The 126,664-nt window shown below is 47.3% G+C and overlaps 4 protein-coding genes, 2 non-coding genes and 1 pseudogene across 9 annotated transcripts; 5 read left to right on the forward strand and 2 right to left on the reverse strand.

Moving 5' to 3' along the window:
• The first annotated feature begins 779 nt into the window (after positions 1-779).
• ZNF398 (zinc finger protein 398) lies at positions 780-30,457 on the forward strand. 2 transcript variants are annotated; one of them, XM_036899602.2, is made up of 6 exons: positions 780-1,004; positions 3,964-4,359; positions 10,475-10,601; positions 11,139-11,252; positions 18,456-18,569; positions 19,808-30,457. In XM_036899602.2, exons 1-6 carry the CDS (start codon positions 981-983, stop codon positions 20,959-20,961), a joined length of 1,929 nt encoding a protein of 642 aa, XP_036755497.2. In that variant the 5' UTR covers positions 780-980; the 3' UTR covers positions 20,962-30,457. The 2 variants fall into 2 exon arrangements, with proteins under 2 accessions (XP_036755497.2, XP_036755498.2); XM_036899603.2 differs by lacking the exon at positions 780-1,004 and adding an exon at positions 1,070-1,618.
• Positions 30,458-31,195: 738 nt separating this feature from the next.
• Positions 31,196-51,941, forward strand: ZNF282 (zinc finger protein 282). 2 transcript variants are annotated; one of them, XM_036899570.2, is made up of 8 exons: positions 31,196-31,463; positions 33,124-33,543; positions 39,578-39,704; positions 40,217-40,336; positions 42,113-42,232; positions 43,607-43,720; positions 44,797-44,910; positions 49,589-51,941. In XM_036899570.2, the coding sequence occupies exons 1-8, from the start codon at positions 31,299-31,301 to the stop codon at positions 50,329-50,331; spliced, it is 1,923 nt and encodes a 640-aa protein (XP_036755465.2). In that variant the 5' UTR covers positions 31,196-31,298; the 3' UTR covers positions 50,332-51,941. The 2 variants fall into 2 exon arrangements, with proteins under 2 accessions (XP_036755465.2, XP_036755466.2); XM_036899571.2 differs by having other exon boundaries at positions 31,197-31,463; positions 42,119-42,232.
• A 6,372-nt stretch (positions 51,942-58,313) lies between these two features.
• ZNF212 (zinc finger protein 212) lies at positions 58,314-75,108 on the forward strand. 2 transcript variants are annotated; one of them, XM_036899573.2, is made up of 5 exons: positions 58,314-58,464; positions 70,589-70,978; positions 71,111-71,237; positions 72,288-72,377; positions 73,138-75,108. In XM_036899573.2, the coding sequence occupies exons 1-5, from the start codon at positions 58,441-58,443 to the stop codon at positions 73,989-73,991; spliced, it is 1,485 nt and encodes a 494-aa protein (XP_036755468.2). In that variant the 5' UTR covers positions 58,314-58,440; the 3' UTR covers positions 73,992-75,108. The 2 variants fall into 2 exon arrangements, with proteins under 2 accessions (XP_036755468.2, XP_036755469.2); XM_036899574.2 differs by having other exon boundaries at positions 73,141-75,108.
• Positions 66,739-66,874, reverse strand: LOC130684463 (small nucleolar RNA SNORA2/SNORA34 family). The gene has a single exon (XR_008998761.1). It is a non-coding gene; the product is annotated as a small nucleolar RNA SNORA2/SNORA34 family (small nucleolar RNA).
• Positions 75,109-80,020: 4,912 nt separating the features above from the next.
• Positions 80,021-96,877, forward strand: ZNF783 (zinc finger protein 783). The gene is made up of 7 exons (XM_036899572.2): positions 80,021-80,381; positions 82,970-83,368; positions 83,454-83,580; positions 83,741-83,869; positions 88,920-89,048; positions 90,087-90,197; positions 91,957-96,877. Exons 1-7 carry the CDS (start codon positions 80,358-80,360, stop codon positions 92,787-92,789), a joined length of 1,752 nt encoding a protein of 583 aa, XP_036755467.2. The 5' UTR covers positions 80,021-80,357; the 3' UTR covers positions 92,790-96,877.
• On the reverse strand, positions 95,127-98,125 carry LOC118919538 (HAUS augmin-like complex subunit 8; annotated as a pseudogene).
• A 12,975-nt stretch (positions 98,126-111,100) lies between these two features.
• TRNAC-GCA (transfer RNA cysteine (anticodon GCA)) lies at positions 111,101-111,172 on the forward strand. Its single transcript has one exon. It is a non-coding gene; the product is annotated as a tRNA-Cys (tRNA).
• The last annotated feature ends 15,492 nt before the right edge of the window (positions 111,173-126,664 follow it).

A 126,664-nucleotide genomic window follows, 5' to 3' on the forward strand; every position in this document is an offset into this window, starting at 1 on the left:
GCTTAGTACGCTCAGTGGCAGGTGCCCCATCAAGATGGTTCTCATACTTTTGTGATTTTTAAGGTACTTTGTTAATGGGTATTAACTTGTTTCATTTGTTGAAATACAGGTTTGGGAAGACTTTGATGCATGTTTGGCACGTCTGAAATAAGGAGTGCCGGAAATTCAGGGTTGCGTGACTGTCCTAACTGTAACACTCAATCTGAAACACCCCATCTCCATGCTTTCCTGTCCATCAGCACGGACCCAGAGAACCACCACCTCAAAACCTGAGAAACCGTACAGTAAATTTGGGTCATAACACGGGCCATGTGGGGTGTAAACGCCTCACCTTGGCAGGCACACCTGCAATTTTTGTAGTTTTCATCACAATTGTGTGCCTCTCAGCCGCACGTTCCCACTCTTCAGGCCCGCCACGGCCTCTCGCCCGCAGCCCATTCTCACCTTTCCAATAGGCTGCCCCCAGCCTGAGCGCCTCCCTGCAGGGGTGCCTGCTCCCTGGAAGGCAAGTACCCCAGGAAGAGCCCCGGTTTTGTGGCGGGACCCTAAACTCCAATCTGTTAAACGTGGTCGCAGTGTGCGAGCTAACAAAACGCGGCCGGGTTCCGTGCATCGAACACCACGCACCGGCGACAAGCGGCCGGCCTGCAGGGTGGAAGTGGCCTCCGGGGCCGGCAGGGGGCGCGCCCGCGGCGGGCGGGCGGGCGGCGCGTCTAGGCCGGAGCCCTTCCCGGGTAGCGCTCGGTGCCCACAAAGCGCCAGCTGGGGAGCCGCTGCGCGCCACCCGAGCTCCACCGGCCGGCCGCCCCGCGCCCCTGCTGCGTCCCCGCGCCCCGAGCAACGGCTCCCGACGGCCGCGCGAGCCCGGGCGGGAAGGGAGGCCGGGCGGGTGCCGCCTACAGAGAGACCGGGGCCGGCCTGCGTGGGGCCGCGCGCCGCGGCAGCTGCTCCCTACGGGCCGGGCCGGACAGCGCAGGGCCATGGCCGAGGCAGCCCCGGCTCCGGTAAGGGCGGCCCGCTTGCCGAACGCTGCGAGCTCGGGTCGGTGGGCGCCTCGGGCTCTGCGTCGCGTACCGAAGGGAGGGAGGAGGGCGGGAAGCCCGGCCTGTTAGGCACGGGGCCCGGAGCGGGGCTCAGCCCGAGCACAGAAGCCCCCGGGGTCCCGCCAGCCCGGAGGAGCGCCAACGCCCAGCGCGGGTCTGGGAAGGCTCGCCACCGCCCACATCGTGGAGCCCCCGGGCGCCAAGCCCAGGGCTCCCCCCGCCCACTCGGAGGTTTCTAGCCGAGAGACCCTCTTAGGCTGGTGAACGAGGAACGAGCGAGGAGGGTACCCCCCGCCTGGTGTGAGAACCCCCACATGCAGCCCGCCCGACGGAGGGCGGTGGGCTTGGTGCCTGCACCAGCCAGCCCCCCGCTCTGGGAGCCGCCCTCGCAGAATCACCCTGGGCGCAGTCCGCCTGAGCCTCGCACAGCCACAGATGCGGTGGTGACGGCAGCGCTTAGGCGCGTGGAAGGACTGCGTGTGGACAGGGACCCCAGTGCCAGCGCAGGACAATGCGGGACGCCCAGGAGGCCCTTCGTCAGTATTGCTGAGTGAATGACTGGCGCAGGCTCGGAGGTGGGATCACCTTAGCGCGTTTATTCATTCAGCGGATGTTTACCGCAGGCCTGCAGTGTGCCAAGCCCTCTGCCAGCCGCCAGGGCTGCAGAGATGACACACAGTCCCTGCGCACAAGACCATTTAGAGCGAGCAGGGACTAGTCCAGGAACAGCACTGAAAAGTATGCCTTGGTTTGCCAAGTAAGCCTTTGGTCACCCCCAAGGAGGGCTGTTTCAGTGGGCCAGGCGGCTGACTGGGCTGCTGAAGAGGGCCTGGAAAGCCAGAAGTGGGGGAAAAAGAGGGAGCGGCAGCAATGCGATGGGAAATGCCCTTGGACCTGTTTCTCCTTTTCCAACCTCTTTTTTATATTATGGTAGAGATGATCGTGTGTTCATGCCAGCCCTACCCAATAGAAATATAATAGAAACCACAGGTGTAACTTTAAATTTCCTAGTAGTCACATTTAAGAAGTAAAAATAAATGAATATATTTTAATGATATATTTTATTTAACCCAATGCATACCAAATATTTCAATGTGTAATCAACATTAAGTACTTATTAATGAAGTTTTACATTCCCCTCCCTCCCAGTACAAAAGTTCTCACAATCTGATGTGTATTTTATACTCATAGCACATCTCAATTGAAATACCACGTTTCAAGTGCTCAACAGCCACATGTGGCTATCATATTGAACAGTGCAAGTCTTTCTTATGGAGAAGAGTCAGGAGAGATTGAAATATTGACCAAAGAAGAGAAAAGAACAATGTACCTAAAAGAGTGAAAGGAGTTGGCATTCAACACATAAGTGGAGAGATTGGTTTTCAATAGTATGAGAGAAGGAAAGAAGAAAGCATGGATTTCTTTCCTGTCGGAAGAAAAGAAGAAACAGGGATTAAGTTACTCTTAAGTTTGAAGTGGGAAGGAGTATGGAGAAAAAGAGGAGAAAGGTCGGAGAGTTTCGGGCTCCTTACTCCAATTTTCTGAAGTAGGAGGCCCTGTCATCTCCCAAGATTGAGATGGCCTGCCAAGGACAAGAGCTCTGCTGCTCAGCGTGAGCTCCCTGAACCAGCAGGGGCACCTGGGAGCTTGTTGAAAATGCAGAATCTCACTTTTTCTCCCAGACCTACTGAATCAAGTTCTGCATTTTAAGAAGAGTTCCAGATGATTCTTATGCACATTAGTTGGAGAAGCTGTGTACTAAAAATTTAGAGAGTGTGCCAGGGGGTGGTGATGGCCACTATGCAATGGGAAGAGAAGCATGGGGGTACCAGGCAGTGTTGAGTCCCTGGTGAGCTTAGAGACCATTGGCATGTGGTGATAAGTTTACCTGGCTATGTGACTTCCTTTGGTAAGGCTTACCAGCCTGCCTTCAGGAACAGGGAACAAGAATGAGGACTGGCTCAAAGCTGGACGTTAGCCAGTCGGGTGAGGCAGAAAGACAGATGTGTGAAGGGGCTGAGGCTGGCTGAAGTGACCAACCAAGGAAGAAAACAAAGCCTGGAGCAGCTGATAAATCAGGAGCAAATGCAGTGGTCAAGGGCTGAGTGAAATGAGAATAAGGTGGTGGGTGAGCTGGAGAGATGGGAGGTTGTGGCCAGAGAGCAGGTTATCAGATTCATAGGTAAAAAAGAAGGCTTCGTAGAGGTGTTCCTCATCCAAACTATTTGTTGAAGGAATTTTCTTATATGCTCTTTGTTTCAAAGTATTGTTAGTGTTATTTTCTTTTGAAGATCTGGTTCAAAAATTATTTATATAGGCAAAAATTTCCCTGCCTGGGAATTCTGTGTTCTAGTTCTGTCCTCTGGATTAACAGTGTAAGATTAAACAAGTCTGTTCTGCCTTCTGTTTTATAACTCTTCAAGTATCTGAAAATAGCCATCATGTTTTCTCCAAACTCAATGTTATCAGCTTATTCAGCCATTACTGAATGGTATGGTTGTAGTTTTCAGGAGGGTGGTGGATGGGGCCAGAACATAAATCAGTAAGGGGTTTATCAGAGGGCATGGAGCTCAGTGAAGCCTGGGAAGATCCTCGTGCACTCAGGTATTTTCCAGAGAGAGGGGATGCAGCAGCAACCTGAGCCTCTAGACGAGTGGCTTTATGTCCAGGGCGTATGCCAGGCTGGTTCTTGATCCAGTTTCGCTCATTCACCGTCTACATAATCCATCCCGAAATCACCAAAGCTGTTCTCTTGGCTTTGGATGCCATTGAGCATCATAAAGAGGAGGCTTCTGCAGGCAGTACTAAAACTGTATTTAGGTTAATCCGAGCCAGCCAGTTAACCAGTCCTGTGATTTTAGTTTGGATTAGGGTTCCTAGTAACACTCAGTGTCTTATCTCATCTCTCCACTGCACACAGACGGCTGAATGGGACTCCGAATGCCTTACATCCCTGCAGCCCCTTCCTCTTCCCACGCCCCCAGCAGCAAACGAGGCCCATCTGCAGACTGCAGCCATCTCCCTATGGACCGTGGTGGCCGCTGTGCAGGCTATAGAGAGAAAAGTGGAGGTCCACAGCCGGCGACTCCTGCACCTCGAGGGACGGACAGGGACAGCAGAGAAGAAGCTAGCCAGCTGTGAAAAGACAGTGGCCGATCTTGGGAACCAGCTGGATGGCAAGTGGGCCGTGCTGGGGACCCTGCTGCAGGAGTACGGGCTGCTGCAGAGGCGGCTGGAGAACTTGGAGAACCTGCTGAGGAACCGGAACTTCTGGATCCTGCGGCTGCCCCCGGGCATTAAGGGAGAGATCCCCAAGGTAATGCCTTTACTTCCAACTGGAGAGTGGTACCTCTGGTCCTCAAGTAGTAGTAAGGGATAATGTTGGTCCATCAGGAGAAAGGAAACATAAAGTGCTTTTGTGTTTATCTGCTTGGAAAGCATTCTGTGTTCAATTTAGCGATTGTTTGGAGTGTCCAACTTCAGATTGGAAAACTCTCCAATCCAAAGTTGGCTCTCTGGAAGATGGACTTTTTTTCTTCTTTGCTTTCTCCTACCATTTACTTCTGGATCACTTTTTTCTTTGTTAACCTGTCTACCACAATCTTGCTGGGGAAACTAATTTAAACATTTAATTCAGTCAGTTTGAATTTGTTGGCAATTCTGATGGAAAAGTCAGAGGGAGGACAGGGAAGGGATGTGGAATAAGTAGGGGTTTGGAGCCATCTGTAGGGCTAGGACTGACATAGAGCCTGGCCTTCCTTATCCTCCATGCAAGCGTACCGCAGTGCGAGGGCCTAGCTCTCTGGAGGGGATAGCCCGTAACAGAAAAGGAAATAAACATCATTCTTAAGCTGTGGAAGATAGCCTTGAGGCAACTAGTTTCCAGGCATGCTCGTTTATTCATTCATTCACTCAACAAATATTCCTTGAACATTTACTGTTTGCTTGATAAGTACATCCTGAAGGCAGTGAACATTTCCCCTAGAGCTTAAATTTTAGCTGAGAAAGAAAGATAATATAAAGAAACAAGAAAGTAAATCCATTTAAGTGCTTTGATAAAAATAAAAATGCCATCTGGTGATTTATTTTAGATTAGATGTCAGAGGTCTCATATAGGAGCTAATATTTAGACTGAGACTGAATGGCAGGAAGGCCCCAACTGCGAGAAAGTCTGGGGAGGAGCTCTCCGGGCAGAAAGAAAACCTAGTACAAAGTCCCGCAGGCACGAACAAACTGGGAAAGTTTCCCTACGAAGGGAAAGGAAATAAGCCAGGGAGCCAGTATGCAGTGAATAACCAAGCATGACAGGGGAAATGGGTGGAGGTCAGGTCATTTATGGCAGTGTTTCTCAGTCCTGACTGTACACAGGAATCACCTGGAGGGCTTTTTAAATTTTGAATCTCTCTTTAAACTAAGAGGTTCTGATTTAGTAGGTCCAGGATGGGCCATAAGCGTTAATAATTCTTAAAGCTCCATAGAATATTCTGATAAGCAACTAGGGTTGTGAACCACTGATGTAGGGCTTTGGAGACCAACATTAAGGAATTTGGATTTTATCTTAGGGATTTTATTTAATGGGAAGAAATTGGAGAGTTTTAAGCAGAGGAGGAGTTGTGTCTGGTTTATAGTTTGAACTTTGCCTACTCTGTGGAGAATGGATCGTGAGGGTAAGAACTGAAGCAAGGAGGAAATAAGGCAGCTGTAAAAGGAGGGATGAGATGGATGGATCTAGAGGGTATTATGCTTAGTGAAATAAACCAGGTGGAGAAAGACAAGTACCATATGATTTTACTTATTTGTGAAATATAAAAAAACAAAATAGAAGGAAGAGAACAGCAGTAGACTCAGACACTGAGAAGTGACTAATGGTTATCAAGGAGGAGGGGTTGGGGTGGGTGCAGGGCAGGAGGGGGAGGCGGGTAAAGGGGCACAGCAATCCACAATCACAATATAAGCTGACCACAGGGACTGCTGAACCACTGTGATAAACATTTGAAACCAACATAAGGTTGTATATTGACACTTTAATAAAAGAAAAGGGATGAGAGGCTTGGGTAATGAGATGGAGACACGTAGACAGATTCAGGACAGTAGAAATTAAGGTAGGATTTAGGGGATGAGGGACTGAGAACCAACAGTGATTGTCAATTTACTATGTGATAATTTACTTAGAACTTCCTGTTCTAAGTGCTTCCGTTATTTTCATAAGAACGCTAACTTGCCCAGGATCATATAGTTAAAAACTACAAATAACAGAGTTATATTGTAACCCTGTTGGCTCTAGAGTATATGCTCTTAAGCACCTTCCGTTGACGGAATCTCAGGCTTTTGGCTGGAGGAAGCCGGTGTATGGTGTTGGCATTTACTGAGACGGGAGTGGCTTGGAGGTGGGAAGGAATTAGGCGTTCTCCTTTGGTGGTGTTAGGTTTGAGATGCCTGTGATACATTCAGGAAGGACATTACATGGTCTCTGAAGCTCAAAGGTGAGAAATATTTGGGAATCGTTGGCATACAGATTGCATTGTAAGCCAGGAGACTGGAGGTGATTACCTCAGGAGAGAAAGGAGCTGTGAGAGGCAGAGGCCAAGGACCAAGTTCTGGGGTAGGAGGCTGGCTCAGGAGTCTGAGGAGGACGGGCCAGAGGGGTAGGAAAGAAGGGAAACAGGAGAGTGCGTGGGGTCACCAGACCAGCGGAAAATGCATTTCCCAGAGAGATTGTCGTTTGAGGTGAATGTCATTGAGAAGTCTAGAAAGAGGAGAACAGTAACTATGATTTGGAAACACAACTTCATTTGTGACCTTACAAGGGATGTCTGGATGCAGGGGTGGGGTTGAGGACTGAATGAAGCAGGTTAAAGAGTTGAGTGGGAAGAGAAAAACGGAGAGGATGGCACTGAACGCCTCTTTCAGAGTGGGCAGAGAAGGCAAGTAGAGATGAGGTAGCCGGGAGGGTACCTGATAAAGAACCTCCCACGTGTGTTTTGTTTGTGTGTCTGGAGCCCCTCCAGAAGCTCTTTGGAATAATTCAAACTTAGTATTTGCCATAAAAATAGCAGAAAAGGTAAGGTAAAGTTACTTATTATCTTACCTAGATAACATGTAAACTGTCCATTTTCAATTCCAAAATCATATATAAAATAATATTGTGAATTTTCTTAAAGATTCATTCATGAAATTAGAATATAGTGAAGATCTACTAGATTGAAATATGGGAAGTAAACTTTTCTTAATTTCAATTTTTAAATTGCAAATATACATGACAAAATTTACCATTTCAACCATGCTTAGGTACACAGTTCAGTGGCATTAAGCGCATTCACATTGTTTTGCAACCATCACCACCATGATCTCCAGAACTTCCCGAACTGAAACTTTGTGCCCATTAAACGGCACCCCATCTGCCTGCCCCAGGCCCTCTCCTCCACCATTCTTTCTGTCTCTGTGAATCTGACTACTCTTAAGTGTCTCATGTCAGTGAGATCACATAGTATTTGTTCTTTGTGATTGGCTTATTTCACATAGGAAAATTATCTTCCAGGTTTATTCATGTTGTAGCGTGTCAGAATTTCCTTCCTATTTAAGGCTGAGTAATATTCCACTTCTCTTAGAATTTTAAAGGCATTGGTCCTTTGTCTCACAACATCAGCTAGTATTGATGAAAAGTTTAATACCAAATCAGTTCTCACCTATTTGTAAGAAATCTGTTGGTTTTTTTCTTTGTCTGTCTGGAAGCATTTATCTTCTATTTACACTTGTTTTTCTGAAACTTGCTGAGGATATATCTGGATGTAGTTCTTTTATATTTGTGTTGGGCACTTGGTGTGACCCTTCAACCAGAAGACTGGTGTCTTTTCAGCTCTGGGAAATTTTCTTCTATGATTCTATTTTTATAATATTTCTTTCCCCTCCCCATTTTTTCTGTTCTCTTTCTGGAATGACTGTTTGACAGATTATGGATTATTGTCTTGTTGCTTTTATTTTTCCTTCTTGTTTTTCACCTTTTTAAACTGGAGGTCTATAACCTTTATCTCCAGGCTTTCTGATTTTTACTTTAACAATTCTATGTTTAATATTATACTCACTTTCTGCCTTTTTAAAAAGCAACCTGAGTTTTTTTTTTTAGTGGGTGCAATATCCAAGTTTCTCTGGGAATATGTACTAGTGGTTTGTTTGGTTTTTAGTTTATTTTTCTCCTCTATTGTCATTTGTAGTGTTTGTTCATCTTGTTGCTGTTAGTTTTCCTTTTCTTTTCAATATTGAGTAATCCTTGGTGATACGTTCACATTTATAAGTGGAAGACTCATTGATTAATAGATTAATTACAGGAAGCTGACATGTTTTCTCTGCCACTATGTACATCTTTTTAAACAAAGGATCTTTCTGGTGCAGGAGAGGGTTGGCTCTGTAGGCGCTTGCCATGGAAGAGAACAAGTAGGCAGTGCAGGGACCACCTAGAGGCCAGGAGCGGGCTGGTACTCTAAAACTGTCAGCACCCCTACTGTCTCCAGGCAGGTTGTTAAGTTGCTGTAGCAAAGAGGGCTGCGGCTGCAGCATTGGGGTAAATGCTGATGCTGCCTGGCTCTGCCAGGGCAGATGAGGAGGCCATGGAAGGGCCCCCTGCCGTTCCAAAGATAGATCTTCAAACTGCAGTTTATAACCACTTTTATTCCTACTCAGTGTATCTGCCAGCTTGGAGCTTGGAATTCTCTGCATTCCTCAACTGCAGGCCTTCCTGTATATAGTCAGAGAGATGCAGCTTCCTTAAGCACCTGGGACCCCCAGCACATGCCAATGCCCTGGGTCTCCATGAGAAACTCATCAAAAGCTCTGACCTAGTGATGTCCTCTCCTTCTCCTTGTTGGCACTGTCTCGGATCTAGTCCTGCTGGGCATACTCATGGTCGTCTCAGTGGACCTCTGGGAGGGGGGGAAGTGCGGGTGCGCTTCGTTCAAAACCTGGAACCAAGGGTCAATCCAGGTCTTTTATTTTTGTAATTATTTTATCATATGTGTTTTTGTTGTAAGCTATCACAAATCTTTTGTGTAATGAGGTTAGTTAAAAATAAACTCTTGAGTATCTACACTTGTCCTCAGCCCGATTTCAGGTGTAAAACGGGCAACTTATGGTTCTAGCCCCTAAGGAACAAAATTTCTAGTTGGGGAAACAAAGGGTGACACAAAAGAAGCAATCAGAGAAAATAAAGCTGATTGCCACATAGTATTGTATAGATCTTTAAATCTTAAAGGATATGTTAAGTTTATGAAGATGAATATATCATTTTCATTAAATTTTTTAATTTTAGGAAAAAAGTATGTGTATATACATTAGTTACCAGGAGTCTCTCTTGTTCTCTGATTTTTGTTTTCCCATAGCTTCCTATTTTCATTTTATGGGAATAATATCTCTTAACTCTTCATGGAAATACTGATTAAAGAGGATTTTTTGTTTGCTCATTTGTTTTTAATTCTGTTGCCTAGGTATTTCTTGTTTCTGCATTTTTTTCCCTTCTCTTATTTTGTTTTGTTCATGTGGCAGGCCTTCTCTGAATGGTCATCGACACTTAGTAGTTAGCTCGTATATAAGAACTACCCCGTAGCTGTCGGCAGCAGGGGCAGCTAGCCATATAATGATGACAGCTAAACACCAGAGTGAGGAAAGCTTTACACCAGGTTACAGTGTCCGTACTAGATGCCTTAAATTCCCCAGGCAATTCTTGTTTTCTTTATAGAAGAACTTTCCAGTTTTTCACCTAGGGATAAGCTCCTAGCTTTAGACAAAACTATGCTGGAAGGTGGGGAGGATTCTGTTCTGTATATGACTGTTCTCGGCATGCAACTTTGACTCAACTAGGCAGAATTCATAAATGTCCTCTGAATGCACTCTCCTATTCTCCATGCTTAAATATTTTTCCCATTCCCAGCAGGCCTGTTTATAACCTACCTGCCCTTTAGGGCTAGCCAAAGCCCATCACTTCTAGGTAGTTCATTATATCTTGTTATAATTATATTTCCCATTATAGTTCTATTTTCAAAATTTCTTGTCATGTCTTTAATTTGAACACACTTATATGCTCCTTTTGGACAGAAACTTTATTTTTGTAGTTCTGGTGCTTAGGATAAGCTGTGTACTTAGTGGATATTCAGAATATACTGTTACGTGAACTAAATAGAGCTTCGCATTTGTACCTAGCTCTAGGAGGGACTGTTTACAAGTAATGTCTTCTGTCTTCCCCAAGCTCAGAGCCCTAACGTTTATTACCTTTTTCCTTGAAAACATTGTCAACTCCTGGAGGTTGGATCTGTGTCTTAAGTTTTTCCTGTATCCTTTCAGCATCTCACACGCTTTTTTGTAACTAGCACGTACTTAGTAAAGATTATTAAATGATCGAATTGCAGTGGGAGGAACTAACCCCGGTGTGATTGTACTTTCAGGTGCCTGTGACATTTGATGATATCTCCATCTACTTTTCCACTCCAGAGTGGGAAAAATTAGAAGAATGGCAAAAGGAATTTTACAAGAATATCATGAAGGGCAACTATGAGTCGCTCATCTCCATGGGTGAGGCTGAGTTGGCGTCTTTTGAGTGAGGTGACAGCAGTTCCAAGAGGGCTCAGAACAGTCCCTTTTCCTCCATTTTCACTCTGTTCTAACAACTTTAGATTCTGGTTCCAAGCCAAAGATTTCCAGTTCACCCTTGCTGAATAGGAAATCCTAATCGCTCCTTTTACCAGTTCATAGGGCAGAGAATGAAGTTCAGGGTTATGGGTGTGCCAGCTGCACTTGTTTCCACAGGTGAGCTTCACTTTGAAAGGGTCTCCATCTTCCCTCCACCCCAAGGCATCCTGTTGCTCTTAATGTACATAGCCGGCGGGCGGTGCTCCCGCAGCACGTGCACCTCTGCCACACATTAGCTGTCCTCCTACCTGCTTTCCTGATAGGGGTCGTCATGTTGGGAGATGAGTGCTTGGGGAGAGGTGGTATAGAATCTAAAATTCCTTGGGCCTGTGGACCCCAAAGCTTCAGCTCAGCCTTGATGGCAATTAGGTGTCATCCTCACTGATCTCTCTAACTCTCTTTCCCTTCTTCTTCTCCTAGATTATGCCATGAATCAACCTGATGTCTTGTCTCAGATTCAGCCGGAGGGAGAACATAATACCGAGGAGCAGGCAGGGCCAGAGGACAGTGAGATTCCCACAGACCCCAGTGAAGGTAAGCTGGAGAACAGACTGTCCGCTGCTTGTCTCCCTTTCCGGGTCAGAAATGATGGCTGAGAACTAAGTAAGCAGGGCTTGGAACTCTAGAGCCTCTCTGTGCTCAGCAACTCGACTATGAATGGGTCATCAGGCATTTAAAGGGGAGGACAGCTTAGAGATGAGGTACGCTCATCAGTACCACACATCGAGGGCTACTAACTGCATTCCATGAAGTTCTGAGACCTAATTATTTTAGTAAAAAACATGTCCATAGATGGCAGAGAAAGCAGAGGTGCTCGTCTGGAGGGAAGCAGCCTCAAAGAATATATACCCAGCTGGCTGTTAAGAAGTGCTGGAGGGGCTGGGAGTCTGCATGGTCCTCCAGAGATGCTTTTAATTAGCGGACCCCAGAGATACCACCTAGGCCAAGTGGGTTTTGCCCACTTTCGGAGCCAGCTATCATTAACTCTCCCAAATTTTTTTGGTTGGTAGCTGCTTGGTGCTGTGTGCGCAAGGCTAGCCACGTCCAGCTCTATTGTTGCCTGCAAGTCTGCTTCTGCTGGCAGAAGAAATCTTACACATTCTTTTTTTTGTTCTTTGCTGGGTAGAAAGCTCACAGGAAATTCATCTTCCAGACATCTCTATGAGAGGAACTTCCCTTAAAACCCACCCCCTCTCCCATTACACTGTTATTTTGTTCTAACATTTTATTAAGAAAATTCTCAAACAATCAAAAGAGTCAAAATAATTTTACAGTGGACACCTAGATACATACAACTTAGACTGTACTGCTAATATTTTACTCTACTTCCTTATCACAAATATATCCATCTCTGCATCCCTCCGTCCATCATTCCATCCTACTTTCACCATGTTTTAAAATCAATACAGACACAAATATATTTACCTGTAAGTAGTTCAGCATGAATATCAACCTAGAGTTCAATATTTGTTAATTTGTTTTCTTTTGAGGTAAAGTTTACATGCAATGAAATGCTCCAATCTTAAGTGAACCTTCTCTGAGTTTTGAGGAATGCATCTATCTGTCACACATTCTATTAATTTTTAAGAATGGGTGGGTGATTATACTTAGGCAATGTAACAGGTTGAATTTGATTAAATCTCTGTATCAGATGTAAATAATGAGTCTAATCATATCACAAATAAAGGTTGGTGACTTGATTACAGAAAGAATTCATTATTGGAAATAACTCCTTAGTCTACATTTTTTAGTTACCTGACATAACTCTCAGTGAGAATAAATCAGTGTGTCATTTTTGTTTTGGGGGATCACTGGGAAAGAAGTAAGTAAATAATTTCATTTTGTAATGATCTATGAAAGTCATTTAGATGCCATTTTGTCAATTTATTTTTACTTGGTTTGTAAGACTCCATTTGTAGGTAGTCAACCTATATAATGTAAATATATTTTTACTTAAATGAACAAATCATGTAAACATGGAATTTATTCAATACCCTAATTTGATTCTTTACAGTTTTAGCTTGCATTGGTGATTATCAACCTAGATATTTACCAGAACTTGAGGGTTGGAGTTATATGACTTGGACCAATCAGCATATAGCATCTTTTAAAATCCTCAAATGTGTCTATCCTTTAAAACCCTTTATATTTTCTCCCATTAGGTTTAATTTTATATTCATGACTTTTTATTCATTTAATTCAATTATAGTTGACCCTTGAACAATATGGGTTTGAATTGTGTGGGCCCATTTATACATGTGTTTTTTTCAATAAATACAGCACAGTACTATAAATGTCTTTTATGATTTTCTTAACATTTTCTTTTCTCTAGCTTTATTGTAAGAATAAGGGTATAATACAGATAACAAACAAAATATGTGTTGATCGACTGTTTATGTTGTCAGTAGGGCTTCTGGTCAACAGTAGGCTATTAGTAGTTAAGCTTTTGGGGAGTCAGAAGTTGTACATGAATTTTCAACTGTGCAGAGGGTCAGCACCTGCAGCCCCTACATTGTCCAAGGGCCACCTATATTTTCTTTTGGTTGCTCAGATTGTCAACTTGGCAAGTGAGGAGACTTTAAAACTGTCTCCTGTGCCCATCCAGCACCACCTTAGTACTTGTTTTCCTAAAAAAATATGTTCCAGGCTGTATTGCGTGTCCCTCAGGCCACCCACCGATTTATAATTTGCTATGATGACACGAGACAGCATATAGTCAAGCTCAAGGCTAAGATTTATTACAGTGAAAGGATGCAAAGATAAAAGTGCACAGGGTAAAGTCTGGAGGAGACCAGACACGGGCTTCAGAGTGTTCTCTAAGTGTTGTTTAAGGACACACTGAATTCCTCTGGCAATGAGCTGTGATGACACTTACAGTGTTGTCTCCCATAGAAGCTCATTAGAGACTCAGCACCCAAAGTTTTTTCATTGGGAGCTGGTCACAGAGGCTTTGGCTTAGTGTATACCAAAACTCCAGACTCCTAGAAGGAAAGCAAATGTTCAGCATAAGCCACACTGTTTGTACAAGCAGTTTAGGTCCAGTGAAGCACACGAAGCATTTAGGAAAAGTTTTATATCAGCATAGGGAACTGTTCGCCAGCCAAGGGCCAATCTTGCAAGTGGTCTTTCTAAGGATAGGCATCTTGGGCCTGCTATGTTAACACAGGCCTATTTTAGATTTTCCTTCTAAAACATTAAAAAGTTACTGGCTTCTTTCCGCGACAAATAGTATTAAACTGTCAGGTCATTAAGGTGTAGGGACAGAACTAATAAAATATTTCTTTGATAAATTATTCTCCACTTTAACCATTTAAATCATTTCATCTTGTTCTAGTAGGAAAAAACTAATCTAAATGTTTTATTTTTGAACAAGCAGCTTCTCTAACATCTTAAGCTTTTTAAAATCAATTGTAATACATTATGTAATTTATTGTTAAACCACTGCATTCAAATTAGGATATTGATATACTTTTAGAAACTTTAATTTTCTAAAATACATTTGTTGTTATCCATATTTCTTAAAATAAAGCCTATAATTTATTATTCTACTTTAGAGCTTTAAGAAGAACTGCATTATAATTAAATAAAAACATATAGGTAGAAGGATTTGAGGATAGTAATGGTTCCCATATGGTACTTCTGCTTTTTCATGTCCTAGGATTTTTTTATCTTGGAATTAGTTTTATACTCTGTCTCCTTCACCATCATCTGAACTGACGAAGGAAAAGAAAAATTATTACATCTTCCATGAGAATAGTCATTGATGCCTAGTCTTGGAGACAAAATTGCATACAATAAGTAAATAGTAGTGAATAGGAAAATGCAGAAAAATGTAAACAGGAGATTTTTTGAAATTCTTCTTTAACTCTTAGTAGGGCCAGACTTCACACCAGCTGTGTGTGTGTGGCCATTATTTGGTCATTGATAGTTTTACTACTTAACTCCAATATTTTAACATTCTATGGGGAAAAAAGGCCCAAAAGTTCAGATTACTAAAAAGTGCATTATCCAGCCCTTCAAGTTCAGAAGCCGTGGATTCAAGCTAAGATTCTAAACTGAACCATAAGTAAAGTCTTGTGGTCCTGGGGGGAGACTTAATAGATCATTGTTATTCAGGGGCATTGCCATTATCCCATGTTTATCCCTGTTCCCTCTGGTCCAGCAAGGCTATCTTTTCCTAAACAAAATCAGTGATTAAGACACATCCCAATATGACAGTCCTTGTATTTCAGTTTATCCTATTTGAGAACAAGAATTATCCTGGAAATGATAAAACAGAAGTTTTAACTCAAATAACACATCAAGCTGACTATGTTTCAGTCCCACACTTGCTTCACAAAAAATTTCAAAAAAAAGTTTTTATAATTTTTACCAATGGTGGTTTCATGTGTCAAATATTTTTATTGTTTAAAATTTGTTTAAGAAGTCAGATCTCAGCCCCAGTTCTAACTCGCTTAGTTTATAATACCTTTGTACATATCCTAAAACTGCAAGGTTCCAGCTTCTTTTCAGATAGCATGGGCCTTTATCTGTTTAAAACATATGCACACACATAAAGTCAGATTTCCTCATAGTTAAAATAACATTCAACCAGTGTAGACATTACATTTTTTTATCTCCTTGTGATCAACCTTTCTATCTTCAACCCTCTCAAACTGAAAACCTCTGCATTTATTGACTTCCTCTTATGTCATCAGTATTCAGTTTTTGTCTATTTTCTGGCTTTAACCAAAGCCTGCTGCTAGCATGAACCAGTGATTTTACTTTCATTTTGTGTCTCTCTCTAAGTATCCACTGTTGGGATTCCTCAGGCTTGGGAGGAATGTGATTTGAGTGCCACTGTGGTGACCTGGCCAGCAGTTGCCATAATGTCAACACGTAGGTATCTGTACTAGGCCATCCTAGTAGTCAAGTTCTTCTGCTCCTTTTATTTTACTTCCAAAAGGTCCTCAGGTTATATACACCTACCATTCCCACCAAACTGTAGTAGATGCTACTGTATTCTATGCATTCTATGGCAGTAGTGTCAGGACCCAATTATTTAATAAAATAAATATTTGCTTGGCTATACCAATCTATTTAAAGACCAGAGGAAAGTTTTGGATTGTTATTCAGAAAGAATGGTTAGCTCCTTGGGTTTTCCAAAGTTCAGTGAAGACTACTTATCCAGAGGTTCTAATAACGCAGCCGCTTACATTTCTGAAGAACTGCCTTGGATTTGTTTTGGCCCTCCATAGCTTTTATGGTTCACTGCTGACTAATATTGTAACAAAAGATGGGAAAGAATCCAAATGCCCATCAATAGGGGACTCTTGAGTAAACAATGGTATAGTTCATCATACAGCTATAAAAAGGAATGAGAAGGATCTCTGTATGCTGCTGCAGACAGATACCAAGAATATATCGTCAAGTAGAAAATCAAGGTACAAAAGAGGTTGTGTTGTATGCCACACAGAGAGGGAAAACATGAAGAAAAATACATATTAGCTTATATTTTCACAAAGGCACAATGGAAGATTAAAATAAAAGCAGTAAGAATAGCCACTTACACAGGGAGAGAGAGTATAAATGGAAGCTAGACCTCTTTGAATGTACCTTATTTTATAGTTTTGATTTTGAAACATTGTAAATATTTTACATAATTAAATTTAAAAAATCTTAATACATGCTGAAATAACTAAACTGTATCTGTTGGTGACATAGAGTTCTTTTAAGTGACATTAAAAAAACAATGTTTTAACTATATATTCCTAGTTCCTATAGGGATATATCCTAAAGACTAAAAGATAAAAGAACCACTAAAAAATTCTTAAATTGAGTTCATATTTTTGTTAATAATATTGGTATTATTTTGAAACATGATTCAAATAAAGCAAGGATTATGTTAATGTTACTAGGAACCAAAATTTTCAGGGTAAGAGAGGGAAGATACCAGTATAAAACTGAAGGATTTAATTAAAACCCTGTAATATTAAATATGAATCATAAATATCAATATAAACTCATGACATATTTTTCTCAAAGATACGACATATTTTATGGTTCTGTCCATAGAAAAGACCTGGAAGCAACAATAGCCCATTAGTAGTTAGCATCCTCATCATCCAGATTGTAGTCTCTAAATTACTTTTCTCAGAGAGATCATTGTGTGCTTGGAGCAGGAAATGTGCAAGACGAACCTGGGATAGTTTGTCATAACCAAAACTTAAGGACACTAGATGTTTAATGATGTGAAAAGACATAGTTGATCTGAAGGTTCTCCTGCTGGCCAAAAAAGGGACAACTTCAGCATTAAAAGGAATGACTGCAATGGATTGAAACTCATCAAATGTATAATATTCTATGCGCTCATAATGATAAAAGTCGAAACCACGTAAATCACATCCAGAGGTTATAGAGCACTGACTCATTTTTTTCAGAAAACTGATGAAGAGGAGCAATTAAGCATTTTAATCTCATATATTTGATGAACAGAAAGTGCATCCTCTGGATGTCTGTGTTACAAGATCTTCCTTATACCATCTCTCCCATCCTGTTTTTTTCTATGTATATTGTGTGTATAAAATCTAGAAGAAAAAAAAGGATGGACTATGTTTAATATATTTCAACCTTGTGGCTTAAAGTCGGATGTTGGAAAGGCAACCTGCAGCCTGCACGAAAACATGTATTTTTCTGGTCTCTGCATGACCTGACAGTCTTATTTCTGCTTTGGGTGGTCTTTAACTGATTTAAAAGGCATTGGAGAAAACAGTGAGTTCTGCTCATTTATTAGGAATAAACCATAACCTGCCTACAAGGCTTTTTTGAGAAATAATATAAAGAACTTGAGTTTATTCTCTGGACTGTGTCAGGCTTGCCAGCTTGTCCTTTTAGGCCAAAAATGGCTGTATAGGCCTCAGCTGGAATAGCAAATACAGTTGTTTCTATACTGACCAAATGAGGCATGTTATGTGCAAAGCCTTTCGAGGCTGTTCTTTTTTCTTTCCAAAAGAATCCCCAAGGCCGGAGGGGCTTGCATATACTGTTCTCCCCTGCTCAGGATTCAGGAAACAATGACCTGGATCATTTATTAGGCAAAGGTGGTATCTCTTAGAAACAGCTGAGAATTGGGAACCAGAAAAGTATTTCTGAAGAGTCAGACGTGTGTTTAAACTGACATAACTTTGTAATTCTGGAAATGTATTTGTTTTCTAATTAACAGTTAAGACAAACTTCTGGTCAGTCTTGTTTCTTTTGCTTCTTCCTGCTGTATATTAAATCAAATCTTTGATAATATGGTGTCCCAACATAATTACTTCCTTACTGGCAATTTAACCTCTGTGGGTCTTCTCTACTTAAGTAGAAAAAATACCCCCTTCTCCACTTTTTCATTAAAAAGCTATGAGAGATCAAAGTGAAAACATTTTGAACATAAGAGTGCTAATGAAGCGAAGGGTACTGTTGATGCTGGATTATTTCAGGGTGTCGGCTCCAAACTAAAATCATGACTTGTTTTGGAAATGGCTCACTGAAAACAGTGATTCAAGCTGAATATATCATGTAAAGATACATCAGTTTGATTTCATTTTGAACCAGTTCTCTAGGTGTTGTGTATAGTTTTTAAAAGGTTGGTTCTGTTTTGTTGTTAGAGATAAATATTTGGACAAAACATAGTGTTCAGCCATGAAATAAACCACCATGATTATTTTCACCTTCTGAGTCAACCCTTGACAGCCATTCTCTTTTCCCCACAAATAGAGCCTGGCATTTCAACATCGGATATTCTGTCTTGGATCAAACAAGAGGAAGAGCCCCAGGTTGGGGCTCCACAGGAGTCCAAGGAGAGTGACATGCACAAGGGTGCCTACGCCGGTGAGTGAGGAATTGGGTAGGTGCTCGTGGCCAGACCCGGATTGTGGCAGGACTGGGGGAAACATCAGACAGGGTGGGTTGTGGAGGCAAGGACGCGGGAGGTGGACAGGGAAAAGTTAGGGGGGTTAAAAAAAAGACTTGCTCAGGTAAGTTAGAAATGAAACTCAAACTAAGATAAATTTTAAGTGAACGTAGTCGTAAGTGTAAAGATAAATTAGAATTGTCAGAGAAAGAAAAATAACTGTGTACTGATGGACCCGACATACAAGGATGGGGAAAGACAGAAGAACATTTGCAGATCATGTGGAAGAGGTACAACAAACACGGGGGCAGGGTGAGGGAGAGAGGAGGGACGGGCCGTGGGGACCAGACTGTCAATGGGGAGGTGCAGACGGGAGTGACAATGCAGAGCTTCCCTTTAGGAACAACAGTAGTGTCAGAAGAAACAGACAGCTTCCTTCTGAGATATTTAGCACCATCTATATTTTGTTATCTGAATTATAGAAGAGGATTTCAAGGTTGGAAGGGACCCAATTGTATATAACTTAATGCAACCTGTTTTTTAAAATCTTCTATGCCCTATGTTCTTTTAGTCTCTAGGAAATAAAAATAAAAGACAGTTTTGTTCTTCACGATATTTATATTGGGGACACACATGTCAATACTAGGTATGCCTGTTAGGTGTCAAGGGTGAGTGGAACCAATGAGTTAGATTACATAAAGGAAATGAGACTTAACATCAGTGTTAGTACAGCTATTGAGGTAAGGCCTGGAGAAGGGATGCACTACAAAAGGGAGGACAGAATGAGCAAAGAGGAAGAAGCACAAACGTGTACTTTATTTTCAGGGAAAGTGAAGAGACAGCTAGCAGTCATGAAGGATTTATCTGGCAAATAAAGAGGAATAGGAGTAGATAACTGTGATTTTAGGCCTTGTCGCAATGGGCAACGGAATATTTCAAAGCTCGTGAGCAGAGGAGAAACTTAATGAAAATCATGCAGGGGAGACCGATGCTAAGTTCCTCCTTTTCCAAACCAACAGCACTGAGGCGGCTCAGCAGTAAAGCCTCTGGCGATTTGCCGCAGGGACTGCAGGTGCCTTCCTTACTACCTCAGCCCTGCACCCGCACCTCGGCTGGGCCAGTTAAGCGCGCAGGGCCGCCTGTCAGAGCTGGGTAGGCACAAGGAGAATTGCCATGGCAGGCGTTGACAGGCATGACTCTGAATCCTTTCTTGCAGATGAAGAGCTTGTCATCAAGGCTGAAGGCCTTGCCAGAGCCTCCCTGTGCCCTGAGGTTCCAGTCACCTTCTCTTCTCCACCAGCAGCAGGAGCAAAGGAAACTTTTTCAGATGTGGCCTTCAAAAGCCAGTCTGCATCCATGACACCTTTTGGACGTCCAGCCACTGACCTGGCAGAAGCCTCTGAGGGGCAAGTGACTTTTACTCAGTTGGGCAGCTACCCGCTGGCACCTCCAGCTGGGGAGCAGGTATTCTCATGCCACCACTGTGGCAAGAGCCTCAGCCAAGACACGCTGCTGACCCACCAGTGCAGCCATGCTGGGGAGCACCCCTTATCCTGTGCCCAGTGCCCTAAGCACTTTGCTCAGCAGGCCGACCTGAGCAGCAGCTCCCAGGCCCATGCCAGTGAGACACCCCCCACCTGCCCACACTGTGCCAGAACTTTCACTCACCCGTCGAGACTCACCTACCACCTTCGGGTACATAACAGCACTGAGCGCCCTTTCCCTTGTCCTGACTGCCCCAAGCGCTTCGCCGACCAGGCCCGACTCACCAGCCACCGGCGAGCTCACGCGAGCGAGAGGCCCTTCCGCTGCCCGCAGTGTGGCCGCAGCTTCAGCCTGAAAATCAGCCTCCTGCTCCACCAGCGGGGGCATGCGCAGGAGCGGCCCTTCTCCTGCCCCCAGTGTGGCATCGACTTCAACGGCCATTCGGCCCTGATTCGCCACCAGATGATCCACACGGGCGAGCGTCCTTACCCGTGCACCGACTGCAGCAAGAGCTTCATGCGCAAGGAGCACCTGCTGAACCACCGGCGGCTGCACACGGGCGAGCGGCCCTTCAGCTGTGCGCACTGCGGCAAGAGCTTCATCCGCAAGCACCACCTCATGAAGCACCAGCGCATCCACACGGGCGAGCGGCCCTATCCCTGCACCTACTGCGGCCGCAGCTTTCGCTACAAACAGACGCTCAAGGACCACCTGCGCTCGGGCCACGGCGGAGGCTGTGGGGGAGACGGCGACCCACCTAGACAGCCGCCTGACCCCCCAGGGCCCCTCCTAACTGGGCTGGAAGCCTCGGGCCTCGGTGTCAGTGCTGAAGGTCTAGAAACCAATCAGTGGTATGGGGAAGGGAGTGGGGGGGGAGGCTCGTAAATCTCCCACCTCGTGCTCACGGGAGGGCACGAGAAGAGCCCGTGAGCCCCTGCGCGCCCACACTGATCACCATTTGGCACGTCGGTGAGTTTGGGGTCCTGCACACCTGACTAGGGACGTGCTTGAGTTTTGGGACTTCACAACATTTTGAGAACACCACATTTTGAAACCCAGAAAGACCTGGAAAGGAGCCCAGCACCCCCTTCTTTTCAACAATATGACCTAATCAGAAGTTACAGGAGTGTTGCAGAGATTGGGAAGCGAGATTTGGCCTCTGGTAATCCATCACAGGGTAATAGATTGATAATGATTGTGGCTGTAGATGGAGACGGGTGCCTGGGAAGAGCCTGCAAAACGCCAAGCGCATTGTGAGGCCCCAGAATTTGTCTGCCTGAACCTCTCATTAATTCCTCGATGGTCTGGTGTTCACGAGAAGAGTGCTCAGGCCTCCATCCATGTCCGTGTTCCTCCCAGCACCAGCTAAAGCCCGCTCCTGTGCTCATGTACCTGCCTCCCCCGAGAAGAGACTGCCTTCCGAGGGTTGCTAGATTAATTCTGCTAATACATTCTGTTTCATATTGTGTGAGCAAGGAATCTGACTTCCAAAGCTCCTAAGGAGAACAGTTCTTAACTTTCACTAGGTTGATTTGAAGCATTCAGGCCCTTACTGGTATTCAAACTGCTAGAAACCTTTGTGGACATCCTGGTTAAAAAATTGGGAGCAGTGTTCTCAGCCCCAGCTTTAAAAGCTAAAGATCCCAGAGAAATGGCAGAACAGCCTAAAATGCGTGCCTGAACCATGTTTCTTAGAGTCATTTATGTCAAATTCTTCCTTTTCATTTCCATGCCAATAAGCTGGCTTTCCCATCCCAGTGTCTGATATTCTTGACAATCGTCAGAAAAGATCACAGCACTTTCCAGAAACATTACCAGGTTTCAGAGAGTGGCGGCGGGCTCTCGGCTTTTACTTCCTCGGTGATGAGATGGTAGTGCTATAATGCAGCTTCTTGAGCCATCAGAGGGTGTGTGTTCACACTATCTGGCTCTCCCCCATTGGCAGTGGACAACCTAAGGGACTTCATGTGGATTCCTTGAGAGCTGAGTACCATGTACAGACAAGAAGAGCTTTTCCTGGCTTGTTTTGCTTTTAGGGCCCTGGCTGTCATCTGTTCCTTCGTTGGGGTCATTCAGTCACCTGGGAGCATCTGAGCCTGGTCCTACTCCTAAGTGGCTTTGCAATTGGACATAAATTCCTTTCCTTTTACAGATCTCAAATTTTATCTGCAAAATGAGGTTGGTGAAAGAAAAAAGCGAGTCTCTAGAAATTTTTTTTTTTCAGTCTTGTGACACGTTCCTTCTCCTGCCAAAATCCTATCACTCTTCTCTGGCTTCTATCCAGGCAAAGCCAAATGAGACCCCAAAATCAAAGCAGAGACATCTTGCTAAACCTTGACTGAAGTCAATTTGATTTGTTGTTTTGCTCTTGCTTGGAGCTTGAGGTGGAAGACAGAAAGAGAATGCAGAAGCCCTGAGTCTTGGGCAAAAAAGCTGTTTATTCCTGCACTCTCTTGTTTCCCCTGCATCTTCCTAAGATGCTTGAGGTCTGCGAGTGTTTAGATAGGACACTTTCTTGATGCAGTGGTAAGAAAAGGACCTATATTTTCCCTTATCACCTAGCCCAACCTTTACCCGGCCTAGCTATGCATAACCATACTAGTAAAACGTGTTACCCAAGCTAGCTTTGCTCCCAGGAAGGCCCTGACTCAACATGCAGCTCTTGAGGATAACCACATTTATAAACATCTGCTCTGTGACATTCATAATACCAAGGACCATCGGAGACCTAAGAAGTGTGTGTAGACCTAAGCTGCCATAACTTAACAGTCTGAAGGTGATGAAAAACCCAAGGGTACATATAGAACAGACCAAGACAGAAGATGGATAGAACCCTGGGATCCAGAGCTTCCTAGCTAGGATCTGGACCCCTACCATGGGAAAATCTTGGGGACTGGGAATCCCACAGCTAGGGTTCCAGCATTCCTAGTGACCTGCTGGGAACCTGGGTGTGAGATCCAGCTCTGATTTGTGCCTTCATCTCCTAAAGAAAAGGGGAAAGAATCAAAGCACTACCTTCAGATGGTGAGCTCCCTTTTCTGAACAGATGTAAGCATTTGCCAGGGCCTGCTGGAGAAGGGACTCCTACAGTAGGTGTGACATTGGACTAGACCACATTGAAATGTCCTTTTTACTCTAAGATTTACTGAGGACACAGAACTTATTAATGAAGGAGACCTGGGGATTAAAGGCTGTGGATGGATCCCACAATCCTTTGCAAGGAAGTGGCCAGCAAGGACAGTTCAGATACAACGAGGCAAGAGCCTTGCAAACTGAATGAGGGGGGATGAGCAGAGCCCTGCCAGAGAGATGGGAGGTGTTATCCAGGTCCGCAGCCTTGTACAGACAGGGAAGTTCAGTTGCTGTCCATTCTGCTCTCTTCCTCCACCAGTCCTCTACCAGGTGGAACTCCAGGCCAGCTCCGAGTTAGGGTTTGTTTGCTTAAGATTCAAGAGTGGATAAGAAAAATGAGTCCTTGGGAAAGATAAGTCCAACCAAAAGGTTTGTGTGTGGAGAAACTTGGTCTACCAAGAGCTCCTGCGAGAACCATGTGTTCACCTCTGTAGTTGAGAAGTACCTGGGCATCGGTCGTCGTGACCAGACAGGATAGGAAAGGGGAAAACCCAGAAACGTGCTCTTTGTCAGTTGGTCCTCTGGGCTGAGAGGTGTGTTCTATCATAAATGGGCACCAGCCCCTTGGAGTGGATCCAGGAGTTGACTGTAACCAGATTCATTCTTTGCTTACTAGATTTTTCATTGTCACCATTAGAGGAAGAGGAACCTTTGGTTCAACCACAGATGTGAAAGTAAGTGGAAGTTGATTGCTGGTCTAGAAAGTGAAAGGAAGTGACTGGTCCTTCTTGCTGGGTATTTGACATTGGAAACATTGTAACTGAGCTCTGGCTAGAGCAGCACTTTACATAACTTTCTCATCACTAATAATAAAGTCTGCAAAATTCCTGGTGGGGCAGTCTGTCAGGCTTCTTTTGGAGCATTTTTTAGAGGTCTGGATATCCACGTCTATCTCAACCAGGACCTGACCCTGTGGCTTACTGGGGAATAATAAATGTTCACTGTCTTGGTCTGAAAAATCCTTGTTGATAAAAAGACCAGAATTCCATTATTTGTTCCAATAATGAATTTTGGAAAACCCAAATTTCTGCTCACATTTCCTCTTAAGAGTCAGAACACCCCATCCTTCCACCCCCCAACCCCATATGTAGCTTAGACAACCCTGAGGGTTGCTCAACATTAGTGAGTAAAAGCCAGTCTTTCCCCCAAAGACTCTTACAGATGAGCTCTGTTATCAGAGTGTGTTTTCTGTGTGCTTGGATGCCTTTGACCCTGTTCCCTTCGCTATAAAGGAAGCAGTCACTTCTCACAGGTGTTATGCACGGAGGACATCTTTTGACTTGGGGAAGGGTCAGCTTTTACAAGCAAAACACCCACAAGTCAGGCCAACCTGGTGGGTGGGGATGGGAGTGCACAGGGCCTTAACATAGGGTCACAGGTTAGTACAGCGTAATGGCTTAGAGCATGGACTCTGGGTCAGACATAGATTCAAGTCCTGGCATCATTAGGAATAACAACCAATACATTATCTAACCGTCATGAGCCTAGTTTCTTTATCTGTAAAATAGGGAGACTGTACCTATTAAGTCTCAGAGGTGTTAGGGCTTAGGGGGAAAGTTGTGTAAAGTGCTTAGCACAGAGCCCCCAGGTGTCAATATGGCAGCCATCAGGGAAGCTACAGGACCAACCAGGGGGACGGTCATAAAGCCAGGCTGAACTTGAAGCGGCAAGTGGCAAGAACTGAGGCTGCTGTGCAGAAGTGCACGGTCTCTTGGGGTCCCAACCTTTGCCTACCACTGCTGCTTCCAGTCGGCCTGTTCTTCCGCTCTGTCTTTTCTGTACTGGCTCCCACATATTTCTGTGTCCATGACACCCCATGGGGTTTCTGATTCTCTTGGTGTTTTCTAGGTTCAGATTCTAAGGTGTAGGGTCTTGCCCAGCTCCTCTTTCTACACCTGGCCAAGTTTCCAGCCCACCCTTGGGTTACAGGCTCATCTTGGTTCAGCCAGCTAGTCAGGAGGAAAGAGCCTATGGTCCCAGCAATGTGTGAGCCTGGTAGATTCACTTGCGAGCAGGCAAGTGGCATGGTTTAACATTTCTAGTAGTACCAGGATAAGAGGAAATCTCTGTTTCACCTGTATCAGGGTTCCTTGAAAGATTTCTACTTCAGTAGCACTGTGATAGCCCAGAGCTTATTGTCCCTTGCACAAAAATTATCTTGCAAAAGGAGTCGATAGTCACTTTCTAGGACATTGTTCCTCCCCTCCTGGCCCTGCTCCAGTTCCTTTTTAAATGTATAACTCTGGCCATATTCATACACACACAATGACTTTTGTCAACTTGGGCAAATTGCTTCTTCAAAACAAAAAAGTGTTTCACTCCTAAGTCAACCACCCCCTAAAGAAAGCAGATAGATGCAGGCCAATCAGAGAAGCTGCACAGGCAGTGTGCCACAGCTCTCAGAAACAGCCAGCTGGTATTTAAGACATTTGATAAAGCCTCACTGGGCTATGTGGCTTTGTGTTCATTTATTAGCAAAGCTGGTATTTACTGTAAAATCTTAAAGCCAGTCTTAAAAATTAAGCTTCCAAGAGCAGAGGCCTTGTCTTATTTTGTTTCCCTCATGGTGCCACATGCTGCCAGGGATATGGACACTCCGTGAATAGTTGTACAGAGGGAAGACCACCTGAGTAGGGGGTTAAAAACAATTCTGGTCTGAGCTTGACATTCACTACCTACTTGTAAGGGAGCAAGCCACTTAATTTGTGTACATTTCATTTTCCTAAATCTAATGTGCAGTTTGGACACCACAGTTAATGTAAGGTCCCTTTCAACTCTAAAATCGTGAAATTTAAGATTTTACATCCAGGTTCCTGTTTTCCTTGCCTGATTTCCCCCCAGATGCTGCCCTATTGAGTAATTTGACACAGCAAAATAAAACGTTGGGAAGGTATGCATTATTGCAGAATAGAGACTCTCATTCTAACCATATTATAATTACTCCAAAGCCACACAAACTTGACAAAATTCTAGCAAAACTATAAAATTTGGTTTTAAATACCCAGTATGCATTTTGCATTTTTTAATCATAGGAAAATAAAAAGAAAACACAACAAAATAACTGGTTGTTCTAGGGTCCTGGGATCATTCAATGGTTATTTTTCCCTGTACATTTTGTATATAGTATTTTTAATGCTTTCATAAGAATTAAGATTATTGTAATGAGAAAGATACCGTATCAGGAGGCCAGAGTTTTAATCTTACTTTGGTTTTCTCATTTGTAGTGTGAGGGTTATAATCCACTTTACCAAGTTTACACTTGTGAAGCTCACATGCAGAAAGGTCTTAAAAAGTGTCTTGAAACATATGCAGGTGTAAGAAGACAGTGTTGATATGCTACATACAGGAGAATTACTTGTTGACCAGTTAAAAACTTTCCTGGATTTTGTTGGTGCTTCTCTTCATTCAGGACTGGGCAGTGGTCATTCCTTCACCTCCAGGGTGCTTGCCTGTGCTGGGGAGAGGGTAGCCCGAGACTGCAGTTTGGAGAGCAGTAGGAGAACAGAAGTGTGTGTGGGCAGAGACCGAAGACAAGGTTTGATGCAGAAAACATGAGGTTACCCCATATGTGTTCACTTCCACCAGCAACTTATGCAAGATAACCAGTTTTATGTATATGAGGAGTTACAAGAATTAGGAAAGCAGGCACATTACTGGAGTGTGTGGGTTAAACAGAATTCAAAATTAAGGAAGTACATAATGCTATGTATATCAAATCAGTTCTTGGCTTTGAGTTGATGGTTTTTAAAAATTGTATAAGAAAAACAACATCTACAAGCTAAGCTCAGAGTAAACAGCAGGATAAAAACAGTGAGCAAGAATAATTATATCAATATATGTCTCTTATTTACCAATACATAATAATTCAGGATGTTCGTTTCCCCGGGGTGGTCTTGTGGGGCTAAGGTAAGGATGTGAGAAATAGCAGGGGGACTCTGTTACCCTGGTTGGTTCTTGGCTAATCATTAGAATAACCTGGGGAACTTAAAAAATATTCCAGGGCCCACCCTGGCATGATTTCATTTACCTGGGTTGCAGTCTAGGTGTTTTGTTTTTTAACGTTACTCCCAAGTGATTCTAATGTGCCTACAAGTTCAGAAAATTATATTTAGAAGGAGAAAGTGAATTACTGGACTGGAAATGACCCGTCAGCCTGCATTCCTGGAGCAGGGAGCTGTTAATTAGAGATTAATAAAGGGTATCTGAATCCACAATGGGAAGGCATAATTGGATTCTTGAGGAAGGGCTCGGAAGGAAGTGAGACCATGGAAATGGTTGCTGAAAAGTCGGCTGAGCTCCGTGGTTAGGGCAGGAGCTCCAGGGGTAGCGGCGGAAGCAGCGTTCATCCCAGCGGGGCCACTGCGCACTCTGCCCCGAGGCCTGGCATTCAGAACCCTGGCAGGCACCGGATGAGCACGGGGGGATGGTACCAGCACCTGCACTGCGGACCTCTAGCCTCTAGCGTGGTGAGATCAGCACCTCCCCGTAGGAGCAGTTTGCTGAAGAACAAAAGGGACCTTGGTGACGTCATTGCCAGCTCAGATTTGACAATAATACATGGTTTAAACTTACTTGCTGCATTTAGAAAACCCAGCATTACTCTGCATGAACACTAGACTTTATTTTGAATGAATTTTGACTATTTTCAGTAATCAGATCTACAGTTACAAGGTGAAGGGTTGCCCACTGAGAAGATTCAGGGGAACATAACTGCAATTATTACCAACATAAAACATGTCTTCTGCATAAAGGGTTTCTGAGCCCTAGGTGCCTATTGCACTTCAACTATCGAGTCGCTTGCTCACTTGGTCACCCAAGCAATTGCATATTCATTGAGACTGAAGAAAGTACCATAGAGTCATTAGGAACTGAAGAGAAGCCAATGAACTTCACTTATCTACTGTGCCAAGACTTGTAAGGAAGGTGATGAAATGCCTGTTTGGAGTAGGCTGAGAATAAACTTGAGGTAAAAGTAGTTTTTTCTCCAAACTTTCTGAAAAGCAGAAATTTTCAGAAATTAGGGCAAGGGAAAATGTGTGTATGTTGGGAGAGGCATTTAAGTTTGAATAAAAATGTTGACAAAAGGAGGATCCGAAAATGACAAGCATGTTGAAAACTCAGCAAGATCAAATTGATGTTAAAACTATAATATTTGTGATCACATCAACACTTTCTGCCTCTTCTAAGAAGTCTTGGAGCTTTATTGCCTTACCCCCAGCAGCCCTGTGCTCCATAAAGCCCTGTGTCTGAATTTTAGTCACACTGAGGATGCCAGTGACTTTGAAATCTAAGGAGTTACCCTTCCTTAGAGATTGGCATAACTAGAGACAGTGTCATAACGTGAAGATAGGGACTTGTAGCCGTGGACATGCCGGTGAGTGGGGGGAGCCTGAGGATCTGAGGCTGCCCTTATCCCTATCTCATTGGTTACATAGCAGTCCCTAAGCCTGCATGTTACATTAGGCATGGCAGACACCAAGATAGAAGTGCAGATCTGGTTACCCTCTTCACTTAGCTAAGAGTAAATCCAGAGGCTTTCTTCAAATAAAATCTGTAGTTATTGAAAAGACATGGGTACACAGGGCACACCAGGAATTCTGAGGAAAAGGTAGACACATGTATTAGGGTTCTCCAGAGAAACAACCAAAAGGATATATAGAGATAGAGGAGATTTATTAAAGGAAATAGCTCATGCAATTATGGAAGCCAAGAAGTCCCATGATCTGCCATCTGCAAGCTGGAGAGCCAGGAAAGCCAGTGAAGTTCAAAGGCCCGCAAACCAGGAGCACCGATGAGGAAGGTCAGGAGGAGATGGGTCCCAGCTCAGGAAAAGAGCAGTTTGCCCTTCCTCTGCCTTTTTGTCCTATTCATGCCCTCAACGGGTTGGATGATGCCCACCCTCATTAGTAAGGGAAATCTTTAATCAGTCTACTGATACAAATGCACTTTTTTTTCTGGAAATAACTTCACAGACACACCGAGAAATGTTTTACCTCTGATCAGGACATCCTGTGGCCCAGTCAAGTTGATGCATAAAATCAATCATCACAACATGAAAATGTCCTGGCATTTATGGCATCCCTCCCCTTTGGCTTCTCCTACATCCTTTAGTTCATCTCTCATTTCAAATGCCCTGCAAGAGCAGTAGCTATGGAATTCCTAGGTGAGGAGACAAAAAACAGTCAGTTCCCACCAGAGAAATTGAGGAGCCAGCCCTTGGTCCTTCCAAGAAATGTTTATTAACAATGATACTTGACTTTTATAATCCCGTTTATCCCAGTTGCTCATTCTGCTCTCGGTAAGTTAGCTAAGTGAGTAGGTTTGCTCATTCCATGACAGTGAACTGAATCTTGGCCCTGGGCAGCCACCTTCTGACTGCAAGGGGAGAAAGCGTGGATATGACTATGTGAAAATCCACCATCTGTGGAGGAGAATTGGGAATTCTGTGGTGTCTTACTGTGTAAATAGGGAAGTGGTTATTATAACTAGCTTAATGCTTAGGAAAGGAAGTAGTTTTAACTGCTTTACCCTGAAAAAATAGCTTAAACTCTTGGGCTAACCTAGCTTTTCTTTTCCACCTGTATGAAAGAGGCAAGATGGTTGACGATACATGGGTCAGAATGCGTGCTCTGAAATGTGTCTTGCTGGTGGAAATGAATTTACATGAAGCTGTTAAGACTCAGCTTGCCTGGTTTCCCTAATAATAATGGGCATGATATTTACAATCAGGAGCAAATTGTGGCCAGAAAATAGAGGCAAGGAGGTCATAGACTTCTGGGAACATAACCTTCGCTAGCCTGTAAGCTCCTTGAGGATAGTACTGGGTCCATGAGATACTCATTCTGTATCCTGAAAGAGTGCCTAACACAGAGGACTTGATAATTGTTCTGAAAATCATGCTCTAAGCCCATGTCTCTCTTGGGCCAATAATGTCCTTTATTTTATTAAGTGCAGTGGAACAAAAGTGTCCTAGGCTTTGGTGGTTCTGCTACAGGTCTGCCTTTACACGGGGCTATAATAAATCTTGAGATCTCTGTCTTAACAAGATAAGGAGTAGATAAGAAGACAAGCAGACACTAGTTTGAGGATTATTGCCTTTTAGGGGTAAGTACCTTTGTTGAATGCTACTATGTGCTAAGCACTGTTCTCATCTCATTTGATTTTGCAACTGCAGAGTAGGTATTTTCTCCATCTATATATGCAGAGACCAAGTGAAGCTCAGAGAAGTTCAATAAATTGCTCACAGTCACAGTGTGTGTGTGGTGATTTTGGAATTTAAACTCAGGTATATGCAACTGCAAAGTCCACCCTCTGCCTAAGCAGTACCTGTCACATAGTAGGTGCTCAGTAAATATTTGTGGAATGAATTTCCCCTTCCTCCCATATTCTCCATCAGCCTTCCCTGGCATCTCCCTGGTTCCTGCTCTGACTTGGCCTGATGTTTCAATGTGCCGTTGACCTATATAAAGGTTTTGGAGGAGGCTGCTGATGATAAAGCAGCGCGCCTTACCTGCGAGGAAGGACGGGCCCTCCTCCGGCTCATTAGCCCTTATCACTTCTCTCTTATCATCCACACCAATGCAAAGGCCTGGCACTGGTCCATGTAAATTTAGATTGAGAGCAGGGAGAGAATAGGTGAAGTCTGCAAGGGAGTGAGGGAGGTGAAAGGCCAGAAGGAGTCTGGAGACAGTCTTGCAAAATTTTCAAAAGGGTCAGGCACCATATTCCCTTTGGATGCCCAATACATATTTGCGGAATTAGCAGAAATCAAGCCCACGGTTCAGGATCCTGCATTTGGGCTGAAGAGAGGTCACCCCAGACGGAGGGGCCCGAGCGAGCGAACCAGCCGAGGGCCACTTCGGGGCAGCGGTGGCCCGGCCCCGGAGTGGCCCCGCCATCCCCGCAGGCGGGCCGGCACTCGCAGGCCATTGGCTGGCGCGCGGGCTGCGGAGGGGCGGGAGCGCCGCCGAAGGGGACTGTTTGCTCCTACGGGCTGTAGATGGAGCTGTCCGGCCCCGGCGAGGGGGAAGGCGCCTGGAAAACGTTCTTCTTCTCCCTGGCCGGCCCGAGCGGGGAACAGCACTCCCAGGATGCAGTTTGTGTCAACACGGCCGCAGCCTCAGCAGCTGGGCATCCAGGGCCTGGGGCTGGACAGCGGGAGCTGGAGCTGGGCCCAGGCGCTGCCCCCGGAGGAGGTCTGCCACCAGGAGCCGGCGCTGCGCGGGGAAATGGCCGAGGGAATGCCGCCCATGCAGGTGGGTGCAGCCCCCGCCCAGCGCCATGGCCGCGCGGGGCCGTGGGGGCGGGGCGCGGGCCGGGCGGCCGCGACACCGAGGCCCCGGGCGGCCCGGGCGGCGGCCCCTGGCAGGCCCGGCCCCGAGCGGCGCCGGAGGAGGCCCGGTCCGCGCGAGCGGCAGGCCCCCGAGGCCGCGTGCGGGCCGGGCGGAGCCGCGCCCGGGGCCTGCGGGGCGGAGGCCCGGACGCGCCGTCCCGGGACCTGGCGGGGCCTGACCGCACCTCCAGCCCGGCCCGGGCTCGCCTTCGCTCGGGCCGCCCTCGTGGCCCGGCCGGGGCGTGTGCGCACAGGCGCGCCCCATCGGCTTCCACCGGAGCCACTTTGACGCAACGATGTCTTAAATGTCGCGTTGCCATCTTTCACCAGGTATAGCGAGGCATTCGCTTTTCTTTTGCCCCGGTGTGACGGAGGAAAGGGGCCATTGAGAGGGGACTTTGCCTTCTTTCCTGCGCTTGGCAAACTTGGCTGCACGTTAGACCCACCCAAGCAGCTTATAAGACTCCTGAGCCCCAAGCCCCCTCCCAAACCAGCTAAACCAGCCTCTCTGGGCTTGAGAGTAGGCACCAGTCGTTTCTTAAAGCCCCACAAGGATCTCCATGTGCAGAGGAACTGGAGAGCCAGTGCTCCAGCATTGTGTGCAAACAGGGGAGGAGCAGGGTGCAGACTGAGGCCTGGGTAGCTTTCCCAGGAGGAAAGTGGGAGCTGACGGTGGGCCGGACCCTGCAGAGGCCGCCTCTGCTCCTGGCTTGGTTCTCAGCCACCTGACAGGTCAGCCAGGAGTTGCTGTGTTGTGTTTAATCATTTTTCAGCTTTAGGTCTCAAGACCTGAGAGAAGTAGACCGTGCTCCCTGACTTTATAAACTTGTGTTGGCTGCCCTTGTCCCCTTCTGTGGGCCAGGCAGGGGTGAAGCCTAAATGAGCTCAAGCAGATGGCTTTGCTAGAAATACCACCACCTCCTAGGGCCCTGCTCCCCTTTCTCCCATGTCATTGCGTGATTTCCTGGAAACTGTGGGTGTTCCCCTGTGGCTGTCACATCTGCCCTGAGTTAGGAAATTGACATGCCTGTCCCTGGCCTGCCCAGGTCACGTCTAAGAGGCAGGTCTTCACTTTGCCCAGCCTGAGGGCCGCTTCAGCAGCAACAGGGAGAACAGAAAATGACAGCCTCCTCCCATCCCACATGGCAAGGAGAGGCAGGTATCAGCCCTGGGTGCTGGCACAGTATGGGGCCAGTTCCCAGGTCACCAGTGAACTGGGACACCTTCTCTTGTTGGTCATAGGGCTCAGCTCCAACCTGCACCCACAGGGCCTCACCTTCTGAGGGGGGCCGCAGAACTGGGAGGTGAAGGGAGGCCATGGAGGCAAGGGCTGGGAGGGCTTCTCTTCCCCTTAAGTAAACTCATGACCAGCCTGACTCCTGCAGGCAGGAAATGGGCTGGTTAGCTGTGTGGTTGCTCAAGCTATTCACAGGGACGTTAATGAACACTATACCCTGAGAGGCAGGGGCTCAGCAGAAGCATAAGAATCTGTGGCATTTGATTAGTTGTCCCTGCACTTAGGCTGCCCTCGTCCATCATACAGGGTCTCATCCCAGGCTGTCACTTTCTCCCTCTGCACACAGGCTCAAGAATGGGACATGGATGCCCGGCGACCAATGCCTTTTCAGTTCCCACCTTTCCCAGACAGGGCACCCGTCTTCCCTGACCGCATGATGAGAGAACCCCAGCTGCCCACAGCCGAGATCTCCCTCTGGACCGTGGTGGCCGCCATTCAGGCTGTGGAGAGGAAGGTGGATGCCCAGGCCAGCCAGCTGCTAAATCTGGAGGGGCGGACGGGGACCGCGGAGAAGAAGCTGGCCGACTGCGAGAAGACGGCCGTGGAGTTCGGGAACCACATGGAGAGCAAGTGGGCCGTGCTGGGCACCCTGCTGCAGGAGTACGGGCTGCTGCAGAGGCGGCTGGAGAACATGGAGAACCTGCTGAGGAACAGGAACTTCTGGGTCCTGCGGCTGCCCCCGGGCAGCAAGGGGGAGGTCCCCAAGGTACGTGGTGGTCCCAGGGGCAGGGATGGCGGTGAGGACCAGCACCATGAAGAAAACTCCTGGCTGCCGATCTCTCTCACAAACTTCCCTGGCTCCCCGTTGTCTCCTGTAGTGTTGTCTTGAAGCCTGTCTCCGTTTAAATAGAAACTTGGTTTCTAATGTTCTGCCTCAGTGAGGCTGGCCTCCACCCCTTCCCCACAGAGTGTGCATGTTTCTGTCTTTACTCTCACTGTACCCATCTTGCAGGGTGTCTGCAAATTCCTGCAGCTCTTCAGGCTTGGGTTTTTCCCTTGGCACCTGCATTTGTCATTGGTTATCGGTGTTCATGCTCGTCTGAGCTGGTGGGATACAGACCCCAAACCACGCCTATTGGACTCTCAGGACCTTGTGCGGGGCCTGCCTTGCAGTTCAGAGTTTCGGCTCTGTTTCCTCCTGTGCCTGCTTTCCCCCGCCCTCCACAGTTGCTCCCAGTTGGTGACCCTGCTTTCTAGTCCACTGAGAGATCGAAGTCAAAAGAGACTTCCACGGGCAGTTGGCACATTCGCCCACTGTCCACCCCAGGCACTCTGCCTTCCTGTTGCTGTGGGCTCGCCGTCCCGCCTCGTCCCCTGCACCTGCATCCCAGCAGGCCTCCCCTTTCTCTGCTTTATCGTGGACCATCCCCACCAGCATGGAGATATCAGCTGTCTCTCTAACACAACCCGGTGATACTGGGTATCTCCCTCCAATTAGGCCTCGCTCCTCTTTAGAACAGAACCTCTTCAGTGAGTCATCTGTGTTTGCTGTCTCCAATTCTTTCTTCCCCATTTTCCCTCCCTCCCTTTTTTAACCTTTTTATTATAGAAAATTCAGACACATAGCAAAAGAGGCAGAAGACTGTGATAAGCCCTCACGAACCCATCCTCCAGCTTCAACAGTTATCAATTCTTGGCCAATCTTGTTTCATATAAATCCCTACCCATTTTATTTTTAAGTCCCCCTTCCATTTTATTTTGAAGTGAATCTTAGCAGTCATTTTATTTGTATTTCAGCAAGTAGCTCGAAAAGGTAAGAGCTCTTTTTAGAAAATGATAATCTTGGTGTTATTACTATTACAACAAAAACTTCAACCTACTCAATTATTTTATCAGTGGTCAGATGTCCAGTTCTTCCAAAGTGTTATCATTTTTTTTATATCGGTTTGTTTGAATCTGAACTTAAATAAGATCTGTGTATTTTGATTGATGGGTCTTTTAAGCCTTCTTTTAATCTATAGGTTCCTCTTCCATCTCCTTCATTTTTTCTTGCAATTTTTCTGTGGAAGAAACAAGACCATCCATCCTGTTGAGTTTCTTGCCTTCTGGATTCTGCTGCTTCATCCTTCACGGTCTCACTTAACTTGTACCTCTAGTCTCAGTATTCCAGTAAATTGATAATTGTATCCTTCTCCCTGGCACCCATGCCAGTCAGGCTTTTGCCACCACCTGTCCATCCTATTGGTCTTGCCAAAGGCCTAATGAAGCCAGTTGGGGGCAGGTGGTCTTGGTCTTCATCCTCTCTGCCCTGTCAGCAGCATTTCATGCAGGTCCCCCTCCCCTTGAAAGCCCTTTAGTGGCTTCCAGGGCAGCCCTCTAGCCTCTTCCTACCTCACTAGCTGCTCCTTCTCAGTCATCTCTGCTGGTTTCACCTCCTTTTCCCAACTTCATATCCAGAGTTTGGTGTATCCAGAGCTGGGTCTGTCCTCATGATCTCATCCAGTCTCAGAGTTTTAAATGCAGTCTGTGTGCTGTCAGTTCCCAGATGCAGCTCTTTACTCCTGTGTCTCTGTGTACCTTGCCCTGATTTCTCGAATGCCAGATGCCCATTCCTAGCTGTTAATTCAGCATCTCCATCTGGATGTCAGTAAATACTTCGAGTTAAGGTGATCAAACTGAATTCCTGATTGTGCACCTGAAATCTGTTCTACCCAAAGTCATCCTTGTCTCCTTTGAAGATAACGGATCCTAGTTGCTCAAGCCAAAAGCCCTAGGGTCATACTAGCCTCCTCTCTTTCTCAACCCTCCTTCCAATATATCAGCAAATACCTTTTGATTTTTTGTTTAAAATAATGCCTGCAGTCTGACCACTGCTCTCCCCCCCCATCTCCCCGCCACCATGCGGTAGGAGCCACTGTCACCTCTCATCTCACTTTGTTAGGGCCTCCTGCTTGCTCTCCTTATCTCCATCCTCTTCCTCCATCCCATACAGTCTGTTCTCAGCAGAGCAGCGGTCATCCTTTTATACCTGTGCTTAAAACCCCCACATGGCTTCTTCTCTTTTTTAGCACGAAAGCCCCCTTCTCTGGCTCCACCTTTCTCCCTCATCTCCCCTGGCCCTCGCTGTCCACTCCTTTCCGTCACACTACAGAGGCCCACTGCAGGCACCTTCCTGGCTGAGAAGCTCCTTTCCTGCGTACCTGCCTGGATCCCCCCCACGTCCAGTGGGGTCAGCATGGCCTGCCACAGTGACCCAGTACAAAAGAACCACGTCCCTCTGCCTCCAGCAGGCTCTTTGCCCTGTCCCCACTCCCCGTTCCTCCAAAGCACCATGTCATCAAACATCTTTAATATTTACTTCTCTTTTTGTCTTCCTGGTTGATTTTCCCTAACCAGGGTGTAATCTCTGCTTAGTTCACTGCTGTGTCTCTGTGCCTTTAACAGTGCCTGGTTTGTAGTTGGTGTGCAAAAAATACTGGCCAAGTGACTCTCCAGCTGGAGAGCTCATGTGTCCACGTAAGGAACTGTCATATACGTCATCCTATCTGCTGAGGCAGCCAACCCAGGGACTGCCTGCTCGCCATTGGCCTGTTGAGGCCTCACAGATCCGAGCTGTCATAGAGGCTGTGGATGCCCCCCCCCGAAACCTTCCCTGCCGCCGTAGCCCACAGGCCTGTTCTCAGTATGGCTTGGCATATATTGTTGTTGGCAAAGTCAACATCTCCTCTTGCCCTTTTCCCATATCTGCGCTGCATGTTTTCACTCCGTGCTGCTGCCTGCGTGGCACCGTTGTGTGTTCCGCGCACTGGATCAGGCATTTGGAGTCTTGAGTTGCAATGACGGGGTGGTTGTGGGGTCTGGAGTCAGAGGACTAGGGTCTGAATCTTGCCTTTGCCACATACTAGTTCTACTGCTGATCAAGTATGTTCTTTCTCTGAGCCTCCTCAATTCCTCTTTCCAAAGACATAAAGCATAAATAAATAATTTAGTAAGTAAATTCCCAGCTGGTTGCACTGCGTTTATGTTCTCATCTGTAAAATGAGGATGATAATACACTTGCTTTGTGGAGTGATGAGGATCAATGGATTTTGTCAATGGACAGCACTACGTAGCTCATCATATTAGCTATCCCTTGCTGTGTAACAAGTTACCCCAAAACTTACCAGCCTAAAAATATAATGTGTGTTGAATGACATACAAACCTTTATCTTGTGGACCTTCCTGCAGGACCGCTCGTACGTCCTGATGACATGGCAGCTGGCCTTCCCCCAGAGTGAGTCCAGGATGGAAGCTGCAATGTCTTTTGTGACCTAGTCTCAGAAGTTGTACAGCATCACTTCTTTATTTACTTGTTAGAAGAAAGTCACTAAATCTGGCCCAAACTCAAAGGGAGGAGAATTAAGCTTTACTTTTTGAAGGGACTACGAAAGAATTTAGAGATTTATTTTAAGCCCCCAGCCATACAGCGCCATGAGAATTGACTGATGCTGCCTGCATTAGCGACAGCTCACTGTGTACGCTTGGCCGTGCTAGCGTACCCTGTGCTGTGTGTCAGACCCAAGGAAGGTGTCGTCTCTCAGATCCTTTGTGTCTCTTGGATCCTCCTGTATCTGTTAAATGGTTCGTGGGTAGTCTTTTCCATCCAGCTAGACTGTAGGCTCCCTGCTGTCTTAGACCACGGCTCAGACTTCTGCAGTATCCTGGCCCAGGGAAGTTTTTACCAAGTGATGTCTGTTTCCACCTCTGAGAATGTGACCCCAGACTTTTGCCCTTCCACTGATCGTGGAAGTGAAGTCAGGCAGGGGAATTGGTCTGTTGGAGAAGATGATGAACTTGGTTTTGGATACATTTAGTTTGAGGTTCTTGAAGTACGATTAAGAGTTGCCACTCAGAAGGCTGTTAAAATGTGAACTTCTGAGGGAGCAAGGGAAGCTGACAAGTGTCATCTGCAAAGAGGTAACCGTCGAGGCTGTGAACAGGGTGACATTGCTGAGGGAGACGTGAAGAGAGGCAGGGCAGAGCCCTGGGGCCTGGGGAGCAGGAGGAAGCAGGAAGGACAATGTGGGCTGGGTGGGCAAGAGGCAGCAGGGTCATGGAAACCAAGCAGGAGAAGATTCCAGAAAGGTGGTTGGAAAGGCTGGGAGTTAACAAGAGGCCACAGATGACTTTCCAGCATGTGGGGGCTTCATAGACAGAGTCTTAGGGGCTAAAGGATGTGTACATGGTGAGAAAGGAAGCACAGGGTGTGTCTCGGGGTGTTCCCAGTGAAGATGGAGGAAGAGTTGCTTGAGGTGGCGGAGTTGAGTGGGGGTGTATCTCGGGCTGGGTGACCCCAAAGGGAAAGCCAACAAAGAGGAGAGACTGGAGATGCCAAAGAGGGAAGAGTTTGGCTTGCGTTCCACCGGCAGGAGGTGGAGAGAAATGAAGGGCACATAGTGGGGCGTTTGGCTTGGTGGGCAGGAGCTGGGCCAGGAAGGGGCTTGCCAACAGAGGCCGAGATCAAGGCTAGATGGGGGCAAAGGGGAAGGGCCAGTGAGGGTGGGACAGGGAAGAGTTTGCAAGAAGCCTCCCAGGCAACCAGGATGGAGGCGTCAACAAGATCAGCAGGAGGCTCCCACAGCAGCCTTGGGCCCAGTGGTATGAACTGACACTGGATTCACGGGCGGAATCTTGTGACTTGTGTCTAGCAGCAGGGAATTAAAATGAAGAAAGTGGTCTGTATCAGTTTTCCCAGGTTGGGGATTTGCACAAGTCTGGTGGAAGGTCCAGGGAATTGGAGGTTCTGTTGTTTCTAAAGATGGGAGGTGGCATATGGGTGTGCATGTCGCATCTGTGCAGGCCACCCTTGGGGTTCGGTTCCCTGAGATGAGGGCTGATACTTCCAGTTTATGTAAAGGTGCTGGCACTCAGCTGTGCATGGTGGCCCGACACCCAGAGAACTGTCTTTCTAATACACACGTGCTACATAGGCTAGCTTTGGCCTGTAGGTACAGGCACGAAGGCTGATGGACAAGGACTGAGGCCTGGTGGGGACTGAGGGTTGGATTTCAGAGTGAGAGTGAAAGGCAACCAGTGGAAGTGACAGTAGTAGGAGGTATGGCTGTGTGGCCACAGAAGGGAAGTTCAGTTAATAAAGTCATTTTGAACAGTTCCTTCCAAGGTGAGGCCATCCTGGTGAGTGACTGTAATGAGTACAAACTGAAATAACAGCTTTATCCTGCAGACTAGACCACCTTGGACAACAAGTGGCTAACGTCGGGTGATGGATGACAGCCGGCAGAGGAATGTCCTAGTCTTGGCACCACTATTAGTCACATTCCACAAGATCTATTGACTCCAAGCTGTGTGCTTCTAGATGCTGGCATGTAGCAGTGAACTAAACACATCAAAATCTGGGTGTTTTGACACGTGTGGCTTTAGATTTTACATGTTTAGTGACAAAACTGTAACCATGTATCTAGAGGTGACTTGAGCAGAAATACAGGTTTTGTGACAGGGTTTCGCTGCCCTCAGCTCCCTGATGCCCACTCTGAGAACTCACCCTGAGCGCCAAAAAGCAGTACCTGAAATGGGAAATGACAGAGGCTGTGGTTAATGCTTAAAAAGTGGGGGGCAGTGTCGACTGGCACTGTTGTGGAAGCACAAGAAGATCAGGAATAGGGTGGGTGGACGCTGTTGAAATGGGCTGGGCTGGGTTTGGAGGCCGAGGAGCTGAGCGGAGCAAAGGCCAGGCCCCGGGTGGAAGGGGAGGTGGGGGAGGAGCAGCAGGAGGTGCCAGGCTGACACTCTCGTTGGCCCAGGTCCCCGTGACGTTTGTTGACATTGCTGTTTACTTCTCGGAGGACGAGTGGAAGAACTTGGACGAGTGGCAGAAGGAGCTTTACAACAACCTCGTGAAGGAGAACTACAAAACCCTGGCGTCCCTGGGTGAGGACCTGCCCTCCTCCGCAAGCCGTCTCCGGCAAGGCGTCCACACTCCCGGGGCGAGGCAGTTCATGTTCATACCTAACGGAAACTCCAGAAACCGTTTGCTTGTAATGCTAGGGAGGTAGGATTGTTTATAACAGGGTGCAAATGAAAAGCCCAGGAATAGGCCTGTCACTGTAGAATTGACGGCTTCATCACTTCTGCGTCTGGATTGCAGTCACACGGCATCACTGCACCTCTCTGCACACTGCGCTCCGACAGCCATGCAGGGGCCACAGTTGCGCGCCTCTTGGCTTTCGGAGACCAGCTTTTTCTCCACCAGGACTTGGGGAACCTATTGGCTTGTGTTCAAGGTCCCTCATCCGAGATTACCTGACATACATAACAGACACCACCTAGGGGGCCCTCAGGTGGGGAGGGGAGCCAGGATGGGGAGAGCTCTGCCATTGTCCTTGATGGGGACCCACCGGTCAACTTCACCCAGTCCTTCCTTCCCTTCCAACTCATTCCAGACACGGAGGGTCCAGTGCCCAAGCCAGATGCTCCCGCTCAGGTCGAGCCCAGGGAAGAGCCTTGCGTGTGGGAGCAGCGTGACGCGGAAGAGAGAGAAATCCTAATGGATCCTGACACAGGTGATGGCAGCTGAAGGGCCCCAGGTCCGGGGCAGGGCAGGAGCACAGTCCCACTATTCCTGCGTGAATTCGGGAGAGGCTTCCCTTGAGTTGTTCTGGGGACCTGTTCTGCCACTGCTGAGATTGGGCGGTTATTACAGGAAGGGGCTCCAGGCCTGAAAGCATGGTGTGGGTGTTTGTTGGGTCAGAGACATGCAGCCCTGGGTAGCCAGATAAGCTGGGCAGACAGGAGAGGAGGGCAGCTTCTCAGGCTATGGCACCCACAGGGAGAGACCCAGGGGTGGCCGCAGCCCAGGCCGCCGGTCGAGGGTGGAGGGTCTGCATGGAGCGGTTTTGCTGTGGCCCGTTGCTTCTTACTTGGCTGTGTCAGCATCCTTGCTGGTTCTCACACTGACCTCCGCATCACAGCAGGCCCACCCTCAAGGCTTTCTCCTCATCAAGGAGGAGCCTCAGTCCTGAGGAAGTCCAGGCCTTAGAGCATTGCACCTCTCAGCTTTCCTGGGGATGGGAGGCGCTGGGCTCTGCCCTGGAGGTCTGTCCCTGGTGCCCCAGCCCTCAGGTGAGATCGGAGCCGGCACTGTGTGCTCTGTCCCACCATACGGACTTTCACATCCGTGCCTCTGTCCTTCCTTTTAAGCAGAGAGCATGGTCGCTGACACTTGCTGTAGAAGGTAGCTCCAGGCAGCTGCCTCCTTCTAGCCTCTTCTCTTTATTGAGATATAATTCACGTACCATAGATTCACTAATTGTAAGTGTGTAATCATTCAGTGGTCACAAAGCTGTGCAACCATCACCACCACCTTATTCCAGAACATTTCCATCAGAGGAAACCCTGGGCCTGTTAGAAGTCCCTCCTGTTTCCCCCATCCTCCCAGCCCCTGGCCACAAGGGGCTGGCCCTCTCTGCCTCTGGATTTGTCCTGGGCCGTTCATCCATGTGGCTCCTGCCCTGTTCTCAAGCACAAGCAGGTGTCTGAGGTCAGCAGCTGTCGCAGCTCTTCATGTTTAAGGGACTGTCACCTCACCAGGTGCCCTGAGTTACCACCCATCACTGTGATATAGACCAGGGACCACTGTGCTCATTTTAGGGGTGGACCGTGCAGACGGAGGTCAGACAGCTCACCCACAGGGTGGGGACAGAATTGAAACCAGGATCCACATCTTCCAATTTATCGTCTAATCTCTTCCCTGCTACCCAAGCTGTCTCCTGCCAGGGCTAAGCTTCACACCATTGAACATCATAAGAAAGCACCCTGTTATCACATCTTGGGGTTTACATGGAGGATATGTCATTGTCTTTCATGCATAAGGATGACGTGCATTATCCATTCAAGAATGGGGCTGGGTTGCATCTCTTTGCCCAGCGTGACTTCTTGCTAATCATGTGCGTGTGTGTCTGGTGTGTCTGGGGGAGTGTGTTTGTATGTGGCCAATACTTTCTGACTGAAAGTTAAAAACAGGGACAAGTGACTTCTGCACAGAGGTCAAACTTACGGCCTAGTCCTGATTGGCACCCAACCCAGCACGGGGCTGCTTCTGGAACTCTCCCAGCTGTAATCACACCTCATTCTGTGGTGTGGCCTGCCCCTCTGTCCTGAATGTTGATCACCCTCTGCTCCCAGGACCTGCCCTTCAGGATCCCGTCGTCTCCCGTGGGAACCTGAGACCCCTGTGCTCTTCCCTGGGAAGTGCTGTCAGCAGTGCTCCCAACCCCAGGAACATGTGGTGGTGATTGTTCAGAAACAAGACACCAAATGACATGATTCTCTATCCCCAGGAGCAGAGCCCCAGGTACCTGCACAGGAGGCATCCTCTCAGGTGAAGCGGGAGGAAGCCCTGTGTGCCCGAGGTCAGCGGGGCCCGGAGGAAAGAGCCATCCCCACCGAGTCCATCACTGGTGAGGGTGCCGCATAGCCCCGGGAGGGAGAGGAAGCAAGAGTCCAGCGCAGTCTGCAGGGCCCCAGTGTTGTCTTTGGTGTGTGCCAGGCCTGAGCTGGAAGTGGAAGAACTGGGATCCAGGTTGGGCAGAGGGACAGGATTCCCCGTGGGCACAAACGCGGTGCGCAGCCCTGACAGTCCGCCGCACATCTGGGCTGAGCTGGTCCCGTTTCCTTTCTTCTTCGTGATGTCAGTCTCTAACGACTCCTTCCTCCACCCGGAAATCATATCGGGGCAGCCGAACCGAGTGTGGGGCGTTGTGCGAAGCTCTGTGGGTGGGGACAGACGGGTCCGTAAGACCTGCTCCCGACCCGGGGGAGCCGGGACAGTTCCTCCTAGATGGCATTCTAGCCGGACTGTCGGGGCAGATGTGTCTTAGCCAGAGGTCTGAGAGAGAGAAGTCAGACAGGCTGGTTGATTTATTTTAAGGAATTGGCTTCCACAGTTGTGGAGGCTGACAGGTCTGGAATTTGCGGGGTGGACCAGCAAGCCGGCAGAGTCCCTCTTCTTCGGGAGAAGTCAGTCTTCTTCTTTTAAGGCCGTCAGCTGGCGGGATGAGGCCCGTCAGAGAATGGAGGGCCATCTGGTTTACTCAGTCTCCTGATTTAAATGTCAATCTCATCTTTAAAAAATACCTTCACACAAATGTCTAGAATAATATTGGGCCAAATATCTGGGTACTGTGGCCCAGCCAGTGGATATAGAAAACTGACCATCACAAAATGTATTACCATACTGTAGCTCTTTCCTTATTCATAGACTAGGGTTCCACAAACCTCACCCCTCATTAGTCTAAGCCTCACACCCAGAGGTAAGGAGAACAACCTCAGGTGGAGGGAAGCCCGTTCCCTTTCCATCAGGCATGTTCCTGAAAGCACCACTAGTACTACTGTCAAAGTGTTCTGTAGAGATGAGAAGGTAAATCAGGGTGAACAGACTTTAGAAGAAAGATGTAGGCTACATCTTAGAAAAATCCCATTAAAATGCCCAAGATAAAAGGCTCCATGGAAGTGTCCTCCTGAGGAATACCGCTTTCCCTAGCGGTGCTCAGTACTTGAGCATGAACTTCCCTGGGAAGATTTAAGTTCCTGAAGCACAAAAAGACGCTGGCTGTCACCGTTAACACTGCTCCCCTATCGTATCCACTTACTTGCAGCAGAAGCTCCATTGATTGGAGCTAAGCTGACTTAGACCTGTAATTTATTAGCGTCCTTAAATTATACCTGGTTTTTAGGGAAAAGAAATTGCATGGAGTGAGAGAGCCACTCCGAGCTGAAGCTTGTGGGCATTTTCCAGTCCCCTGATGCCTTTGCTGCTCTGTTCCCACAAGCAGACTCGCCAGCCTCCGCCCAGGACCTCTTGTCCCGGATTAAACAGGAGGAGCACCCGTGCGTGTGGGATCAGCAGGATTTGTCCGAGAGAGATATTCCAGCGGACCCCAATTCAGGTGAGCAAAATGCCAGAATGAGCACCAAGAACAAGCAGCCGCTCAGCCGACTTCTGTAACCCCCAGGACAGCAATCTGACCGAGGCACTTTTTGTCAAAGGCCAACCGAAGGCTCAGAGACTAAAATGCAACCTGTTCCTCAGTTAGCAACTTCGTACAGTTTTTGGAATAACAACCATTAGTAAAGTGGATAGGATTTTCCTAAGGATTCATTAAATCGATCATTTATTGTGTCAGCATAACTGATACTAAAATCACATCAACAATCACAATTTTTGAACAATAAATATAACCAGAAAGGCTTTTAAAAGTTGAGTATATTTCTGTGACAGAAAGAAAGAAATTTACATTTTCTGGAATTTCTCTCAAGCGAATACTAGTTAGAGATCTTCCAAGAAACTTCAGGGGAGGATCCAGGCAGATAGGGAAGGTCCACCCGCCAGGGACGCATGCGGTCCAGGGCTGGCGAAGCCCAATGTCACCTGATCTGGTAGTTATGACCCCAAAGTCTCATTCTGCCCCCATACCAGGAGAAGAAGATCAGATGTAAAATCTAGCATTCCTTATAGTTCACTGACTATAGCTTCACCACAGAGAAGCTGAGGGGGTCCAGTGTGGGGAGGAAGGCTGGCCCCGACACTCCACGGTCTCCACTACAGTTCTTACAATGACTGTTGCTCACCGCTTCTGCCGTTGCTGACTGTTAAGTCCTGTTGCTCGTCCCTCCATCCCATGGGCCATCAGCCTGACTGGGCTGCCCCTGGCTGTCCTAGACCCACAGGTTGCTCTGGGACTCAGTGACTAAGTCAGAAGGCCTGGGTGCTAATCCTGCTCTGCTGCTGCCTTTGGGACAGGCCTCCTCCACCCTGGCCAACTCAAAATCCAGTGAGGACAAAGGGCGTCCCCCTTAGGCACTTGAGAAGGGGAGGATGGCCAGTGAATGAACACGGATAGCGAAACAGCCACACAACCTGTGAGCTGGAGCAGGGGCCTTTGCATGTGATGGCTTTCAAACCTCTGGCGGGAGGCTCACCCAAAATGAACAGAATCTAAGACTGCCTTCTTTCTGTGAACAGAGTCTCTGATCTCAGCACATGACATTTTGTCATGGATCAAGCAGGAGGAGCAGCCGTACCCATGGGGCCCACGTGACTCGATGGAAGGAGAGCTCGGATTAGCTTCTGGTCCCAGTGAGTAATGCACCCCCAGGACCCTGGGTACTTAGTCCAGAGGGTTGGCTGCTCAGCCTCAGTTATCCCTCATTAGGTTTTGAAATGTTCGTGGCAGCCTGTCCACGGTCTGTACCAAAGCACCACCCCCTTTCCTTCTGGAGGCTAGCAGGTATGCTCACTTCCTGGGGCTGTCTTAACAAAGTGCGACAAATTGGGAGGCTTAAAACAACAGCAGTGTATTGTCTCACAGTTCTGGCGGCCGGAGTCTGGAGCTGAGGTGTTAGCCAGGGCCATGCCCTCTGAAAGCTGTAGGGGACCCTTCCTTGCCTCCTCCAGCTTCTGGTGCTTGCTGGCAATCCTTGGCTTGTAAATGCATCACCCTGATCCCCCATCTTCATGTGGCACCCCTTGAGTCTGTCATGTTCTAAGGACATAAGTCATACTGGATCAGGGCACCCTTCTCTAGTTACGACCTCATCCTAACTAATCACATCTGGGAAGAGCCTATTTCCAAATAAGATCACATTCTTCCTAAGGACCTGGGGGTTAAGATCTCAACATATCTTTTAGCGGGCAATATAATTCAGCCTGTAATAGCAGGGAAATAAGAGTGGGCTGAACCACTGGTGTCTGAGCAGGAGTGGATGGCTCACATACTAGAAAACGCTGGCTGGAGTCCCAAGCCATCCCTGAGCTGACATCCTAGAGTAACTGGTAAAGATCCTGAAACTCAAAGTAGGGGTAGGGGATCTTTCTCCCCTAACAGGTATGGGACCAAAGGTCTCACCTGACTTGGGTCTCTTGGGTCTTTTTTGAAGCTCCACTTCCTGTCGGTGACTGTAGGCATATGTTCATGGTATCAGGCTAGCTCGCCTTGCTAGCCCAGTACCGTCACCTCGCCCTCAGGACGGCTGGCTTAGGGTCTTCTGGTTGATTGGAGTGTTGAAGAGACAGCTAAACACCAGTTCCTTGTCCATACTCCTCTGACACCCTCCAAGGGCTTAAAGTCCCTGTAAGAGCGGAGGACGTAGGTTATTTCTGATCCGAAGAGCCATTTAAAGCCCACTCTCTGTGAGACAAATTTGGTTCTGTCTGGAAGAGGAGAGTGAGGCTGGAGGGAAGGGCAGGGGATGGGTGTGGAACGATGTACGCCCTTATTTAAAATGGAATTTAAAGTAGTTCTCTTTCTAATCTGTTGGTGGGGTGGGATGAGACAGGAAGAGCCAGGGGACTGACCTTGAGGACAGGAAGAAATTAGAGCAGTCTGTTCAGCTTCTTTCTCTGCAGCAGCCAGTCCACCATTTCTGGCCATGATGGAATAGGTACCAGTTCAGCCCAGGAAATTCTGCCTAAACATTTGTCCCTCAGTGCTGCTTCCAGTTTTGTCAGCTGGGAATGTGTGGGGCTGGAGGAGCCTCTGTTTGGGGTCCTGTGTGGCTGTGGGAACAGGTCTAGGAAAGGCTGTGCAGAAATTAGAAGGCTTTACAAATCAGCAGACCTTGTGCTGCTTCAGTTTGGATATGCTGAGTCATAGGACAGTTTGCCTCAGGTTGTTTTATCTCAGGGAATCCTTTGCACCTTGGTGTACGGGAGGAAATGCCCAGGATCAGGGAGACAGGGCTCTCTGTCTTTCTCCCAAAGGTAGCCATGTTCCACTTGTTAATGTTGGGATGTGAAATTAGAATCTCACCTGTGATTTCTTTGAGGTTTAAAATCCACCTAGTGTTGTGGTTGCCAAGGATAACCAGATGGACTTCAGGTAAGGCATGGCATCTAATATATGGCTGCTGTTCCTGCCAGCCTCCTTCCCTAGCCCTGGGATATGCAGGAGAGCGAGACCTATGTCCTGTTTGGCTCTCACTTCAGACATGAGCTACACATTCGAGGGTCCCCAGACCACCTCACTTCTGACCAGCTGCCTACAAATCCAGGGGTTCCCATTAACCGCTCAGGTTCAGTAATTCATTAGAACAACTCAGGAAAGCACTATACTTACAATTAGTTTTATTAGAGCAAAGGATTCAAATCCGGACCAGCCAAAAGGAGGGAGCCACAGGACCAGGTCTGGGAGGGTCCTGAAGAAGCAGCTTCTGCTGGCTGCTCCCGGTGGGGTCAGGAGCGCCACCCTCCCAGCACAGTGACAGGACAGTACCGAGTGCTGCTTACTGCAGGAGCTCACCCCGATCCTCTGTGTCCAGGATTTTGACTGGGATTTCTTTGCATCCGTATGACGGATTGGATCATGAGGTTGACCTCATTCTCCAGCCCTTGCCTCCTCTCCGGAGGGGCTCAAAGCCCCAACCCTCTAATCATATGGTTGGTCTTGGTGGCACAGCCTGCTCCCACTCTGCATCATCTTATTGACTGAAACAATCTCGGGGCCCACCGTGAGTCACCTCCTTAGCGCAAACCATTTGTGTTACCATAAATAACAAAGGCACTCCTATCACCCGCTGGGAAATTCCAAGGGTTTAGAGGCTCCCTCCAAGGAACCAGGGACTAAGGCCTGCCAAATTACCACACATAGGCTGTTCTAAAGCCAGGAAGTGTATGAGATCTAGGGAGAGTGTAGACAAATATTCAGAGACCCCAGGTCCAAGCCTGGAGGAAACTGAGAGGAGCAGGGTGTCACAGAGCTGGGAGAAGAAGCCCTCTCAGATGGAGGGGCTGCGTCGGGCCCGATGAGGGGTTGATATGCAGGACAGGAGAGGCCCTCGGACATGGCAGGCTGCAGGATGCTCGTGACCTTCATGAAGGTTGTTTCAGTGGTGTGCCGGGACACATGCCTGATTATAATAGTCTGAAAAGAATGATAGGATTGATAAGTCTGAAAAAGAAAGGTTATGGTTACTCTTAAAGAACATTGCTGTGAAAGGAACAGAGATGAGATGAGCCGGTAGCTGGAGCAGAGAACACACAAGGTCAAGGCAGAGTGTTCTTTTAAGTTGGGAGGTCCTGGGCCATTGTGTGTGGCAGGCTGCTGTCCTCTGCTTTAGGACCCTGATCCAAACTGCCTTAAAGAATGAAGACATTTATTCTTGTACGTAACTAAGGGGCAATTGAGTTTCAGTGTCGGCTGATTCAAGGATGCGTCAAGTTCTCAAGGACCCAGGTTCTTGCCACCTCTTTGTTTGGCCACCTTGGTGTGGCTGGAGTGAGATGTCCACAGTTCCAAGCAATCACATTCAGACCCAGGGGAATATGAGTGAGGGAAGTTTTCCAGAAGCCTCCTGGCAAATTCCTCCTCACATTTAATCAGCTAGAACAAGGTCACATGCTTATATCTAGTTACTGCTAATCATCTGTACTGTCCGGTGAGCTCCAAGCAGAAGTCCTTGCATTAGAGGCTGAGGAGGGGTATGACCTAACCCTTGGAGAGAGGGGAGAAGTAGGATACCCTGAGCAGTGAGGCAGGATGCCAGGCTGTGTGGAGGGCCGCTTTGGAGATTCGATTTTCTGCAGCTGCCCTCAGCCACTTGAGTGCAGCTACAGAACTAGGGTTCCCCAGGCAAGCACACTGGAGAGGAGCGGGGCAGAGGTGCAGAGGCGTTAAGGGCATACTGGTTAACAGCCGCCATGCTCACCACAGGAGCAAGGCTGGTCAGGAAAAGGAGAAGGAGGTGCCGAGAGCCGCGCGATGGGTGTACATGTGGCAGATGTGGCGTGGCCTCCAGGGAGCAGATGAGTCCTGAGCCGAGGAGAGAACAGGATGTGGACAAGCCATGGGGACAGAATACAAGCTTCACCTTCTTTACTGCTCTTCCACCTAAAGCCTGACCCTAAATAGGGGAGGAGGCTCAGCAGAGAGAGAGGACTGTGAACCGGGGCCTGGGGAGCTGATGGAGGGTGAAGAAGGAGACTTGGAAACATAGTCGGCAGTCGGAGTAGTTCCTCAGGCAGACGTGGGAGTCCAGGGCCTAAGATCACTGCTCTGATGCTCAGGGCCTGGACTTTGTGTCCTACTGCCCCCAGGGTAGTGCAGAGCAGTGGGCTTGGCCTGGAGACTTGGGGGTGCAAAGAAAAGGCATCCTTGCAGGAGCAAGGACAGCCCTTCCTGGGGAGGCCGGCTGCACAGCCACTTCCACATTGGTTCCAGGAGCCCTGGTCAGGGTCACAGGTGGTCAGGGTCCAAATGGAGTCAGACGCCAGGGTGGGCCTCACAGCAGCCCAGCTGATCTGCTGCTACAGGAGCATGAAGTCCGCTGCTTGATTAGCGGAAGCACAACTGCAGGGCGCCCGCGGGTGGTATGGTCCCAGCTCCTGCACTCCATTCCTGCAGGCCTCTAGACAGGCTTTTCACCTTGGATAAGTTCTGGCAAATTTTTTCCCCCCAGTCAAGAGATTCTGCTTAGATAAACTGGCATTGAACATCACAATACCATTAAGTCATTATTTCCGGGGGTTCTGCCTCCCAGTGAGTTCGACAGAGCACGGCCCTTCCCCAGCCTCAGGTCTGGGTGTTCCCCAAGCCAGCTGCGCCACCCGCCGACCGCCCTGCTGCTCCGTGGGCGGCCTGGGGCAGGTCAGAGGCTCTGGGAGACCTAGAGCCGCCTGGAACGAGGCCTGTTCAGTCCCTCATTTTCAGAGAAACGGAGGCCCAGAGCCTGTGGCGCGTGGAAAGCCACAGAGGAAATGGGTTAAGGACCCGGGCCCCTGGCAGTGCCTGCGTGTCACCTCTCTGTGTCTCCCCTCCCAGGTGACGGCCTGCTGCTGGTGAAGACCCCGGGGGCGGCCTCGTCGCAGCCCCAGCCGCAGGCGCAGCCCCAGCCGCAGCCCGGCCCGCCCAGCCTGCCCCCGGGGCCGGCGCCCGAGGGCACAGGCGGGCCGCCGAGCCGCGGGGCGGGGGCGGGGCTGCTGGACGACGGCTTCGCGGGGCTGGCGGCGGAGCGCGGCGAGGGCGGCGGGGGCTGCGGCAGCTGCTGCGCGGGCGGCCTCCGGCGGGGCCTCCTGCTGCACGGCGCGCGCAGCAAGCCCTACTCGTGCCCCGAGTGCGGCAAGAGCTTCGGCGTGCGCAAGAGCCTCATTATCCACCACCGCAGCCACACCAAGGAGCGGCCCTACGAGTGCGCCGAGTGCGAGAAGAGCTTCAACTGCCACTCGGGCCTCATCCGCCACCAGATGACGCACCGCGGCGAGCGGCCCTACAAGTGCTCCGAGTGCGAGAAGACCTACAGCCGCAAGGAGCACCTGCAGAACCATCAGCGGCTGCACACGGGCGAGCGGCCCTTCCAGTGCGCGCTCTGCGGCAAGAGCTTCATCCGCAAGCAGAACCTGCTCAAGCACCAGCGCATCCACACGGGCGAGCGGCCCTACACGTGCGGCGAGTGCGGCAAGAGTTTCCGCTACAAGGAGTCGCTCAAGGACCACCTGCGTATACACAGTGGTGGCCCGGGGCTTGGTGCCCCGCGACCCCTGCAGGCGCCTCCAGATCGAGACTAGGGCTGGGCTGGGGGAGGGGAGGCCCCGCAACAGGAGCAGGGGTGGGTGCAGGCCTGGGGCGTCCTGAGGACCCCCGATCCTGCCGGAGGGTCTCGGCGCCTTCCCTCCCTCTCCCCGCCACCTGCCGGAAATCGGGAACAGGAATTGCACTCCAGACAGGGTCCCCTGAGGTTGGGCAGGGGTCCCCTAGACATGTTGGGCCTGAGTGGACAGCCCAGCTCATCTCATAGGGTGGACCTAGGGGCCACCGAGTGGCTTCCCACAGCAAGATGCCAGAGGGACAGTGATGAGGTGAGAGCTTTGGGGCAGCCCCCTCAGGCACCTGGTGGGCCCCTTTGGCCACTGCGGTCACAGATCGTGATCAGGGGAAGCAAGCAGAGAGTCTTGGAAGCCTTCTGAAATAAAGAAATAAGGTCCCAAGATTAGGAGATGCTGCAAAGGAAGCAAAGGTACATGGATGAGATGAGGGATGTGCTAAGGGTAATAACATCTCTGCGATGACGACACTGCCTCCCGTTTGAATAGCGCTTTATACTTTTTTAAACGTGTTTTCTATCCGTTATCTGTTTTCACCCTTAGCCTATCCCTCTGAGGTAGGTGGGGTAGGACTTTCCTGCCAGGGTACCTGAGGAAAGAGACCCAGGTGAGATGGTTCACCCAAGATCACAGGAAAAGAGAGTGGCAGGGCTGGGTGAGGGCTCCTCATCCTGGGCAGTGTCCCCCACCACGCACACTGCCTACCTCTGGGGTCTGAGCGACGTCTCTGGCCTGGCCTGGCCTCTCTTGGTCTCTCTCCTCTCTCCTTCCCCTGACCCACCAAAAAGAACCAGAAGCAACGGGGCCGACTCTCGGAGTTCCTGGGACGAGAGCAGACCGGCTACCAAAGGCCCTGGCTTGGGCGTCCGAAAGGCTCTTCCTACGTGGGGTCCTGGGTGGGTGGCCCAGCCTGTTCTTCCCACCTCCAGTTCCTCAATCAATGGCAGCCCCTTGTCGCTGCACAGAAGTGACCCAGCCTTCTGGAGGCAGCTGGTACCCAGGGTTGGACCTCAGCCTGACACTTAATTCCAGCTTCCCCAGGGCAGAGGGCTGAGGGAGAGGCCCGTGCTGCAGGGGCAGCCTTCACACAAGTGAGTCCCCCCAGGAGGGCTGGGCAAGTGGGTGCTGGAGGCTGGGAGCCTCTTTCTCTCCTGCCCTGAGCCTCCCAACTGGTGCTATCTGTTACCTAACCTTGCTCATGGACATGGACACAGACCCAACCTGCCCTAGACCCTGCAGACGCCTTGGGAGGCGCCCCGAGGACTCCTTTGTGTTGGTGCATCTGCTCTCTGGTCCCGAGGGGCCACATGTTTTGCATGACCAGGCACTGGTGTGGGGTGCTGTGCCCCAAGACCCTTGTTTGTGTCAAGAATGACTTTTCCTGCTCCTCCCATCACAATCCCGCTTCTCTCCCAGCCAAGGGAGTACAGTGGGCAGCCAGCGCCCACACCACGTTTGTGAGTGGTCTGCTTCAGCCTTCCCCTCATCTGCACCTCTCTGCTTTCCTCAGACCCCTTTTTGCCATGCAAAGGGAACTCTTGGAATTAAATAAAAGGTGTCCAGATTGCAGACTGCATGTTCGCAAGGCCAGAGGGTTCTCCAGCATGGCTTCGTGCAGTAAAGCCTCAGTGAACTGGAATCCGGCTAACGGGGATTTTTTCCTTCATTCTACTTTCTGAAGGAAGCAAATCTTAAGAGGAAGAGAGGTGAGAAATTAATCATAGACAAGTTCGATGGCACTTTGTTAGAGCAGAAGGCAACCCTCTAGTCCAGTGGTTTTGTTGGGAAGGGACCATATTCTGCTTTTCAAAAGTGTGTGCAGAATATAAATATTTTCATATTCAAAACATGGAAAATAAGACCAACATATCTTTTTGGCCATTGAGAGTATAAAGGGGAAGAAATCACTACTGAGACATGGATTTGAAGCTCCTGAACAGTTAGTCTATCCCTTATCTTACCCTCAGGGAGCTGATTCCCAAAGAGGTTTAACGTTTGAGCCAGTGTGAGGGGCAGGACTGTCTGGTTCCTGTGTGCTGGTCCTGCGGGTCCCACTGCACCAAGTGCCCCTCAGCTTTACCACGAGGCACCCTGGCCTCCACAGTGACCCTGGGAGTGTCCTAAGGTGAGCTCCACCCCCAGAGCTGATCCAAGGTGGTGACCCTCGGGGTGGACCTTCCCCAGGCAGCCGGGACCCTCAGTGTGGACCCTGGAGTCCACCTCCTGAAGCAGGTCAGGGAACAGGGGGCCTGCTTTAGGGGTGGATTTTTATTTTTCTTCTGATTTGTGTTAATTAAAATTAACTAATTTAAAAATAATGCATGTAGTAAAAATTCAAATGGTAAAGACACAATGAAGAGTAGAACTCTTTGCCTCCATCCACTGCTGTTACAAGGCATCTACGAGCAAGAGCTGCTCGTGTCCTTCCAGAACTGGAGAAGTCAGGGCTTGAAGGGAGAGTCGGAGGGAGCAGGGGGAGTAGAGCAGGGAGGCAAGGTGCCGTGAGGGTGAAGCGTGGCAGGGAGGCGGGAGGTGGGATTATAAGGCAGGACCCTGGCCTGGCCACAGCCAGGGTATGAAGGAGTTACAGGTGGTCAGTTGCCAGGTGAGTCATGGCCAGGCCATGGAGGGCCTTGAATACCAAGGCTGTTTCACAGGCTGCCAACTCTTTGGGGTCCGCCATGCTACAGGCCTCCTCCTAGCACCCTTAGAAGCCAAGGGTGCATAGCTCTAAGAGGTCAGAGGGGATGGAAATGAAGTCTTGAGACAAAAAGCTGAAGCTAAACAGCATTGAAGATGAAGAGCCGGTGAATAGAGGTGTCTTACAAATAAGGATTAGGGCACCACAGCCGGCTTTCTGAGATCTGGTGCCCAGATATTGGGTGTAGGCAGAGAGTAAGCAGGAAAAGAGGAAACTCCACCCCAAGCTCAGGTCAAACCAGCCCTGTGCCTGTCTTGTATGGTATTGGTCCATCCAACTGTTAACCAGAAAAACATATAAAGCAGTGGTCTGGGGCCCTGACAGCAGGACAGTTTGGGGAAGGCCATGGCTATTAGTCCATCTGCCACTAAAGGAGGGATAGCTCTAAAATAGTCATTCTCAAAAAGAGGGGTTTTGTGTGTATGTCAGACTCTTACACACACACACCCCGGTGAGGGTCCTGTCGTGGGTCCCCCACCACATGGATCTTCTAGTGAGATGATGGCACTGGGTCTCAACAGAGGTTGAGAAGCCCTGTTCAAACTTTAGACCTATTTAAAGCCCATACCATCCCTCAGCACAGTGATGTGTATGGGTTCACTGTCTCCTGTTACAGAAGACTGCCTTTTATTTGTCTCCTGTTCAGGATTCAAGGAAGAGCCTGTATCTGGTCTTAGAAGTCCAAGCCAGGGTTGGTTACCTGGCTGTCCCCATGCCTGCCATCCCTGTGGGATCAATAGCCTTTAGCCGTAAAGCAGCTTGAGTCCCCAGCCTACAAAGGGTGCCCTGCCCTGAATCTCAAGGATCTGGGGGTGAGGAGAGGTTCGTTTTCCTTCGTCGACTCCTGCGTTCTGGAGTCTCAGGTTCACACGTCTCTGCCATCATGCTGGTCTCAGCTCCGTGTTAGCCCCGTGGTGGAGCTCTCCCTTGGCTTTGCCGAACCCAGATAAGACTCTTCTGCAGAGTAGACGTACTTTGAGGTTACAGAGAGCATCTCATCTCTGCCTAGTGCAGTAGAAGACCTAAAGTATTCACCAGCTCTGTTCTTAAAAGACCTTGAACTGTTCCTTATACCATCAGGAATGTCTCAAAATTCGCCATCTCCTTTCTCCAATTTGTAGCCTCCCCACCTCTCTAAAGAGATGTTTCCTCCCACTTTCTGAGGTCCCTCACTTCCCCCTCCAGGAGGCTCAGGGAAATCCCCAAGTCCTAATTTACTCTGGAGAGCCATTTACTTTTATCTCTGGTTTTCATCTGCCTTCCAAGCCATACCTTGGGGCCTGCTTTTCTGCAATTAAAATGGCCAATAAAACTCTTCCATTAAAACAAGTCCTCTCCCTAAGAGAAATTCTGCACCAGTTTTTTATCAATTAAAGGTGTTTTTAAATAGATTCTACATTTAAAGGATGTGCAGTAAAAAATATTGTCGCCAAGTTCCTCTGCCTGACAATGACTGGCCGACCACAGAGAAAGGAGAAGGTTCTGAAAGGACCCTGGAATTATTCAGACTCAGGAACAGTTGAACAACCAATCCTGGACAGAGACAAAAATCTCTCACCTCTGCTTCTGTGTGCTGGGATCATTCTTTTAAACCAAACTTACTCCGAAAAATGGGGTACAAGACTATTCCTGATTCATGTATTTAAAGCCTCACCAGAGAGAAAATTAACTTGCTCCAGCTCCTGTTAGAAGAATCACAGGGAAGAGTTTAGATCATATGCCCATCCCTGGCTCAATTACTGTGGCCAGGAGCTAGGGTGCTGGGGTCGGGCCAGCTTGAGCCAGATGGCTGCCCTTCAGACAGTCACTGTGACCAGGCTGGGATTGTCATGGAACAGCATGGCAGCACCCATTTGAATTACATGGCTAGAGCCCAGGGAGGAGCTGGCTGCCCCAACGGGAAGGTGGTGCACATATGCTCAGAGGAAGGGGAAGTGCCAGACTGGCAGAGTCAGCAGGTGTTCACTTCACACATATGGACAGTAGGGTGGGGGCAGCTTGAGCCAAGTCATGCCCATTCTAGGGTTCTCACTGACCTGGAAGCCTCGTAGGGCGGGTTGCTCAGGGAGTTATTTATGCAAGAGAGGGAGCACAAAAGCTGTGGTCCCCACCATCTAGAGACTTGCAGGATAGTGAGGGGAACAGTCTAGAAAGGGTCTCAGCTAAGTGGAATAAAGCCATGGTCTTCAAATTTGCTTGAGTACCAAATAGGCCTACACATATGTAACATACATATATGTAAAACAGTATCTACAACATGCATGTAACATACACTACATGTTAATGTGTATGTTATAAATCACACAATACAAAATTTTAAAGGAGTATTTTTAAAGCATTTTTAATTTATATTGTTTGTGATTCAAAATATACTTCTCTATTACTTAAAATTAGAGTGTGGTGAGATAATGTCTGAGGTCACTGCAGCTCAGCATGCTATGTTCATATTCTGTGGATGTACAGGTGACAGGATACAGGTACTAAGAGTATTTTCTTGATTGTTCTAATACCAATGGGAATAATTGTGAGCCACATTTAAAAGTTTATGTAAAGGTGTGTCAGGATTGAGTATCATTAGGAAAGGACAAATGGGTGCCTTTTAAGAAATACTGCAAGTTGACATTTATCTTGTTGAATTCATTACTGTTTGAGACTTGGGCCTTGCCAAACCAAAATGAAAAGTGGCCTGTTACTGAGGGCTTGCTGTATGCCAGGTATATGCTACATAAGTGTCTTACCAATGGATTTCAGCCTCTAGGCAAGTCACTATGGATTCAATGTGACCAAAGAAAATGACAGTACAAACATTCTTGGGGTAAAAGGGTTTATTACCTGGCTTGTTCTCCCGGTGGTAGGTCGAGCACTAGCGTCTCTGCCTCCACCCAGAGCACTGGGCTGACCTCTCTAGTCAACAACAACGTATTGCCCACACGTGTGTAGTGACCTAGCCATCCAGGGCCAGGTGGGAATCCTGGCCACAGGAACTTTCATTTTATCCACAATAAGCATTTTACTTACACATGTTATCTTGTTAATCCATCCATGGCCCTAGGTTGTGGTGTCCGTATTCTCTGTGGGAAGACATGGAAGCAGAGTGAGCATAACCCACGCCACTTAGTAAGTGAAAAAGCGAAAAACAATAGCAACCAGAAGCACTTCTTGAGCTCTTAACTTATGACAGGCACTGTTCTAAGCACTTGGCTTGAATTTACTCATTTAACCTGCAACACAGCTCTATGAAATATGGGCTCTTATTATTCCCCACAATGATGAGGAAATGGAGGTGCCAAGAAGTTCACGACTTGCCCACGGTCCATATCTAATTAGTGGCAGCGCTGGGCTAGGGACCTGGATGGTCTTGCTCTTAAGTCCTACTTTCTAAATCACTGTGCATCACCATCTGCAAGAGCCTGAGCAACTGCAGATCAGTGCCTGGTGCTGGCCCCCTCGCACACTGGAAATTGATTTAAATTTGATCTAAATATTTTTCCAGAGCTCCAGGCTCAGAGTCAGGGCTGCTGAATCATACTGCCTCTCAAGAGACTGATGCATAAGCCAAATTATCACTTCAATAACTTCCAGGGGTGGACTGGACATTTGCATCAGCCTGTCCCACGTGTTGCCTCCAGCAGCTACGTGGGAACCTGCATCATTCGAAGGTTGTCTGAGGAACATAGAAGCAGAATAGAGGGTGTGAATCCTATAACTGAACTGTTTAAGGATCTCAGTAAATTGTCTTGATAAATCATGTGCCTCCACTATCTTGAGGAGGCAGTCAAGACCTTGGCCATATCGCCATGGCTGACTAGTTTCCTCAGCCTGGCCCATTCTTTCTTTCGATGTATCAGTGATTTAGTCAAGTCCCTTGTTGCCCTGGACATCATGCCTTCTTTTGGGGTTCACTTTTCTTATCCTTATTCACCATTCAATCATCTAAAAATATTTATGAGGGGCTTCTGTGTGCAAGAAGTGGAGGATAAAATGGAGAGACATTTTAGTGAAAGGGACATACCATGTAAACTAATGGGAAAATGTGGTTATTTCAGACAGTGATAAATACTATGAAAAATTCTGAGCAAGGTAACAAGATTGAGTGTTGGGATGGAAAAGGATGTTGGAATGCAGACAAGTGGACAGGGAATACCTCTCTAAGGAGGTGAAATCTAAACTGAGCTTTACATGCTAAGAAGGAGCCAATCACGAACATGATTTTCTTTTGATCTTAAGAATTGATGTTGGGAAAGCACCTCAGGCCTATGATTCGAGGTGAAAGTTCATTGCCTGTCTCTGTGGAGACAATTGGCCCAAATTAGGCAAGTCTGTTTGTAAGTCTGGGGAGAGGAAATCCCGGGGCAAAATACCTCTAAAAACTGAAGTCAGTCAAAGGGAGAAATAAAGTTTAAAATTTGTTTATTGCTCACAAGCTGCAGTACTGGGCCGTCTCTCTTTCCTGCTCCAGAAGCAAAACCAGCCCTCCCCTCACTTCTCTGGTACAGATAAGCCCTCCTTGCCCAGGTAATTACCCATTGATATGGAGATGAACTTCTCTCCACCCCTGAGGAATGATGCAAATGCACTAAAGCCACACTTATTTCCATCTCTGAATGCCTATTGATATGCAGATACCAAAGCCAGGCGAGATATTCTGGAAATGTTACAATTTTACCCACACTGTTGCAGCTGTGTTTCCTGGCGACCAAACCATAATGCACCTGCTTTCCAAATCAAGATTCCGAACACAAGGTCTAACAGTAGCACGCAGATTAAACATTTGAAATCAAGACTACCTCTGATTTTCCAAGGCAAGTGATTACCATAATTAATAGGCTACAGTGAGTTGGCCTGGACACTTGACCCCACACTGTTGATCTGGGAAGTGTGTTCCTGGTTCCTAAAAAGCCAAATTAACAGGTGAACTTCTGGAATAAAACCATTTGCCATTTGGTAATGGCATATCTCTTTCCCCAACCAGATTACATGTTCTTCCTTCGAAGTCTGAGTTTTTAAAATCCCTCAAAGCACCCAACACAGTGCTGGGTACGTAGAAGACTGACAAAGGCTAGTGGGTTTGCCTGTAATTCTAAGGCTCCACTCACCTCGGAGGGACTGAGTTGGTCTGCGGTTCCGCCCTCTGGCCTGGAGCGCCGAGCTGCTGTTCGCCCTCCTGCCTTGTGGGGGCGCTATGGCAATCCCTCACGGCGAGGAAGAGCGGCTGGAGCCGGTCTTGGCTCGCGAGGGCTGCGTTCCCACAATGCACTTTGTATCAACACCGGTGTGGTGGTGCCTGCGAGGAGGAGCCGGACGCCTGAGGACTGGCGCGCAGCCCGCGGGGTATCAGGCGGGGCTTGGGCGGTGAGGGGCGACCGGCAGCCATGGCGGAGTCAGCGCCTGCTCGGGTAAGAGTCCGCCTGGCACGGACTTGGGGGCCTGTTCGGGTGGCGGAGCTCCTGGCCGGGGCGGGGCTTGGAGGTCGGGACTCCGGCGCGGCTGGGGGTCCCGGGGCCGCTGCTGGCGAGCACCGACATTACCCCGCGACCCCCGGGCTTTGCCCTAACCGCCTGCGGCCCCTTCCGCGCTGGGCTAGAGCCCCAGCAACACGCGCCTTCGCCGAGCAACTTCTCCGAGGCTTGTTTCGTGTTCTTGGCTTTGCGACCGTCCCCACAAGTTTCGTCGCGCCGAGAGACACCCTCTCCAGGCTGGAGAGGCGGTGCATTTGGGAAGCCCTGGGTCCCCCGCGTTGCCTGTGAGCTCGCCCAGTGCTCCGGGGACCCGGGACGCGCTGCCTCTCCGTGGCCAACTCGTAATCTGATGTGTTTTGCTCGTTCTTTCTGCCGCACTCTTCTACAGACTAATGTACTCGGGTTGCAGGCACAGGTTGAAGTCAGGCTGGCCTTCCTCTCCTTGGGGACAGACAGATGTTACCTCACGGTGTAGTTGCTGGGTTTTGCTTTGTTTAGATGTCCGGTCTCTCCCCTTCTCTCCCAAGCACGGACATCCCCATTCAGAGAGTATCAAGACTGGGGTCTTGGGGTGAAGAAAATCCCTGGCATGGAATCAAGAAACCGGATTTCAGCGGTAACTCAGCTCTCGGCCATCCAGTTGAGTGATTTCAGGCAACTGTTGCCTCCGTTTCTTTAACTGTAAATTGAGTGTTGGACTCTTAAGTTTAAGTTGTTAGATGATCTCTAAGGCTCCTTCCAGCTCTGACATTCTCATATTATTCCGAAGAGGTGGTTAATTTGATAATACAAAAGTATTTGCTACGGGAAGGGCAGATGGCATTGAATGGATTTTTAATGCAGTATTTCTTGGTCAAGAAACACTTGAGAATCCATGTGAGATCTTTGTGCGAGTAGAGGCTGAGGAGATCCTGTGGTGAACACTACTGTGAACAGGGTGCATTTTATTTGATTCTTTTTTTTTTAGGAGAGCACAGAGACTTTTATTGAGAGATACAGTGAGAAGACAGACAGAGCTTCTGGCTTATGCCAGGAGGGGACAAGAGAGCCCGGGGTGGTGTGTTGTCTAGGGGATTTATAGGCAGTTGAGGATTTTGGGGAATTGAGAGCTTAGGGTGTGGACCTGTACCACCTGCCCTGCCCTCAAGGTGGGCTGGGTTGTTGTCTGTTTGCTAGAGCTGTAAGTGAAGTCACGGGTTATGCTGAGATACCCTTCTTTATTTGCACAACACTCAAACACTCCAGGCCAAGTTGCTCCTGGCCTTTTGATCTTTAACTGATCTCACTGGAGATGTCTAATACTCATAGTCTAGTATCTTTACCCTAGAGAATTAGTGTGACCTTGACTTTGCATAATGCTGAACACAGTTTCTTTTTTTTTTTTTTTTGTAGATAATTATTTTTTATTGAAGGGTAGTTGACACACAGTATTACATTACATTAGTTTCAGGTGTACAACATAGTGATTCAACATTTATATACATGACAATTCTAGGTACCAGCTATCACCATACCAAGCTGTTACAATATCTTGACTATATTCATTACATCCCGGTTACTTATTATTTTACCATCGGAAGTGTATACTTTTTTTTTTTTTTTTTTTTTTGTGAGGGCATCTCTCATATTTATTGATCAAATAGTTGTTAACAACAATAAAATTCTGTATAGGGGAGTCAATGCTCAATGCACAATCATTAATCCACCCAAGCCTAATTTTCGCCAGTCTCCAATCTTCTGAGGCATAACAAACAAGTTCTTACATGGAGAACAAATTCTTACATAATGAATAAGTTACATGGTGAACAGTACAAGGGCAGCCATCACAGAAACCTTCGGTTTTGCTCATGCATTATGAACTATAAACAGTCAGTTCAAATATGAATACTCATTTGATTTTTATACTTGATTTATATGTGGATACCACATTTCTCTCTTTATTATTATTATTTTTAATAAAATGCTGAAGTGGTAGGTAGATACAAGATAAAGGTAGAAAACATAGTGTAGTGTTGTAAGAGAGCAAATGTAGATGATCAGGTGTGTGCCTGTAGACTATGTGTTAATCCAAGCTAGACAAGGGGAATAAAACATCCACGTATGCAGAAGATTTCTCTCAGAACAGGGGAGTGAGGTTCTAAGCCTCACCTCTGTTGATCCCCAGTTTCTCACCCGATGACCCCCCTGCGACTGTGCCTGTCTTAGATTGTTCCTCCCTTGAGGAATCTTACCTGTCTCTGGCTAACCAGTCATCTTCCGGGGCCATACAGGGAAATGTGAAGTTGGTAAGTGAGAGAGAAGCCTTATTGTTTGAAATGGTTAGCTTTTTATTTCTTTGCATATTTATGTCCTGTAGCTTCTATGCCCAGCATTTGTCTTGAGGTATCTTTACCACTTGGAAGAATTATGATACTCGGTAAATTTGATATGAGGCACGAATTCTATTTAAGGGTTGTAATTAGGAAGGAATGAACACAGTTTCGATAGGGACTTTATATTGTTACTTTGCTTTGACCGTAAATATCTTGCCTTGCTTTTTCTGGAGGCCCTCACCCTACTCTGTCTGAGCACACGGTCCCTGTCTCATTCCCCCCTCTACAGATAGAGACCCTAGCTGCTGCTAGAGAAAGGGGGTGACAACTGCTCTGGCTGCTTCATGCTGAGAAGGGGCACAGTAAAGGGTGCAGTTAGGTCTCCATCAGTGGTCAGTTGAGAGGGCCTCGGAAGATGGGCACTTCTATTCCAGGTTCCATTTCTATTACTATTTGTAGTTTTGTGGCTTCTAGGCAAGCTAGAACAAATTGCGTTATTAGGTTAAGTAGCAACATCTGGAGTTGGATTTTCCATTATGGAAGGACAAACTTGATGAGATTAAGAATGCATGGTTGAATATGAGAACTAGAAAGAGTAAAACTTTAATTGAAATGATGGGAGAAAACTAACACATCTGGAAAATCATAGCCAGATATTTTGATCAAACTAGAATTCTGGATCTAGTTTATGTCCTAATGACTAGTATTAGGATTTAGTATGGATAAGGCTGCATTATTGAAACAATACTTTTCTCTAAAATCACTGTCATTTTTATTAGAAGTAACCAGATTAAGAAAATAATTAACACTTGTCTTGATTATTTGCAAAAGTGTAGCAAGAAGAGCAATTGATTACATAAGCTCTTTTAAATGTGTTTTGCTGGAACTTTTTATAAGGAACTATGGATTGGACTTTTAAAGACCTCAAGGCCAGAAAGCCAAGCCAGACTTGCCATCAGGTTTTGCCTGCAGTACCTGTAGATTTGAGTGAATTCCTCTCTTCTCGAGGTCCCCAAGACATCCTGAGGTTCCTGCCCCTGCCAGGAAGTGACCTTCCTTACTCACCTGGTAAGGCTGCTGGGAACCTTGTAAGCAAGGTACCAGGCCAGTTCTTCCAAGGGGCTTTGTTGGCTATATAAAGTCAACCTTAGTTCCTTAAAACTGTTCATGTCTGAGTTTATGCATGTGTCTCTCAGGTATGACATTCTAGTCAAAGCCCTGGTAATATAACCTGTGTTTTTAATTGGTCCTCTTACAAGGAAAGCAGATTCTTACTGAGCTTATGCAAATAAACATACTGACATGAAATATAAAAATAGTCACTGAGAGTTTTTAAATTCTGGAAGGATCAGGTAGAGGGAAAGATAAAATGTTTCAATTCTGCCTATAAAGATATTGTCATTTACTATTTGATTCTTGACAGGCAAGAACTAAGAGGGGAAGGATTGGAATAGTTAGAGAACAGTGTTTGCAGTTGCAACTGAATTGTAAAGACAAAACAAAATGTACACAGTATTTACCTCATCTGACTTTAAGCTGATACAGTCAAAGGCTTGGTTTTTCTCAAAATCAAATTAGTATTAAAGTTGGGTACAAGTTACTAACTTCCAGACTGGTCAGTGTATAGTTAACCTATGTGTCACCAATAGACCTTGTTAAAAGGAAGCCTTAAAGGTCCCCCAAAATACCAAACTACCCTTTAAATAACTTACCATGTGTCATTGTAGAACATATGTAAATTGTTTTTGAACATATTTTCGTCTATAGATGAGGGTTCTGTACCTTTCTTTTGACCCTATGGCCAGGGAGGTGCCCTAGTGAAAACAACTAAAAATGCATACCTGAAATATATGTTAGTAAAGAGCCCAAAGATGACTTCTGAGGCCAACTTTGAGGGCATTTGCTAAACATTCATCTTTGCTGTTTATGACCTTAAGGGACCTGAAAAATAGAAGACAAAACTCCGATGGGGAGTCTTAAGAGGCTTTCTACCCCAATCTCATATAGAGTTGAGATTTCCAAAGCCCCACATTCAGAGTGAATTGAAAGTAAGCTCTTACCCCTAGGTGATTGCAAAGAAAATTGTGTCAAACCAGAGATGGGTGCAAGGTACCCCTTGAAATTCATGGTGGTCCTTATGTGGGTTTATTGCCTGAGTTTGTACTACCTGGGTGGTCCAAGAAACCTCAAGCCAAGAATGCAGTTTAAAGTAGAGCCTGCAACTATCAGAAATAAACACACATCTGTTCTGGAGGAAGCTGCATTTAACTGACTTCAAGTAATTCCCATAGATAAAATTCTAAGAAAAATGAATTCACACACACAAAAAAATGACCAATGAAAAACTATGAGGAAAAGCCAGAAAAAATCAGACTTTCAAAGATTTCAGATGTTAAAATACCAGAAGGAAAGGAAAATTCTTTCTCTCTTTCTCTCTCTCTCTCTCTCTCTCTCTCTCTCTCTCTGCACTGGAGGTTGAATTTGATGAATAGCTAAGTGGCTGAAAGTAATGTGGGACTGATGCAAATGCTAACACATAGAAACCCAGTGGATCCTGAGCAGAATGAAAAAAAGACATCTCTACCTAGGCATGTAATAGTGAAAGTACAGGATAAAAGGCAAAGAGAATTCTTAAAAGCAGCCAGAGGAAAAAGCTTACCATCAAATGAACTGCCACATGACTAATGGGGCCCAGCTTCTCAACAGCAACAGTGGAAGACAAACAACAGTAGAATGCTACTGTCAATGGTCTGAAACAAAGTAACTGTGAAACAAAATAACTGTGTTTTTATGCTCAGCAAAAATACATTCCAAAAACAATTCTGGTTCTTTAGTAATTTCTAGTTCTTTAGTAGACTTCCAAAAACAAGGGCAAGATAAAAATTTTGCACAAATTAAAACTGAGCATTTCCTACCAATACACTCTCCTTAAAGGAAATTCTAAAAGATATACATCAGGGAAAAGGAAAATTATCTCAACTGGAAAGTCTGAAAATGTAAGAAAGTATACCAACCCATAAAAATGGGTAAATAAAAACAAATAATTGACTGAATGAAATTAGTAATCTTGTGGGGTGAAAAGGGCAGAATTCAAATGCATGGCAGCACCGATGTAGAAGTTAGGAAGAGTTGATCAGAATTCAGGTGTTTAAAGGCCTCTGTAGGTATGCTTCTCATAATTTGTAGGATAATTACTAAAGAACTAGAGATTGGCTATAAACTTACAAATTAGAAAGAGGAATGATAGAATAAGAAAGAAGTCACCTAAGAGAAAGTAAGAAAGAAGATGAAAAGAAAGATGGGATGAACCAAAAAAAATTAATAAAAATAGATCAACAGTTACAATAAATGTAAATGGACTGAATAATCTAGTTAAAAGGCAGAAATTGTCAGGATGGGGGAAAACCCAACTGTACGTTTTCTAAGAGCTACAGCTAAAAGATAAAGCTATAGAAATGGTTGAATATAAAAGGATAGGGAATCATATACCAGGCTGATACTAATCTAGAGAAAGTTGGCTAAACTATATTAATATTGCTAGAGGTAGAAGGCTACTACTACTTTTATAATGGTAAAGACTCAGTTTCACCAGCTTGGATAATGACATTTGTAATCTTATGTGCACCTAATTATATAGCCGCAAAATACACAAAAGCAAAAATCAACAGAACTACAAGGAAAATTTACTGTTGTAGTAGATCTTAACACAATCCTAATACTAGATCAAGGAGAAAAAATTAGGGTATAGTACATCCAGTAGAACTTCCTAAGATGATGGAAATACTGTACTCTGTGCTGTTCAATATAATAGTCACTAGTCACATATGGGTATTAAGCACTTGGAATGTAACTTTTATGACTGAAGACTGAATTTTTAAGGTTAATTAATTTAAACAGCTATGTGTTTCTAGTGGCTATTATGTTGAACAATACAAATATAGAAGATATGATTAAGTTTTTAATTCATATATCTATCAGTATATAATACTGAAGTATTATTAATGAAAAAAAGAGAGAAGACCAAACAAACCCTACTAGAAATGAAAGTGTTTTGTCAGCTGATGCTGACTGTAGGCTGGGACATTAGGTAGGGCTGTTGACCAGAGTATCTCCTAGTGACTTGGAATTTCTCAGTGATTCCAGAGTCTGCTTATGATTTGCTTCACTTGATATGTAATAGAGCAGAGACAAACTATCCCTGCCAAACCCTCCTTTAACTCCAGATTCATGAGCAAAATAGACATTGTTGTCTTAAGCCACTAATTTTGGGGGATTATTTGTTATACAGGGATCAGTGATTGGAACAGTTACCTAGGGAATATGTTAAAATATTGAAAGATATTAAAAGCACCTTTAGAAAGGAGTGGCATACTATATTTGCTTTGAAATATTTCATCCTAAAAATGTCATTTCTCACATGTATCTGTGGATTTGACAGAGTTCTAGACAAAATTTCTAAAGATACTTTTATGAAAACTTTTAGGTTTGTAGAAAATCAGTAGGCTAAGTAGAGTCAAGTTACTCCTCTGAAACAAGGAGCTGGGACTTGTCTTACTAGATATCATTAATTATAAAAAAGTTATTATCATTAAGACTGTAATATTGGTAAAGTGATAGAAAAATTGACCTGTAGGAAGAATAGAGATGCCAGAAACAGACTGATACATATGAAAAATTGATTTATGACAGAGAGCATTACAGATCAGTGGGTAAATTGATTTTTCATTATATATAATGTTAGATCTATTGATTTCCCATATGAAAATTGAGCTTTGCACCATGTACAAATATCAATTCTAGTATGAGGTAAATACTTAAGTATGAAAAGAAAAACTATAAAGTATTCATAGGACACACTACTGTGGAATAGGGATAAAGATATTTTTTTACACTTAAGAACTTTTTATCAAAAGAGAAAGAAAATTTTAAAATGAAGTAAAAATAAGAAAAGATACTTGTAACACTGATAAAGATTAGTATCCAGAATTTACAGAGAAATTCTATGAGACAATAAGGAAAAGTGAGATAACCCAAAAGATAAATGGATAAAAGACTTCAGCAGGTAAGGTCACTGAAGGAAATTTGAATGGCCTATAAACATTAAAAAAGATGCTTACCCTTGTTAGTAATCAAGGAAAATGCAGATGGAAAACATGATGACATCATTTTAGACCTACTAGAGGGACTAAAGTTTTAGTCTGATAATAACAAGTGGTGACATAGTTGTGGGATGTCCAGAATGCTTATCTACTTCTGACAGGAGTGAAATTGGTACAATCACTTTAAATTTGCCATTATCTACTTAAGTTCTGGATGTGTATATACCCTTTGAGCCAACAATTCCCTTCCTAGGACCATACCCTCAGGAAACTTGCCCATATCTACTAGGAGCCATTTGTAATCCTATTCATTGTAACACTGCTTGTAATGACAAAGTGGGGAAACAGAAGTAGTGGAATGGAAAAATAAATTGTGGTACACCTACAACTAATACAATGTATGTCAACAGTACTTCAGTTTTTTAAAAAAGGAAAAGAAATTGTCACACAATGCAGTACTATACAGAAGTGAAAGAGAAACAGCCACCTACCACAACAGGATATTCTCAGGAGTTACAGAAGAATGATTGCATTTATATAAAACTCTAAAACATGCACACTTAAAGAACGTACTGTTTTGGAAACACGTGGTAAAAATATTTAAAAAGGCATGTAATAATGAAAAACCAAATTCAGGGTAGTAGTTACTTTAGAGTCACACAAAGGGCTTCAAAGATGATGTATATAAATAACTGAATGATGGTTACATGGCATTTGTTGCCACTAAATACATCTTATGTATTATATGAGTTGTCTTTTTTAAACTATTCAACTTTAATTTTATTATTATTATTTTTGTGGGTTGTGTCTTCCGGTGAAACAGCCATTCTCTGCTGAGTTTCCAGAACAGCCAGCAGGTGATAAGAAAGACAGTCTTTGGGCCTCTGCTTGAAACCAACAGCCATAGTGTAATTGCTGGTCTTCAGTCAGGGCCTCTAAACTAGTCAATATTAAAAAGTCATAGTATCTCAGAGTTGGAAGTGACCTTAAATGATATCTAGTCCAACTTAAAATCACTTTAGAATGTTATTAATTGTTTTGGGTTTCACTCAAGCAGATTTCGGTTCCTTAACAACAGGGACCATGTCTTATACTTAGTAGTGATGGGTTTCTGACCATAACTGCAGGCCCACTGTAGGGTACACAGTCTCACAATATGATGGAATATTCAAGCAGAATCCCAGAAAATCCAGAAGTATGGTCAGTGGAAGTGTACTTTTTGTATTTTTCACTGGCTTCAGGAATACTTTTTTTTTTTTTAGGAATGCTCTTAAATACAGAATTTAAGAAAAAAATAATGAAAGAATGTGTTTATTAGAAAATGTCAAACAAGCAATAGTTTCATTGAAAGATTAAAATCACTGTCTTTCATCCTCCTGAGGATAAGTTGTGCTAATCATGTAGTTGGGTGACTTTCCAGATCTTTCCGAATGCTGACACAAGCATACACATAGATTTCTCTCTTTAGGAAAGTGAGATCACAATATATTTATCTCAAAGTTGCGTTTTTAACTTGTCAGTGTATGATGAAAACGTTTTCAAACCACACATAAAGATCTAACCTTCTTGTTGACAGTTGCGGAACATCATTGGTTGTGCCTTAATTTAACCATTCCTTTGTTAGACATCTGGATTATTTCTGGGTTTTTGCTGTTCCAAAGAGTGTTACCAGTAGTCATCTCTGCATATATGTTATTAAATAATGATGCCATTTTTTTTGTAAGATAGGTTCCTGTAAGTGGGATCACTAGGTTAGAGGGCTTTTAATGACTTTTATGATATTTTCTTCCCTAAAAGTTTGTAGTATTTTTCATTCCTTCTAGGAGTGTTCAGAAGTGCCAGTTTTATCACATCATAATCAGCTCTGAATGTTCCCAATTGCTCTATTTTCTGTTTGCCAGCATGGTGGGTAAAAAGTGGTTCCACTGGGTATATTTGCATTCCTTTCTGTTAATGTGGTTGTCTTTTTCTTTTGCTTATTGACCACCTGCATTTCCACTTTCACAAATCATAGTTTGCAGTTTAGTTTTGGTGTTATTTATTGTTTCTTTCTACTCCATATCCTGTTTACAAATATTCTCTCCCTGTTTGTTTTTAGACTGTTTATGGTATCTTTTATAACAGTTATCATTTTCTCCTACCATGACATTCTAAGACCTGTTTATTAAGATACAATTACATACAGTAAAATTCACTCTTTAGGCATACAATTCAGTGCATTTTGACAAATGTATAACCATCATATTACCAGGAGATAGAGCTTTTCCATCACTCCAGACAGTGCCCTTTTGTAATCAGTCTCCTTCCCTTACTCCCATCCCTGGCAACTAGTGATCTGTTTTTTCTTCCTATAGCTTTGAATTTCCCGGAGTGTCCTAGAATGTAGCATTTTGCATTTGGCTTCTTTCACTTAGCATAATGCTTTTGGGATTCATTCATGGCTTTTATGTCCATAGCCTTACATATATCGACAGTTTGTTCCTTCTTCCTGTTGAGTAGTGTTCTGCTGTGTGTTAGTTTGGTGGTATATTAGTTCCTGCTGTAACAAAGTACCACCAACTGGGAGGTTTAAACAAGAGAAGTTTATTGGCTCATGATTCTGGAGGCTGGAAGTCTGAAGTCAAGGTGTCCACAGAATTGGTTCTCTCTGAGGGCTGTAAGGGAGAATCTGTGCTGTGCCTCTCTCAGAGCTTCTGGAGGCCCCAGGCATTTTCTTAGCTTATGGCAACAGAACTCCAACCTCTGCCTCCATCGTCACACGGTTGTCTTCTCCCCATGTTTGTCTTCACATCCTCTTCTCTCTGGGCATCTGTCTATGTGGTCAAATTTCCCCTATTTTAATAAGATAAGCAAGTCATATTGGATTAGAACCTGCCTTACTGACCTCATTTTAACTTGATTACCTCTATAAAGGCCTGTCCCCAAATAAAATCACTTTCTGAAGGTCTGGGGTTAGAACTTCAACATATCTTTTTGTGGAGATTTAATTCAACCCCTGACATATAAATGCACTATAGTTCGTTTATCCATTCACCAGCTGATGAACGTTTGAATTGTTTCCATGAAAACAGATAATTCAAAATAGAAGAAAAGAAGAAACTTGGTTTAACTACTCTTCTCTACCTTTTACTGTGTGGAAGGGGAGGGGAGTTATTCTGCTGCTTAGATCCCACTTTCCTGTTTGTAAAAAGTGCTAGCAGACAACAAATTGCTGGGCCTTGGAGAGGATGGAGACTTCCAAAAGCTGGAGACTCAGAACTCAGAGACTTAAGGTTAAAAGCAGAACATGTGAAGAGATGAGTTTATCCAATAGTCTGATATTTTGTTTTGTTTATTTGTATCTATCTTTTACATTAAACTTCCCTTTAACTTTTTTTTGGGGGTGGGGGGTGATGTTTAAGCTTTTGACCGATATCTTGGATAATGAACTGAGTTGAATAACTGGTAGACCATGGCCAAGTTTAAGTGTTCAGTTCTGTGCCAGTCGATTTCATTTTGTCCTGTGTCTCCAGACCATACGCCCCAGCCCCAGCAGTTCTTTCCAAGGTATTTCCTCTTGGTGTCTTGGTGTCATCCTGGTGGTTGGAGAAGCAACCTTGAATAAAATGTGCACCATAGCAAAGAATATGGATCTTTGGGGGCTTAGGACTGACTAACACAAACATACAGTAGGACAAATGGTCGGTAATTTTGAGCTTCAACCACAGTGATTTTCCTTCAGAGACAGATCGTACAAATGAGAAGCATAAGGAACATGTCAGTAGAGTTAGTCAAATCATTTCAGTAAACATTTATTAAGGATTTAGTAGGGGTTACCATGCTAGCTGCTTGGGTGCAAGGACGAATGAGCTGAGTCTTGTAGATCCTGCTGAAGAATTTTGTCTTTATTGTTGGGGGCAGCCAAAAGGTTTTCAGCAGGGCTCGCATGATCACCTGTGAAGTCTGGCAGGAATGTGGAGTCAGGAATAGATGTAAAGTACATCATTTATTGTAGTAAAATATTCCAAATAGTCCAAAATGTCAAATAGAAATTGGTTTAAAAAACTACTGAAAAGAAAGGGGGCATTACGATTAACATGTGTAATGTGGGGTGGGCACGGGGAGGGCTGTGCAACACAGAGAAGACAAGTAGTGAGTCTACAGCATCTTACTACGCTGATGGACAGTGACTGTAATAGGGTTTGTGGGGGGGACTTGGTGGTGGGGGAGCCTAGTAAACATAATGTTTCTCATGTAATTGTAGATTAATGATACCAAAAAAAAAACAACATACTGATAAGGGAAAAGTCTTACAGAATATGCTAAGTGTGAAACACAGGTAACAAAACAGCATGTACAGTGTGACTTCAACTTTGCTGGAAAAGAAATGTTAAAAGATGAGAAAAACTGATAAGAAATTCACCAAAATTCTAACAGCATATTTCTGAATAGTGGTATTTTACATAATTTTTTTCTTTCTCTTTACATTAGTATTTCCTTATTACAGTTTACACCTATAATTTGTAGTATCAGAATACAAAATAACATGCTTTTAAAAAAAAGTAAGAACTGGGTAGCTCTGAAGTGCTCCTGGACCTACTGGACCGCTTGGTTTCTTTTCTTGATGTTTGGGAGTGACGCTGGCTGACCCTGTGCTCACTCTTCATTCAGCACAGGAGGAAGCGCCGCTCCACACCTTTGTCTGCTTCCGCACTGCCTGCACAAGCGACAGACAAAAGCTCCTATTTGCAGACTACGGAGATCTCCCTCTGGACCGTGGTGGCTGCCATTCAGGCTGTGGAGAAGAAGATGGAGTCCCAGGCCGCCCAGCTCCAGAATCTGGAGGGGCGGACGGGGACCGCGGAGAAGAAGCTGGCCGACTGCGAGAAGACGGCCGTGGAGTTCGGGAACCAGCTGGAGGGCAAGTGGGCCGTGCTGGGCACCCTGCTGCAGGAGTACGGGCTGCTGCAGAGGCGGCTGGAGAACATGGAGAACCTGCTGAGGAACAGGAACTTCTGGGTCCTGCGGCTGCCCCCGGGCAGCAAGGGGGAGGCCCCCAAGGTAGTCTCCTGGAGGATTAAGAGTTAGACGAGATGGGGTGCCTGACCCTTTATTATTTAATATGTTGAATTGCTGGCTTTTCCTTCGTGGCTGTGACTGGAGGCACTCACTGTGTAACGTTTGTACTTGCAGGTGACCAGGTCACTTGAGAATGATGGAGTCTGTTTCTCAGAGCAGGAGTGGGAGAATCTGGAGGACTGGCAGAAGGAGCTGTACAGAAATGTGATGAAGAGCAACTATGAGACTCTGGTCTCTCTGAGTAAGTCACATTCTTATCCCTAGAATTGTCTGTCAGCCATCCTGCAATTCCTGGCCAAGTAGCCTGAGACCCAGACTGCCCGTGGGATTCTGGTGGGCCTTGGGGCCTCTGCTGGCCTGTGCTGGGCTGGGAAACGAGTCTGCTGGTCCTCAAGACACAAAGGCTTTTGGAAAGGTCTTGGTGTTGTGCATTTTGTATTTCTTCTCTGTGGTCAGGGAGTCAGTTCTAGATAATTTTTACTAATAGCTAAGATGTCATCATTTGCATTATAGTGTAATACAGCTGGGGTTCCTCTTTTTAATACTTAAGACTGTTTGACAAGAAATCCTTTATACCTGGGATGAGGCAGGCAGCACAGGCTGACTAAAGAATTTTTCTTGGCATTTGGCTGGAAGTATAGCCATTCTTTGTGGGCTCAGTGTTTATTTTGTATTGACTGGAAGTACTAATAGATAACACATTTTGATAGGTAAAATGTTAGCTATTACATAATAAATGCATTTTGTTTGGTAGGCAAAATCTTACAACTTTTGTCCACGGAGTAGTGTCAAGAAGGCCAGTGTGACTGGAGTAGAGTGGAGGGAGAGGGAAGGAGCAGAGGGGCCGGAGGGGTGGCTGGGGGACGTGGGTTGGGTCAGTGTCTGTAGTGGCTATTTCCTCATCTGGCACAGCAGGGATAATGGTGCCTGCCTTCCCTTGCAGTGCTTTAGCACGGATGTCGCTAGGTTCCCTGAAAGGAGGCACCAGGTGGAGACACATGCCGGTGAGGAAGCGGTGGTGTCGGGCAGAGTACAGCAGGCCTGCGGCCTGCCTGCCTGAGCCCCAGTGACCAGTGAGGAGCACTGAAGGCAGGTGATAGGACCCTCGAACTGGCCGTCATCTCCTAATGGTCCCAAACTGCTAGGGGAAAGTGACAAGAACTGTACCCTTGAGTCTTTTAAAGTTTTAATATTGACTGCCTGACACTGGTCACCTTGTTCATTGACAAGTGACCAGTGCACAGTAAGCTTTACACTCTCCTGGGCTCACACTGTGCCGTCTCCAACCCAGAGGTCCTTGGCCAGCCAGAAGAAGAAGCAGAGTTGGGTACAGACATGCTGGGTGACTTGGAGGACGAAGGCCCTGGTGGTATCCACCCAGGTGAGTCATTCTAGAATATTCCATCCCACTCCCTGAAGCCTATAGTGAGCTTTCTCACTGCTGCACTGCCAAACGATTATCACTAACCTCATCTGGCATTTACTTATCTAGATTCCTTCATGATTTTCATTAGTTCACCTATTATATGTGTGTCTTAACTTCTTACCACTATGTAGAGTCCTTGAGGTTCATGACCATATTATACTTGATGCTCTACAGAGTAGAGTCCATAATAGGCTTTAGTCAAGACCTGCTGGAGATTGAGAATAGGTTTGGTCAAGTCTTCAGGAGAAAAGCTACCTGGGTGAGAGGCAAGAGAGCATTTATAAGCCAGGTAATTTTGGGAGAATATTCGGGAAGAACAGAGCTGGATACATGAATTTTTAAATTACTGCCTTGTTTGGTTTTTGTCATTCACATTTACTATTTTAACACTCTTGATGTTATGCTGTATTCTGCCATTTTTCACAGGGATTAAATACCAATTTGTGGACAAGCTTGGAGAACTAACAGTTATAACATTCTTCTGTAAGAATAATATGTCCAGATCACCAATCAGTATGCCTTTACCTGAGCGTAGCTTTAGTTTTTCAGGTCTTGGAACCCGGCCAGTCTCATCCTCCTGCAAATTGTCTTAACTGTCTTGATCCTGGGGTGCTTTGATTTGAGCTGCTTTGAAATGCACAGATGTTTGTTTAGATCCTAAGAAACCGAAGGTACTAGAATGTGATATTTTTGTTGGTCTTCTTTCTCTTGGCAGCAGAAGGGGTTATGATCAAGCAGGAAATACAGTTCACACAGGGAGGCTCTGTGGATCTTCCCGGAGGGTTCTCGGCCATTGCTGAGGAGCAGACTTTCCTGAGCCCAGAGCCGACTGCACTCTGGGATGGGCAGGGCAGTTCTGCCCTCTTGGAATCGGGTCCCAGAGACACTAATCTGGAGGAGGCCATCGAGGCCAGTAGAGACGCCAGCAGCAGCAGGACTCTGGGCAGCCCCCTGGAGCAGAAGCCTAGTAGGCAGATGCCGCTGGCTCAGGGACATGGGCAGCTGCAGAGGGACGCTTCCAGTCCCTGTGAATGTTCAGAGTGTGAGATCAACTTCCGCTGTAAGCAGCAGCTGGCCACACATCTCCGGATGCACTCGGGGTGGGGGTCTTACAGAGCCGCGGAGCCCGAGGTGAGCCTTAGACCCAGGCCACGGCTGAAGCCCCAGTCCAGGAAGGCAAAGCTGCATCAGTGTAACGTGTGCCTGAGGAGCTTCAGTTGCAGAGTGAGCCTGGTGACCCACCAGCGCTGCCACTTGCAAGAGGGACCCAGTGCTGGTCACCGTGTCCAGGAGAGGTTCTCGCCGAACAGCCTGGTGGCGCTGCCCGGCCACATCCCTTGGAGGAAGAGCCGGAGTTCCCTCATCTGTGGTTACTGTGGCAAGAGCTTCAGCCACCCGTCTGACCTGGTGCGGCACCAGCGCATCCACACGGGCGAGCGGCCCTACAGCTGCAGCGAGTGCGAGAAGAGCTTCGTCCAGAAGCAGCACCTCCTACAGCACCAGAAGATCCACCAGCGCGAGCGGGGCGGGCCGGCCCCAGAGCCTGCAGGGCCCAGTGGTCTGCTTTAAGGGTGCCAGCCCCTCGCCCGGCTGGGGGGCGGAGGGGGCTGGCATTGGTCCCCCCAGAGAGACACTGTGCGGAGTCAGGGACTGACTGCTTCCCGAGGGGAGTCGCTTTGACTTGCCTTGCCCGGGCCGGGCCTCTGCCTGCCGTCTTCACCCTGCTGCTGAGTTGGAGTCTCTTTGGCTCCTTCAGGTCTTGGTTTTCCCTTATGTGCTGATAGTCGTTGGCTGGGTTGACTGTCTCCCAGGGCCTGGTGACTGGTGACTGGTTCCAGGGCCTGTCCCAGCACTGCAGGTGTTCCGTGGGGTTGAGTCGGGCCAGAGGCATGAGCAGAGCTCTGGCCCTCCATTCCCTCTCCTTTTTTTAGTCTCTGTTAATAACAAGTGGAAAAAGTAATTTAAGTGGATTGCTTACCCTGCTCTGAAGAACCTTTTTTTGGAATTAGATTTTAGTTGATTTAAAAAATATATATAGTTTGACACTTGTTTTTAAGCTTTCCAGTGTTGTAGAAGTTGTTCCAAATGTGGGGACAGGGCCTGCCCTCCAGGAGGGAATTGTTCATGGGGCTCTTTCTGCCCACCCACCCTTGGCTAGGCCCGAGATCAGAGCAGAGCACTGGGCTCCCTCTTGGGGGGTCTTTGGCATTCTTAAGTGGGGATAACTGAATGAACGTGGTGTGGGCCCCCCAAAGCCCCTGCCGAGGATGAAGGGGTCTGTAGAGTTGCTGAGAGTCCAGTGCCGCTTGGGGAGTTGAGGCCCCTCACGGTGGTGTCCTCCCCTCCCAGCTCAGTCCTGGCTGGCTTCTGCTGCCTCCCGTGTAGAAAGCTACTTTGTTACTTAAGGTCGTTCCTCTTGTACCAGTGGTTGTTTGAGTTTGTTTCTATGGTACCACTTGTTTCTTGAGATTGTTTGGATTACACACTTTTCAATTTAGTTCTGGGTTGACTGTTTCAGAGGTAATGGAGAAAAAGCACAAAGATGCTTGCCTCTCAGGGGTGTCGAATACCTGCCTCACTGTTTGGGGAGATGGGAATGGGCTTCTGGGTCCTATGTAAGTGACCACTTTGATGATTTGCAGTTGCCTAGAATAAAACTTGTTGCTACTAGCAAAAAAAACAAAAACAAAGTTCATGGTATATGTTTTTCTCCACTTGTCAAGAATGTCCTGCTGGGGCCAAGGTGGAGGAGATGGCTGACCTGGAGCCGTGACAGAGGCTGACAGCACAACCTGACCTGCATTCTTCCATAAACCTAGGGCAGACAAGAAGAGGGCATGTGTGAGAATACTCAAGGGGGACCCCATTTGCAGTGGCCCATGGCTTGCTGACAGTCTGGGTGTCGGTTGTTGGAAAGTGGGAGGTAGAGAGGACAGGTAAAACAGGGTGGGTACACTGGCTATACCGGGTAGCAGTTTGGAATATTGGCTTAGCTGTTTGTGTGTCCACATGGGTCAATCTTCAAGTACAATGCTGAGTGGAAAATATAAGACATTGAATAAGATCTGTAACAAAATACTGTTTATGCAAATTAAAAATTACACAAGACATTTTGTTAAGAACACAGAAACCAAAAGTTAAACATAAAAGGCATTACAGTTGCCCATGCCTCTGCTGTGAGTGAGATACGGGGATAAAAAGGAACAAATAAATAGATAAAAGTAAACTCAGGTTGCTGTAAGATAAGGAATTGTCTTAGTGTAGAAACAACATCAGGTAAGTTGTCAGGGCAGGTGCTGAGATTATATGTACAAAAACTTGGAGCTGCGCTCTTCAATTCCTTCTATAGTCTCTTTTGCCCACAAGTTTTTGCAATATAGATACTCCTGTATCCGTCCTTGATTATTACCTCCCAATTCTTCATTGAGTGCTTTAATGTGACACAGCTGTTTTTCTCCCCACAGTGCAAGGCACTGTGGGGAGAAAAACAGAGTACAAGGTAGGGTCCTGGTTCTCCAACGAAACTGTTTTCCTTGAGGCAGGGAAATAATTGTATTAAGCAATTGGACTGCTATTTATGGAACACTCGTGTATGAGGCACTGTTTTTAAAATGAACTTAATCTTCACATGACCCTATGTAAGGATATGATTCTTACCCCATTTTACACGAGATGTGGGGAGAAGCTTCTGAGAAGGGAAGCAGACAGAGGTGGCTGTGAAGCCAGACCATCTTGCTTCAGAGCCCCCACACTTGACTGTGCTGTTGCTTCTGGTTGTACGCAATTACATACCTCGTGTCCAAGCTGAATTCTAAGTTCTTGTTACCCAAAGTGTATTCTCTGCACCAGCAGCATTGTATTCCCTGGGAGCTTGGTAGAAATGCAGACCTGAGACCCGCTGACCCAGAATCTGGAGATTTGAACAGAGAGGCACTGTACTAAGAAAAAAAATCAACCTCGCCTGTGTCACCTGTCCATAGAAGGCCTGCTCTGCTAGGTGCTGCGAAGGAAACCAGAAATGGAATTTATCTGAAGGACAGGGATGATCAGTTGAAAATATTTAAATCAACACATAAGAACAAAATGCTAAATATTACTGACTCTGATCTGTCCGATCTTCTCACCTTCCTGTCCTACAGTTAAGGTCCTGATCATCAGCCACCTGAGCTATTCAGTACTGTCACCTACTCCAGTCACAGCCTTTTTGCTACCAGACTTACTGTCCTGGAACACAAACTGGCCATGGGCTTTCCTCAAAGTCTTGTGGTGCACTCAGCCGGCTACTGATGCAGGACTGATTTTAGTACAGAACTCAAGACTGACAACCCAACCCGCTCCGAGTTTCTCACCGTTCACTTTCTGATTTATCTATCCTGCTTCCTGTCATTTAGTAAACAAGCCATACTTTCCCACCTCCACATTCAGCTCATGCTTTCCCTCTCCCAGGAATGCCCTTCTCTGGGAACCAAACACTACTTATTTTTCACCACTCAGTTTACAAGCCCCCTTCTGTGCAAGCTTCCCTCCTCCATTTCTTATATTCGAATATATATAGAACACCTGTCATCTTGGCATTTTTATAAAGACTTGGCATTTTTATAAAGATACATCACTGTTCAAAACACAAGATCTTTGCTTTAGTTGAGTTTATGTGCTATCAAACTCTGTCTTCCTGTACTACTCATTGCACAACCCTTTTCTCAGCACAAGATACCTTTCTGCCTGCGAGTTTGTTCACTCTGAATACCTGAGATACCTCCGTGTGCAGAGTCTGTTGGTGGGTACAGGCCAAAGCAGACAGACATTGTGCCCTCGGGCTTGCAGGCTGTTAAGGGAATATAATACAAGATAGAAAATTACATGACCTAAGTTAGGCTAAAGGTCTGTAAGAATTCAGAGAACAAGTACATTTAGTTGTGGGATGTTGGGGAAGGCTTTTTGAGAGGTGACTTTTGAACTGGACCTTTAAGGGTGGGAAGAAGGAAGGACATTCTAAATGGAGCAACACGACCAAAATAGGAGACATGGGGCAAATACAAATCACCGGTTCATTCAGTTTTGAGGATGAGGTGTGAGAAGTGGGGTATATGACACTGGAAAGATGGGTTGGGGTCAGGCTAAGGGGTTTGGATTTTACTGAGTTACTAATGGGGAACTGAGTTTTGAGCAAAAGGGTGTCCTGATTCTGCTGTGATTTAGGAATACTAACCTCATAAAAATTACATCATGCTTTTTTTTTTCTTTTTGGTTGGGGTTGGGGGAAATTTAGGTTTTTAAGTGAGACTACGAAGAGCCAGTGAGGACCTGACTGGGTGCAGATGCAGTGGGAAGGGAAGGAAAGGTGGACAAGATTGCCAAGGTAGAGTCAACAGGTTGTGAAGCCTTTTGAAGGCAGGGACCAAGCCTAATTGTAACCATACTCCACAGCTCTGAGCACTGGGGCTTCCCACATAGGTGCTCACTTCTGTCAAATGAACAGGTATAATGGGTGTTCACAGAATAGGGACTCCCCTAGTCTGAACTAGGGGAGGCTTCATGGAGGAAGGGGACTTGGTTGTATATCTGGTCTTCCTCTACCAATAATTCCCCTCTTAACACTTCATAATTTTGTGTAGATCCACTTCCTCATCTAAACCACATGCCTGGATCACAGGGTGAGGGGGCCACAGGTATTCTGCTGAGCTGCTGCCATCTCTTGGCTGAGGATGTTGTCATGGGGATGCTTGCACTTATCTTGGCCCCACTTTGAGTGATCCTAGGTGGTGGTCTAGTGGCCTTCAATCTCGGACAACCGCACCTTCTGCAACAGGCTGATGACAGGCTGTATCAGAGTGACATGCACCTTGGTGGAGGCACCCCTATTCCTCCAGGGTCTGCACCTCCACTTTGAAAATCCATTGTTTCACCCACAGGTATTCAGGCACTGGAGGAGGTCTGACCCCAAAAAGAACAAACTCACAAGAAACAGACCAGTAATTAAGGATGGAGGTAATTTGAATTTTTGTTAGAGCTCCCCCTGGCCTGATGCCTATTCACTCAGCAAACCACGTTATGTTGTAAAGATTTGGGGCTTTTTCGATATAAAGTCAGAGCATAGTGATGGGAGGCAGCTGTGGGGCAGATGGGAGGCAGGCTGTGGTTTTCACAGCATGACCACTAGGCCAGTAGGATCAGCATTATCTGGGAACTGGTTAGAAATGCAAATGCTGCTACGCCCAACCTGCTGCAGCCTCAGACCTAGAAACTCTGAGGCTGGTGCCCAGCAACCTAGTTTAACAAGCACTCCAGGTGACTGTGATACACACTTAAGTTTGAGTATCAATGACTTACAGAAACTTTTCTAAAAAAAAAAACAGCTGTCAAAATTTATAGCTGTCTTCCCCAACAGAGCTTGTTCTTTTTTTTCCTATTTATTTTCCAGACTATTTGCATTGGGCATTAACTATTACCTTATAAGATCACAACTTAGCAGTATTCTGTAATCCTTAATATGTTCATCTGACCACCCTGATAAGATCCTAAGGACGCTCTTAATTGGCACACATTTGCAAATTGTTAGGTTGGGTTACTCTAAGGATCTCCACATGAACAATGCCATACATTGATTGGATTTCTTGTTATCTTAAAGTTACACTTCTAACCTTGCCCCAAATTCTAGGGGTGCACCTTACGTCAAGAAGATAATACTCTATTTTCTGTACTACATTTAACAGACCACACTTACTTTTGCTTGAGTCAAATAAATAGGTAAATAATTTTCTCCTTTACGCACCAAAAGAAAACAACACCCCCCCGCCGCCACCAAAAAAGAAAAAAGGAAAGAAAGAAAACAAACAAAACTGCAGAGTAATTTCTAATAGGAAGACTTTGTGGACTTGTTGGACAAAAACTAAACTGAATGGGAAATGCAGAAAGGATAGAAAATAAAGCTTAAACTGCATACAACACATTTCACTTTATGTTCATTGATTGTGGTTTTCCAGAGTAAGACTCTTGGGTTACAGATGAGGAAAATGGGTCCCAGACTGAGTGGTTGACTCAAGAGGCCTCAGGGCCTCAGTGGGATGGGTTTACTCCTGCTGAAAGCCCAGCCTGGATCCCCAGCTGCAGAAGGTCTCCATGGGGTGGCTGATGGGTGAGTGAAGGCTGGGTGGCGCGGAGGGCTCTGCAAAGCCTGCCTGAGCAGGGTGCCTGCTCTGCAAGTAAGCCTCGGGGAGGGAGACCCAGGGTTCCCAAGGGGGCCTGCGGTAGGGAGGAAGGGCCTTTTTTAAATGGAAGTTTTCCTGAGGTCTTTCTAAAAAAGTAGTTTTAAAACCTTTTATCCACCCCTGGGCATAAAACATACCCAAACTAGTATCACTTTGGGCCCTCGGGGTGTTAAGCCGGTTAGTCTACATACCCTTGGGATGCCCTGCCAATGACTGCTGCCCCTTCCCCCCCACACAGGCAAACGCCCAAAGTTCTGAACCGCTCCGCGCAGTTCCTTCCTCCGCCCCCTGGCCCAGTTCCCCCGTGTGGGACGCCCACCGAGCTGCCCCAGCGCGTGGCCCGCAGCCGCCCCGGCCAGGCCCGAGGGTCGCGTCCCCAGACGAGAGCCCGGCTGGAGGGGCCCGCAGCGCGTTGGCCCCCGGCGTCGACTCCTGCGGCCCAGGCGAGGGGGGCGGCCGCCGGGGCGCACGCGGAAGGCCGCGGGCCGGGGGCGTGCGGTCCTTCGGGCTGCAGGGGGCGCTGTGCGAGCCCTCGCGCCCGGCCGCGGGCGCAGCTCTTGTTTAAAGGGCCGGCGGGGCACGTGGCTCGGACGCAGCTCGCGGCCGCCCGGCAGGAGCTCCGAGGCTGGGCGGCACCGCTCCGCCTCCGCCACCACCCGCGCGCCGCGCCGCGCCGAGCCCGACAGGCCGGCCCGAGGAGAGCCGCCGAGCGAGGGACGCGGCAGCCATGGCCGAAGCGGCGCCCGCCCCGGTAAGCGCCCCGGCGCGCGGACGCCGGACGGGCCGGACCGCCGCCGCGTGGGCCCGCGAGGGCTCGGCGCGCACGGCCCCCTGGCGCGGCCTCCTGGCCCGCCGTCCCCGCCCAGCTCCGCGCCCGCCGCCCCGGCCCTGCGGGCCGGGCTCTCAGGCCGACAACCGGGCGGCCCAAACGGCAGGCAGGCCGGGCGGCGCGGCAGGCGGCCGACGTCGGGGCCGGGCCGGGCTTCCCGCTGACGCTGTCGCTGTCGGGCCTCGCCTCCGCGTGGGAGGCCGTTTCCCGTCCATTGTCTCCCTGGAGGCCCGGAGGCCGGCAGGGAGGGCAGGGCCCCAGCCCCGTTCGGTTCTGACAGCCCAGGGGTCGGGGGCTCAGGGAAGGGACCCGGCCAGGGCTGCTCACCTAGTCGGGCCGGATCCCAGGCTGGAATCACACCGCCCTTAAAAGCGACCCAGAATTCTACTTTTATCTAAGAGGAGGGTATATTATATTGTATGCTGTTTATGAGATGGATGGTAGGTGGATTTTGCTTTTGGTTTTAGAGATTAGCAGATTTTAGAATGTTGGCTGGTAATGTGCATTATGTCCAATTCAGAGAAAATAATCGTTTGGCCGTTTTTGACATCCTGGAAAAACATAAAGCTCAATGAGTGGTTTCTACCATTAATGAAATTTTTGAAACCTTGATTTTTCTGGGTACTTTTTAAGGAGAAACTTCCTCTCCCTCGCCTTTAATCGATGAGTTGGGTGTGTGCTTCCTTTAGGGTTCCCTGGATCCAGGGGAGAGTAAAGGGGTGGAATGCTGACATTTATGGCCCTGTTCCTTGTGGGGAGCCCCCTACACAAGGCCTTCTATAATTGCACAGGAGACATCCTCAGGTCCCACCTAGCCTGGGGCCCTCCCTCAGCACCCTTTCTGACTGGTCCTGTCCACCACCACGTTTGTCTGCTGTCTTGCAGCACTTGAGATGCCAAGAAGCTCTCCAACAGGACAGATTTGCCCTCAGCTCTTTTTAGCTCGTCGTATTACACTGTTGTGTATTATAACTATTTCTATACAGACTTTTTTCTTGGAGAAGAAGAGCCACATCATTTTTTCTGTATCGTCATTGTACATTTACAGTGACAAGCGTCCAGTAATTGTTATTGAATGCATGCTATTTAAGTGTTTAGTCATTCGTTCATTCCATAGGTAACTGTTGAGCATCTGCTGTGAGTGAGGCACTTTTTCAGAAGCTGGAAACCCAACACACCGTCCTGGAGCTTATGACCGTAATACAGGCAGACACAGAATCATCGCAGATGAGTGCTATGAAGGGAGCACCAGTAAGGCCTATTTTAGGTGTGTCAGTCAGGGAAGGTCTCTATGAGTGGGTGTTTGAACTGAATCCTTAAAGACGGAGGGTGCCAGGCACACGGAGAGGTGTGGGCGCAGCAGGTGCAGAGGTGGGGTGGAGGGAGCCTAGGACTCCAAGGAGGCCAGGGTGGTGGGAGTGTAGTAAATAAGGCCAGAGAGTTGGGCTGGGGCGTGATAAGATGTTTGGATTTTATTCTAAGTACACTGGGAGCTTTAAAGAGCTTTAAGCAGGAGACTAGAATAGTCTGTGTTTTTCAAAGATTACCGACTACCCTGTGAAAAATGTATGGGGGGAGAAGGGTGAACTGGTTGGAACTGCAGGGGCATAGGGGCTCGGATGAGGTGACGGTGGTAGAGAAAGAAAAAAGATGGATTTGAGGTCATTTTGGAAGTTAGACAGAGGGCTTGATGCTGGTTTGACCGTGAAGGATGAGTGGAGTGGAGAGGCGAGATGTCTGTTCATCCGTCTAACGAGGCTTTTGTCAAGATGAACTGGGACGGGGCCGTGACGTGCACTCAGGAGAGGCCCGTGCCGGGGTGAGCCGAGGCACTTCAGAAGCTCTTTTCCCAGGAGCCTAGATACAGTGGGATAAATGCGGTGGAGAGAAAAGGCCATGTGAACCGTTGTATACTGTGTCCCTGAACCAGGGCCGTCCCAGCGTCGTCGTCCTCCTCCTCTGCATCTTAGCTGTATCTCAGAGCGGGCTCACGCTTATTATTTACTGCATGCTACACATCGTGCTGTTTTCTACAAAGATTGTGTCCTTAATTCTCACAGTTCCATTGTGTAGGTACTGTTATTAGCTCCATTTTCTGGACGTGGAAGTGAAATTGGAAAGTGTTTAAAAAACCTTGCCCCAAGTAGACAGCTTGTGAAAGGTGGGGTTGCTAGTTGCACCCAGACTAACTGCAGAGCTCATATTCTTGTCCTCTGTGCTTCAAACCCTGTCCCTTCACCAAGATGGGATGCCACCTGTCTGAGATCACAGATGCCTTCTCTCTTGGCCATGTTTTTCCTCCTGTTTCCCACTTGTTAACATCTTAGACCAGACGGTGTCTCCTGTTCCCGAAGCTGTACGCCACCTGCCTGTCACCCACACGGCTGCCTGACTGGCCCTCAGGGTCCCAGATGGGGCTTTACTGGGGCAGGTGCCATTCTGAGATTTCTTTTTGAGGTGACATTTTTGGTTGTATAATTCTGATAACATCTCTCTCTTCTTGTGGACAGGCTCCAGAGAGGGACAAGCAAACAGCAGATGAAAGGCCTTCAACACCTCCATCGCCCCAGCCAGCTGCTGAGAAGAGCTCATACCTCTACTCCACGGAGATCACACTGTGGACAGTGGTGGCTGCCATCCAGGCCTTGGAGAAGAAGGTGGACTCCTGCCTGGCCCGCTTGCTGACTCTAGAGGGGCGGACGGGGACCGCGGAGAAGAAGCTGGCCGACTGCGAGAAGACGGCCGTGGAGTTCGGGAACCAGCTGGAGGGCAAGTGGGCCGTGCTGGGCACCCTGCTGCAGGAGTACGGGCTGCTGCAGAGGCGGCTGGAGAACATGGAGAACCTGCTGAGGAACAGGAACTTCTGGGTCCTGCGGCTGCCCCCGGGCAGCAAGGGGGAGGCCCCCAAGGTATCCCCGGGGCACCTGGGGTGGGACAGCCCGAGGGGCCGTGCCTGTAAGTGCGTGGGTGAGTGTGTGGGACTTGTGGTTCCAGGTGCCCGTGACCTTTGATGACGTGGCCGTGTATTTCTCTGAGCTGGAGTGGGGCAAGCTGGACGAGTGGCAGAAGGAGCTGTACAAGCACGTGATGAGGGGCAACTACGAGACGCTGGTGTCCCTGGGTAAGGCAGCACAGGAGGGCTCTGGTCCTCTGCCCACCGACCGGCCTCCGGCAGTCAGTCTGTACTTTGGCTTCCGTTCCTCTGGGGGGGTGCGCCTCTGCGGACGCCTGGGTGGCAGGTGCCCAGTCCTGACCTAGCTCTCTCTCCATTCTGCACACAGATTATGCCATCTCCAAACCAGACATTCTTAGCCGGATGGAGAGGGGAGAGGAGCCTTGTGCCGAAGACCCCTGGGGCCAGGAGGAGGGGAGTGAGGGAGACACAGCGGGGCCAGGGAGGCCAGGCACCGGTAAGTGGGGCAAGTTGGGGCAGCCTCTGGGGCAACCCGAAATGTGGCCCTGCTCTCCCAGGCTTTCCAGATGTGCTGTGGGGCCAGGAAGGGAGCACAGACCCTTCACCCCAAGTGGGGTGGCTCTGTGCTGGGCTGTCCTGCCCAGGGGCACGTGCACAGCTTTTGCCTCATAGCCGAAAGGTATCTGCACCTGAAAGAAGGGGGCAGCAGTACCGGCCTCAGTGGTTGCTTTGAGCACCAAGTGAGATGGCGGGCATGAGGCACGCGCCTGCTGCTGAGCACGCTGAGCGGGGCTCGTCACTGGTGGCGGTACTGGCAGCAGCAGGTTACCGCTCCCGCCTCCGGGTCCCCGCCCCACCTCCCTCCGGACTGTGACTGCAGCTGTTCGGCCTGTAATGTACTGGCTGCCCTCTGTGGGAACCGGCTCTCTCAGAGGAGGGGCCGGGGCAGACTTTGTCCCGCTAGCTGGCGTGGCACAGGACAAGGGCTCCAGAGTTGACTGCATACCAGAATCTTCTGGGGGCTGGGGGTGGGCGGATAGAGTTTAAAATAAAATTTTAAAATAAATGAAAATAGAGAACTTGTACAGTGAGCCTCCAAATGATCATCACCTGGGGTCAGCGATGATCATGAGTTTGCCACATTTACTTTATGCATCTGTTTTTTTTCCTTTTTCTAAACATAACCAAAATACCATCATAATACACCCAACAGATGCACACCTAATACCTCATCTTTGTTTTCCCCAATTGTCTCAAAAATGTTTTCTTAGGTATTTGAATTCTGATTCTGATAAGCCAAAGTCTATATACTGATTTATAAAAAGTTCATAAAAAGCCTGGAAAAGTCCCTTCTCTTTCCTTTTAACAGTTTTATTGAGATACAATTAACATGCCATACAATGCATGGACTAAAGTATACAATTCATTGTTTTTACTCTATGAAAGTTTTGTGGCCATTACCACAACCTAATTTTAGAACTTTCTCATCCCACAAAAAAGAAACGAATAGCCGTTAGTGGTAGCTCCCTGTTCCCTGTACCTGCTCCCTAGCCCCAGGCAACCACTGATCTGCTTTCTGTCTATAGATTTGCCTCCTCTAGACATCTCATATAAATGAAATCTTACTGTATGGGACCTTTTGTGTCTGCCTTTGTTTGCTGAGCACGTTTTCCAGGTTTACCCATGTTGTGGTATGTGTCAGTACTGCATTCCTTTTCGTGGCTGAATAGTATTCCATTGTGTGGTTAGACAATACTTTGCTTATCCAGTTGTCAGTTGGTGGATCATCCTCACCTCCCCCTTTTTAATGCAATTTATTTATTGACATTATAGCATCATTTATCTTTTTAAATACCATTATTTCCCACATTCAGGATTTGGTGTCATTTCACACATTTCTTCTGTTCCTCGCATTTCCTATAAACTGGTATATCTAGAGGCATTTTCAGATGCAGTTGTAGTTTTGTTGGTGAGACTGCTGCAGAGGCGGTGGCATGTACTGCCTGCTGTGTCACATCAGGACGAAGAGATCTGGTCGCCTGCCTTTTCATGGTCATTCGCCCTACTCTTTCATTATAAAGTTCCCCAGTTGGTTTTCACCTGTTGGTTTGATTAGTCATTGCAGATAATTGTCTGGATTCATTACTTCATTAAGGGTTGCAAAATGGTGAAATTCTGTCATTACTCCTGTGCCGAATAGGTGAAATTCACTTATAAAGAATAATTTCCCTAAATCAACTCTTAGTTGCCTTGAAATACAGCCTGTACAGAAAACACATGATGGACGCTTAATTCTTTCTCTTCATCAGTTTTCATAATGAAGAGTTGCTGCCTTAGAAACCTTCAGAGGTGACCAACACTTGAGTTTCTAAAAATATTATTATTATTACTTCATAGATTGTTGAATATTTCAAATGTGCCATATGAAAACCATTATTTTCGTATTTAAATTGCCCCATCTTTAGTTCCTGGGAGCCCCTTCAAGTTGGCACGTAAGTCATTTTGATGTGCCTTCTGTGACTTTCAGACACCATAAGATGTTCTAGAATCATCTTGTGTATTTCCTACCCCAGACCTAGAATAAAAATTTCTCCAAGGAGTTTTAACTCCTTTTTGTGAGGAATGATATTTAGAGACTTCAAGATGAGTGCTCATAGTTGCTAAATTTTTGCAATTACTTCTAGAACTTTTCAGAAAATAGGTATTTTTGAAAAGAAAAAGTCGTGAATTCATAATGATATTTCTAATTTAAATCTAATGTTCTGTGCTTTTCTACTTGTATATCATATTTGTTTTACACAAAAATCTTAAATTCCTAACTGTATCAGCATAATTACGTATTTGCATTATCTAATCCTAATACTTCATTACTCTGTAATATCTTACAATTTTGAGATAATCCTATATTACTACTAACAATTAGACTTTTGATTGAAACCTGAGATTTCTTTGCAGCTCTTTTTGTCCTCAAATGAATCCATTCAGGACTTATAGACAACATAAAGCCTTTTAAAGTCACTTGAAATAATTATTTTCTATATGTGGTTATATCACCAACTTGATATGCAGTTGAATTCATTTGTTTTCATTTGTTTTTAGATTTTTAGAGATGGCTCACTGCATTTCTTGATTTAACTTAACTTTTTGAGTATGTAAGACATGCTGTATTTGCAAAGTCAAAATGATTTAATAGGATACATTCAGCAAAGTCTTATTTCATCCCTGTCCCCTCCGTCTCCCTATAGATAACCATTCTTATTAGTTTCTTATTTATGCCTCTAGGGTTTTTTTTTTTTAATATTAGTAACACACAGAAATGTATTTTTATTTCCCCATCCCTGCTTTAATACAGTTTGTCCAAGATATCACTTCATATCAGTATGTAGAGAGCTTCTGCATTTTTTCGGCTGTGTGTGTGGATATGAAATGTTCCTTGGTGTCATATACCACAGCTCATTTAACCAGTTCCCAGTGATGGACATTTGGGGTGTATCGAATGTGGGGTATTTGGCGTATTTGCTGAAATAAATAATACTGTAGGGAGTACTTCGTTCTTAAGTCAGTTCATATTTTTTGCCAATGTATCTTTGGGATAGAGTCCTATAAGCTGGCCTGCCGGGTCAAAGGTAAATGAACATGTAATTTTTTGACAATTTATCATCAAATTCCCCTCCGTGGGGGTTGTGTCATCTGCATTCCATCAGCATTGTGGCTGTCTTTCCCCATGACCTTACCAACAGAGAATGTGGTATGAAGTCCAGTTTGCCTGTTTTTTCTTTTGTTCCCTCTGTCTTTAGTGTCATATCCAAGAAATCATTGCCAAATCCAATGTCTGATGTTTTTATCCTATGTTTGAAGAGTTTTATATTTTATTTATATTAATATATATATTTAAATTTGTCTATTTATATTAAATGATGTAAGTCGTTTAGATAATTTAGATCTTCGACTCATTTTTACTTAATTTTTGTATGTGACGTTAGATAAGGGTACAGCATTCCTCTGCATTTGGATATCCTGTTTTCCTAGCACCCCATTTGTTGAAAAAGACTGCTTTCTCTAGTGAGTGGTCTTGATACCCTTCTCAAACATTATTTGACCCAATATGTGAGGGTTTATTTCTTGGTTCTATGTTGTATTTATTTATTCTGTTTATGATAGTAACACTGTTTTGATTCCTGTATCTTTGTAGTGACTTTTAAAATCAGAAAGCCCTTTGTTCTTTTTCAATATTGTTTTGGCTGTTTGGGGTCCCTTCAGATGCCATATGAATTTAGGATGGGTTTTTCTATTTCACATCCACAATTATATTTATTCATAAGCATTTAATTCTTTCTGATACTATTGTAAATGAAATTATTTCTGTAATTTCCTTTTCAACTGATTCATTATTAGTCTATAGAAATACAACTGATTTTTATAGGTTGACTTTTATCCCGCTGATTTGCTGAGTACATGTACTCTAACAGTATTTTGTGGAATCTTTATGACTTTCTACATACATGATCATATCATCTGCAAACAGGGATAATTTTACTTCTTTCTTTCCAATTTGGATGCCTTTGTTTATCTTTCTTACCTGATTGCTGTGGCTAGAACTTCTAGTACTTTGTTGAATAGAAATGGTAAAAGCGGACATCCTTGCCTCATTTCTAGTCTTAGGGGAAAAGATTTCGGTCTTTCACCATTGAATATGATATTCACTGTGGGTTTTTCACATATGGCTTTTATTATGTTGAGGTAGTTTCCTTCTATGCCTCATTTGTTGGGTGGTTTTATAATGGAAGGGTGTTGAATTTTGTCAGATGCTCTTTCTGTACCAGTTGAGATGTGCATGGGTCTTTCCCCTCCATTCTGGTAATGTGGTGTATTCCATCGATCCGGGTTTATATGCTGAACCATCCTTGTATTCAAGGAGTTAACTCCACTTGGTCAGGTTGTTTAATCCTTCTAATATGCTGCTGATTTAGGTTTGCTAGTATTCTGTTGAGGATGCGTCCATGTTCGTAAGGGACTTTGGTCTGTAATTTTCTTGTGGTGTCTGTCTGGCTATGGTAAGTGTAGTTTTAATGGTACCTCTCATTATGAATGTGGTTGAGTATCTTTTTACTTGTTTATGAGCCATTTTAATTTCTTATTCTGTGAACTCTCTGTTCATCTTTTGCCCTAAGAAGCTTTTAAAAAATGCATCCTTCCTAGGCCCACCCAGAACTACGGATGAGAGCCTTAAGGGGATCATTTTACACCAGCCTGGGGATTGGGAGCCCTGCTGTGGGGCTCTCGGTCAGGGTTCCTGAAACGCCAGGTCGGGGCCCTGCTGTGTCATGGCTGTTGGGTACCACGAGATAAGTTTGTGTGCTCTACCATTTCCTTCTGGCCTAGCCTAGAATCCAGTCACTAGCGGTCAGTGAAGTCCACTTAATTATCACACCCTGTGTTTGACCGGAGGCCTCATGTCCCAGTGACTGCACTTAGCCATTCCCCAGAGGCTCCTGGCCCCCTGGGAGCCTCTATTGTCTTCAGTGCCACTGGCTTGTGTTCCCCAGACCTCCCTCTAAATCCAGAGTCCATCTGTAGCCCAGTCAGCCCTGCCCAGGAGGAGCCAAAAGAAGGCCAGGCCCCTGAGCACCAGCAAGACCCAGAAGCAAGAATCACCCTGCCTGCAACAAGCACTGGTGAGTGAGGCCACCGGTGGTGGTGTGAACAGAGTCCCAACAGCCGTATGGGCAGGTGTTCCTGAGGACAGGGCTGAGGCGCGAGGCTGGGAGAGGAGTCTGGGACTGGGCTTGGCTGAGCTGGAATGGGTCCCCTGAGACAGGCCTTAGAGGAAGGGGACATTTTGGCTGCAAACAAAGGGCATTTTCAGCAGGAGAAAATGGTCTGAACAAAGGTGTGGGTTTGTCAGGCATGCTTGGGGCCGGGTGTACCAGTCTGGTTGGACTGAGGGGCAGGGTGCACCTCTTATGATGATGTTAACCAGGCAGTACATCATCTGCCCCGCACCGGGCTGGCCTGAGCATTCCACAGGAAATGTCCTCTTTCTGAAGGCCTAAGAGGGCCTTTTTGGCTTCTGTCACCCCGTCCAATGATCAGTGTCTACTTCTGTTTAAAGGAAATTTCTGTCCATCCTTTCACAAAAATGGAGTGTAACTAGGAGGACATTTAGCATGAGGTGTGGCAGTTAATCCACAGCCTTGTTTTCTGTTTCCAGACTGTGTATTTGCTGAGTCGGCCTCTCCTGTCCCCATCCCTCCTTCCTGCTGGCCTGCCTGGCTTTTCAGTTTTTGGGTAGCCTGCTCTCCAGTTATTTCTGTGCATCTTCCCCCAAATATGAGCTCCTGCGGCTGGAGGGGACACCCCCTCCCTTCCCTGTGTCCCTCTTTCCTCGCCAGTGTGTAAGGAGAGATAGGACCCTCCTGTCATCCCAGGGGCTTGCTGTGCCCCAAGAGCCCCCAGTAACTCTTTGTCCTTGTGAGGCACATCAGGGTGACAGATGCCAAGGGACAAGTCGTCGGCACTGGTCCGAATGGGATTTTGGGGGGTGGCCTGCCCAGCTCTCCCCTTGCCTCTGAAGGTCCTAGACTCTAGAGCCCCGGAGCTGCCTCTGCCTTGCAGGCCCTGCGTGGGGGGGAAAGGGAGCCTGCTCGGCGGCGGCTCTGCCCGCTGCAGGAGCCAGGTGTCGGGAGAGGCCCTCACGGGGTTCTCTCTCACAGGGCCCCCAGCCAGTACCAGCACTTCGTCCTCAGTTAAACAGGAGGAGGAATCTTCAGATGGGGAGTCACTGACCTCCGCTCCCAGGGGCATTCTGACCGTCATGGAGCCCGGTGAGTGACAGGAGGATTCCCCGTGGCCACACACAGCCTCAGGGGAGCTTGGGGCGCTTTGGGAATGGGGAGGGGTTGGTGTGGTGGGGCCTGGTGAGGGACTTCCTCCTTGGGGGTCCCTCCCTCGCTCCCCAGGGACTTTCCCTGGGTCTGGGAACATGGCCATCGTCATCCCCCATCAAGGTCTGGCCTGGCTGGAAAGGTGCTGCTTGAAAACGTTGCAGGCTGCCAGATCTGTGGTCTGGTGATGGAAAGGCCCCGTGGCAGCCCTGAGAAGTGGCCCAGGCTCACACGTGTCATAGTTTGTATGTGGTGGCCTGCAATTTAAATTTAGTTCTCCTACCTAGTCTGTGCTTTTTCTGTTAAAACCAGTCTTACACTCTGAGGAGCAGGAAAAAGGAAAGCAATACTGCCCATTATGGCCTTGGGGCAGCTTTTCGAGCCCAGCAGAAAGGGGTCCAGCTCTCCTGGGCTCCCTCCCGGTGCGTTCTTCAGTGGGAGGCCGTGAGGAGATGGGCATCCCCGAGTTCAGGAACAGCACAGGGGCCCCCCCTGAGGTTTGGGTGATTCTTACGATCTCTTACCGGACTCTGTAGCTGTAGGAATTAATTGAAAACATAGACATAAAGTGGTGCCCTGAGTATTTTGTGGGGTCACTGGTGAGCTGCAGGGAAGAGAACCCACCCTGGGTGGTGGCAACCCTGGGGGCCGCCCCTGTGAGTTCATGATTAAGGGCTCGCTCCCTGCAGAGCCTCCTGAGGTGCTCTGGGGTTTCAGTTCATGCTTCAGCAAGGATAGAAATCACTCCTGTCCTGGAGCTCAGAAGTTGCTTGAAAAGGGCTGAAGGTTTTCTCAGTAATAAGCACAGGGCAAGGTTTGCTGTCCCCTCTGAGCAGACTGTGTGGCCGCTGGGGGCCGGAGGTCAGAGACGAGACACCCAGGGAGACAGGAGGTGACCAGCTGTTGTGGGATTGGGAAGCATGTGGTGCTCGAGGCAGGGCAGGGCGGCAGGCCCTCCCTCCCCGGCATCAGGGCCCTGCGTGCTGCGGCTGAGACCCCTGTCGCTGCCCCAGCCCCTCCTCGGCTTCTTTGCCTCAGTTCCACCTCAAAGTCAAGTGTGACCCACACTGAACCAGCCCCGAAGCCCAGGTCTTGGGCCTCCCGTCTGTCACCCAGGAGCAAAGTGCGGGCGGGTGGTCGATGCTCACTGTGGATTTGTTGCGCGGATGTCAGCTCTGAGCGTGGGGAAGTCACCCACCTCCTCCTAGCCTGCAGCCTCTTCCTTGTCTGGAGGCAGGCAGGGCCCGCAGGGCTCACTGTCATTCACAGTTCAGAACTAAGGTCATCAGAACCCTCAGGGCTCCTGCATGGCCGGTGTATCTCAGGGTCCAGGTCTCTGCCTCTCTTTGTCTGCCATTCACTTTCCCATGCACCCGCCTCCCACTCCCCCTGACCCCTGACCTCCTGCTCCCGGGCTTCTGGTGTTGCGGCTTTGTTCTTTCCTGATGTCCATAGCTTGGCCACCAGGAACGGGCCGCCAGAGCCTCTGGGCCACACGATGGCAAACAGACTAGATGGCCTAGGTGCAGGGCCTGCTTAGTAGGCAGGTGAGCAGCCCCCTGCTCCATGCTGCGAGCATCTGGAGGGGGAAGGACTCGGGGAAGGCGGGGGCTGGGCCAGGATGCCGCGACTGGGTTGCGTAGCCCCTTGGGGCCGGGGCGGCCCGCTCGAGGTCGTCAGTGGAGGTTCCTTTTGCCAGGTGGCGGTGGTGTGGTCGTCAAGACGGAAGCACGGTCTGAGGATGAGGTGATGCCCGAGAGGCTCTTCCTGGGGGAGCCGCCAGGCCAGACGGTGCGTGGGATCCCCAGAGGACCCCGGAGGAGAACTGGGGGCCCCAGCCGGCTTCACGTCCCGGGGGCGCCCAGGGTTCGAGCTGGGGACCCGCGGCCACCAGGGGGGGAGCCGCCCCGTGTCCTCCCTCGCCGGCAGGCGCGCACCTTCCCCTGCCCTGACTGCGGTCAGAGCTTCCGCTTGAAGATCAACCTGACCATCCACCAGCGGACCCACATGGAGGAGGAGCACCGGGAGGCCCAGGGCAGCGCGGCCTCTGCATGGGGGGAGGCCCACTCCACTCTGGAGCCGGGGGAGGTGGTCGTGCCAGGCCCTGTCATCCGCTGGCTCCCTGAGGAGCCCGTGGGCCACCGCTCCCTGCCAGGTCGTTCCTTCATGGGGCGGAGGCCAGCGGCCACCAAGGTGTACCACTGCAGCGAGTGCCTGCGCTTCTTCCAGCAGCGCAAGAGCCTGCTGCTGCACCAGCGCCTGCACACGGGCAGCGGCCAGGGCTGGCCTGCGTGTCCCTACTGCGGCAAGGCCTTCCGCCGGCCCTCAGACCTCTTCCGACACCAGCGCATCCACACGGGCGAGCGGCCCTACCAGTGCCCCCAGTGTGGCCGGGCCTTCAACCGGAACCACCACCTGGCTGTGCACATGCAGACTCATGCCCGTGGCCAGGCGGGCCCCCACTTTCCCACTCCCTCCGCCCGCCTGGGGGCTCTGGCTCTGCCACGGTCCAGCCACACTGAGGAGGGCTGAGCAGGCAGGAGCCTGTGGGGCACCTCCAGCCTCCCTGGGACACCCCCGGCAGGACCTTCTCTCCACCTGTGGGGCCTCCCCTTGGGCCTGACGCTGGCTCCTCGTGCTGGGATGGCTTCAGAGATGATTTTCTCTCATTTAAATGGGAAGCAGTGGCCTTTTTGGTGAGAGTGTATGTGCAACCAGATGCCTCAATTTCCTGTTTCCTGAGTTTGTTGCTCTTTGCTGCCTTTTCTACATTCCTGACTTCGAAAGGATTCGTTAAGGCCTAGGGGATGCCAGGTTTTGGTGGGGGCCTTGGGCAGGTACCATGGACAGGCAGGACGAACAGACATGCTGGTCCTTCCAGTACAGGGTGAGAGGGCCGCTGAGGGCCTGAGGTTCTGATTTTGTCCATGAAAGTCTTCGCCTGCTTGTCGGCATGAGAAGCAGCAGAGTGGATAGACAGCCTGAAAAAGAGGCTCTGGAAATCTGAGTTTTCTATTTTATTTTGAGATTTTTGTTTCCTTACGGAGTTTTGTAAGTGTTGTATGTGGTTGTAAAGGGGACCAGGAGCTCCTGGGGAGCAGGAATTACCTGTCACCTCCTTGTGTGGGGGAGGCAGAAGGACTGTGTCACTCAGCCCGGCTGTTGATAGAGATGCTTTGGCTGCTGCCCTGGAAGCCAGGTGTCTTCCCAGGTGTGTGTTCCCTGGCCCATTTCGAGTCCTTCCCGCAGTGGGGATTCACACCTGTGATGGACTGTAGTTATCAGTTGTGGGGGAGCCAAATCCCAGAGTGGATGACACGTCCCCCAAGGTCTGTGTTCATGGGTGTGCACGCTTCATGGACTGGACCCCAATGACACCTGGAGGTGGGTGGTGGGCGTGTGCAGAGAAAGCCCAGGAAGCTCCTCCCCCAGAGCAAGATCCTGGTCTGGGTGGGGCTGGCCAGCTAAGCTGCTCCCCTGAGGCTACTGAGTCTGATTTGTCCCCAAGAACTTGGGACTCAGGCAAGGCCAGGCCAGGAGATCTGGGTGAATCTTTTAACCACCTCCAGCCTCACGTTCCTTGTTTGCCAAAGGGACTGATTCCCCAGTGCATCCTACCTCACCCCAGGGCTGTCAGGGCCACTGTAGATTCAGAGGCAGTAAGACAATAGGAAGCCTGCTTTTGCCCTTGCTTTCAAGTTCAGGGCCCCCTTTCTCATTCATGTCCATCTCTGGCTCTTTCCCCTGTCAAGAATTCTTGAGGAAGGACCTTTACTTTCTGGAGTGAGTGGAAGATCCCTGGTGCAGAGTGAGGCAAGACCTTCACGTTGGGCTGTATCCCCCAGGAGCCCTTTGTGTTTCAATGGAATAAATTTGTACCCAAGTGGTGGGGTTAAAAACCCATTTGAAGTTCAGCAATGACATCAAGCCTCATGGAGAAGTCTTGATGGCAGCTAGCATCTTGTGCCTCTTCAGTCACACCCCTGTGGGTGCTACCTATGGGGCAGCCCTCGGTTTGGGTGATTTTGAAGCTGGAGTGTTGGGTCCTCAGCTATTTTGATTGTTGTCTTATTGTCAGGCACTGTGTGGAGTGGCCAGCATTCAGGCCTTCTTCCAGATGCCTCGGTCTCTGGCTCTGCCACTTCCTGTTGTCCCTCAACCCTCACACCTCTCCCGAAGTTATGAGCAGAGGTGCGAGCAGATGGGAACATTGCCAACCCCTCTGGGGTGAGAGTGAGTGTACAGGGTAGTGACTGCTCAGCCAAGCTCCACTGGGCTTGGAAGAAGAGATGCCAGCCTCCGCTGCTGTGCGTTCTACTTGTCTGTGCTGGCGCCCCCAGGCCTCACCAGGGGACCCAGAGTCAGGGCCGGACTGTTAGCAAGTGCCCAGACAGGATGTGGTGCAAGTGTACCTGCTCAGAGCTCCCCCCTCAGCTGCCGGAGAGAGGCGTGTGTTTCCTGGGGATGCCGCAGGGCTCAGTTCCGAGGCCTCTCTAATGGTAAATGTCCTTTGTAAATACAGGCATTCGAACAAGCACAATCCACGAGTAATCTCAAGGTACAGGCACACTTTCTTTCCAACCATTTAACCCCGGCTAGGCCTTGTGGGTTTACCTGGCACTTAACAAGTGTTCAAAGAACGTTCTTTTTTTTTTTTGACTGTCAGTTTTATTTTTTAAGTATCAAGTGAGATTATCGTACACAAATAGCTATGCTGCTAAACTGAGTGTCTAAAGTGCTTGAGTTTCCAGAATCTGACATACACACTATGGCACACTGGTGCCCTGAACAGGGGCATAGGATGTGTCTTCTTCCGTGGTTTGCAGGAAGCTCCCCACTTGGGTTGGGGGACACAGCCTGCATGTGGATTCATGGTGCATGTGGCTCCTTGGTGCAGGAGGGAAGTGGGCCTCCAGCCTCTCCTGAAGCTTCCCTGGCCACACCTTGATTGAAATACCACTGGCTGGGTAGTATAGGGCCCTGGGCCTCTTCCCAGACCTGGTGGATTAAGGCTGCCTCTTTACTTGCCTCGGCGGAGAGTTCCAGCACCTGGGCAAAGTACCTTTGGAGCTCCAGATCCTTCTTTTGGGCCGCTTCCAGCAGGTCTAGGGCTTTCCTGTTTTCTTCTGAGCTGCTGATCCTAGTTGCCCAGCAGATGGCGTGTGGTTGTCAATTGCCGCTGCAAATCGTGTAAGAGCTGCGGCCTGTCTCCACCCAGGTGGGCTGATCTCACAGGAAGTTTGTGCCTCATGGTGTCCAGGGCCATTGCACATGTCCTGTACTGCTCCTTAAAGCGTTCAGCCACGGCCTTGTAGGGCGAGAGCATCTCAATCTGTGAGTCCAGGATGTCCGCCAGTTCCCGCGTCCTCCGACAGAGGAGAAGTCCGTGCTTCAGCTTGTGGGCCTTTCTCTACAGCTTCTCCCTTTCTTTGCACATCATTAGTAAGTCCCTTTCTGCCTTATTGAAGAAGCCAGGCCATTCTCCATCTTTACAGTGAGCAGAGTCAGGAGCAACGTTTGGGATTCTGTCATTTCCATTGATTCAGACAGATCTGGGCTCCTTTTGCATGAGGCAGAAAGTGACGACGACTCTGTTTTCTTTGACATCCTTTTTTCCAATTGTGGAGGCTTTCTGACCGTGCTTTTGTTAATAATGGCCGAGAGATCCAGGTCAGGCGGGGCAGTGCCATGCCCTTCCAGCAGTGTAGACTACAGGGCGCCTCTGCCGACTCCAGTACTATCTTTGCTCTTCTCAAGCAGGCTGGCTTTCCTTCCAACTTCAGGCACCTTCCCACAGGTCTCCAATGCGTCTGTCGCAGGAAATTTGAGGCGCAGGATAAACAAGGAGTTCCGACGGGGAATCGTCTCTATACAGGATGAACTTATTTTGCCAAAAAGGATACCTTACATGCCTGTAGCTCATGACTCAGACATCACTACTGTTAACATTTTAGTATTTCCCTCCTTTCTTTTCATGTACATGAAATTGAAAGATGATCTTCCTTTTAAAAACTCTTATGTTATATATTTAATCAGCCCCTCATATGTGGGCAAAGCTGGACCGAGGCTGGCTTTCTCACATGGGTACCTGGTGTTGCCCGTTCAGCCAACAGGAGCCCCTTTCAGCCAGCAGGGGATTGATTGTCTTCTGTCCAACACCACTAGATTTTCAAAGCTGTTTAATTTACCAGCTTCACAGAGTGTAATCTAGGGCTTCCACACTGCAGCAAATGGGTTTTGCATTCTCCCTTTTTTGTCTGTGGAAGTTGGGATACAAGAAAGCAATATACCAGCAGCCTTAAAATGAATCAGGCATGGTGATGAAAATCCATGAGTGCCCCCAAGGGCTTCGGTCTCTCAAATTCCCCCTGATCTCTTCCCCCTCTGTGCTCCCTCAAATAACGTTCTTGATGCCGAAATGACCCAATGGAGGCCGCGTGTCTTCGGAGTGGAGCGGAACCGTGCTCCGGAACCTGGGAAGCAGGAGCGTGGTTTGGCCCTTAGTCTCACCGTCTTTTGTAAAACAAAGGTGGGGCCCTGGTGTTAAAGACACTAAAGAACTGTGACGGTGGCGGTGCCCTGCCCTCATCGGTGCTCAATAAATATGAGGGACTCCGTGAGTGCCCGAGACCTGGTTCCTGCCATGCGGGCTGCTGGGCACATGCCCACAGCCTGGGGCGCTCCCACCTGCCCGCGCCCGGAGAGCGGGGGCGGGGCCTCCCGGGATGGCCGCGACGGAGCCGGATGCGCGCCCCCTCCCGGCGCTTCGGCCGAGTCACCCCCGCCCACCCCCTCCCTCCCGTGCCCAGAGCAAGGCCGCCCGAGACCCGGGGAGAGACTGCGGAGAGGCCGGGGTGGGTCGGCTCAGCCTGGTGGAGGCACGAGGGCGGGGACGCGAGGGGAGCTGCCAGAGGTCAGCGATAAAGTCACTTCTCCTTTCTTGGCCTGTTTGCTGTCCGTGGACGTAACCGCAAGACTTCCGAGGCTCCCGCCAGCCCGATGCCGGCTGGACCGGGCTCTGTGGTCTGTGCGTGGAGAGCGGGTGGTGAACGGCCTCGCCCCAGAGACCCCAGGGCTCCCGTTCCTGGACGCGTCCTCGAGCCCAGCCCCCGACCTGGCCGTCCGCTGGAGACCGTCACCCCACTGCCACCCGTGTTCCAGGCTAAGACCAGTGCTCTTGTCTGGGGGAGGTTATTTTCACTCCAGCCCGGGTCCGGGCTTCCTGTTGTGGAGCAATCGCACCCTTGGCTGGGGGGGGTCCCCAAAAACCTCTAGACCAGAAAACTCTGGTTCCTGTCAGGATGCATTTGGGTACCTGTTCGCTTCTTTCCCAAATCCCCCTGAAAGTTCCCACTGCTGCCAGGAGGGGTAATGCCTCATAGAGAACTTTGGGTTAGGCTCAGATTTGACCGTCAAGGTGAGGTTTCCTGTGTGTCTGAAGGTCGAGGTGTCACCTCCTGGTAGAAATAGCTTTGAAATGGTGTTGGATACATTCCGGATGTCAGACTTGTGACAGGCCACGGCAGGGAGATAAAACCTAAGTTCACCCCTTCTCTGTGAAGATCAGGCCCTTGTCCAGGCCACACCTTGTACTGGTCAGAGGCTAGACCCAGAGACCGGTGAGCTGTGCTGGGGGAGAAGGAAGGAGGGGCAGCTGTGTGATGACCAGTACTTAGCGTGTGGGGCACTTTGCTAAGGGCTTTTCTGGGGGACGTGTGGGGGGCTCGGCTGCACAGAGTTGGGGTAATCACAGTCTGTGGTTCATACCCCGTGCTGATGATTAGCCCACGGCCTTCGTGGTGGTTCCGTGATTCAGCCTGTGCCACTGTGGCGCCCGGGCGCTTTTCCACAGCTGCAGGGCCCGTCATCCTCGCCACTGCCCCAAAGCGCAAGACTCAGCACGGGACGGGCACTGGGCCACGTTCTGGTGGAGTTCCCTTCCTGGGAGTGTTGCCATCAGACCTCAGCTGCTCCACTGAGGCATTCCTGAATTTCTCATTTCTTTACTTCTAGTACTATATGATACATTCTCCCCATCCTGGGGCAGGATATTCTTTGAAATATTTCCTTTTCCTGATTTCTCTGAAATGCTAGCTTTCAACTTTCTCTGGTTCCATTTCCTGGCAGCTAGGACCTGGCCTCCTTGTGGGGAGGCCACCCCGGGGGGCGATCAACAAAGCACCTGGGGACCGGGCCCTGGCTTCTCAGGCGGGCCAGGTCACATGCCAGTGAATGTTGGGGTGGAAGGGCCTAGAAGGCCACTAAAGCCAGATCAACAGGGCCTGCTTGGAAGGGCCCTCAGCTTCGTAGCAGAGGGAGGCCGCCTGGCTGCCGAAGCCTGACTTCTCGGCCCCTCCTTGCGGGTCCTGAGACCTGTCAGAACAAAGTGTGACAGCAGAGGCGTCTGCCGCGGCAGAGGAAGTGGGGTGGTTGGGAGGGGCATGGCTGTGCCTGCTGCTCCAGAGTGACCTCTGAGGGTGAGGCTGGCTCAGGCAGGGGGATCACAGAAGGAATGTGTGTACCTAGGAGAGGGGACGGGAACCCAGCAACCCGAACCCCGAATCTCTGTAGCCCCTGGCCCCTGCCTGTACCTGAAGGGGTTGCTTGGAGATGAGCTGGAATTTGCCCAGTGGTTTGGCCAGCAACGCCCCTGGTTTGGGGGTGGGGGGAGAAGAGACGGGAGCTGGTTTTCACTGTTCTCTGAAATGGCTGTGATGGTAGCGCAGGTGACCTGTATTCCAGGTGACCACCACTCCTGAAGATGTGGCCACGCATTTCTCAGAGCAGGGGAGGGGTGGCCTGAAAGATTGGCAGAAGGAGATCTGTAGGCACCCCGAGAGGAGACCCATGAGACACGGGCTCCCTGGGTGAGAGGCTGGCCCTGGGGGCTTCCAGGCCCTACGTCCTCGGTTTTATTCCCTTACTGAATCACATGAGCCTCCCGGACCTGAGAGCTGGAAGCACTTTGAGGTCATTTGATCAGCTCTCTGTCTTCAGGCAGGTAGAAGGTAGCCTTAATTGCCATTTTTAGGTATTAGGAAATGAAGTCCAGGGAGGTTGAATGGCCTGCCTGGGGTCTCATAGAGACTGGTATGAATTGGCATCAGCCGCTCTCTGTACTGCCCTTCATGGTGTGGCACCAAATGCAACTCTTATGCTCACATCTTCTCTAATTTGCCAGCCCATTTATTTCTGGTGGGCTGGGGCCTCCCCTAATTTATATTTGTATTCCCGGAACTCCCTGAGGTGTATTCTGCACACTTAAAAAACTCACTGAATGAAGGATTTACTGTGGTCATACTTTTAAGGGTGCACCAGGTTCAGAAAATGAGGTCCAGTCCCAGAATGTGAAGCTCTTCGGGCTGTGGATAAAGAGCAAGTGTGTGTGCGCATGTGTGCTGTGTAAGATGTGATTTTTACATGTCGATTTTTGTAGCCACCCCACTCCCATTCCGTCCCAGCTTGAGCGCCTGAATTCTCCCCGAGCTTTGAGCAGGTACGCAGTTGGCTTTTTGTCCGCTCTCCTCTCCTCAGCAGCCTGAGACCAGAACAAAGCATCTTACTTCCCTCTGGACACAAAGGGTCCTCCTCTAGAAGAGGATCCCAGGGTGCCGCGCCTCAGGGGAGGCGGGGGAGCACGCGGGAGGGCGGGCAGCAGGAGACACGTGCTGCAGAGTGGACAAAGCCCCCGCCTGAGAGCTGACTTCCAGGGGTGGCTGACTCGCCCTCCTGGGCCCCAGCTTCTCCATCTGTCAAAGGAGATGGCTGGACTAGGTGACTTTGGGCTCCTCCTGTCTCTCTTGGATTCCACCTCTTTCCCGGTGAGAGCACCTGGGCAGAGCCTTCCTCCGGCCTTGTCACCCACCCTGCAGCCTGGGGAGCATGGGAGGCCTTGCTCCCCCAAACTCAGCGCTGTCCTCCGTCTGTCTGGGCGGCCACCCCCTGGTAGCCATCCCTCCCTTTGCCTCCTGCAGAGGTGAGCCCCATCGCTGCCCTCATGGCAGACCAGGCGCCTTTTCCTCCCTCCCAGACTGCGCCGTGCCAGGCCAGAGCTGCGGGCCCCAGTGGAGAGGGGAGGTGGGCAGCCACTGCCTGCCCCGTGGAGGATGAGAGCCCTGGGAGCCTGTTCCCTCAGGCAGAGGCCGGGCCCCGTCTCCCCCCCGCCCCTAGTAAGGGCAGCCTGGTGCCAGAAGTCCGCGTTTGGACAAACAGGAGCCGAGGACGGTGGAGGGAGCTGCTGGGAGTCACAGAGCCAACGGTCGGGGCCGGGCCCAGGTGTGCCCGGGAATGCTGGTGCCCCTCCCACAGCACCCTTTGGAACCACCACTGTGGCCCGCGGCTGCTCTGGGAGCTTTGGAAAGAGCAGAGGACAGACCGGGTGCCCTGCCCCGGGACAGGGAAAGCTGCCGCAGACGGGCTGGAGCGAGGCCTCCTCCAGGGACCACCCCTGACCCAGGTCTGTGCCCAGGACCCTCAGCGCCCACCCCCCCCAACCCTCCTCGCCCCACGCTCCCATTTCTGCTCTCTTCTGGGCTTCGGACTCCTCACCAGAAGGGATGGGGTATTTCTGGGGAGTCCCCAGCACCTAAGGCAGTGCCTGGCACATACCCGGGTAATAAATAAGGAGTGATTATTAATGGATAACAAGCCAAATGGGAGCTCAGTTTCCTTTATCTTTCAAATAATAGCACTGGCTCTGACAGGCAGTTTTCAAAGTTTCTTTTAAAGGCAAGGAAGCCTTTATTTGAATCACAGCTGGGAACCTAACACAGGGCAATGTAGGACCACTCGGGCTGAAGCAGGGGACAGGAGCCCTGGAGGCCTGTTCTCTCAGAACACAAGGATCCTGCCAGGACACCTGTCCCTTTCTTTCTAGACTCAAATATTTTATTGGAGGAGAAAGGCTCACCTTTGAAGAAGGTTCTCTAAGTAAAGTAAGTCGCAGTGAGCTCAGAGCTAGAAAGAAGGTGGGTATTGGCCAGGGTACTGAGCGGCTGGCCTGTAGGCCTGATGCGCAAAGCAGTGTTTGTAGACTCCTGCGGGCGGTCCAGCAGCTGACAGAGGAGTAGTAGAAGCAGCAAGAGGCTCCTGGCATCGTCATCCGTCCCTGGGAGCGCTGTACGGCGGGGCCTGGGGTCTTCCTCCCCCGTGGTGCAGGGCGCCCAGTCACCAGGGCTGCAGCAGCTCCCAGGTAGATGCAGAGCAGGGGGCGCCGAACCAAGGGGCCCTGCCAGAGGCCCCCACCCTGGCTCAGCTCTGCCAGGGAGCTGGGTTGCCCTCCTCGTGGGGTCCAGTGAGTGCTGGGGGTGCAGGGATGAAGCCCTTGGGGGACCTGGGGTCTGCCCTGTGGGACGGGAGTCCCTCTGGCTTCAGCAGCCCCTTGCTCACGTCCCCCCCTCTGTAAGCTTTTCTAGACTCTCAGGAGATGCTTCCTTCCTCGCCCCGGGACTTGGCCCCAGAGTGCTCCGCGCCTTCTGCCTCACGGGTGGGCCCCAGACAGTGTGTGCGAGACTGCTTCATTTACTTGGGACTTCCTCAAGTGGGCCTCTCCCACCCGAATCCTGGGGAAGGTGTAGACATGGCTTCTCCTTCAGAAGGTCTGAGTGGCGTCTGGGCATCGAAATTTCCACATGTTCCTCTGTGGATTCTGGTGCAGGTCCACATTTGAGACCTGAGGCTGGAGAGCCCTTCCAACAGTCCTGTAACCAGCCTCTAACCTGTGAAGGTGTTTGCTTTTTGCTCTGCAAATGCATTCTCACAAGAATACCTTCTCACCAAGCAAAGGAAAGGGTGCAGGTGAAGCAGAGGGGCCTCTCCACTGGCCAGTGCTGACCCCAGCTCCCCAGGGCTCCCACTGCTGTCACTCAGGCATGTGGCCTTTCAGGCTCCTTTCTGGGGCATTTGCACTTGTAAGTACTGTGGGAAATACAGAGTTTAGGGGACACAAAGACCGTACTGTGCATCTTGTTCTGCAGCTTCCTATTTTCACTTAATCTGTCTTAAGGACCTTTTCCTGTTGGCACATTTTGATTGACGTCCCTCTCGGGGAGCCTGGGTTGGCCGCATGGGAGGAACTTGGTTTCCAGGGGCCTGATTAGTCATGGAGCACCCCCTGGTACATGGCAGCCAGCACGGTGGCCTGGCTGGCTGGCTCTCCAGTGTGACTGTGTCAGCGGTGCCTCTGTGCTCCCCAGAAAGGGGCAAGCTGTGCTCCTGTACTCCTAGGGACAGAACCCGGCTCTGTGCTGTGGGGTGTGGATAGCTGTGAGATATGGGTGGCCTGGAATGTTCTCCCTTCATCCATTTAACAGGAATTGTGCCTATACTGTGTGAAGCCTGGGGCAGGAAGGAGGAGCAGTCATTATTCTTAGGGCTTGGTGGTGTCACTTAGCTCCTGAAGGACACTTACCCAAGGTCACTATTATGTAGGATATGTGATTGGCTGCTGTAACAGAGACTAAAGAAACAGGAAAAAATAAAGTAACAGAAAAGTAGGTTCAACAAGGTAGTGATGACTGGTTGCTCTCCCCTGACAGGGCTCACGATGTCAGAGGCCCAGGCTCCCTCCACCTTGTGACTCCACCTTTCCTTGTCACCCTGGTTCAAGACGACTCACCACCATGCCCACAGATCAAGAAGGAAGCAGAAAGGGGAAGGGGATGCTCTTTCCCTTTAAGAACAGCATGTTTGTTTACTTCTTATTTAATAAACACATTTAGTGAAAGAGTATCTTGTCGTGACCCTCCTTAGCCCAGAACAACTCAGGAGACACGGGCCCACGCAAGAGATTTTATTATCTGAAAGAGAAAATGGCTGCCCCCAGAGAGAGGGAGCAGCAGCTCGTGGGTGAGGAAGTGTGTTTTTAAGGAGTAGGGGCAGGGGGTGTTCTGCGTTGGTGATTGGTTCTTAAGGGTGGGCGACCATCTGGTCAGTGGTTATTGGATCTTAAGGGGTGGGGGTCTTAGCACGCCAGAATTTGCCTTCATTCCCATCTTTTTCTTTTCTTAATTGGGCCTCTGGGTATAGAATCTCATTCTGTAGCTACTTCCTGCTGAAAGGGGGCACAGATTCTGGGGTTAGTGAGGCCATTGCTGTAGAGTTGGGGAAGGGGGGCATCCTGAGATGATTCGTGATGTCATCTAGGCGGTCTCGTTATTCTTCGTGAGAAGGCCTTGAAAGCCCTGGAGGAGTAACTGGTTGACAATATGGTTAGAGATTTTCAAAATTTGATTTTGAATGAATTTTTGGAATAGGTTAATGAAGCAGGAAAGGAAAAGGAGAATAATAACAATAAAGGTAATAGGGGCTAGGAGGGGCAGGAGCCAATTGGAGGGGTAAGGGAATGGATTGTTAGGGGAGTTTTCTAGGAGTTTGGAGGCTTGTTCACAGAGGTGTTTTGCGCCATCCCGGACGAGACCGGATTTGTTGGTGTCGAAGCAGCAGTTCTCGGAGTAGGGCACATATGCCCCCTTATGCAGCTGTTAGGAGGTCCTGTTTGGGTTGTAGAGTAGATTACTGGAGGGTTTGTAGTCTGCGGAGTTGAAGGTGTAAGTGGTCCCATTGGGCTGGAGGAGAATCGTGAAGAATGCATTTTTGAGGTCAAGGACGGAGAAGTAAGTAGCAGAGGTGGGGACAGCGGATAATAAAGTATAGGGGTTAGGGGCTACTGGATGGACTGGAATAACAGCTGCACTGATGATTCTTAAATCTTGACCTAGCCTGTAAGAGCCATGAGGTTTTTCGACAGCCAGTATCAGGGTGTTGTAAGGGCAATTGGCTGGTCTCAAAAGGCCCTTTCGTAGAAGGGGTATTGAGACTGTGAGGGGAAGGAGGTAGGGTCTTTGAGTTTGATGGTTACGATGGGCAGGTGGCGACAGAGGAGGTAGAGGTCTCCCAGACTGTGGGGTGTACTTGGCCAGGGGGTTAGGGAAAAGGGGAGGGAGGGGGTCTGGAATGGTTTGGAGAGCAAGTAGGAAAGGGATCGAAGGCATGTCGGGGTTGAGGCGGGGGCCCAAGGTAAAGGAGGTAAGAGCCCCTCGCTTGGATAGAAGGTCTCTTCCCATAAGGGGAACCGGACAACGGGGAATCCCTAAAAAGGAATGAAGGAGAGTAAGGCCTCTAAAGAGGCAGGGAAACATGGGAGTTTGTAAAGATTGATGAGGTGTGCCCTCCACCCCACCTACAGAGGACTGTGAGAGGCAGGGAGGTCCCCAAAACTCCTTCAGGACTGAGTAGGTGGCCCCTGTGTCCAAAAGGAAAGAGATGGGCCTACCCACTACCACAGTGGTTACCCTGGGCTCCTGTGCAGTGATGGTGGTGGTTGGGTGGGGGAGTCCCAGGCCCCCTCAATCATCAGTTGCCAGACCCAGAAGGTCTATGTGTGGAGTGTTAGAGCTGGGTGGCCTGGCACCTCTCGGTGTGCGAGGACAGTCAGCAGCCCAGTGTCCCTCCTGATGGCACTTAGGGCATGGACCAGGGGGGCTTCCAGGGATTTGGGCAGGCTCTGGCCCAATGACCCATTTGACCACATTTGAAGCCTGGACCAGGAGGCCCTCCTGGCTGCTTCCTAGGAGGTGAGGAAACCTGAGCACCAGTGGATGGAGTAGGTTGGAAGGCCTTAGCCAGCATTTGATATTTTGTTTACGGGCCTTTTCATTTCTTCCATGATATACTTTGAAGGCCACTGCCAGGACTTCTGCCTGAGGAGTTAAGGGTCCCTTCTCCAGACAGCTAAGTTTAGCCTTAATGTCGGGGAAGCTCTGGGTGAAGAAGCAGGTCATTAATAATTGCCTCCCATCTGGGGTCTCAGGGTCTAGGTTTGTATACTGTGAAAGAGCTTCGGTGAGGCGGTCTAGGAGCACAGAGGGACTCTCATTTTTATCCTGAATAACCTCTTGGAGTTTTTCATAGTTAATGGCCTATTGGCTGACTTCCTGAGACCCGCCACGAGGCAGGTGATGGATTGATCTCGACTGGTGACTCCCCCTGCCGTCCTATAGTCCCAATTAGAGTCTTGGTCAGGAACCGCCTCAGCACCAATGGGATGAGCTGGAGTAGTTTGGTGACCCTCATCGGCATGAGTTCCAATCTGTTCCCAGACTCGCCTACGCTCCTCAGGCAACAGTGTGTTGGATAGGATCATGTGACTATCATGAGAGGTAAGATCATATGACTGAGTGAGGTACTGGAACTCTTTTATGTAAGTAGCTGGGTTGGAGGTGAAAGAGCCAAATCTTTTCTCAATTTGAGATGGGTCGGAGAGAGAGAAAGGGACCTGGACCCGGACGATGCCCTCTGTACCGGCTACTTCCCGTAGTGGGGCTAGGATCTGGGTTCGAGAGCGAGTGACTGGAGGGCTTGGCACGGGACTGGGTGAGGGAAGGGGAACTGGTTGTGGAGGAGGAGGTGGTGCTGCGGCTCCTGCAGCAGCACTAGGGGAGCTGGGAGGGCTGGGATTTTGATCTTGCAGAGAAGGAGGTTGGGGCAGGAGAGGAACTGGTGGTTGAGGGAGAGCTGTAGGGGTTTGAGATCTGAAGGGAGGAGGTTCATCAGCAGGGTCAAAGTCAGAGGATGTGGTGGGAATTGGTGGGTGGTGGGATGAAGATTTTTAGAGCGAGGAGAAGATGTTTAGGATTGCAGGGGAGACAGAGAGCAGGCTTGGTTCAGAGGGAGGAGAAAGCCTGGATACATGGGATCTCTTTCCATTTGCCCATATGCTCAAAGAAGTTGTATAAGTCGCGGAGAATTTTAGGATCTAAAGAGCCATTGGGAGGCCATTTAGACTGATTGTCCAAGAGATATTGTGGCCAGATCTCATTCCAGTAGCGAACAGGTTTGAGGTCTGGAGTGAGGTGGAGGGACTTTAGATCATTGACTAAGCACCCTAGCGGTGACTCTGCGGGAACGGAGGGGCCAGATCCCATGGTGAGAATGAGACTGTTCAGAAGTCGCTGAGGCGTCCCTGAGCGATTGAGAAGGTCATGGAGAAGACCAGGCACAGTTGGGGGGTTGTCACCACCTCTAACTGTGGGGTCGAGGCAAAAATGCCGAGGAGGCTCGGTACCTGGTACCAGGAGTTTACAAGTAGAGTAGAAATGTAGATAAAGGGAGACCGGGCCTCAGTGGATGAGGATTCTCACCATGGGGAGGCAGAGAAGGGTTGACTATGGGGATCAACTGTGACTCTGAAAGTCGTGGTTGGGGGTGCCCCTGTCCCAGAGGAGCCCTTGGGGGTGCCGGACACTCAACGGTCACTTCCCAGGTTCCAAAGGGACATTTAAGTCAACCATGAAGGGAGACTCACCAAATCAAAGGCCAGTGCTGGGTGAGAAGATGAGCGACCGGGGAAGTGGATGGTGAGCCCATGGAGGAGGATCAGGCAGTGAGGGTTCCCGGAGCAGCTCAGGTTCCCGGAGGAAGAACAAAGTCAGTGGGAGAGCCTCACCCGAAGTCATGGCACCATTGAAAGGGCATCTCGCCACGACCCTCCTTAGCCCAGAATGACTCAGGAGGCACAGGCCCACACAAGACATTTTATTATCTGAAAGATAAAATGGCTGCCCCTGGAGAGAGGGAGGCAGCTTGTGGGTGATTGGATCTTAAGGGGTGGGTGACCATCTGGTCATTGGTGATTGGATCTTAAGCAGTGGGTGACCATCTGGTCATTGGTGATTGGATCTTAAGGGGTGGGTGACCATCTGGTCAGTGGTGATTGGATCTTAAGGGGTGGGGGTCTTAGCACACCAGAATTTGCCTTCATTTAGTACTTATCATGTATGTTCCCAGTATTGACCCACTGAAGCCTCATTACAACTTTTTGTTTCCTCGTGTTATAGATAAAAAAACCAAGGCACAAAATTGACAAATTTCATGTAGCTGAAAGAGGCAGAGCCTTTCCCATCCCTTTGGTCAGAACCAGCCTCATAGACACTGTAAGATAAATTCTAACCGAAATAAGCAGGTGACGAGAGGCAACAAAGGGCCAGGCAGTTTATTTGAGTGCAATTCCCAGGCGAGGTTCACCAGTCTGCAGGGACGCAGGTGGGGAAGTCGCGCCCAGGAGGGGAGGCAGGGAGATTTTAAGAGAACAGGGAAGGGAGGGGGAAGCAGGCCACACTAGGGGTATGTGGGGAACTTTTCATTGGCTCAGGGTTGGGTGATGGACAGCAAGAGGTCTCCTCCTTCCGGGTGGAGGGGGTCTGCATCCGGGGTTTGTTGGCACGTCACGGGACTGGAGTCCAGGAAGAGCTATCTGTTCCTTCCTTATGTGGCACAGAGCTATTTGGTGCTGTCTTTGTTCATTTGCACTCTCCTTGGTTTCCTCCCTCCAGTGCCTCAAGCCTTACAGACACATGTACTGGTAGGGGAGGCCCAGATGCGTGGTTTTATTCTAGGTGGCTACATGCCCAGCAAAAACTCAAATGTTCTGTCACTAGAAGGAGGGTGGCAGAGGACCACAGTCAGCCTTCAGCCCAGTTCCCGGCCTGTCATTTGCAGACCAAGCTCCCAGCTCTACTGACAACCTGCCCTGGACTTCCAGCTACCTCACGCATCTGTGTCCTCAGAAATCCCCACTATCTACAGAAAATAGAAAGTGTGATTAATACAGGCTTCCAGAATCTGGAGCTTAGAGCAGCTTCAGTCCTCACTGTCTGAGCCCCTGTGGGATGCTCTGAGATTATAGCAGAGGAAGCCAAGAGCGAGATGGCCAACAGTGACCTCTGTACTGGGCGAATGAGGTCAAGGTGCTGAGGGACCAGGATGGAGGATGCAGAGATCGCCAAACCCAGGAGAGTGGAGGGGCAGATGCCCAAGTCCTCAGGCCCGTGTGGCTGCAAGGACAGCCAGGAGGTAAGGAGGGGGCTAGGCAAGCAGTAGCTTTAACTTAAAAAAAAAAACGAGAAGGTCAGGGAGATGGGAGGGAGGGGTAGCTGCTCAGCCCCCAGAGTGAAAGTGTAGATCACAGACTGGCCAACCACTCCACGGGCTGGAGTGAATCGGTGGTGCACTGCTCAGTGTCCTGGGGAAGGAGGTGGGTGGACAGGGAGCAGTAACACCCCTTCCAGTGTGAGCGCACAGTCTCCATGTGGGGTGGGGCTGCCAGGCTGCGGAGGGCTGGCTAGGGGGCCAGGGTGGGCCAGCCAGACAAGCTCCATATCCCACCCTCTGCCTTCTCTCTCCAAGTGAAGCACTAGTCCCTTAAAACAGTGCCCACTGCCCCAGGAGGCCACTGATCTTCTCTCTGTCTCCAGAGGCAAGTTTGTGTTTTCTAGAATTCTGTGTAAGTAGAATCATGCTGTATGTTCTGTTTTTGTTTTTTTTTTTTTGATCTGGCTTCCACTCGAGATAATTATTTGAGAGCTGCCTTTATTGTTGGGTATAACAATAGTTCATTCGGTTTTGTTGACAAGAAGCACCCTGTTGTATGCCTGCACCACAGTCTGTTTATCCTCTCACCTGGTGATGTGAGTGGTTTTCGGTTTCTGACTTTAACAGAAAAAGGGGCTGTGAACCTTTGTGCCCAAGTACAGGGCTGTCCACCTTCATCTGTCCCAGGTATGTCTGTAGTAGTGGAATGGCTGGATCATTGGCTGGTGTATGTATCACTTTTTAAGAAACTGCCGACCTTTTTTCTAAAGTGGCCGCCTTACACTCGCCCAGCTGTGCGCAAATGCTCGAGGTGCTCCACATCCTCACTGGCCCCGGCTCTGGTCGGTCTTCTGAACGTGGTGCAGTAGTATCTCACTGTGGTTCTAAATTGTATTTTCCTATTGAGAATGATGCTGAGTATGTTTTTAGGAGCTTTTTGCCATCATATTTCTTCTGTGATGAAGTGTCTGTTAAGACCTCTTGCCCCTTTCTTCATTTGGGTTGTTTTCTTATGATTGCCTTTGGAGAGTTCCTTATGTCTGATAGAGCAAGTCCTGTAACATGTTTGTATGGCTGGCAAATACTTTCTCCCAGTCTGTGACTTGGCTTTTGATTCTCTCAACATTGTCTTTCAAAAAGCAGAAGTTCTTAATTTTGATGAAGTCCAGTATATCAGTTTCTCAGAAACTAGTTTTCTTTAAAGGTTGGAAATATGACCTAACAATAAAAACTTCATGAAATTCCCTATGTAAAAGTCTAAGTATTTCTGTCTCATGGTATGGCAATGTAAAAATTGCCAGTTTTCCCTCCCATAACCCAGGGGTGACAGCACCCTTTGAACCTTTTGTGGAACGAAGGGGTAGAGGCCCACGGATCCCTTACCTCCCACAGCCACTGCCCACCACTGACCGGCCAGAACTCACTTCCTCAGGTTCAGAAGGGCGCAGCCCTGCATTGCTTAGAACCCACATTTCTTTCTTTCCTGAATAACTTACACTTTTGGCTATTTTTACCTATGGCTTCTTTCATGATAACCACAATTAACTAAACCAATGTCAAAGAACTGTCGCTCGCACCTCCCCAGGCACCTCGGTGGTTGCCTTTCCCACAGGCTGTCGGCACAGCGTCTTCTCTCTGACCCTTTCTCCTTCTGCAGGGGCCAGGCCTCAGCAGAGGCTCTCCTCCCCTGGGCTGGTGCCAGCTCCTCCTACATCCTGGTCCCCGGGTCTGGGGCACACAGTGTGGGCTGCATCAGCCTCTCAGGCCCATTCCTAGCACAGACCCTCACACAGGTCTGCATCCCAAAGGGGGCTGGGAGGGGACGGCAGCAGGGAGACAGCAGTGTCTGGTGTGGAGCAGGGGCCAGTCGGAGGCCTCATGGCCAGACTTCTGCCAGGGGCAGGCGCCCACTAGGCTGGGCTCTCCTGGGTTCGCCTGGGGAGGGAGAGGTCCCATTTGGACACTGGTGGGCCCCAGGACATCCAGCCAGCGACCGGGCCCAGGGCCGTCTGCTGTGTCCACCCCACCACCAACATCCCTGGCAGTCAGCTGGAACTAAAAATATCGACCCCTTGGGACAATGGAGGGCGGCTGTGGCCAATTCTGGCTTGTCTCGGTGGCCTTGAGAAAGGAGAACTCAGTAAGTACAAAATCACTTGGGTGCTAAGGAAATTTAGCCCAAGCAGCCCCGGGGCCTATCACCCTCCTCAGTATTTCCAAACAGAAGAGCTGCTTCGCAGAAGCCCTGGGAGCAGCACAGGCCTCCTGGAGTCAGCTTCTGTGCGCAGGCAGGGGAAAGGCTGGCCCTGGGACGGCTGGATGGGGCCCCTGTGGGCTTCTTAGAGGGCAGCCCCTCCGCTGGCCGCCTCCCATCCGTGCTGCTCCCACCGAACTCTCCGTGCCCTGGGGCTCACAAGCAAGCGGTCACGGGGTCCCGCCCCTCCCCAAATCAGGTTTCTCCTTGAGAGGGGATCGGAGCTGGTTCACCTTCTTCCTCTGCTATATTTCACAGGTTGAGTGGGTGCAGGGAGGCCTGAGGGAAGGAAGCGAATGACAGAAAGGGAGAAAGGGGTTCATCTGTGTTCCAGGGAGTGCTGTCCTGGCCAGTTCTTCTGTCCCTGCAGAGACCTCTCTGCTCCTCAGCCCCCGGTGCAGGAAGGGGGGAGGTGACCAGGGTTCTCCTGGGGTGGGAAAGCTGTGACTGCCACACAGCTCAGATGACAGGGTGGCATATATTGGTGGAATTGGAAAAGGAGGAAGAAAATGGAAGGAGGAGGAGGATGGACCTGGAGCACAGAGGCTGGTCAGGAGGTGTGTGTAAGTGCACCAGTGAGTGAGTGGTGACAGTGAAGAGCAGTGAAGAGCCGGGCCATCACGGAGCAGGCTGCCTGCTCCTGGGAGCTCAGGTGTAATAGGCCAGAAACTGCTGTCACTGCACAGTCCAAGGGGTGCAATTAAAGGTGCTAGTTAAGCTTGGGGGTATAGCTCAGGGGTAGAGCATTTGACTGCAGATCAAGAGGTCCCCGGTTCAAATCCGGGTGCCCCCTCAGAGAGGCTGCTTTTGGCTGTGAATTAGTAAATTGAGAGGACAAAAGATTGCTCATGGCCCATGTTGGCAGGTACCTCAGTCCCCACGTTGATTGTGTTGTATTCCAGGGCTTCCAGGGCACAAGCCCAGTTCTGTCCTGGTGGTTGTGAGGGTAACTGAGGTCACTGCTAGTCACACTGTGTCACAGGCTTCCCTTCAAAGCGGTTATGAGGCCCACCTGCATTAGCAGGAGTCCAGACATAGGTCCTGATGTTTGATCCCATCCAATCCAAATGTTTCAGAGGGTGATAATGTCACCTTTCTTGTGACATCAGTCTCACGCCTCCCTGAGCTTGGGCATGTGTGACCCACCTTTCTGTCATTGTTCTTGTTCCTCCCTTGGCTGGAAAGCCTCCCCAGCTTCTTCCTCCGGCAGTCCACCCACCCCCTTGTCCATCTCCTCCAGGAAGCCCCTCCTGACTCCCAGAGAAGGTTCTCAGTCCCTGTTCCTTCAGCTCCCTGCTGGGGCTTCTGCCACATGTGGAAACACTTTGGTTCATGGGTAGGTCTCCTATTTGGACCAAGACTCTGAAGAACAAGGACAATGCTTTATTAGTCTCTGTGTCCTGTGCACGGATGACAGGGCCTGGCACCTAATGTGCTTCATGAGTGTTTATTGAGTGAATGAATGAGTGACAAACAGTGAGCACCCTCAGGGGGGTCTTGGAGTGTGGAGGCAGCTCTCCCTGGGTGCAGTGGGAGGTTACTAAGGACCTGGAACCAACGGCCGTTGTCCTGCTAGCCATGGGCTGGTCTGGGGAGAAGGACTAGTACAGACTCAAATCACCCCTCCAGGTGTGAAGGCTGGTGTCATTATGACCTGAGGAAGAGGAGGGCCGGGGAGGGGGCAATGGCAGAGTGAGCCACGGGGGAGGGGACTCATTGCCCCCCCCAGCGTATGCAGGAGGAGCAGCACCGACAGCGGCCCTCCGGAGTGCGGGGCTGGGGCTCAGAGGGCGCTGAGTGAGAAAGCACGTGGGGCTTGGGGCATGTGCTCACATGAATGAAATACACTCTTTTCTGTGATAAAGATTTACAGTCTGCATCAGACCAGTTCCAAGACTCTTCCCTGACTCTCACCCAGACAGTAGCTCCTGGGGTCCTGCCTCACCAGAGGCTGATGACGTTGGCCCAGCCCACTCCCCACAGCGGGGGGGTGCTTGCCCTTCAGGGCTAGTGCGGGTACTTCACGTTCTCTTAAAGTGTCATTTTCTCAACCTTGCTGTCATCTCCAGGAAAAAAAGCCATCTCTTTGTTCCTGCTGTTACCACGTGTATATTATGAATGCACGTCTTCCTGCTTCCCGGCATGACTGTGAGGATTCCAGAACCACTGTGAAAATAAAGGTCAGCCGGCTGCCTGGGAATCTCCCAGGGAGCTGCCTCTACTGCAGACTCAGACCGCTTGGGTCTCCCTTCTCCCTCCTTCCTTGCCTACCACTTTTTCCATTAAGAAAAATCTGGAGGAGCCAAGATGGCAGCGTGAGTAGGGCAGCGGAAATCTCCTCCCAAAACCATATATATTTTTGAAAATACAACAAATACAACTACTACTAAAAGAGAGACCAGTGGATACAGTACAACATCCAGGCTACATCTACACCTGCGAGAACCCAGCGCCTCACGAAGGGAGTAAGATATAAGCCATGGCCCGGCAGGACCCGAGTGCACCCCTCACCCCAGCTCCCTGGTGGGAGGAGAGGAGTCAGAGCGGGAAGGGAGTGGGAGCCCAGGACTGCTAAATACCCAGCCCTAGTCATCTGCACCAGGAGTGCAGACACACACACACAGTGCATGGTGTGCTGGATACTAGGGAAATGGAAGAGTAAAACCTGCGAGCAGGTCCCCACAGCCGGTGCCCCTGGGACAAAAGAAAAGTGAGTGCTTTTTGAAAGTCTTAAGGGGACAGGAGCCTCACAGCTAGACAGAAGCATCCCGGCACACTCAGCCCAGCAGCTGGGAATCCTGGGGAACTCCAGGCACCCTAACCCTCTGGGCGGCAGCGCAGCTCTGAAGCCCCTCATGGCAATAAGCAGCCTGTCAGTCACTCCCCCAGCCGGCATGGCCCCCAACACAGCGGCTCAGTAGCCTGAGAGCAGCGACAGCCAAGAGTGCCAGTGGTGGCGGTGGAGCAGCCCAGGAGGGCCATGTCCTCAGCAGTTGCCCAGAATCTCCTCCCAGTGTGTAGCTGCCCAGGTCAGACCCAAAGGCTGCTGCCAGTGTGAAGCTGCCCAGTGCAGGCAGAAGAAACCAGGGCAAGGTGTGAAGGGGCCCTGCTCTTGCAAGAGAGCAGACCCAGTGTGCCTGCCACTCCCCGCAGGGCTCTGGGCTACCCTAATGGGGACCCGCCCATGGCAGCTCAGGGGATTAACCCGGAGGTTGCTCCAGGAGTGCGGGTAACTGACACAGGCAGCAGAGAAGGGCAAGGCAACCAGCAAACAGGGAAGGACTTTGTTCTCCCAGCTGACATATGTGCTACCTGCCTACAGCTACCTCTATCACCATGAAAAGGCAGAAGAATCTGGTCCAGGCCAGAATTACCCAGACAACCCCCGAGAGAGGGCCTGGGGAGATAGATTTAACCAATTTTCCTGAAAAAGAATTCAAAATGAAGGTCATAACCATGCTGATGGACCTGCAGAGAAATATGCAAGAGCTAATGGAGCAAGTAGGGAGGGAGAATACAGAAATAAAACAATGTCTGGAAGGACTTAAGAGCAGACTGAATGAGGTGCCAGAGGCCAATAATGGAATAGAAATCAGAGAACAGGATCACAGAGAAGCTGAGGCAGAGAGAGGTAAAAGGATCTCCAGGAATGAAAGAATATTAAGAGAACTGTGTGACTAATCCAAATGGAACAATATCCGCAATATAGGGGTACCAGAAGAAGAAGAAGAGAGAAAAAGGGATAGAAAGTGTATTTGAAGAAATAATTGCTGAAAACGTCCCCAAACTGGGGGAGGAAATATTCTCTCAGACCATGGAGGCCCACATAACTCCCAACACAAGGAACCCAAGGAGGGCAACACCAAGACATATAATAATTAAAATGGCAAAGATCAAAGACAAGGACAGAGTATTAAAGGCAGCCAGAGAGAAAAAAAAGGTCATCTACAAAGGAAAACCCATCAGGCTATCATCAGACTTCTCAACAGAAACCTTACAGGCCAGAAGAGAATGGCATGATATACTTAATGCAATGAAACAGAAGGGCCTCGAACCAAGGATACTGTATCCAGTATGAACATCATTTAAATATGAAGGAGGGATTAAACAATTCCCAGACAAACAAAAGTTGAGGGACTTTGCCTCACACAAACCACCTCTACAGGGTATTTTAGAGGGACTGCTCTGGTTGGGAGCACTCCTAAGGCTAAATAGATGTCACCAGAGAAAATAAAAACAGAGAAAATAAAATACCAACCAAATACTTACTAAAGGCAAAAAATTAAATCAACTACTCACAAAAGCAGTCAATGGAAACACAAAAGAGCACAGAATAAAACACCTAACATATAAAGTATGGAGGAGGAGGAATAAGAAGGGAGAGAAATAAAGAATCATCAGACTGTGTTTATAATAGCTCAATAAGCGAGCTAAGTTAGGCAGTAAGATACTAAAGAAACTACCCTTGAACCTTTGGTAACCACGAATCTAAAGCCTGCAATGGCAATAAGTACATATCTTTCAATAATCACCCTAAATGTAAATGGACTGAATGCACCAATCAAAAGACACAGAGTAATAGAATGGATAAAAAAGCAAGACCCATCTATATGCTGCTTACAAGAGACTCACCTCAAACCCAAAGACATGTACAGACTAAAAGTCAAGGGATGGAAAAAGATATTTCATGCAAACAATAGGGAGAAAAAAGCAGGTGTTACAGTACTTGTATCAGACAAAATAGACTTCAAAACAAAGAAAGTAAAAGAGATAAAGAAGGACATTACATAATGATAAAGGGGTCAGTCCAACAAGAGGAAATAACCATTATTAATATATATGCACCCAATACAGGAGCACCAACATATGTGAAACAAATACTAACAGAATTAAAGGAGGAAATAGACTGCAATGCATTCATTTTAGGAGACTTCAACACACCACTCACTCCAAAGGACAGATCCACCAGACAGAAAATAAGTAAGGACACAGAGGCACTGAACAACACACTAGAACAGATGGACCTAATAGACATCTACAGAACTCTACACCCAAAAGCAGCAGGATACACATTCTTCTCAAGTGCACATGGAACATTCTCCAGAATAGACCACATACTAGCTCACAAAAAGAGCCTCAGTAAATTCAAAAAGATTGAAATTCTACCAACCAGCTTCTCAGACTACAAAGGCATAAAACTAGAAATAAATTGTACAAAGAAAACAAAAAGGCTCACAAACACATGGAGGCTTAACAACATACTTCTAAATAATCAATGGATCAATGACCAAATTAAAACAGAGATCAAGCAATATATGGAGACAAATGACAATGACAGCATAAATCCCCAACTTCTGTGGGACGCAATGAAGGCAGTTCTAAGAGGAAAGTATATAGCAATCTAGGACTACTTAAAGAAGGAAGAACAATCCCAAATGAATAGTCTAAAGTCACAATTATTGAAACTGGAAAAAGAAGAGCAAATGAGGCCCAACATCAGCAGAAGGAGGGACATAATAAAGATCAGAGAATAAATAAATAAAATTGAGAAGAATAAAACAATAGAAAAAAGTCAATGAAACCAAGAGCTGGTTCTTTGAAAAAATAAGCAAAATAAATAAGCCCCTAGCCAGACTTATTAAGAGAAAAAGAGAATCTACACACATCAACAGAATCAGAAATGAGACAGGAAAAATGACTACGGACCCCACAGAAATACAAAAAATTATTAGAGAATACTATGAAAACCTATATGCTAACAAGCTGGAAAACCTAGGAGAAATGGACAACTTCCTAGAAAAATACAACCTTCCAAGACTGACCAAGGAAGAAACAGAAAATCTAAACAGACCAATTTCCAGCAAAGAAATTGAATTGGTAATCAAAAAACTACCCAAGAACAAAACCCCTGGGCCAGATGGATTTACTTCGGAATTTTATCGTACATATAGAGAAGACATAACACCCATTCTCCTTAAAGTTTTCCAAAAAATAGAAGAGGAGGGAATACTCCCAAACTCATTCTATGAAGCCAGCATCCCTCTAATACCAAAACCAGGCAAATATCCCACCAAAAAAGAAAATTATAGACCAATATCCCTGATGAACATAGATGCAAAAATACTCAACAAAATATTAGCAAACCAAATCCAAAAATACATCAAGAGGATCATATACCATAATCAAGTGGGATTCATTCATCCCAGGATGCAAGGATGGTACAACATTCGAAAATCTATCAACATCATCCACCACATCAACAAAAAGAAGGACAGAAACCACACGATCATTTCCATAGATGCTGAGAAAGCATTCAACAAAATTCAACATCCATTCATGATAAAATCTCTCAACAAAATGGGTATAGAGGGCAAGTAACTCAACATAATAAAGGCCTTATACAACAAACCCACAGTCAACATCATACTTAACAGTGAGAACCTGAAAGCTTTTCCTCTAAAATCAGGAACAAGACAGGGATGCCCACTCTCCCCACTGTTATTCAACATAGTACTGGAGGTCCTAGCCACGACAATCAGGCAAAACAAAGAAATACAAGGCATCCAGATTGGTAAAGAAGAAGTTAAACTGTCACTATTTGCAGATGACATGATATTGTACATAAAAAACCCTAAAGACTCCACTCCAAAACTACTAGAACTGATATCGGAATACAGCAAAGTTGCAGGATACAAAATTAATACACAGAAATCTGTGGCTTTCCTATACACTAACAATGAACTAGCAGAGAGAGAAATCAGGAAAACAATTCCATTCACAATTGCATCAAAAAGAATAAAATACCTAGGAATAAACCTAACCAAGGAAGTGAAAGACCTATACCCTGAAAACTACAAGACACTCTTAAGAGAAATTAAAGAGGTCACTAACAAATGGAAACTCATCCCATGCTCGTGGCTAGGAAGAATTAATATGGTCAAAATGGCCATCCTGCCCAAGGCAATCTACAGATTCAATGCAATGCCTATCAAAATACCAACAACATTCTTCAATGAACTGAAACGAATAGTTTTAGAATTCATATGGAACCACAAAAGTCCCCGAATAGCCAAAGCAATCCTGAGAAGGAAGAATAAAGTAGGGGGCATCTCACTTCCCAACTTCAAGCTCTACTACAAAGCCATAGTAATCAAGACAATTTGGTACTGGCACAAGAGCAGAGCCACAGACCAGTGGAACATAATAGAGAGTCCAGATATTAATCCAAACATATATGGGCAACTAATATACAATAAAGGAGCCATGGACATACAATGGGGAAACGACAGCCTCTTCAACAACTGGTGTTGGCAAAACTGGACAGCTACATGTAACAGAATGAAACTGGATCACTGTCTAACCCCATACACAAAAGTAAATTTGAAATGGATCAAAGACCTGATGTAAGTCATGAAACCATAAAACTCTTAGAAAAAAACATAGGCAAAAATCTCTTGGACATAAACATGAGCGACTTCTTCATGAACGTATCTCCCTGGGCAAGGAAAACAAAAGCAAAAATGGACAAGTGGGACTATATCAAGCTGAAAAGCTTCTGTACAACAAAGGACACCATCAATAGAACAAAAAGGCATCCTACAGTATGGGAGAATATATTCATAAATGACAGATCCAATAAAGGGTTGACATCCAAAATAAATAAAGAGCTTACACACCTCAACAAACAAAAAGCAAATGAGCCAATTAAAAAATGGGCAGAGGAGCTGAACAGACAGTTCTCCAAAGAAGAAATTCAGATGGCCAACAGACACATGACAAGATGCTCCACATCGCTAAGTTATCAGACAAATGCAAATTAAAACCACATGAGATATCACCTCACACCAGTAAGGATCACCACCATTGAAAAGACAAACAACAACAAATGTTGGTAAGGTTGTGGAGAAAGGGGAACCCTCCTACACTGCTGGTGGGAATGTAAACTAGTTCAACCATTGTGGAAAGCAGTATGGAGGTTCCTCAAAAAGCTCAAAATAGAAATACCATTTGACCAGAAATTCCACTTCTAGGAATTTACCCTAAGAATGCAGCAGCCCAGTTTGAAAAAGATATATGCACACCTATGTTTATTGCAGCACTATTTACAATAGCCAAGAAATGGAAGCAACCTAAGTATCCATCAGTAGATGAATGGATAAAGAAGATGTGGTACATATACACAATGGAATATTATTCAGCCATGAGAAGAAAACAAATCCTACCATTTGCAACAACATGGATGGAACTGGAGGATATTATGCTCAGTGAAATAAGTCAGGCATAGAAAGACAAGTACCAAATGATTTCACTCATCTGTGGAGCATAAGAACAAAGGAAAAACTGAAGGAACAAAACAGCAGCAGAAGCACAAAACCCAAGAATGGACTAACAGTTACCAAAGGGAAAGGGACTGGGGAGGATGGGTGGGAAGGGACGGAAAAGGGTGGGGAAAAAGAAAGGGGGCATTACGATTAGTATGTATAATGGGGGGGGCACGGGGAGGGCTGCGCAACACAGAGAAGACAAGTAGTGATTCTACAGCATCTTACTACACTGGTGGACATTGACTGTGATGGGGTTTGTGGGGGGGACTTGGTGAAGGGGGAGCCTAGTAAACATAATGTTCCTCATGTACTTGTAGATTAATGATACCAAAAGAAAAAAAAGAAAAAAAATCATAGGTCCGTATTTCCTTGGTGAAAATGCCTTGAAGTAGAACCTAGTTTATATAATAATTTTTTAAATTCAGATAATATATTTGAGAAATATAAATGAGTATAAAGAACCATGCAGAGGAATCTCTACATTCTTTAATGAGCAATGTAATTTGAAACAATCTTTCCTGTAAAAACAGACAAAAAAGCTGGGAAGATATTTCAAACATCTCATTAAAGGCGTCAAAGAGCTGACTAGTTAGACAGGAAATACTAGGTGGAGATTCGGAAGGGATGGGAAGCAGAAAGTTAAAGCTCCCCACTGGAGGCTGCTTCGGTCCTGAGCATACTTTTCATCCAGAAGAGGCAAGCCGAGAGGTGAGGCAGAACTTCCGGGAGCCTCTCAGGACTGAGGGGATAAAAGTCAGAATGCTGGGCCCACCTGAAAAGGGAACCTGGTAAAACAGCTACTGCAAGAATTTGTGGCTGGTCTTCATGACATCTGAATGGCCCCAAAAGCCCAAACCTTGCAATTATATTAAGGTGTCCTGACTGCTGGAGCCCCTCAGAGACCTGTAAAAAGCAAAGAAAGGAAGATATTATCATCCCCACCTGGCCTCAGATTATCTGAAAATAAATTTTTTTATACAACATCCAACACATAGTCAAGGATAACTGTACACACACACACACACACACACAAATCAATGAAAATCAACAGAAACAATAGACTTTTCACATTAGAACTGCCAGAAACACACCATAAAATAACAGCGTTTGCTGTGCTCAAGGAGATACAAGACAAGCTTGAAAATGCCCTTAGGAGTAACTAAGAAGACTTGAAAAGAGAACAACAGAAATTTAGTATCTAAAAATCAGTAACTAAAATTAAAAACTCATTGAATATGTGTTATGTTCTACTCAATGAATAGTTGCAGCCAAAGAAAATAATCAGTGAATTAGAACAGTGGGAAGAAAACCTACGTATTATAAAGCATGGAGAGACAAAGTATGGCAAACAGAGAATAGAGAATAATAAATATAGAGGATACAATAAGGTGTAATATATATTTAATTGGAGTCCTGGAAGAAGAAATGAGAGAGCATGAAGTAAATGCAATATTTGAGGACACAATGGCTGAGACTACTTCACAGCTAAGGAAAGGCATCACTCCTTACATTCAAGAACCCCAATGAATTTCAAACATAATAAACAAAATTAAATCCATACATACAGTAACTGTAGTACAATTATTGAAAACCAGAGACAAGGAACTCTAAGAAGCCTCATGAAAAGAGGACATAGTACTTTCAATGGTTAGATTGAAGTAACTGAGTTCTCAACACTGAAAACTGGACAGTTCCACCGACATGCCGTAACTGTTACCACCAGATCCTGCGCTCGGGCAAACTGCCCTCCATGAGTGAAGGTAGAATAAAGATGGTTTCAGACAAGCAAAAACTGAAAGAATTCATCAACAGCAGGCATGCACTAAAGGAAATTATAAAGGGCATATTCTAAGCAGCAGAGAAATTATCTGGATGGAAGGATGGAGGTGTAGGAAGGAAGGAAGAGCCAGAGAAATAGCAAATATCTGAATCAATTGAAGTGAACATTGGTTGTATAAAGCAGTAATAATAATGAGATGAAAACAACTTATGGAATAATGTAAAAACAAAAACCACACATAAGTTGAGAGGGACGTATATGGAGTTAGTGTTCTAAGATGCTAGCATTACCAGAAATTAGGGTAAGTTATTGGTTAACTACAGACTTTGAGAAGTAGCTATGTATATAGAGGTTCTAGTATACCACTACAATATAGCATTTACATTTTTCAAACCAGCAGGGGGAAATAATGACATTATAAAAATCTCAATCAAACAAGAAAAGGAAAAGAGAAAAACATAAGTAATACAGACTGAAAGCACAAAATGTGGAGATTTGAATACAAATACATCCATAATTACATTAAAAGTAAATAGATTAAATGTCCCAGGTTAAAAGACAAAGATTATCATATCATATCAAATATAAATTATATTCTATTTACAAAGGGTACGTCCAAAAAAGGGAGACAGGTTGAAAGTAAAAGAATGGAAAAAATATGTGATTTGCAGAACACTGACAAAAAGAAAGCAGGTATATATCTTACTATCAGACAAAATAGATTTTAAGACATGAAATATTACTAGAAATAAAAAGAACAATTATTAATAATAAAAGGCTGAATTTATGAGGAAGATATAAGAATTCCTAATTTTTATACTTCTAATAAACCAGCTTCAAAATATATAAGGCAAAAACTTGATAGAATAACAAAGAAAAATAAACAAGTCTAGAATTAGAGTGAGAATTTTTTTCATACATTTCTCATTAATCAATATAAGGAGACAAAAATATCATGAATAATTTAGAATTTTTTGTTTCTTTTTTATACCACCCCCTTACTAAGGTATAATTTACAAATAAAATGGTCATATGTTTAAAATGCACAATGTGATGATATGATATACCTATACACTAGGAAATGATTACCATAATCAGGTTAATAACACGCCATCACCTCACACGCCATTACCACTTCTTCTTTTTCAGTGAAAATGCTTAAGATCTATTCTCACAGCAACTTTCAAATATATAATAGTTTCATTAACTATAGTCACCACACTGTAGATTAGATCTCTGGAACTTCCTCATTATCTTATAATTGAAAGTCAGTACCCTGTAACCAACATCTCCCCATCTCCCCCAAACTTCAACCCCTGGCAACCGCCATTCTACTGTTTCTATGAGTGACTTATTTTTTAAAGTTCCACATGTAACACCGCACAATATCTGCCTTTTTTTGTCTGGCTCATTTCACTTAGTATAATGCCCTCCAGGATCATCCGCGTTGTCCAAGAAGGTAGGGTTTCTTGCTTCTAAGGGCTGAATCATATTCCATTGTGTGTGTGTGGAGCTCGTATTTTCTTTATCTTTTCATCCACCAATGAACACTAAATCAGCATTTAGAGGAATACTTGTACTTTGAGCAATATGCTGGAAAAGAAGAATAAAAATCAACTAAGAATCCATCTCAAGAAATTAGGAAAATAACTGCAAAAAAAAAACACACTATGAGAAAAAAGGAAATAAGAGGAAGAGCCAAAATTCATGGAATATGTGTTTGAATTCATGGAATGTGTTTGAAAACAAACATACAATAGAGAGGATTAACAAAGTCAAACACTGGTTTTTTAAAAGAAAAATAAGATTGATAAACCTCTGGTAAAACTGATTTAAAAATAAGAAAGCAGAAAAAAATAACCAATATCAGAAATCAAAAAGGATAACTGCAGATTCTTTATTCTTTTTGTTCCCTTATCATTTCTTTATTTTTTTGAGAGTTTTGTTTTGTTTTATTTTGTTTTTTTAAATGTATTGTTAATATACAATCTCATGTCGATTTCAAATGTACATCACAGTGGTTCAACAGTCCCATGGTCAACTTATATTGTGATTGGGAATTACTGTGCCCCTTTATCCCCCTCCCCCACCCCCGCCGCACACCCCCTCCAACTCCTTCCCCTTGGCAACTACCAGGCACTTCTCAGTACTTACGAGTCTACTGCAGTTTTGTTCCTTCTGTCTTGCTTTGTTTTTATATTCCATAAATAAGTGAAATATGATATGTGTCTTTCTCCACCTGGCTTATTTCACTGAGCATAATACCCTCTAGATCAATCCATGTTGTTGCAAATGGTAGGGTTTCTTTCCTTTTTATGGCTGAATAATATTCCATTGTATATATGTAACACATCTTTATCCATTCATCTATTGATGGACACTGAGGTTGATTCCATAACTTAGCTATTGCAAACAACGCAGCAATAAACATAGGGGTGCATGTATCTTTTCAAATCAGGGGTTTTGTTTTCTTTGGGTAAATTCCTAGGAGTAGAATTACTGGGTCAGATGGTATCACTATTTTTAGTTTTTTGAGGAACCTCCATACTGCTTTCCACAGTGGTTGCACCAATCTGCATTCCCACCAACAGTGTAGGAGCATTCTCATTTCTCTGCATACTTGCCAGCATTTGTTCTTTCTTGCCTTTTGGATAGTGTCCATCCTAACTAGTATGAGGTGATATCTTATTGTGGTTTTAATTTGCATTTCCCTGATGATTAGTGATGTGGAGCATCTTTTCATGTGCCTGTTGGCCATTTGTATTTTTCTTTGGAGAAGTATCTGTTCAGGTTCTCTACCCATTTTTTAATTGGGGTTATTTTTTGGGGGGGTTTTGAGGAATATGAGTTCTTTATATAATTTGGATGTCAACCCCTTATTGGATATGTCATTTATGAATATATTCTCCCATACCATAGGGTGTCTTTTTGTTCTGCTGATGGTGTCCTTTGCTATACAGAAGCTTTTTAGTGTAATGTAGTTCCACTTGTTCACTTTTTATTTTGTTTCCCTTGCACAAGGAGATGAGTCCAGGAAAAATTGCTCATGCTTCTGTTCAAGAGAATTTTGCCTGTGTTTTCCTCTAAGAGTTTTATGGTTTCATAACTCACATCCAGGTCTTTGATCCATTTCGAGTTTACTTTTGTGTATGGAGTTAGACAGTAATCCAGTTTCATTCTCTTACATGTAGCTGTCCAATTTTGCCAGCACCAGTTGTTGAAGAGGCTGTCATTTCCCCATTGTATGTCCATGACTCCTTTATCATCTATTAATCAACCATATATGCTTGGGTTTATATCTGGGCTCTCTATTCTGTTCCATTGATCTATGGGTCTGTTCTTGTGCCAATACCAAATTGTCTTGCTTACTGTGGCTTTGTAGTAGAGTTTGAAGTCAGGGAGAATAATCCCTCCAGCTTTGTTCTTTTTTCTCAGGATTGCTTTGGCTATTTGGTGTCTTTTGTGGTTCCATATGAATTTTAGAACTATTTGTTCTAGTTCATTGAAGAATGCTGTTGGTAATTTGATAAGAATTGCATTGAATCTGTAGATTGCTTTAGGCAGGATGGCCATTTTGACAATATTACTTCTTCCTATCCATGAGCACGGGATGTATTTCCATTTATTGGTGTCTTCCTTAATGTCTCTCATGAGTATCTTATAGTTTACAGAGTATAGGTCTTTCACCTCCTTGGTTAGGTTAATTCCTAGGTATTTTATCCTTTTTGATGCAACTGTAAGTGGAATTGTTTTCCTGATTTCTCTTTCTGCTAGTTCATTGTTAGCATACAGGAATGCAACAGATTTCTGTGTATTAATTTTATATCCTGCAACCTAGCTGAATTCAGTTATTAGTTCTAGTAGTTTTTTGTTGGATTCTTTAGGGTTTCCTAAGTATAATATCATGTCATCCGCAAACAGTGACAGCTTATCTTCTTCCTTACCAGTCTGGATGCCTTTTATTTCTTTGTGTTGTCTGATTGCTGTGGCTAGGACCTCCAGTACTATGTTGAATGAAAGTAGTGAGAGTGGGCATCCTTGTCTTGTTCCTGATCTTAGAGGAAAAGCTTTCAGCTTTTCACTATTAAGTATGATGTTGGCTATAGGTTTGTCATATATGGCCTTTATTATGTTGAGGTATGTACCCTCTATAACCATTTTGTTGAGAGTTTTTATCATGAATGGATGTTGAATTTTGTCAAATGGTTTTTTAGCATCTATTGAGATGATCGCGTGGTTTTTATCTTGGTTTTTATCGATGTGGTGGATGATGTTGACTGATTTATGAATATTGTACCATCCTTGCATCCCTGGAATAAATCCCACTTGGTTATGATGGATAATCTTTTTGATGTATTTTGGAATTCAGCTTACTAATATTTTGTTGAGTATTTTTGCATCTATGTTCATCAGGGATATTGGTCTGTAATTTTCTTTTTTTGTGGTGTCTTTGTCTAGTCTTTATATTAGAGTGATGCTGGCCTCATAGGGTGAGTTTGGAAGTATTCCCTCCTCTTCTACTTTTTGTAATACTTTAAGAAGGATGGGTATTAGCTCTTCTTTAAATGTTTGGTAGAATTTGGCTTTCAAGCCATCTGGACCTGCAGTTTTGTTTTGGGGGAGTTTTTGATTACCAATTTGGTATCATTGCTGTGAGTTGGTCTGTTCAGATTTCTGTTTCTTCCTGGGTCAATCTTAGAAGGTTGTGTTTTTCTAGGAAGTGTTCCATTTCTTCTAGGTTGTCCAATTTAGTGGCATATACTTTTTCTTAGTATTTTCTAATAATTATTTGTAGTTTTGTGGTATCTGTTGTGATTATTCCTTGTTTTTGATTCTGTTTTTGTGTGTACATTATTTTTTTTCTTGATAAGTTGGATAGGGGTTTATCTATTGTTTATTTTCTCAAAGAACCAACTTCTGGTTTCATTGATTTTTTTCTATTGTTTAATTCTTCTCTGTTTTATTGTTTCTGTCCTTATCTTTATTATGTCCCTCCTTCTACTAACTTTGGGCTTCATTTGTTCTTCTTTTTCTAGTTTCTTTAACTGTGATTTTAGACTATTTATTTGGGATTGTTGTTTCTTGAGGTAAACCTTGAGTAAGAACTGCCTTTGTGTCTTCCTACAGATTTTGGGCTGTTGTGTTTTAGTTTTCATTTGTCTCCATGTACTGCTTGATTTCTGTTTTAATTTGTTTATTAATCCATTGATTATTTAGAAGCATGTTATTTAACCTCCATGTGTTTGCAGGCTTTTTTGTTTTCTTTTTGTAATATATTTCTAGTTTCACACCATTGTGGTCTGAAAAGTTGCTTGATACAATCTCAATCTTTTTAAATTTATTGAGGCTCTTCTTGTGGCCTCAAATGTGATCTATTCTGGAGATGTTCCATGTACACTTGAGAAGAATGTGTATCCTGCTGCTTTTGGATGGAGTGTTCTGTAGATATCTGTTAAGACCCTCTGATCTAATGTATTGTTCAGTGCCTCTGTTTCCTTATTTATTTTCTGTCTGGCTGATCCATCTATTGGTGTGAGTGTTGTGTTAAAGTCTAAAATGAATGTGCTGCAATCTATTTCCCCCTTTAATTCTGTTAATATTTGTTTTACATGTTTAGGTTCTCCTGTGTTGGGTACATAGATATTTATAATGGTTATATCCTCTTGTTGGACTGATCCTTTTATCATTATGTAATATCTTTTTCTGCTCCTACTTTCTTTGTTTTGAAATCAATTTTGTTTGATATAAGCACTGCTACTCTTGCTTTTTTCTCCCTGTTATTTGCATGAAATATCTTTTTCCATCCCTTCACTTTTTATGTGTTTGGGTCTGAAATTAGTCTCTTGTCGGCAGCATATAATGGGTCTTATTTCCTTATCCATTCTGCCACTCTATGTTTTTGACTGGTGCATTCAGTCCATTTACATTTAAGGTGATTATTGATAGATATGTACTTATTGCCATTTTATTCATTGTTTTCTGGCTGTTTTTTATAGATCCTCTCTGTGCCTTTCTTCCTCTCATATACTCTTCTCTTGTTATTGATGGTTTTCTTTAGTGTTGTAAGTGGATTTCTTATTTATTTGTGTGTGTGTGTGTGTGTGTGTATTTACTGAAGGCTTTTGTTTTGCAGCTACCAAATAGTCACAAAACAAGGACAGATTCCTTACTATATAATAGT

Source organism: Manis pentadactyla, chromosome 7 (assembly GCF_030020395.1).
Source record: "Manis pentadactyla isolate mManPen7 chromosome 7, mManPen7.hap1, whole genome shotgun sequence".
Lineage (NCBI taxonomy): Eukaryota > Metazoa > Chordata > Mammalia > Pholidota > Manidae > Manis > Manis pentadactyla.

What these genes read in the sequence shown, in the direction of transcription:
- ZNF282 (XM_036899570.2), top strand. Translation starts at nt 31,299, where the DNA reads ATGCAGTTTGTGTCAACACGGCCGCAGCCTCAGCAGCTGGGCATCCAG. An exon ending in CAAAACCCTGGCGTCCCTGG is followed by an intron (nt 39,705 to 40,216) that starts GTGAGGACCTGC and finishes AACTCATTCCAG; the next exon opens with ACACGGAGGGTCCAGTGCCC. An exon ending in CCTAATGGATCCTGACACAG is followed by an intron (nt 40,337 to 42,112) that starts GTGATGGCAGCT and finishes CTCTATCCCCAG; the next exon opens with GAGCAGAGCCCCAGGTACCT.
- ZNF212 (XM_036899573.2), top strand. Translation starts at nt 58,441, where the DNA reads ATGGCGGAGTCAGCGCCTGCTCGG. An exon ending in CGGAGTCAGCGCCTGCTCGG is followed by an intron (nt 58,465 to 70,588) that starts GTAAGAGTCCGC and finishes CTCTTCATTCAG; the next exon opens with CACAGGAGGAAGCGCCGCTC. An exon ending in GCAAGGGGGAGGCCCCCAAG is followed by an intron (nt 70,979 to 71,110) that starts GTAGTCTCCTGG and finishes TTGTACTTGCAG; the next exon opens with GTGACCAGGTCACTTGAGAA.
- ZNF783 (XM_036899572.2), top strand. Translation starts at nt 80,358, where the DNA reads ATGGCCGAAGCGGCGCCCGCCCCG. An exon ending in GCAAGGGGGAGGCCCCCAAG is followed by an intron (nt 83,369 to 83,453) that starts GTATCCCCGGGG and finishes TTGTGGTTCCAG; the next exon opens with GTGCCCGTGACCTTTGATGA. An exon ending in CGAGACGCTGGTGTCCCTGG is followed by an intron (nt 83,581 to 83,740) that starts GTAAGGCAGCAC and finishes TTCTGCACACAG; the next exon opens with ATTATGCCATCTCCAAACCA.
- ZNF398 (XM_036899602.2), top strand. Translation starts at nt 981, where the DNA reads ATGGCCGAGGCAGCCCCGGCTCCG. An exon ending in CCGAGGCAGCCCCGGCTCCG is followed by an intron (nt 1,005 to 3,963) that starts GTAAGGGCGGCC and finishes CACTGCACACAG; the next exon opens with ACGGCTGAATGGGACTCCGA. An exon ending in TCCCACAGACCCCAGTGAAG is followed by an intron (nt 11,253 to 18,455) that starts GTAAGCTGGAGA and finishes CCCCACAAATAG; the next exon opens with AGCCTGGCATTTCAACATCG.